Source organism: Medicago sativa, chromosome 6 (genome assembly GCF_051527215.1).
Source record: "Medicago sativa cultivar Bolivia chromosome 6, Bolivia_mono, whole genome shotgun sequence".
Classification (NCBI taxonomy): domain Eukaryota; kingdom Viridiplantae; phylum Streptophyta; class Magnoliopsida; order Fabales; family Fabaceae; genus Medicago; species Medicago sativa.
The window spans coordinates 4,779,466-4,899,689 of NC_140754.1; the positions used below are offsets into that span (position 1 = coordinate 4,779,466).

Consider the following 120,224-nt stretch of genomic DNA (forward strand, 5'->3'; position numbering starts at 1 on the left):
AAATCAAAATATTTATATTTTATTGAGCCCAGTGAGTCATAAGATTTTTTTAATCACTTCGCATGATACATTTTAATTACAAAAGTGTAAACTAAACTATATTAATTATTTTTTTAAAAATTAATATTTCGCATTTGAGGATTGCCCCTATTTATAAACACATTGTCAAGTTATATTTTATTCGATGGAAGACTCTTTAACGCACCGTATCATGCATATGACTAGACATCTGGACCGTGAATATAAACTGTGGGTGGTCCGATAGTGGAAACCTCATAGTCGGTGACCCAATGAATATTGGAGGAGGCTCCGATATCATGTTGAATGAGAGAGAAAAGAGAGACATATGATAAAAATTGTGTTTCTGAATAGCACTACATAAGGTTTATTAGATAATTTTTTTAAACAACAATACGTTTTTTTTATTAATATTCATATAACTACCAACCAAGATGTAAATATGTGTTTATGATAAGTGACGGAACCAGAAATATTTTTATGAGGGGGACCAATTTATTTATTTATATAAGTTTATTTTTTGTGCAAGAACTTTGACACTTATTTAGTTTTTTCATTTTATTTTGGTCTCTTAAATTTTAAAAATTAAAAATTCTACCCTCTTAAATTAGAAAGATTAACACGTCAGTCATTTTGTTATAAATGACAGAACGGAAATGATAAAGGAGTTTAGGTGATTATTAAAGTCATAGAAAAGATATAGTAGTTTTTTTATTTTGTTGTTGCATTATCAGGTTTTTTATGTTGGGATTCCGAATTTATAAATGAACATAGAAGTAGTCAAGTACCCCTCCCGTTCGGTTTCAGTAAAATAATAGTAGCTCTCATGAATCTAAACCATTCAAAATAAAAATAGTTTTTTTTAGCAAAAAAATAAAATAAAATAAAATAAATAAAATAAAAATAAAATAAAAATAGTTTATCAATGGTGGGATAGGGGTTTTCCCATCATAAACGGCAACTTGGGTTTCAAGTCCGTTTGTCAATGGAAGAAAAATGAAAGCTTTTAAAAAAAAAAAAAAAAAGGTTCTAATATAGTACTAATTAAAAGAAATTGGATTAAACAACAAAAGAGTAAGCATGGCATGGTGGTAAGTTGCCTTGATTTTCAGTTGAAGGTCGCCGGTTCAAGTCTCAGCTTTGCCAAATATTAAATCTTTTGGTACATTAATAAAAACACGCGACGTTTTGTGACGGAATACAAAAACGTCGCTAAGCATTAGTGGAATCTTCGACGGAATTTATGACGGACCAGCTAGAGAAGGAATCAAACCGTAGCAAAATTCCTCACAAATCCAGGAAAGCTCAGAACTCTGACGGAATTTGTGACGGATATGTAGCGACGATGGAAACCCTCACAAAACCCGTCGCTAATGACATCTTAACAATAACCCTCACAAAATCCGTCACAATTTGCGACGGAATACATAACCTCACAAAATTCCGTCGCAAAATCCGATTTTTCTAGTAGTGGTTGTTGAGAAAGGAACACATTCATCTTTGTTGTCTAAAGGGTCAAATGGAGCATATTACACTTTGGTAAGCCTACAAAGAAGATCAAACAATATAATTGAGGATTCTTCGCATGAAATTAAAAGTTTCCATGTTTGAAGGTAAGTTTCCATGTTTGAAGGTAGAAGCTATAAAGAAGAATTGATGATGCATTTGTTCCTTAGATTCCGAAAGAAAAAAAAAAAATCATGCATACCATCATCAAAATTGGTGATCTCTAAGTCTAACATGGCACAATTCCTATGTTGATCATTATATGCTTATATTGTAATATAACTACATCTTGTCTGACTATGTAACTTTTGTTGGTCTCTATCTCCATGTCCTACAATTAAAATCTCTTGAGCATAAATGGAGGGAGATGACACTTATTTGCAAGTATGTCCTGTTATAAAAAAAATTGACATTATTTTATTTGCAAGTATGTCCTGTTCATCAAATATATGATAAAAATAATTGTTCGATGTTATTTAGTCCAATGCTTATTCTTTAAGAAATTAAAACAGGTGTGAAAAATGAAGAACATGGTGTGCACATGTTTACCAGATGAATTCCAAATATACTCCTACACCTCTTTATAATTAGCCACTCCACCAATCAATGGAAATCACTTGAATCTAAGAGAAACACTTGATTGATCACGATATCAAATAAATTTTATTTGAATAATGTAGTCGAATATAAAAAAAAAAATTGGAAGACAAATATAAAAATGTTAAAGAAAGAAAGAATTAAATGATACATATTTTTAAAATAATATTTCCCCTTGTGCCTTAAATCTGTAAAAAAAAAAAAAAAAGTGTTTAGATTAGATGACACGAGTCTTTTCTATCTTAACCAAGATCTTGGGTTCGAATTCAGTCTTTGATATGCAGCAACGTTAAGACTATTAGGGAGAGTTTGTCGTCATTTGAGTCTCATAAAGTTTGAGAAATTAATCTTCACGGTTGCGCGTACGAAGGATATGTGATTTACACCTAAAAATATCTGTCAAAAAAAAGTGTATGCACGAAAATAAATTTTATTGGAATTATGACTACATAAATATTTTCTGTAAACCCAACTCATGTACCCTTTTTTTGTAAACCCTTTTTAATGTCAGCACCATGTCCCTTTACCTATATGAATCCCACTAAAACGTTACAACATTGAATAACAAAAAGACCATATTAAAAGTTGGTGTTGGAACTGAAGTAGCAATAAACGTCACAAGAAAGGGGGGGTTTGAATTGTGACCCTTTTAAAAATTATTCCTGGAAGTTAAATAAAAATATATGCTCAAGAAAATCTTGGTTAGTGTTAGTAATAATAAAATATTATAATATTAGGACCAGAGAACTCTGGATAATAAAATAAATAAAAGGACCAGAAAGTTCTGGAATAAAAGACTGAAATAAATAAAGCAGTAAAGGACCAGAAAACTCTGGATATATAACTGAAATAAATAAGCAGTAAAGGACCAGAAAACTCTGGATAATTAACTGAAATAAATAAAACGATAAAGGACCAGAAAACTCTGGATATATATAACTGAAATAAATAAAGCGATAAAGGACCAGAAAGTTCTGGATAATTATTAAGTGGTAGGTTAATTGTTTAATTTTAGTTTTAAGGACCAGAGCACTCTGGAAAAATAATATATTTAATTATAGTTATATGTGACGGCCAGAAATTAAGAGATGAGAGAAGAGAGAGAACACAAGAGATTTATCCTGGTTCGCCTAACCGGCTACGTCCAGTCCCCACACTACGTGTGAGATTATCCACTATAGTATCCTGCTATCAGAAACTTCTGAATAGCACTATAATTTGTTGATCACACCAGATCAGTCTGTTACACTCTGTATTATCAACCTCAGCAGGCTTCTACTATTCTTGATCACACAAGAAAAGTTCTATCTCAAACTATTAAGCCTAATAGACTTGAGATCTAGTTACAATTTGTATGGTGGTGGGTGTTGGTAAAAATGGAATCTCAAAAGAGAAAAAAAATATCTCACGTGGAGATTTCAAATTAATATCTCAAAGAGATATTTTAAATACAAACTCTCGGGGATATCTAAGCTTTAAGAAGAAAGATATGTGTAGCTTGTTTTGTTGTTATTGTTGAAGAGCTTGAGAATATTTCTTTTGAATATTCACGTGAATGAGAGAATGGAATTCTTGTGTGTAAGCTCTTAAGAATTGCCTTGCCATCTTGTTGTATTTATAGAGGCTGAAGTAGTGAAGCTCACTTGAAATTATACATGAACATACAGCTGTGAAGCGTGTATGAAAAACAGCCCATGTGCTCTTGCTTTTATTGCTTGATGCACAAGTGTTGCAAAAAATGTGTTTTTCCAAGTGAAGAATGTTCTGAAGAACATTCTCTGCTTTCTAGCCTTTGAAGACAGCCCACGTGAGGTTGTAATACAGCTGTGCATGAGTTGTAAATGGTTGTGTTTTAATGACAGCATCCTTATCCATATTTGTAGTTTCACCAGAATGTTCTCAAGAACATTCTTTCTTTGTAAAACAGCTTTGTTTCTTCTTTTTCTATGGCACGTGCTTTTCCATTTCTTTTCTAAGTGCAAAGCCTTTATGTAATCATATGATATTCTATTTATGTCATGTATACCAAGTATCTTCTTTTGGTGAGACACAGAGAATATTTTGCTTCTTGATTTTGTACCAAAAAGTCCAATTATGTCCTTTTGCTTGATTGCTTTGATAAGGACGTTTTAACTTGTCTTTGTGAGCAAAGAACCTTCTTCTTATGTTAAGAACATTCTCATGAAACATTTCTCACAAAATTCATTAGTAGATAACAAGTTAAAAAACAAGTATTAAATGTTTGTAATCTTTAAAACATCAAATAAGGATTTTGTCCTCAGCAATCTCCCCCTTTTTGATGATGACAAACATTTATAATTTGTTTTTGATTTTGATATTTAAATTTGAGATTTGATAATTTATTTGTGAAATAATTTTATCAATAACTCCCCCTCAATTTTAGCATCCAAGATCTTTTTTGAATAAATTGAGAATATATGCAATAATGCACCAAATTAAATAATGAACCGAAAATATCATTTCATATATAAAGATAATGATACATACTTCAATGTTCACATAAGGTTCATATATCAAAATAGCATAAAGTAGCAAAATGACATAGAAACAAAATATAAAAAGTGCATAATACAGAAGTACATGGAATGTTTTTAATACAAGGCAGCAATAATATTTAAAGCAGCAAGCTAGCAACCTAAAATATATCCTTGTATGCATCATGTGCGCAGCAACACCATTCCAAAAACAAAAGTTGTACTTCTAATTATCTCCCCCTTTGTCACATAAAAAAGGAGATAAAGCACCAAGTCTTCAAGCTTCACTTAGAAGGAGAAGATCCATCAGAAGAGGATGAATTAGATGGAACCGGCATAGGAATAGCAGGTGGTGGAGGAAAAGGATTAGTCATAGGTGGTTCAACACCCCATTTGGCACTTAGAGAATTGTACCATTGCCTTAAACATGTATTTTCCATAGAATCATACACAGTATGATTCATGATTCCATGAAATGCTTCACACAACTTCAAGACATCCTTCCTAATCTTTCTTATTTCCCTTTCAACTCTTGTCTTCTTAGGAGGAGGTTCATCCATGGAAGGAGGGAGAGATGCACCAGTTAGCACATTGAAAGAAGGAGAAGAGGATTGCATTTTATGATGAGGAGTAGGAGACTCATAAAAAGGTGGATCCATGAAAAACTTATCAATTGATTCAGATCTAAACAAGGCTGAATAATTGTGTTTTGGAGGAGACACATAGAGTGGTGCAGCCACTGACAGTTTGTTTGTGGGAGCAATTTCACCAAAGAAACTTTGCATCTCATATAAGTTTTGAAACTTTGGAAAGATGGGATTTTGAGCAAAATTTTCTAACAACCTAGCATGGTCTTTAGACACAGGAGAACTCTTTCTAAGAGGTTCTAATTCAGGTTGAAGGCATTGAAAAAGATGTTCCATAGAGATAGGATTTTTTCTTTTGGTACCTTGAGAGTGTGACACATTTTCAGCAGGTGGAATGTGAATCTCAGGTTCATCCTTCATTTGATGAACATTCTTAGGTCCAAATGTTGAGAACTTAAAGCTTGAGAGTTCATCATCAAGTGGAACATTGAGTTCTTTGAGAATTTTTGACAAGGCCATTCCATAAGGGAGAGTACCCTTTTTGCTTGGATTTTTGGTAGCAAGTATCATGTTTTGAATGATGATGTGAGGTAAATTTAGTGGCTCACCTTTGAACATGTGATAGATGAGCAATATGTCATTGTGAGAAATTTGATCATAGCTGCCATTTTTAGGGAGGAAGCTATAATGACACATGTTTGCTAGAATTTTTGTGGTTGGAAGCAAACTAGAGTATGTGTGGTCTGGTGCATTTGGTTTAAAGATGGTTTTGCATACAAAGTCATAATCTAGACCTAAAGCATCGTACCACTCATCACCAAAAACAATTGTTCCAGAGATAGGAATTTTTAGAATGGTTGAGATTTCATCTAAAGAGATGTGGACTCTAACCCCCTTAATGTTGGAAACAATTAAGTCTTTTTCAGGATAGCATTCAGCCATAAGATAGAAGGCTTGAATGGCCTCTGGGTAGTGTCTTTCCCTAATTTGAAGGAATGGAACCCAACCTAGTTTGTCAGGATATTGTTTGATGAAAATTTCATCTTTTTCTAACTTATCAAAGTCATAGTATCTACCTATACCAATGGGCCTAGTAGACCATTTTTCATAAAAGGTAGTGTTCAGGGAAGGATCAACCAGCAGAGGAAACTTAGACTTAGACACAGACAGGTTTCGAGATTTTACCCTTTTGTTTGGACCGGCTTCTTTGACAGAAGAACGTTCTTGAGAACGTTCTGATCTTTCAGAAACTTTCCTTTTTCCTTTCCTCCTTGCAAGAGATTCCTTCTCCTTTTCTTTGTCACACCGAGGTGGAGATGCATCCTTTTGAGTTTCGATTGGAGATGAGGGTTTCTCAGGAGCAATTGTTGATTGTTGTTCAATTTCAACAACATCAGAGGGATTAGGAAGAGATTCGCTTTCCTTTTCTATTGGAGGAGCGATTGTTTCCTCATTTGTAGTGAGAGGAGTAGTTTTCTTAGGAGTAGGAAGAGGAGCGACATCCTCAGAAGTAGAAGTAGGTTGTTGAGAAATTTCCTTTTGGACAACATCATCATCATCATCGCTTATTACATGCACTGTGTTGTCAAGTACATTAGTCTTCTTCTTTCCTATTAACCTTTGCGATTTCCTTGGAGCCAAATTTGGGGCTGAGGTTGCTTTCTTAGGTTTAGATTTAAGATGAGGAGGGGTTTGATTCAAGTTAGGAGCAGAGGCTTGAAAGAGTGGTGGAAGCATGAAGTTTAAAGGCATGGCCCTTACTGGAAGAGAGGGTTCGGTTGGAGTGGGTTCAGGAAGTGAAGAAGGTTCTTCAACAATGTTAGGGTTTGAAGATGGTTTAGGGTTAGGCTCGGTTTGAGGAGAAGAGTGAGGGGTTGCTTCATGTGGAGTTTGGTAGTCTGAGGATTCCGGTGAGGCTGGTGGAGGGTTCGTCGGAGAGGATGGCCGTGACGGTGGTGAGGGTGGTGATGGAGAGCGCGGTGGAGAAGGTGATGGTGAGGGAGTTCTGAAGTTAGCATGGTTTCCTTTTGTTCTTGCCATTGTTATGGAAGAAAAAAAGTTTTGATTTTTATGGAAGAAGGTTTGTGTTTTTATGGAAGATGAAAAGGTTAGAGTGTGGTGGTTTTGCAGAAAAAGAAGGAAGGAATACGGTTTTGAGAGAGAGAAGGGAAGAGAGTGATTTGATTGAAAATGGTTTTGGGAACAATAGAGAGTTCAAGTGGATCCCACTTAGTGATGTGATTAGCATCAAATTTGTGTTGGGCAGTGCTAAATTTTTTTTAGAAAAACTCTAATGATGGTTTTAGTTCACTTAACTAGAGAAATACAACTAAAATTTTTAACGTGAGCCCCACATATGCACACATAGAGAGCACACAAAAAGAATGTTCTAAAGACATTCTAAGAATTTACATCCTATTTTTTTATGAGGATTTTGAATGATATTTAATTTATCTTTGATAAAATTAAATCTATCCTCAACAAGAGGTTTAGTGAAAATATCAGCTAACTGATTTTCAGTGTCTACGAATATTAATTCGATTTCACTTTTATTCACATGATCTCTAATAAAATGGTGTTTTATTTCAATATGCTTTGATCTTGAATGTTGAATGGGATTTTTTGATAAATTTATAGCACTTGTATTATCACAAAAGACAGGAATATTTGTGTACCTTTTTGAGAAATCTTCGAGTTGATTTCTGATCCACAATACCTGAGAGCAACAATTTGCTGCTGACACATATTCTGCTTCAGTCGTTGACAGAGCGATTGTGTTTTGTTTTCTGCATGACCAACTGATAAGTGCATTCCCGAGGAACTGACATGCTCCACTTGTGCTTTTTCTTTCAATTTTGTCTCCAGCGTATTCAGCATCACAATAGGCTACAAGATCAAAAGAAGAACCTTTTCTATACCAAAGGCCAAGATCAGTAGTACCTACTAAATATCTGAAAATTCTTTTTACTGCCGTTAAATGAGATTCTTTTGGAGCAGTTTGAAAACGTGTACACAAACCAACTGCAAAGACAATATCTGGTCTACTAGCAGTTAAGTATAACAGGGAACCAATCATTCCCCTGTATTCTTTGTCAGAGATATTTTTCCCGTTTTCATCCTTATCTAAACTTGAGGAAGGATGCATGGGAGTAGCCATAATTTTGGCTTCATCCATTTTATATTTTTTAAGGAGATCTTTAATATATTTTTCTTGACAAATAAATATTCCATCATTTTCTTGTTTAATTTGTAACCCAAGAAAAAATCTTAATTCTCCCATCATACTCATTTCAAATTCACTTTGCATGAGATTGGAAAATTCTTCACACATTTTTTCATTTGTTGATCCAAAAATGATGTTATCAACATAGATTTGGACAATTAAAAAATTTGACTCATCGTCTTTTCTAAAAAGTGTGGTGTCAATTTTTCCTCTAGAAAAATTATTTTTGATTAAGAATGTACTTAACCTTTCATACCAAGCTCGTGGAGCTTGTTTAAGACCATATAATGCCTTTGTTAGTTTAAACACATGATTAGGTTTGTCAGTGTTTTCAAAACCAGGTGGTTGGTGCACATAAACTTCTTCGTTTAAGAATCCATTTAAAAAGGCACTTTTTACATCCATTTGAAATAATTTAATATTTTTATAAGATGCATATGCAAGAAGAATTCGTATTGCTTCTAACCTGGCTACTGGAGCGAATGTTTCATCGTAGTCAATACCTTCTTGTTGATTGTAGCCTTGTGCTACTAATCTGGCTTTGTTTCTGATGACTTTTCCTTCTTCATCCAGCTTATTTCTAAATACCCATCTTGTTCCAATTATGGAATGACCTTGAGGTTTAGAAACAAGATTCCATACTTCGTTTTTCTCAAATTGAGAAAGTTCTTCTTTCATGGCATTTACCCATGATTCTTCACATATAGCTTCATGAATATTTTTTGGTTCAATATGTGAGATCATTGCCATGTTGTTGTTGTTATCTTTGAAGGATAATCTTGTTCTAATCCCATCAGATGTATTTCCAATAATTTGTTCTGGAGGATGATCACCAACAAGCTTCCAACTTTTTGGAGGAGTTTGAGATGAAGATGCTTGATCTATATTGCTTATAGTTTCTTGATTTTTCAAAATTTCCTCATCATCTTCTTTGTTAGTGGCTAAATCATCAAACTCATCAAACACAACATGCATGCTTATTTCCATGGTTTGATTCTTTAGATTAAATACTCTGTAACCCTTAGAATTTGTTGCATATCCTAAAAAGATTCCTTTATCTGATTTGGAATCAAATTTTCCTAGGTTTTCTTTATCATTTAAAATATAACAAAAACAACCAAAAATATGAAAATAAGAAATGTTTGGTTTTCTGTTTCTCCAGAGTTCATAAGGGGTTTTGTTTAGAATTTTTCTAATAGAAACACGATTTAGAATATAGCAAGAAGTGTTAATGGCTTCAGCCCAAAAATATTTTTCAACATTTGATTCATTAATCATTGTTCTTGCCATTTCTTGTAGGGTTCTATTTTTTCTTTCAACAACTCCATTTTGTTGAGGAGTTCTTGCACAAGAAAAATTGTGTGAAATACCCTTTTTATCAAAGAATGTTTTAAATGATAAATTTTCAAATTCACCTCCATGATCACTTCTGACGGAGATGATATTTGATTCTTTTTCATTTTGAACAAGATTACAAAAATTTTCAAAAGCATTAAAAGCTTCGTCTTTGTGTTTTAAAAATAAAACCCATGTATATCTGGAGTAGTCATCGACTATAACAAAACCATATTGTTTTCCAGCAAGACTTGCAGTTCTAACGGGTCCAAATAAATCTATGTGAAGAAGCTCAAGAGGTTTTTTAGTGGAAATAATATTATTTGATTTAAAACTACTCTTGACTTGTTTTCCTCTAGTACATGCTTCACATATCTTATCTTTCTCAAAATTGATTTTTGGAAGACCCCTTACCAAGTCGAGTTGTGATATTTTTGAAATAGTTTTCATACTTACATGTCCAGCTCTTTTATGCCAAATCCATTTGTCTTTGTCAATGGACATAAAGCAAGATTCAGTTGGAAGGTCATCTAAGTATAAAACATAAAGATTTTTCATTCGAGAAGCAGTGAAGAAAATATTTCCCGTGGAAACCTTTTTGACTTCACATATGTTAGGTTTAAAAGTCACTTCAAAGCCACTGTCACATAATTGACTTATGCTTAGTAGATTGTGTTTTAAACCTTCAACATATTGAACATCTTCTATTTTAGCAGAGTTATTCTTACCAATAATATCTTTACCTTTGATTTGACCTTTGTCATTGTTACCAAAGGTTACTGCTCCTCCTTCTCTTTTTATGAAGGAGATAAAGCAGTGTTTGTCCCCTGTCATGTGTCTAGAACAGCCACTGTCCAAGTACCATGGCTTTTTCTTTGCATTTTGAGAGGATTCCTGCATTTTGAATTAGTGGTTTCTTAGGTACCCCAGAGTCTGTGGGTCCTTTTTTGTTAGTTTTCAATAACTCAAGATTTCTAATCTTGAGAAAACAATCAACATCTAAGTGACCACTTCTTTTACAAAAAGTACATTTTTTAAAGAAGGTTCTTTCTTGGTGTTGAAGAGAATGTTCTTTCATTCTTTTCTTTTGAAAGCACATAGATTCACTATGTCCATTTTTGTTACAGAATGAACATCTTAATTTGTCTTTTCCTGGTATAAAAATGTTTTCATAAATTTTTTGATGTTTAGAAGCATCAAAACCTATACCAGTATGACTGTTCATTCCTACTTGAGATCCTATAATTTTTTGAAAAGTTTCAGTTGATTTAATGAAAAGAGTTAGATCGTTTCTCAAACTGTTGATTTCATTTTTTAGAAAAATGTTTTCATTTTTAGTGTAAATAGGATTTTGATTTTTGCTAAGATCTTTCATTTTTTCATTTATTTGAAAATATGAGTCTTGCAAACTTTGAATGATTTTCTTTTGATCATCGTTCATAGTTTGAAGTTTTTCTTTTTCTTCTTTTATTTCATTCATTTCTTTTTGTAAAGAATAACATTTGTTTGTTAGAAAGTTTGAATCAAATAAAAGACTGTCAATTGTATTTTCTAATTCGTTGTTTAAAGGAGCTTTGTCGAATAAAATTACCTCTTCGTTGTCTGAGTTTGCCATCAAACATATGTTTGCTTCTTCTTCTTTTTCTTCTTCTTCTTGTGGTTCTTCAAGATCGTCCCATGTCATTAATGCCGTTTTCTTAAAAGGAGACTTTTGGTTCCTTTTGTTTTGTGGACATTCATTTTTATAGTGACCTAGCTTGTTGCATCCAAAGCAGGTTACTTGACTTTTATCAACTTCCTTCTTTGAGTTGTCTCGTCTGGTTGGGAAGTATCTTTTGATTTGGTTTCTTCTTTTCATCATTCTTTGAATTTTCTTTGATATTAGAGCTAGTTCATCTTCCGCTTCTTCTTGAACAATCTGTTCTTCTTCTACTTCTTTTTCCTCAATTTGTGAGGATATTTCATCTAGATTGTCTTGAGTAGCTTGAGATGCTTTAAGAGCAATCATTTTTCCCTTCCTCATCGGTTTGTCTTCTTGAAGTAGAACTTCATGAGCTCTTAGTGTCCCAATGAGATCTTCTAAAGCCAAAGTATTCAGATCTTTGGCTTGAGTGATTGCTGTAACCATAGGTCTCCACGTGCTTGGGAGACATCTTAGTATTTTTCTTATTCTGTCATGAGGGGAATATATTTTCCCTAATGACCTTAATTCATTTACTATTGAAGTAAATCTGGAATACATTTCATCAATGCTTTCCTCTTCATTCATTTCGAAAATTTCAAATTTTCTTACGCCAATATCTATTCTTGTTTCTTTTACATGGCTTGTTCCTTCATGGTGAATTTTTAAAGTGTCCCAAATATCTTTTGCAGTATTGCATTCATATATTCTTTCACTTTCTTCCATGGTTAAAGCACATTGTAAAAAGAGTTGAGCTTTAGAGTTTAAGAGAACTCTCTTTTTCTCGTCATCAGTCCATGATGCCTCAGATTTGATAGACACTACAGCCGTGACTGCATCAGTGGTTTGTGGTATGAAGTTACCGTCAGTGACAACTTTCCACATGTTTATATCTTGAGATTTTAGGAATAGTTCCATTTTCCCTTTCTAGAAGTAATAGTTCTTTCCAATAAATAATGGAGGTCTAGTACAAGAAAGTCCTTCTGGTATGTAAGACATTGCTTCTTTCTGGATCTTTTCCTCTAGCACGTGTTAAGTGCTTTATCTTTTTCAGAGACCGGGCTCTGATACCAATTGAAGTAGCAATAAACATCACAAGAAAGGGGGGGGGGGGGGGGGGTTTGAATTGTGACCCTTTTAAAAATTATTCCTGGAAGTTAAATAAAAATATATGCTCAAGAAAATCTTGGTTAGTGTTAGTAATAATAAAATATTATAATATTAGGACCAGAGAACTCTGGATAATAAAATAAATAAAAGGACCAGAAAGTTCTGGAATAAAAGACTGAAATAAATAAAGCAGTAAAGGACCAAAAAACTCTGGATATATAACTGAAATAAATAAGCAGTAAAGGACCAGAAAACTCTGGATAATTAACTGAAATAAATAAAACGATAAAGGACCAGAAAACTCTGGATATATATAACTGAAATAAATAAAGCGATAAAGGACCAGAAAGTTCTGGATAATTATTAAGTGGTAGGTTAATTGTTTAATTTTAGTTTTAAGGACCAGAGCACTCTGGAAAAATAATATATTTAATTATAGTTATATGTGACGGCCAGAAATTAAGAGATGAGAGAAGAGAGAGAACACAAGAGATTTATCCTGGTTCGCCTAACCGGCTACGTCCAGTCCCCAAACTACGTGTGAGATTATCCACTATAGTATCCTGCTATCAGAAACTTCTGAATAGCACTATAATTTGTTGATCACACCAGATCAGTCCGTTACACTCTGTATTATCAACCTCAGCAGGCTTCTACTATTCTTGATCACACAAGAAAAGTTCTATCTCAAACTATTAAGCCTAATAGACTTGAGATCTAGTTACAATTTGTATGGTGGTGGGTGTTGGTAAAAATGGAATCTCAAAAGAGAAAAAAATATCTCACGTGGAGATTTCAAATTAATATCTCAAAGAGATATTTTAAATACAAACTCTCAGGGATATCTAAGCTTTAAGAAGAAAGATATGTGTAGCTTGTTTTGTTGTTATTGTTGAAGAGCTTGAGAATATTTCTTTTGAATATTCACGTGAATGAGAGAATGGAATTCTTGTGTGTAAGCTCTTAAGAATTGCCTTGCCATCTTGTTGTATTTATAGAGGTTGAAGTAGTGAAGCTCACTTGAAATTATACATGAACTTACAGCTGTGAAGCGTGTATGAAAAACAGCCCAGGTGCTCTTGCTTTTATTGCTTGATGCACAAGTGTTGCAAAAAATGTGTTTTTCCAAGTGAAGAATGTTCTGAAGAACATTCTCTGCTTTCTAGCCTTTGAAGACAGCCCACGTGAGGTTGTAATACAACTGTGCATGAGTTGTAAATGGCTGTGTTTTAATGACAGCATCCTTATCCATATTTGTAGTTTCACCAGAATGTTCTCAAGAACATTCTTTCTTTGTAAAACAGCTTTGTTTCTTCTTTTTCTATGGCACGTGCTTTTCCATTTCTTTTCTAAGTGCAAAGCCTTTATGTAATCATATGATATTCTATTTATGTCATGTATACCAAGTATCTTCTTTTGGTGAGACACAGAGAATATTTTGCTTCTTGATTTTGTACCAAAAAGTCCAATTATGTCCTTTTGCTTGATTGCTTTGATAAGGACGTTTTAACTTGTCTTTGTGAGCAAAGAACCTTCTTCTTATGTTAAGAACATTCTCATGAAACATTTCTCACAAAATTCATTAGTAGATAACAAGTTAAAAAACAAGTATTAAATGTTTGTAATCTTTAAAACATCAAATAAGGATTTTGTCCTCAACAGGAACAAATCACAAATATAAAGTAGTGATTATTAGAAAGAAAAAAAAATTGGGAAAATTATTAGAAAAATTTAGTGTGTTAGGCTGTTTTTCCTTTTAACGTCAGAAAAAACAAGGGTACTTGTTTATGGGGGTGGTGGTGGCAAGCAATTATGGGTAGTGGTGGGGCATGATGTTTAAAATATTTTACTTTACTAATGTATTGTTTCAAATTTATTTTTCGGTGGATAATAAAGCCAATCGATTTCTCTCAAAAAAAATTAAGCCAATCGATTTATTTGACCAAATTAAAAAACAATCGACTTAACATTGGATAAAATTGTATTAATTTGAATGTTGAAAATAATAAAATATGAAACCTTTTTATCCATAAAGAAAAATTATATTTTAATAGTTCAAAGTGATTGATCATCTCGACGGCTTTACCCTTACACCGGCTTGATACAAAGTCTTTCTCGAAGTAAATTTCTTGAAATCCATGTAAAAGTTTAAGGATTTATATGTGATCAAGTAAGACTTTCTACATGTAAAATTAAACATTGAGGTCCATGGGACCAGACTCGTATTAACTTAAAAAAAACAATTTCAATAATTAATTAACGTGTACAACTTTCGATCAAAATCATTGATTTATTATTTCTTGTCAAAAAAAAAAATCATTGATTTATTATTTGAAAAATATGCGAAATTAGATTTTTGTTGTTGGACTTTTTTTGCTTTCACACCGTTGGTAAAGCCTAGGCTGTCCGATTTCGATTGGATGATAAAAAAAAATGCAGATTTTAATTGTTATTTTATAATTTTAAATATGAACTGGATGACATAAAAAATGCATGAATGCATGGAAGCCTGATACAAAATATGTTACTCCATATATATAGAAAATAGAAAGATTCATAACTTAGCCAAAGATACACAGCACTTAATAATATACCAACTCACTTTCCACTCAAAAATATACTGTTTTTTATGTCTCCACCACCACTCCTCACTCTTTCTTTTCCTATATAATCCCACGAAAATATAGCAAACAAATATATATTTAGTTGTCACTTAGAAAACCTTAATCTCTTTGTTTGCTTTTTTTATTTATAATTTCAAAAGAAAAAGGTACTTGAAATGGGTGGTGGTGAGCAGAAAAATGTTTCTATTAAGAAGAAAAGGAAAAATGGTTCTTTTAAGTCCACTTTCATGCATGCTGATGTTCTAGACTGGTTTTTAATGGCTTTTGGTTCATTTGGGGCTATTGGTGATGGCATAATGGTCCCTATGGTGTTGCTAATCACTAGCAAAATAATGAACTCTATTGGTGGTTTTTCTGGCCAAACAAGTAGCAATTTTGTACATAACATCAATAAGGTTATCTCTTTTTCTCTAGCTATTTTGTTTTTTGTTACAATACAATACAACTTCTTTTTCTCTAGCTTTAATGTAAGTGTAAAAAGTCGAGTATTTTTAAAATTGGTATTATATATCTATTATTTTGTTTTCTGTTTTTTCATTAAAAAAAAAAAAAGAGGAAACATGAGTTTCCTAATTTCTTTTTTTCCTTAAAAAAATAAGAAAAAATAAAGGAGAATCAAGATCATGGAACATTAGTCGTGATGCGTGTGACCCACTTGATGATGTTAGAATTGAATTAGCAAAATTTTCTTTAGATGAACCAGAGTTGGAAGTTACTTTGTATCTTGATATGATGGGAATAGAGGAGAGGAGACCGAGACAATTAGTGTTGACTCAAATAGCACTTAACTCTTAAGTAATGAATATTAGATGCACATGTGTCTTTTTACCAAATATCTTTAAGGAAGACAACTCAAATCTCAAACAAATTATCTTTATCATCTCTATAAAACTGTCTTTAGAATTTCCAATTTTTTACTCTTCAAACTCAGCAACCATAAATTTGAGTATGAAATTTGTCGGTTAATTTAATGGTGAATACAATGGTATCCATGTAATTTGGTTGTGTATGTTGGAAATTTAGGTCTTAATAAAAACAGATTTCATAAAACATGTTCAACAATTAACAATCAACAGCGGAAGCAAACAAAACGTTGAACATAAATATGAACGAATCTAAGACATGTTTGATTTATCAAGCATATCAAGAATTAGCGTATTAGGAATACCTGGATAAAGCTTTCATGGCAGCCCTTTCAACGGCAATTGTAAACAGCGAGAGGTGATCTGAAACAAAACAAGAACGTTAGCGGCGGCTGATTTGGTTCTTCCTCAACCGGTACCTTTATGCCTCAAGTTCTCTTCAGATGGGGAGAAGAGAGAGTTTGTCGTGTACGGTGTATTGGGGACCATAGCCTCTTTTATATTGGATGGCCATTAGGGTTTCCCATTATTCCGTTAATGGGCCATCCGGACATCCACTCATTGAGTCCATATCAACTAATTAAATATTTAATTAATTATCCAATTAGAAACCTAATAGCCTTATTACTTAATTTGATCACTAATCAATTAAGGCTCACAATTGATAAATAGCTAATATAATTATTATTACGATATTTGCAACTGATCCAACTGAAAACTTTAGTGAGATCAAACCGAAGTTTGCAAATTCAATATTTGCACAAAATGATACAGAATGGTTATAACAAAATAACCTCATGAACTTTATTTCTGCAGAAAATCATAACATAAAGTCTGTATCAATACCAAAACAAAAGTATATAGAACATAAAGTAAAAGAGACTTTCACTAATCCAAGACATCCTTAATAACAACAACCATATGAAATACCTTATGTGTCATGTCTTTGATTAGCGGATCAGCTAGCATAAAGTTTGTCTCTACTTGTTCTATCATTCAACAACAATAATCTATAAGGCAATGAACTTTATAAACGTTGTTGAACAACTATATGACTAAATTATGTCACTATATATCTTAAGTGGTCTTTCAATACCTTTTACTATATGCAACCAAGTGACATAAATACTTACAGTCATTTCCTGAGTTAGGATGTGTATTATCTACTTACTGTTGGAAATTTAGGTCTTAATAAAACAAATTTCATAAAGCATGTTCAATAACCATGAATCAATAGCGGAAGCAAACAAAACATTGAACATGATTATGATCGGATCTACGACATGTTTGATTTATCAAGGATATTAAGAATTAGGTATAAGGAATACCTGGATGAAGCTTTGATGGCATCCCTCTCAACAGCAACGAGGAGAAACCGTGATCTGAAATACACATCAACAGCAACGAGGAGAAACCGTGATCTGAAATACACAACTTTTGTTAGCGGCGGCTAATTTGGTTCTTCCTCAACCGGTACCTTTATGCCTCAAGTTCTCTTCAGATGGGGAGAAGAGAGAGTTTGCCGTGTACGGTGTATTGGGGATCATAGCCTCTTTTATATTGGATGGCCATTAGGGTTTCCCATTATTCTGTTAATGGGCCATCCAGACATCCACTCATTGAGTCCATATCAACTAATTAAATAATTAATTATCCAAAATAGAAATCTAATTAGCCTTATTACTTAATTTGATCACTAATCAATTAAGGCTCTAAATTGATAAATAACTAATATAATTATTATTACGATATTTGCCCACATAATGATATTGGAATATTATTAAATAATAAAATATTCCAACAATCTCCCACTTGGGCTACATATCTTAATAATTATACCAGAATTCTTTAGGCGCGTGTCCGAATGTTATTTATCTTTAGATTTCAACCGTACAATCTGGTCCACCTCATACATTAATAATGGGACCACCGCGGCTGTCGTCACTGACATATAACGTGACAGAACCCCGACGACCACCATATCAATGCACTTGATGACATATATTGATATGGATGAGTGGCATGAAAATTTCATGTAATGTGATCTCTAAATCATGTCTATTTCCAACTGATCCAACTGAAAACTTTAGTGAGATCAAACTGAAGTTTGCAAATTTAGTATTTGCACAAAATGATACATAAATGGTTATAATAAATATAACCTCATGAACTTTATTTCTGCAGAAAATCATAACATAAAGTCTGTATCAATACCAAAACAAAAGTATAGAACATAAAGTAAAAGAGACTCCCACTAATCCAAGAGATCCTTAATGACAACAACCATATGAAAGACCTTATGTGTCATGTCTTTGAATAACGGATCAGCTAGCATAAAGTTTGTCTCTACTTGTTCTATCATTCAACAACAATAATCTATAAGGTAATGAACCTTATAAACTTTGTTATCAAATAACTATATGACTGAATTATGTCACTATATAAATTGAGTGGTCTTTGAATGCCTTTAACGATATGCAACCAAGTGACATAAATACTTACAGTCATTTCTTGAGTTAGGATGTATGTCATATACTCGCATCCAAAAGTCAGAGTCTGACACAAAAAATGATCTCCAAATTGTCAGATCTCTGATGTGAGCATAAGCTCTCTTGTTCTCTTTGATAATCCTTAAGGTTGCTTTTCAACAATTCAAACTTTGAATTGTTCAAGTATCTGCAAACAATCTGATTATATATGCTATTTCCAAATGCATATAAATAAGATCATACATAAAAATCATATAGACAAAGCGTAGGAAAATACTTAATTTTCTGAATTTATAAATTTTCTAATTGGCAATATTTGAGACTGAAAGTCTCTCTCAGTGATTGTCACCTATAATTTATTATGTCAATTTATTTTCAACTTTATTGATATAAACCTTTTGTGACATCTGAAGGATACTTTGAGAGTAATCTCTAAGTATCTAAAACTTAATACAAAAGAAGTGTCCCCAAGATCTTTCATCGCTAAACTTTCATTAGAGATATTCTTGGTTTCACATAACTAATATATCAATGTTGACTAAACAAAATATAATTGACACATTAAACTTGAACTATAAATTTACTCCCACTGAGCTTAATAAAACCACAATTCTCCATAATGTTATCTCAAAACCAAATGAGACAATTACTTTATGAGAATTTGTGGGAACACTAAAGAGACAAATTTCTTAACTTATAAGTGGATTTCATGACTTTGCAAACCATCTATTTTCTATCAATTGACACAAGTTTGATTCAGTTGCACCATATTGCATCATTTAATGTCACCATTAAGAAACACTATATTGAAATCCATCTTGTGCAACTCCAAAATTATAGTAAGCAAACTAGTATCATGACTGTCCTAATAGAGTCATTCAATTAAACTAAATAGAATTTCTCTTTTCAGTCAATTCTTAATGACACTAGAATCCCTAGTTCTTGAGGGTGTTGAGTTTGATCTATATGAAATAATTTCTTAACTTGATTGAGAGGAAGAACAATAATGTCCTCATGAGAATCCAAATATACTATAATAATAGTAACTATATGAATTAGTTTAGAACTAATTCTTCCTCATTCAGTTTTGTTCTAAAACAATATCTCTCCCCCAAACTCAATATCCTCAAGAAAGCTTAACAATTTATGTCTCAAAAAATTTCTTAATTTGTGGGACTAAAAACTTATAATATTCAAAACCTTAAACAATATAGAATGTCACAAGTCATAACTGAATTGACTCTAATAATTGAACTTAAAAGACACATTGAATCATCATTTGAAAATAGAACTCAAAATATCATGACTTATTCAAAGAGAAAAAGAAGAAAGAAAGAAAAAAAAAATAAGCAAATGATGATTCACCAAATTGTCTTTTAAATACAAAAAAGCTAGTAATGACAATCTAAAATTGGTTCAAAAAATGAATAAAGCAATCTTTATCGACTTTGTCCATTCTAAATTGATATATCTTTCAACATCATTGGACATAAGTCAGTCAAGACTACCTTTCTTTATTTGCCCTTATCTTTTGAGGTATTTTCCGAATGAGCACTATTTTATTTTCTCTTGCTTCAACTTTTCCTTATTTGCACACTTTATGAATTGATCGTTTAAATGATCATTTCTAACTGGAACAGTTAAAAAACTTAATTGTGCAAAGAGAATACTGAATTCTCGAACGAGTCATATGATAGTCAAAATTACTGAATTTTCAAACAAGTCATATGATAGTATAAATTATAGTGTCTTAGCAAGATTAAATATTTACATAATGTGCTCCTAACATTTTCTTTGCCTAATAATCTTAATGAAATACTCACTCTCAAATGAGAGCTTGTCTTTCTCTATATTGCTTAAAAAGCACTTTAGTTTAAGCAAAGAAAATATGACAAAAATATGTCTTCTTAAATAACACCTCAAATATATATGATATCTTAGCTTTATGATCGATCACATGTGACCTATAGAATTTGGTGTATACTCACTTGTCAAACTTGATTCTCACATTGGGTACTGAATTTGTGAGAGAATGTGAGTTTTACCATCCTTATCTAAGGTCTAGATCCCAGAACAATATCAATGTTATTCTTTAAATCCTACATTAGAATTTAACTCAAATTAGCAGATACATAAACTATATTAGTTTAAAGAGAACAAGAGTAGTTAAAGTACTCACCAAAATACCTAGTGCACCATCAATATCAAGTCTTTAAACAATAATATCAATTGCTAATGGTAATTTACAGCAATGATCAAACAAGGACAATTTACTTTGACAAAGAATATATTCTTATAATTGTCATATGTTTATCATAATATATGTGAATGTAAACTCTTAAATATTTAAATATTAAAGAAATGTGCTTCTTTATTTGTAAATAAAAGACCTTAACAAGATACCAAATGCACCATTAAAACACAATCTTTGGATTGCTAAGAATTAACTGCAAGTGGTACTCTCAATGCAATGATCAAACATTGGTGATAAGTCCTGTCAAATAATAGTCACCTTTGGGCATCCTATTACCCACATGGATAATTACGTTATAATCACCACATATTTACCCTCGCAAGTGCACAATTATCCGGCCAAGTTGCGCCTTCCTTGGGGCCGAACAACAGCTCGCATGAATAATTTTACACTACATCTTTTGTAAGCTTAATTGAAATCAATTTACACAACAGAGGTTACTTGGGCAACATTATTGTTTCAACTGACTCAACTAATTTTACTAGACAATTTTAATATACATTAAATTGGGTGATAAATCCTGTCAAATAATAGTCACCTTCGGGTATCCTATTATTCACATGGAAAATTACTTTATAATCACCACACATTTACTATCATATGTATGGAACTATCCGGTCAAGTTGTGCCTTCCTTGGGGCCGACGTCAAATCACATGAATAATTTCATACTACGCCTTTTGTAAGTTCAGTTGAATCAAATCTACGCAACAGAGGTTACTTTGGCAACATGTTGTTTCAACCAAAACAACCGCAATTACTAGACATTTCACAGTAAATTAAATGGGAATGGTCTTAAATTTACAAGGCACTACTGACATAATGTAGGCCAAATTAGTTTTTTATGTTGCTAAGTAACCAAAAGGTCACTCGATAACCCTTAAGTGTGAAGTCAAATTCACGAGAATTTAATAGAAGATGCAAGTCAGAAAAAAAAAATCACACCAATGTGTGTATGACAATACATTTACAGATATCGCATAAAGTGACAACAAGAACCATAACATGAAATATATCCAAAATGCATGATAAAACAAAATATTATTGAAGAAAACTTAATAACAATAAACTATAACATCATAATCATGCTATAAGAAAAATATTCAATTTCAAACCAAAAGAAAATTGAATCTTATATACACCAAAATATTCATGCCACAATTGATTCACATATACCAAATGATTCTTTAAATAAAATAATGAATAACTTTAGACTCAATTCTTGTCAAAAAAAAAAACTTTAGACTCAATTGTTTCCTAAACAAGAAAACAACCTTTATATGTTTATAAATAAATAAATAAATAAATAAACACTTCTAGAGTTCAAATTTTCAAAAATTAAAGAATCAAATCTTCATTCTAAAATATGTTATGATGTACTATCCAATTGGTTCAAAAATATTTTGAGATGTGTTATTAAACACTAAAAAAAAAAAAAACAAGTTTCCACACATGATATATGATGACCAAATATATATCAAAAAACTTTATACATCTACTATCTCAAAATAAACTTTATGTACAACATCTATTTGAATCAAAACTAATTTCAAATAGAAATTAAGTTGCTAAACATGACAAAAAATATTTGAAAATTATATTAACCTAAAAAGCTTGATTAAAAAATCAAATAACCAATCTTCTTTTGTCAATTCCATATCCCTATTTGTTGGCGAGATACTGCCTACGCTATAACAGTGGTTTAAAAAAAAAAAAACATACATGATATTTTGAGTCTTTAGCAACAACCTTTATATCGGATTTGCTCAAAAAAAAAAAAAACCTTTATATCGGATCAAATCCAAAGTTACAAAAAAGAAATAAACTTCAAAATATTAGTTTAACTCAAATATGTGACTGGCAAAATTCACACCAATTACTGTAAATTAATTTTCAAACCGAATAGAAAATATTTGCCAGACCTGATTTATTTTACAAAATTAAATCGAACATAAAGATTTGTTTCAAATTAAACATAAAAAAAAAATCATACTTAAATAATTTTTTTTTTGAACAAACAAAAATGATATATATATTAACAAGTAGTGGATAACCCCGCACAAGGCGTGCAAACAGGGAAACCACTCAACAGTATTTACAAGGAGAAGGTGCTAGCCGAAATAGAGCAAAGCGAAGCACCCACCGAAAAACAACAACCTGACGAAACTACAGATGGACGCCCATACAAAGGAGCGGTTGTTTCCACCAGTCATGATAACAATACAGAAAGGTTGCCTGTTTTGACTTTAACCAAGAAAAGGAGGTAAATTTGACCTTCTCAATGAGGGTAGAAGGTGTCGAAGCCATGTTGTTAAACACACGGTCATTCCGTTCCTTCCAAATAACCCATACAGAGGTAAACCAAATGATCCGGAAGAACAAAAGTGTAGAACTATGCAAACCAGGCAAATTAACAAACTGAGTATAATGATGGAAAATGTCGGCATGTGAGACACAAGAGATGCCCAGCCAAAGCCACACCTGGGACCAAAGAGAGTCGGCTGCGGCACAACCCAAGAATAAGTGATTAGCTGTCTCTGGACTCCCACAACCAAACACACACGCTGCCTCCTCCTGAGAAAGAACCCTACGGCGAACCAAATTGTCCTTTGTTGGAAGACGATTGCGGAGAAGGCGCCACACGAACACGGAGATCTTAGATGGTATCTGCTGATGCCAAATGTCAACAACATGCGACCTATCACGCACATCAGTCGTAGTGGTAAGGAAGCGGTAGACCCCACGAACTGAGTATCCATGCATCGTATCTAACAGCCACTTCCAAGTGTCCTCTACATTTTCCTGAAACACAAAGTTATTGAGTAACATAAAACACTCCCTCTCACTCTCCTCCTCCCATGCCAACAATCGCCTACGCCAAAGACCCTCCCTCCCATCACCGACCTCTACCACCCTCCTCATCGTATCCACCGAACACTCCTTATCGACAGACAAGTCAAAAAGACGAGGAAATTTATATTTTAAAGGAATGTCCCCCACCCAAATATCATGCCAGAAAAAAGTCTCCCTCCCATTTCCAACCACCCTGCGTATATTATTATCAAACCACCTACCAACACCCTCACCAACCCCCTCTCGGATCCTACACAACGACCTCCACCAAGCCGAAGAGTGACGATCACCCTCTTTCAGCCTACCCCCCTCCTCACCATACCGAGCTTTTAAGACTTGATACCACAACCCATCTTTATCAATCAGCATTCTCCAACACCACTTACCCATTAACGATAAATTAAAAGCACCCAATCTCTTAACCCCCAACCCTCCATCCTCCTTAGGAGTACAAATTGACTCCCAATTTATCCAAGCAATTTTCCTAAAGTCCTCACCACCCCCCCAAAAAAAAATTTTAAAAACAGATTCAATAGAAGAAATTATACCTGCAGGGGCTTTGAAAAAGGAAAGAAAGTAAACTGGCAGTGAAGACAGGACAGATTTCAGAAGTACCAAACGACCACCAAAGGAAAGAAACTTATGGTTCCACGACGACAAGCGGGAGACAATGCGATCAACAACAGGCTTCCAAAAAGAGATTTTTCGAGAATCACCTCCAATAGGCAGCCCCAAATAAGTAAAAGGAATGGCACCTTTGCGACATCTCATCAAAGAAGCAGCCTCCGACAACCAAGAAGCAGTAATATTAACTCCAGTCAACATACTTTTATGAAAATTCACTTTTAAACCTGACAACTCCTCAAATAAAAGCAACACCGACCTCATAGTACGTACATTCAACCAACTTTTCTCACCAATAATTAATGTGTCATCCACAAACTGTAAATGTGTCAACCGCACCTCGGCATTGGCACCCAAACCGTACCCAGTAAAGAGGTGTGCCCCTTCGACAGCCTTCATTAGGACATTAAAACCCTCAGCAGCTAACAAGAATAAAAAGGGCGATAGTGGATCACCCTGACGCAATCCCCGCTCAAGAGGAAACTCATCCGTCGGGCTACCATTCACTAAAACAGACGCCTTTGCTGATCCGACACATTCAGAAATCCACTTCCGCCACAGTTTTGGGAAGTTCATGTTTGCCATTACAGAGTCCAGGTAATTTAAATCCACAGAATCGTAAGCTTTCTCAAAATCAACTTTAAACAAAAGAAGCTCTTTTTTCAACCGGGTCGCTTCATCAACTGCTTCATTTGCAACTAAAATACCATCCAGAATCTGTTTACCTTTAACAAACGCTGACTGAGACTCAGAAACCACACTACCTACCACCGACCGCAATCTATTTGCTAGAACCTTAGCAAGAATTTTATACAGACATCCGACCAAAGAAATAGGTCGAAAATCATTCAGCCTTTGCGGACTATTCACCTTCGGTATGAGAGCAATGAAAGTAGAATTGATACCCTTTGACAGCTTACCATTGCGGTGGAACTCAACCATAAACCTTAACAAATCATCTTTTAATAGGCTCCAAAATTCCTTTACAAAACCAAAGCTAACACCGTCAGGACCAGGGCTCTTATAACTGTCGCAGTCCCAGACTGCTTGTTTCACTTCCTCAATACAAAACGGCCTGGTTAACATCCCCGCTTCCGCGAAAGAAAGCTTCCGAAAATTAAGACCATCAACACCTGGCCGCACAACACCTCTGGACTTAAAGTGATTTGAGAAATAATTAAAAACAGTTGCACGAATGTCATGAACCCCCTCAACAATACCACCGTCGACAGTCACCGAATGAATAGCATTATGACACCTCCGATGGGACATGTAATTATGAAAATATTTGGAGTTTGCATCCCCTTCCGACAACCACTTCATCCTCGAATTCTGCCAGTTAATACTATTTTGCATACGAGCCAAAGAGTGTAACGAAACAGATAGATCATGAAGCTCGGTGACCTCCGTTTCTTGGAGACTTGCGGTTTCTGCTTTTGCATCTAACACAGACATTTTAGCTTTGACCTCCTTCATCCTACCATCCATATTCCGTACATGATTAGAATGCCACTCCTTTAAATTGGATTTAATCATTTTCAATTTCTGTTGAAGCACAAAACCAGCCCACCCGTGACAGTCAAACGTTGCCCATTTCTCACGAACATAGTCTGCATAACCTGGAAGATCCGACCAACATTTAAGCATTTTCAAAGGCCGAGGTCCCCAATTTGATTCATCAACACACAACATCAACGGGACGTGATCAGAAAGTCCCCGTTGATAAGCAACCTGAATACAGTTCGGCCACACGTCACACCACTTATTTGACAACAAAAATCTATCCAATCTACTCATGGAAACACCATCTCCTTTATACCAAGTAAACAGTCTTCCGCATAAAGGCAAATCAAATAGCAGGCTTTCATTAATGAATGTATTAAAGACCTCGGAATCCGGTTGTCTAGAAAAATCCGATCGCCCTTTTCTTTCATCAAGACTACGCACTGAATTAAAGTCCCCACAGACACAAATGCAAACATCACTGTTACTCTGAATGTGCGATAACAGATTACCCCACAAAATCTTCTTCGTCACCAAGTCACACGGTGCATAAACATTAAAAATAATAAAGTCTTTGCCAGAAAAAAGATCCTTACCCTTGATAGCCAAAACATGATTGAAAGAAATAAATTGAATAATCAACGCAATTCAGTCAAGCAAAGCATCACTGATTCACCTTTGCAGTTTTAGAAGAAAAGGAGGAAAAATAATTTGCAAATAGAATCGCAACCCCATGTTTCAATTACTAGGCTTAGCACCAACAATATATTTCTAATTGAATTATCATTATAAAAATAACTCAAACGACACAACAACATGGTAATTGGCAATCTCAAAAGTGAAAACTACTACAAGGTACATATCATTTATCAATCCGGTTGATTCCAAAACAGAAAAGATAATTAAAATCGAAAACTAAAAGATTCACACATGAAAGCCATACGTACAAAATTACATCGATTCATATCTAAAGTCAATAAGTTAGGGTTCATAAAATTTGGGTAAACAACGTAAGACCCAAATATGAATAACATACAAAGAAAATAGATGTATCTCAATAAATCAAATCATGAAGACCGCTCTGATACCACTTGTTGGAAATTTAGGTATTAATAAAACAAATTTCATAAAGCATGTTCAATAACCATGAATCAATAGCGGAAGCAAACAAAACATTGAACATGATTATGATCGGATCTACGACATGTTTGATTTATCAAGGATATTAAGAATTAGGTATAAGGAATACCTGGATGAAGCTTTGATGGCATCCCTCTCAACAGCAACGAGGAGAAACCGTGATCTGAAATACACATCAACAGCAACGAGGAGAAACCGTGATCTGAAATACACAACTTTTGTTAGCGGCGGCTAATTTGGTTCTTCCTCAACCGGTACCTTTATGCCTCAAGTTCTCTTCAGATGGGAGAAGAGAGAGTTTGCCGTGTACGGTGTATTGGGGACCATAGCCTCTTTTATATTGGATGGCCATTAGGGTTTCCCATTATTCCGTTAATGGGCCATCCAGACATCCACTCATTGAGTCCATATCAACTAATTAAATAATTAATTATCCAAAATAGAAATCTAATTAGCCTTATTACTTAATTTGATCACTAATCAATTAAGGCTCTAAATTGATAAATAACTAATATAATTATTATTACGATATTTGCCCACATAATGATATTGGAATATTATTAAATAATAAAATATTCCAACACTTACATCCAAAAGCCAAAGTCTGACACACAAATGATCTCCAAATTGTCAGATATCTTATGTGAGCATAAGCTCTCTTGTTCTCTTTAAATAGTCCTTATGGTTGCCTTTTCAACAATTCAAACTTTGAATTGCTCAAGTATCTGTCAAACAATCTTATTATATATGCTATTTCCAAATGCATATAAATAAGATCATACATAAAAAATATTTTATAGGTTATTATATATGCTATTTCCAAATGCATATGAATAAGATCATACATAAAAAATATTTTATAGGCAAAGCTTCGGAAAATACTTAAATTTCTGAATTCATAAACTTCCTAATGGGCAATATTTGAGACTGAAAAGTCTCTCTCGATGATTAAGGTCACTCATAACTTATATGTCAATTTATTTTCAACTTATTGATATAAATCTTTTGTGACATCTGAAGGATACCTTGAGAGTAATCTCTAAGTATCTAAAACTTGATACAAAAGAAGTGTCCCCAAGATCTTTCATTGTTAAACTTTCGTTAGAGATTTTCTTGGTTTCACATAAATAATATATATCTTTGTTGACTAAATAAAATAAAATTGACATATTAAACTCAAAATATAATTTTACTCCCACTGAGCTTACTAAATCCACAATTCTCCATAATATTATCTCAAAACCAAATGAGACAATTACTTTATGAGAATTTGTGGTAACACTAAATAGACAAATTTCTTAACTTAAAAGTGGATTGCATGACTTTGAAAATCATCTACTTTGTATCAATTGACACAAAAGCTTTATTCAACTGCACCATATTGTATCATTAATGTCACCATTAAGAAACACTAAATTGAAATTCATCTTATGCAGCTCCAAAATTATAATAAGCAAACTAGTATCATGACTGTCCTAATAGTTTCAATTAAACTCAATAGAATTTCTCTTTTCAGTCAATTCTTAATGACACTAGAATCCCTAGTTCTTGAGGGTGTTGAGTTTGATCTATACGAAATAATTTCTTAACTTAAGTGAGAGGAAGCACAATAATGTCCTCGTGAGGATACAAATGTACTATAATAATAGTAACTAAATGAATTAGTTTAGAACTAATTTTTCCTCATTCAATTTTGTTCTAAAAGCATATCTCTCCCCCAAACTCAATATCCTCAAGAAAACTTAAAAATTTATGTCTCAAATTTTCTTAATTGTGGGACGAAAACTTATAGTGTTCAAACCCTTAAACAATATAGAATGTCACAAGTCATAACTGAATTGACTTCAATAATTAAACTTAAAAGACACATTGAATCATCATAAAATAAAAAATATAAAATATCTTGATTCATTCAACTTAAAACAAAAAACAATCTAAGTAATGATTCACCAAATTGTCTTTTAAATAAAAAAATAATCCATTAATGACGATCTAAAAAATAGTTCAAAAATGAATAAATAAATCTTTATCGACTTTGTCCATTCCAAATTGATATATCTTTCAACATCATTGGACATAAGTCAGTCAAGACTACTTTTCTTTATTTGCCCTTATCTTTTGAGGTATTTTCCGAATGAACACTATTTTATTTTCTCTTGCTTCAACTTTTCCTTATTTGCACACTTTATGAATTGATCATTTAAATGATCTTTTCTAACTGAAACAGTTATAAACTTAATTGTGCAAAGAGAATACTAAATACTGAATTCTCAAACAAGTCATATGATAGTCAAAATTACTGAATTTTCTAACAAGTCATATGATAGTCGAAATCATAGTGTCTTAGCAAGAATAAATATATACATAACGTGCTCCTAAAATTTTCTTTGCTTAATAACCTTAATAAAATAGCCACTCTCCAATGAGAGCATGTCTTTCTCTATATTGCTTTAAAAGCACTTTAGTTTAGGCAAAGAAAATATGACAAAAATTTTGTCATCTTAAATAACACCTCTAATACATATGATATTTTAGCTTTATGATATCATATGACCTATGAGATTTGGTGTATACTCACTTGCCAAACTTGATTCTCACATTAGATGCTGAATTTGTGAGAGAATGTGAGTTTCACCATCCTTATTTAAGGTCTAGATCCAAGAACAATATTAATGTTCTTCTTTAAATCCTAAATTAGAATTTTAAGAGTTAAAGAATTTAACTCAAATTAGCAGATACATAAACTATATTAGTTTATAGAGAACAAGAGTAGCAAAAGCACTCACTAAAATACCTAGTGCATCATCAATATCAAGTCTTTAAACAATAATATCAATTGCTAGTGGTATTTTATAGCAATGATCAAACAATGACAAATTACTTTGACAAGAATAAATTCTTATAATTGTCATGTGTTTACCATCACAAGTGTAGATGTAAACTCTTAAATACTTAAATGAGTTTACATTCACGACATGTCAAAATTAATTAATTGTAAGACATGCACAATTGATCTTTATTTGTAAATTAAAAGACAAAAAACAAGATACCAAACGCACCATTAAAACACAATCTTTTGATTGCTAAGAATTAATTGCGAGCGGTACTCTCAGTGCAATGATCAAATATTGGTAATAAGTCCTGTCAGATAATGGGTGCCTTTTGACATCCTCATTACCCACATGGAAAAACTTAATAAGTCTTGTCAGATAATGGGTGCCTTTAGACATCCTCATTACCCACATGAAAAATTTAAGAATTATCACATATTTATCATCACAAGTTGTAAATTAAAAGACCAAAAACAAGATACCAAAGCACCATTAAAACACAATCTTTTGACTGCAAATGATAATCTCAACGCAATGATCAAATATGGTAATAAGTCCTGTCAGATAATGGGTGCCTTTTGACATCCTCATTATCCACATGGATAAAACTTAAGAAGTCCGGTCAGATAATGAGTGTCTTTTGACATCCTCATTATCCACATGGAAAAACTTAATAATTACCGCATATTTACCATCGCATGTATGTAATTATTCGGCCAAACTGTGCCTTCCTTTTGGCCGACTAAAACAGCTCGCATGAACAATTACATACTACATCTTTTATAATTCCAACTGAATCAAATCTACGCAACAGAGGTTACTTTACTTGTTGTTTCAACCAACTCAATCAAAATTACTAGACAATTCAATAAATGAATTTAAATGGGGATGGTCTGAATTTTACAAGGCAAATGGGAAATGTCTTAAATTCACAAGGCACTATCGACATAATGTAAACCGAATTAGTTCTTTATGTCGTTGTGTAACTATTAGGCCACTCAACAACCCTTAAGTGTGAAGACAAATTCACAAGAATTGAAAAGAAAAAAAAAAGATGCAATGAAAAGAAGATGCAAGTCACAAATCACACCAATGTGTGTATGAAAATACATTTACATATATCGCATAAAGCAACAACAAACATAGCATGAAATATATTCAAAATGCATGATAAGACAAAATATTATTGTAGAAAACTTAATAATAATAAACTTTAACATCATAATCATGCTATAAGAAAAATATTCAATTTCAAATCAAAAGAAAATTGAATCTTATATACAACAAAATATTCATGCCACAATTGACTCATATATACCAATTGATTCTTTAAATAAAATAATGAATAACTCTAGACTCAATTATTTCCTAAATAAGGAAATATGCTTTATGTTTATAAATAAACAAACAAAACTAGAATTATTATTTCTCAAACTTTAAAGAACCAAATTCTTACCTTATGTACAAAAAAAATGTTCATAATATTTTGAAATTCATTATTAAAAGGCAACAAATATATCACAAATATATTTTAATCTTAATGTGCCTACTTTTCAAAATAAATTTTATGTACGAAATCTTGGTGAATCAAAACTAATTTCAAACAGAAATTAAACAACAAAATATGATAATGATGTTTGAAAAGTATATTAACCAAAAGATTTGATTTAAATCAAATTAACAAAATCAAAATCAAAATCAAATTATTATTAAATCTTGTAACCAAAAAAAAAAAAATTATTATTAAATCTCAATAGTGCACAAATACATATAAATGCAACAAACTCGATCCAAATAAGAAAAAAGAATGTCATGGCAATCCTTCTAAAACAAACCAAAGTGTGCTAATGTGCTACAAAACATGATTCAAATACTTCATTAGCTATAAATATGCATCCTTATCTATAAAAAAATTCTGAAGCTTTATAGACGGACCCAAAGATTTAATCAGCCGTAATTTTATAACAAACAAAAATAATTTTTGCTCACTGAAACTGAAAACTTTTAATATGATTTATCCAAATTCATATGAAATCAATTAACATGAAAACAGGACACATTATGATCCACAAAAGTTGTGGAAGGAAACCAAAAAATCCACACAAATAAAAAAATTGGATCCATAAAATTTAGCAGGTAACGACAATACTGTTAAACAAAAAACGAAAACAAATATGGCTGATGTCTAAGGATCATTAGCGTATGAAGGAATCAGTTGAAATAATTTGATCAACCAATTCTTTGCAAGTAATAAAGGTCACACAGACCCAATCGGAACACATAAAATGAAAAGAAACTTAATCATTGAAAAAATTTGCGACAGTCCCGAATTCCGAAAGAGGACTCAAAAATCTTATAATAAAATTTTTCCTTATGCAACAAAAAAAAAATTGCACTTGCTGAAACAAAAATTTTATATTCCATATTCAATCAATCATATGTATGATTAAAAGAAAATCACGTCACGGGTTCAAAAAAAAAAAACACACGTCAAAGGTAAAAAATAAATACCTTCTTTCAATTCATAATTTTAACTGAAACCATAAACCAAAGAAGAAACAAAGCAATTCATATATTTATTTGAGAAATCAAATTTGGAACAATATCACATGACTTGGACCGTGGAGTGTTGAGTGGCTACAAAATATCCAAAAAGGTGATGTGGGACTCATCTCGACTAAAAATAAGCGTATCAAGAAGGTAACGAAGGTGTCAGGTAGTACAGGAAATGCAATCAAAAAAAAGGCGGGGGGTGTGCTTCGACATCCGGTACTCACTTTAAAAAAGGTTGCCAGGCTACCTAGTAAAGATAGAGAAGAGGTTATGAAGGTGTTACATGACTCTAAAATTATGAAGGTGCTGAAACAGAAAATTCGGAACCGTCGACGTCAAAGAGAGAGAGTTACAAGATCGCTAGAGGAGGTTACACAAGGTACTAATATTGAATCTTCTTCTATGGCTTCAGTGAATAAGGATTGGCAAAATTGGGTGGTTCTTCGGGGTAATGAGGAGACAAATGCAGAGGATATAAAGGATATCGGAGCTGTTATTGGTGTTTCATTAAAAGGAAACAATCATAATAAATTTAGTGTGTTATCTCGTCCTAAAGTTGTTGATAATGGGCCAGTGTTGAGGCCGGTGGTGGAGGGAGTGGATATGGTGGATGAGGAAGAGTAGGTGGTTGGGTGTGGTGGTGGGGGTCGGCGGGGTGCGTGTGTGTAATGAAGTTAATTTCTTGGAATGTGCGGGGGTTAGGGGGAGCTGAAAAGAGGAAGGAAGTGAGAAAGTTGGTGGCAGAAAAAAATCCTTTCATTTTATGTTTACAAGAGACTAAACAAGTGGTAGTTGATGATATTTTGAGTAAGTCTTTGTGGGGTGATTCGAATCATGCTTATTCTTATCGGCCGTCAACAGGGGCATCGGGGGGGTTGTTGACATTGTGGGATACTATGGAAGTAGAGGTGTGGTCCTCCGTTAGTTTCGAACATGTGTTACAAATTCATGGAAGATTTATTCGGACAAATGAGGTGTTTTATTTGTTCAATATTTATGCACCGTGTGAATCCCGGGCGAATCAGGCGTTATGGGTTTCAGTGTCATCAAAACTTCTTTTGTTAAGGGGTGAGAAGGTTTGTGTGTGTGGGGACTTTAATGCGGTTCGTAATATGGAGGAACGTCGATCTATTCGAGGGGGGAATGGTGTTTAAGTAACTCCTCATTTCAGCATGTTTATTGAAGACAACGGTTTGATTGATTTGCCGTTATGTGGTCGTCGATATACGTGGTTTAAAGGGGATGGCACAACAATGAGCAGGTTGGATCGATTTTTGCTCTCAGAAGAGTGGGGTTTGCAGTGGCCAAATTGCTTTCAGGTGGCTCTTCTCCGGGGCCTCTCTGATCATTGTCCTCTTCAGTTGTCTGTTGATGAGGAAAATTGGGGACCCCGACCGTCTAGAATGTTGAAATGTTGGCAAGAGGTACCCGGTTACAAACAGTTTGTGAAAGATAAATGGCATTCATTCCAAATTGAGGGATGGGGCGGGTTTGTTATCAGAGAAAAATTGAAGTTGATTAAGCATGCTTTGAGGGAGTGGCACTCAGGTCACATTAAGAATATTCCGGGACAAATTGATGTCTTAAAAAATCGACTAGAGCAATTGGATGAGAAAGGGGAGGAAGATGGGTTGTCAGTGGAAGAAATTGAGGAATTGAAGGGTGTAACGCATGACATTCATTTTTTGTCACGTGTTAGTACTAGTATTAGTTGGCAACAGTCAAGAATCCTTTGGTTAAAAGATGGTGACGCTAATTCAAAATATTTTCATTCTGTTTTATCTAGTCGGCGAAGAAGAAATGCCATTGTTTCTCTGATGGTGAATGGTAATCTCGTGGAGGGTGTGCAGCCTATTCGGGATGCAATATTCTATCATTTTAGGGACCATTATGAGGCGCAACATGTTCAGAGGCCAGGGGTCGGAAGTTTGAATTTTAATACTCTCTCTTATGCGGAAGGTAGCGGTCTTGTGAAACCTTTCTCAGAGGGGGAAGTCAAAGAAGCAGTCTGGGACTGTGACAGCTATAAAAGTCCTGGGCCAGATGGTGTGAACTTTGGTTTTATCAAGGAGTTTTGGGAAGAGCTTAAAGGAGATGTTATGCGTTTTTTATCAGACTTTCATCGGAATGGTAAATTGACAAGAGGAATTAACTCTACGTTCATAGTTCTTATTCCGAAAGTTGACAGCCCTCAGAAAGTAAATGATTTCCGGCCTATATCACTGGTTAGTTGTCTGTATAAAATTTTGGCTAAAGTGTTGGCCAATTGTTTGAGAACTGTTATCGGTAAGGTTGTGTCAGAGTCGCAGACAGCTTTTGTGAAAAACAGACAGATTCTTGATGGTATTTTAATTGCTAATGAGGTGGTTGATGAAGCACGCAAGATGAAAAAGGAGTTGATGCTTTTTAAAGTAGACTTTGAAAAAGCATATGACTCGGTGGATTGGGGGTACTTAGAGGAGGTAATGCGAAAGATGGCTTTCCCGGTGTTATGGAGGAAATGGATCAAAGAATGCGTCACTACTGCAACTGCTTCAATTCTTGTTTATGGAAGCCCCACAGACGAATTTCCGTTGAAAAGGGGTTTGCGTCAAGGAGACCCTCTTTCTCCTTTCCTCTTCCTGTTAGCAGCAGAGGGCCTGAATGTTATGATGAAGGCGGTTGTGGATAATAACTTGTATGCGGGGTTTGGGGTAGGCAATTCAGACGCGGTAAAGGTTTCCCATTTGCAATTTGCCGATGATACGTTGTTAGTAGGGATGAAGAGTTATGAAGGGCGGTGTTGACTTTGTTTGCGGAGATGTCAGGTCTGAAAGTAAATTTCCATAAAAGCCTACTGGTGGGTATTAATATTGGTGACTCGTGGTTGTCAGAGGCGGCGTCCATCCTCAACTGTAAAGTCGGTAAAATTCCGTTCTTGTATCTTGGTTTATCGATTGGAGGGGATCCGCGGAGACTAGCGTTTTGGGAACCTGTGGTGTCAGCTATTAAATCCAGATTGTCGGGGTGGCAAAGTCGATTCCTATCTATCGGGGGGGCGGTTGGTACTTCTCAAGTCTGTTCTGACCTCAATTCCTGTATATGCTCTTTCTTTCTTTAAAGCTCCGTCAGTATAATCTCTTCCATTGAATCTATTTTAAATAAATTTTTTTGGGGAGGGTGTGAGGATAGCAGGAAAATTTCCTGGATTGCTTGGAGCTCTGTTTGTTTACAAAAGGAGTACGGAGGTTTGGGGGTGAGGCGGTTGAAGGAGTTTAACTTAGCTTTATTAGGGAGATGGGGTTGGAGGTTGTTAGTGGATAGAGGAGGGTTATGGTATAGGGTGTTGGTGGCGAGATATGGTGAGGAGGCAGGGAGGTTGGCGGTTGGGGGACGGAGTGCTTCTTCTTGGTGGAGGGAGATAGCGAAGATTAGGGATGGGGTAGGAGATAGTGAGAGGGGCTGGTTTGCAGTCAGGGTGTCGAAGGTGATCGGGGATGGGACAAACACCCTGTTTTGGTTGGATAGGTGGTTAGGAGGTACACCGTTGTGTAGGAGGTTTGCCCGGTTGTTTGATTTAGCGTCTGATAAGCTTTGTACTGTGTCAGACATGTATCATAGAGGTTGGGATGAGGGAGGTGATGCGTGGGGTTGGAGGAGAAGGTTGTGGGCGTGGGAGGAGACCTTGCTAGGAGAGTGTAGGGATTTATTGGCTAATGTTTTTGTGCAGCCTAACGTTTCTGACAGGTGGCAGTGGGATCCCGATATCCGTGAAGGTTATACAGTTAATGGTGCATATCATATTCTGACAACTCCTGTTACTACCATGGCCGCTGATGCTACAAGTGATCTTGTTTGGCACAAACAGGTTCCTTTGAAGGTTTCATTAGTGGCTTGGAGATTGCTGAAAGACAGGTTACCTACAAAAATCAACTTGCAAAGGCGCGGTTTGCTTCAGGCTGATGATATTACGTGTGTGTCTGGTTGCGGTATCGAGGAGTCAACATCCCATTTATTTTTTCACTGCAAGGAATTTGGTTCTTTATGGCAGTATATCAGATCGTGGATTGGGGTGGCTGGTGTTGATCCTCTCTCTATTAGAGAGCATTTCACTCAATTTATTAATTATTCAGGTTACTCCAATAAACGTAAGTCTTTTCTTCAAATGATTTGTCTGCTTGGTGTTTGGCTAATATGGAATGAACGCAACAACAGGATTTTCAATAACATAGAAATACCTATTAGCCAGCTGTTAGAAAAAGTAAAGTTCCATTCCTATTGGTGGCTAAAAGCTAGTAACGTTTCTTTTGTGTACGGTTCTCAAAGATGGTGGTCGGACCCTTTGATGTGTTTGGGTATCGACTAACCTTTGGTTGACTTTATTTTGTATTGACATTCTATTTCTTGGGGTGCATTCCATGGTACACCTTGTACTAAGGAATGCTTACCGCCGTTGTTAATATATATATATATATATATCCCATTTTAGTGTCTTCAAAAAAAATATCACATGACTTGGATATAGTCATCGCAAAATTTTCAATGCATAATATAAAGGAATCGATGAATAAAAATAAGGCATCGATGAATAAAGGAATGGATGAATAAAATAAACAACACATCAGCCATCGTAAAATCCCAATAAATCAAACATGAATACCGCTCTGATACCACTTGTTGGAAATTTAGGTCTTAATAAAAACAGGTTTCATAAAACATGTTCAACAATTAACAATCAACAGCGGAAGCAAACAAAACGTTGAACATAAATATGAACGGATCTAAGACATGTTTGATTTATCAAGCATATCAAGAATTAGGGTATTAGGAATACCTGGATAAAGCTTTCATGGCAGCCCTTTCAACGGCAATTGTAAACAGAGAGAGGTGATCTGAAACAAAACAAGAACGTTAGCGGCGGCTGATTTGGTTCTTCCTCAACCGGTACCTTTATGCCTCAAGTTCTCTTCAGATGGGGAGAAGAGAGAGTTTGCCGTGTACGGTGTATTGGGGACCATAGCCTCTTTTATATTGGATGGCCATTAGGGTTTCCCATTATTCCTTAATGGGTCATCCGGACATCCACTCATTGAGTCCATATCAACTAATTAAATATTTAATTAATTATCCAATTAGAAACCTAATAGCCTTATTACTTAATTTGATCACTAATCAATTAAGGCTCACAATTGATAAATAGCTAATATAATTATTATTACGATATTTGCCCACATAATGATATTGGAATATAATAAAACAATAAAATATTTCAACAGTGTATATATTCATCATTCAATCAACCAATATCATGTCATTAATTTATTTTAAAATAAATTCAACTTTTACCTAGAGGTATTGGTACCCAACCAAACTTCAAAGTATCTAAAATTTTCCTGAATATTTAATATCGAAATTTTTTTACATTTACTCTTTAACGCCGGAACTCATTCAACCATTGAGTTCCCTTGTATTAGAGTACAAAATCTCTAGGTTAATCCCTAAAAAACCATTTTCCCAATTCATTTTCTCTAGTCAAATCTCAGCATTTAAATTAATTTAGTTATTGATTGAGAGTATCTATCAGTCATTGGATTAATTTAATTTCTTAGGCTTTACTTAAGAGGAGTGGGAAAATGTAGATGATACTCCCTCCGTTCCTTTTTAAGTGTCTCTTTTGGAGAAAATTTTTGTTCCTATTTAACTGTCACTTTCAAAGTTCAATGCATCATTAAATGTTGTTTTACCAATATTATCCTTTGTTATTTATTACGGAGAGAGAAATATATGAAATGAGATGTTAAATTAATAAGGTCATTATAGTAAAAGTATAAGTTATTGCATCAAAAGTAGAAACAATTATTCATTGTCTTGGTTTGTGTAAAATATCAAAATGTGACAATTAAAAAGGAACGGAGGTAGTATGTAACACCCCGTTTTCCCAACATAAAAATTTCATAATAAATCAGAGTATTTAAATCATAAACGGAATGTCACATACTTCTTGAAAGTCTTAAAATAGATAATAATAATTATCCTTCAAAATCCAACATCATAGAATCTGAAACTTCGCAGCGGAAAATAGTTCAGCATAATAAAAGTCTCATAAATCTTAGTTCAATAATAATTCTTAAACTTCAAAAGCAATATGTAAAGGAATCAGAAAATAGTATCAAAATCCCCATCCCGTTACGTATCAGAGCACCTAAGGACACAGTGAGAGATATACACCCACGACCGCAGCTAATCTTGATTACCTGCAAGTTACTCATACGAAGAGCAACATTTTCAAGCAGAAGGGGTGAGATTTCTCAAACAATAATATTAAGCTCATAAATCATAAATTACATTTAACAACATAAACATATTATAATTTAACAACTATAATTAAATACATAAACATCATCATTTATCTTAGCAAAATATCATCATATAGTAGTCACAGTCATCGTCACATATCATCATACTAAAAGACATCACAAAGTAATTTGTTAAAACATCACAACTTAACAACTTGACTTGACAATGCATCTAAACTCGACTATGCAACTCTTAACGTCTTAAACCATCTTGAATCATCATGAAATGCAAATGCATGTGGTACCATGTTAGGGCATAAGCCCTCATCGTCGTTGAGCATAGATATACTCTTAGGGCATAAGCCCTCATCGTCGTGGTTGAGCAAAAGCTCCATCGTCGTGGTTGAGCAAAAGCTCCATCGTCGTGGTTGAGCAAAAGCTCCATCGTCGTGGTTGAGCAAAAGCTCCAGGGCATGAGCCCTCATCTATAAATGAGTATGCATGGACTCAACATCTTACGTCTTAGAAACTTCATGAACATCTATGACATCTTAACATCTTGACAACATAACATCTTAACAACTTGATGACTTCATAACGACTCGACGACTTAACAAACTCTTTGACTTAGACCGACACTTACATCTTAAATAAGACTTAGCAGTATATGCAGCATATAAATAATTCATCTCATATCAGCATCATAGTACAACAACATCAAATGATAATCAACAACATCTTAACATCGCATCATCATAAGCATCATAATTATCACATATAGTGCATAAATAACAAGATCACATCTTTAAATAATTTCATCATCAAACACAACATCGTTAAGTAGCACATAAATTACACATCGTTAAATAACACATCAATTTCACATCATCAAATTATTCACAAATTACACTTAGTCAAATAATTCATCTATTATACTTCATTAAATAACACATCAATTTCTCATTATCAAATAATTCGTCAATTAAACTTCATTAAATAACTCATCATTGTTATTAAGTTAAAATTCAGTTATATGACTTAAAAAAAGATATGTGCATGATACTAGTACTAGTAATAATAGCTACCTTTTTTTAGTGTTTATATCTAAATCAAATATTAATGTACTATGCTGAAAAATATTTGACCATGTACTGTTATAGTGACAATCGTGTCTCAATTGAAAACAAAAACAAATCATGACTGGCGTTTAAATTATGTGCAAAATTAATACTAATAATGCAAATTTCATGGCAATTAAAATTGAGAAAACAAAACAAGCCATACGTATATCTTAATTGGAATTCGAATTGAACTGTGTAGCAGCAAATTGGCATGAACGGCAATAGTAATACAACATCAGCAAGCAAACGAAAATAATATGTATTGGAATTGAAAAGAAATTGGAATACGGAAATAGAAAACAATGAGGCAATTAAAAATAATAACAATTGGAATTGACTCTAATAATAAAATAGAAGTTCTCAAGGTTATAACGATAAACAAAATTATATTTTAATCATGAAAACATCACGAGTTTATGAAAAATCAAACGTATAATTTCAGCAACAAAGAGAACACAAATTTAATCATAGATTCATCAAAAGAATGAGAAAACAACAAAAATTAACAACCCTTCACTACCCACATGAATACACAACCCTTATGATGAATAGAAACTCCCCCCATACAAACTCATCCTAAAGCATGTTAGATGCAATCTAATGATTCACAGACTTAATACTAGTGAAAGATAGTCTCACCCTTACCTTAGATTGTTTTTCTGAAATCAAAAGCAGCGTTCTTCGTTCCTAGGGTTCTCTCTCTCTGAGTTCTCCTCTTTCTCCAAAAAGCGGTTTAACGTAAAAACTCTTTCTAACCTAAGCTTCCTTATTTATAATACTAATCACTCTTCCTAAATCTATTTAGGCCCAATAACTTATTCTTCTTTCTATTCTAACCCCCAATTCTACTCACACTAATTATTCTCATATTCTAATAAATAATAGAATAAAGCCACTTAATAAATACTAGCACCTCACATATTTAAAATAAATCACATAAATAGATTCTAACTTAATAAAAATAATTAAATAAAAGGAGGGCGTTACATAGTACATCTAATTAACAAAGTTGCTCTTATCAGAGTAGTGTTTGTTGGTAATATTCGAACCTTTTAACTATTTTTAAATGCTAATATTTGAATATGTTCCTGCAAAGTGCCTTCAACTCTCCGACTTGATTCGTTTCCAGCTCGCTTAGCGAACATGCATGTCATGTTTTCCTTTGAACTATTTGACTTGACTCGCCTTGGCTCGCTCTCAGCTCACTTAGAGAACTGACTAGAATTCTTGATGATCCATCATCCATCATCCATCATCCTTTCATCATTCAACCTATAAATACAATGAAAATCGGCAATAGTATCTATAATAGTACTCAAGACCTAATTAGCTAATATTTACAATGAACTGAGGTATTTTCATTTGATTTCTTGCAAAACAAGTAAATAAATGCCTTAAATATATTCAAGACTTAATTATATAAATTTTATAAAGATTATTCAAGACTTCCCCTTCACATATGAAGAGATAACATAAAATAACAATAGTCTATTTGGGTTTGACTTTATTAACTTTATGATGCAGAATGCTGTTATTGTGTTATATTTGGCTTGTGCCTCTTTTTTCCTTTGCTTCCTAGGTGAGTTCTCAATTTTGTTACTACTTTGGTTTTCACTTCTCTTCAATATGTATATGATATGATACACAAGTATTAACATTGTACCTTTTTCAGAGGGTTATTGTTGGACAAGAACAGGCGAAAGACAAGCTGCAAGAATGAGAGCTAGGTATCTAAAAGCAGTTCTAAGACAAGAAGTTGCATACTTTGATTTGCATGGTACAAGCACATCAGAAGTCATCACCAATGTCTCTAGCGACAGCTTAATAATTCAAGATGTTCTTAGTGAAAAGGTCTCAAAAACTATCATTCTACTTTAAGCTATTGTAGCACCGACACTTCAGATCAAAGACATGTGTGAGTGTTTGACATAGTCGGTCATACACCAACACGATACTGACAATTTTGGTTACATTCAATCACTTCTTTTTTTAAAATTACTACATGTGTCAGTGTCAGTATTGTGTCGGCGATTCATTATATGTGTGACATTATTTGTTTGTTAATTTATTCTAACTTGAAAACCATACAGGTTCCAAATTTTTTGAAGCATGTAGCTAAGTTCATTGGGAACTACATAGTGGCATTTGTAATGTTATGGAGATTGGCCATTGTTGGGTTCCCTTTTGTGGTTCTAATTGTGACTCCTGGTTTCATATATAAGAGGATTATGATTAGGTTGGCTAGAAATATCAGAGAAGAGTACAATCAAGCTGGTACAATAGCAGAACAAGTGATCTCTTCAATTAGAACTGTTTATTCCTTTACAGGAGAAAGCAAAACCATAGCTGCTTTCTCTAATGCTTTGGAAGGATCAGTGAAGTTGGGATTGAAACAAGGCTTGGTTAAAGGTTTAGCTATAGGAAGCAATGCTATTGTGTATGTTCAATGGTCTTTTATGTCATACTATGGTAGCAGAATGGTCATGTATCATGGTGCTAAAGGTGGCAGTGTATTTGTAGTTGTAGCATTGATGGCTTTTGGTGGAAGGTAATTATTAAATTATACCTTTTTTTACCTCTTATTTCATTCCATCTCTGGTTTCTGTTGGTAATTCAACTTTTCGTATAAATATATTTTTTTTCCTGTTGTGATAGGGCTTTAGGAGCTGGTCTATCAAATGTGAAGTACTTCTCAGAAGCAAGTGTTGCAGGAGAAAGAATAATGGAAATGATTAAGAGAGTTCCAAAAATAGATTCTGAAAACATGGAAGGTGAAATTCTAGAGAAAGTCTTGGGGGAAGTTGAGTTCAAAAATGTTGAATTTGTGTATCCATCAAGACCAGAAAATGTGATCTTAAATGATTTTTGCTTAAAGGTTCCATCAGGGAAAACAGTTGCATTAGTAGGAGGAAGTGGTTCAGGAAAATCAACAGTTGTATCACTTTTGCAAAGATTTTATGATCCAATTGGTGGAGAGATTCTTCTTGATGGAGTTGCTATTCATAAGTTGAAATTAAAGTGGCTTAGGTCTCAAATGGGTTTAGTGAGTCAAGAACCTGCTTTATTTGCAACAAGCATTAAGGAGAATATACTTTTTGGAAGAGAGGATGCTACATTTGAAGAAATTGTGGATGCTGCTAAAGCTTCTAATGCTCATAATTTCATTTCAATGTTGCCACAAGGATATGATACTCAGGTTAGTGCTAGCTTCTTTTGATATTATGCTAAGTTAGATAATTGTTTTGAAGATTATATTAAGATGTTAATTGTTATTTACTACAATAGGTTGGGGAGAGGGGAGTACAAATGTCAGGGGGACAAAAGCAAAGGATTTCCATTGCAAGAGCCATAATAAAAAAGCCAAGAATTCTATTGCTAGACGAAGCAACAAGTGCACTAGATTTTGAATCGGAACGAGTTGTCCAAGAAGCTTTAGAGAAAGCCATAGTTGAACGCACCACCATCATCATCGCTCACCGCTTATCCACCATCCAAAATGCAAATATCATTGCAATAGTTCAAAATGGTAAGATCATGGAAACAGGATCTCACGAAAGCCTTATGCAAAATGACAACTCTCTTTACACCTCCCTCGTTCGTCTTCAACAAACTAGAAATGACCAAAGTGACCACACTCCCTCTATCATGAATAGAGATCACATCCAAAGCACGAGTAGTCATAGACTCGTGAGTCGTTCTAGCTCTTTCAACTTAATGACACATGGTGGTGGTGATGTCGTTAATTGTAACAATGTTGTTGTACTTGATGATGACGATGATGATAGTAGTAGTAATAATAAAAATATAAAGAATAAAAAGAAGGTAAAGGTTCCTTCATTTCGAAGATTGTTAGCAATGAATGTTCCAGAGTGGAAGCAAGTGTGTTTGGGATGTTTAAATGCGGTTTTATCTGGTGCGGTTGAACCCATGTTTGCATTTGCAATGGGGTCAATTATTTCTGTTTATTTTCTTAGCAACCATGATGAAATCAAGAAGCAGATTAGGATTTATGTGCTTTGTTTTCTAGGGTTGGCTTTGTCCTCAATGGTTTTTAATGTGCTTCAGCATTATAGCTTTGCTTACATGGGAGAGTACTTGACTAAGAGGGTTAGAGAAAGAGTGTTTTCCAAGATACTCACTTTTGAAGTTGGTTGGTTTGATGAAGATCAAAATTCTACAGGTGCTATTTGTTCTAGACTTGACAAAGAAGCCAATGTGGTATGTTCTCTTAAATTTTTGTTTTAATATGCATGTTATTTTATAGATAAATTAATAATGAATTATATATAAGTATCCTTCTGTATTTCATAATCTTGTCATCCTATACAGGCAAGGACTTTGGTGGGTGATAGATTGGGAACAGTGGTACAAACCATATCAGCAGTGGTAACAACATTCATAATGGGACTAATCATTACATGGAGACTATCAATTGTTATGATAGCAGTTCAACCAATTAACATGGTTTGTTTCTACACAAGGTGTGCCCTTCTTAAGAGTATGTCAAGCAAAGCAATTAAAGCCCAAGATGAAAGTAGCAAAATAGCAGTTGAAGCTGTTTCAAATATTAGAACCATAACTGCTTTTTCATCTCAAGATAGAATTCTAAAAATTCTTGAAAAAGCCCAAGAAGGTCCAAGTCAAGAAAACATTAGACAATCTTGGTTTGCTGGTTTAGGGCTTGCATGTGCACACAGTCTCCATTCTTGTATTAGAGCATTCCACTTTTGGTACGGTGGAAAACTTGTGTCTCATGGATATATAACAACTAAGGCATTATTTGAGACTATTATGATTTGGTTAAGTATTGGAAGAGTTATTATTGATGTTGTAAACAACATGACTAATGACCTTGCTAAAGGCTTTGATGTTGTTGGGTCAGTGTTCGCAATTCTTGATAGGTATACAAAAATTGAGCCGGATAATTTGGAAGGTTACAAAGCAGAAAAGTTGATAGGAAAAATTGAATTTCATGATGTACATTTTGCATATCCGTCTAGGCCTAATGCAATGATCTTTCAAGGGTTCTCGATTAAAATTAATGTCGGTAAATCAACAGCTTTGGTCGGGGAAAGTGGTTCTGGAAAATCGACAATCATAGGACTAATTGAGAGATTTTATGATCCAATAAAAGGGATAGTGACGATTGATGGTAGTGATATAAAGTCTTATAATCTAAGGTCATTAAGGAAGCATATTTCACTTGTGAGTCAAGAGCCAACATTGTTTAGTGGTACCATAACGGAGAATATTGCATATGGAGCATATGATAAGGTTGATGAGAGTGAGATTATAGATGCAGCTAGGGCTGCAAATGCTCATGATTTTATATCAAGCTTAAAATATGGTTATGAGACATTATGTGGTGATAGAGGAGTTCAACTTTCTGGTGGTCAAAAGCAAAGGATTGCAATAGCTAGAGCTATATTGAAGAATCCAAAGGTATTGCTTTTGGATGAAGCAACAAGTGCACTTGATAGTCAATCAGAGAAGTTAGTGCAAGATGCTTTAGAAAGGGTTATGGTTGGAAGGACAAGTGTGGTTGTGGCTCATAGGTTGAGTACTATACAAAATTGTGATTTGATTGTTGTTTTAGATAAGGGTAGTGTTATTGAGAAAGGAACACATTCATCTTTGTTGTCTAAAGGACCAAGTGGAGCTTATTACTCTTTGGTAAGTCTACAAAGAAGACCAACCAATACAATTGTTGACACTACACATGAAATCAATTAAATAAATAAGATCAAGTTCCTTGATTAAAAGGAGAGGGTACAAATAAGAATTGATGATGGAGTTGTTGTTTAATAGGGAAATTGGTTGTCTCTTGGCTTCCAACTTCTTTCTTATGTAAATCATCAAAATTGTTTGTTTTTTAAGCATACTACAATTCCTATGTTAAATATTATGTACTTTTTATTGTAATATAGTTACTCTCTTTTTTGGAATATGTTGTACAGTCTTTGGTCTCTATATCCTATGATTAAAATATTGGCTCCCACCTTAATAATAAAGGGAGTTTCGGAAATCACACTTAGTTGAAGATAAGTCTTGTTCTACCTCAATCCACTTAGATTGGTATGGTGGAATTGGCTTAGGACTTTGGAGTGTGCTCCTCCTTAAAGTTGCAGGTTCGATTGTTTCGAATGTTAATTTGAGTGGGCTAACTTCGTTCTCTTTTAAAGTTTCGGCCTACCTCTTAGTACCTGTATTAATATTATTGAAGCTATATATAGTAATGAAATAGCTATAGGATATTAAGATCAACCACTAAGGTGGGAAATGAGAAGCATAATGTTGGAGACAACTTTCAAGAGATTTTAGTCAGAAAAAGCTTCAAGGTGATTAAGATCCATCTTTCAAAACTAAGAAACTGGGACTCTACAATATTTTATAAAGAAATAAGATTTGTACAAATATTTTATGACAACTTTTAAACTATTGTCTTATCTCTCTCAAACTATCATTGTGTAACTGTGTTCTTATTCTCTCTTTCTTTTTCTCTTTCTATTGTTATTGAACAATAAGAAGAGAAAAAAAAAGCATTGTCCCAAAAATGTCACAAAATAATTTTACAAATATCACTGCTCTATCTACTAAACTAGATAGGAAAATCAATGTCCGTGGAAATTACAATTTTGCCCTTAATAAGGGCATTTTCGTAAATTAGTAAATGGACTCCCCTTGCCTATATATATGTGAAAAGGAAAAAACAAAAAAAAAACAAAAGAAGGGGGACGAGAGATTGGAAAGGGAGAGGAAGAAGGGGGATGAGAGAAAGAGGAAACGGGAACAGAGAAAGAAGGGTCGGCGTCTTCTTCTTCTTCATCAAAGAGGTGATTTTCTTATTCCTTCTTGAATCTAAGGCCATGCATGTCTCAGATTGAATGAGTTTTGTGCTTTTAATTCAAAAATTTAGGTTTTTGGTTTGTTTCTTTGCAATTTTGGGTTTAATTCATCTATGTGAAATTAAATTTCTCAATTTGTATAGTTTTGAACTATTGCCATCAGATTGTTTAGAAAGTAGCAATTAAGTTGTTGTGGGGTATGTTTGAATTGATGTTTTAGTGTTTGGGTTAAAATTGAAGTCTTTATAAGTAATAAGCTGTCAATTAAGTTGTTTTGCAGAAGCTTAAGTTGGAATACAAGTTGTTGCAGGTATGGTTATGTGTTCTTTATATTATCAATGCTATATTTAAGTTACCATATGAGTAGTTGGTGGACTGATAAACTGTTTTGGGAGTTGACAGAATTGCTTAAATCATAATTGAGCTGTTTTAGAAGCTGACAGAAAGTGATTATGGAGGATTAGGGCAAGGGCAGAAGTGGATAAATTGTAATTAGGCCGTTGATTTGGATACAAGCTAGGAATAAGCTGGTTTTGGAAGAAGTTTGGTTTTCCGTCGTTGATCTGGTCGGCGTTCTCAGAGATTGGAAGAAATCGGTATGCATGTTCCTTTTTTTTTTTGTTTTTGTTTTTTCTTTTTCGTTTCTTTGTTTTAAATTTTCCTTTGTGTGATCGGGTTGTTTTATTGAATGTTAGAGGGTTAATTTTGTGTTTCACTGTTGAATTGTTGAATTTGAATTCATATAAAGTTAAATGGGTTGCTGAGTTAAATGGGAGTAAACTGTTTCATCGTAGGATTATAACTGTTGAACATGTTGCAGGTTGTTTCTATGATTTTGTGTTCATTGGTTTTTTTTTGTGATTTTCTGGGTTCGATTATTTTGTTTTTTTTATTGATTTTCTGATTCTGGATTATGCTAATTAATGTTGTTGGATTATTTTTATTTTGGGTTTGATTATTTTGTGATTCTGATTCTGTGTTTGATTATTTTGTTTTTTTAGATGGACAATGAATTTGAGGATGGAGAAGAAACTTCTGATATGATGGCAAGCCGTCAACAGAGGTTAATTTAATAGGTTGATTATTCTGGGTTTGATTATTCTTTGTATGATTGTCTGAATGAATGTGTAGGACTTATAATATTTGTTGTGTTTTTCCTCTTATTTACAGGTTGTGAAATTATCCTTATGGTTGTCAAGTTTGAAGCTTCTCTACTTTTTCAGGTTATAGTGCTAAGATTTGCATTGAAGATATTCACTTTCTAGCAGATGTTTAGGTTGTGTTCTATTGGCAATGAATTTAAACTTCATATTTGAAGCGTATTAACAAATATATACATCTTTTTAAGCCTATTAACACAACAAAGCCCTTGATTATTTGTTTGAGTTATTGCTTTGAGATTATAACTATTAGGTTGCGTAGTCGTGAGTGTCATATTTGTTATTCATACTCTGGTTTCACTTTCCTAATGATTATGATGTTGCAGTTTGAAGGTTGCATTAGGATATTGCAAGTCAATGGACCTAAATATGCAGCAAAGGTGATATTTATGAGTTTAGATGTGGTGTTAAAATGTCTGGCTTTGGCTATCTCATCCTTCATTTTCCTGATTTCTTTACATCATTTTTTCAGGTTGCAGGATTATATGAGTGGGTTGTGTTATGAGGGTTACTTACATATCCAGGTCAGCTTCTATTATTTTTTGGTTTATTTTGTTGCATTTGGTTTCTTTGTATTGTTTTTTCGATTATGTCAAATACAATACTACCAATTGTGATTGAATTTGATAACAAATTAAGTGTGAAAGAGATGAAAAAATATATGAAGTTGAAGCTTCTAAAAGTTACTAAAGAATTTGTTGTTCTTGCTCTTCTTTTGTTCAATGTTTGAAATTTGGTGTCTCTTTTTCCATGGTTTCAATGTTTTCAGAACCTGTTGCAGCTGCTTGCAATCTCTCTATGGCGTGATAGTCTTTTATTCCCTCACCATCAGCTGAATCAACCTCTTTGTTACTTCTAAATTATGGGTTACTGATAATCATCCTGTGCTCATTGTTCCTGCTCTGCAGAAATCTCTAAGGTAATTAAAAAAAAACTTCAATAATTAGCTATATTTGTAGTTTTGTTCATGAATTATGAATATTGATTTGAATGTATACGTGTTTGTTTTTGTAGGACTCTTCAACTAGAATACTTAGACTTTATTTTGATCCATTGGCCAATTACTAAACCAGGTGAAGTTAAATACCCTATTGAAGTATCAGAGATTGTGGAATTTGATATGAAGGGTGTGTGGACATCACTGGAAGAATGTCAAAAACTTATGCAACTGAAACACTCAAACAACCAATAGAGGAAGAGAACAAAATTAGGTTATCTATGGATTACCTGAAGGAAGAAGTTAAGGGAAGTTAGGGCTCCGAAAGAATATTTGGGGACAAGAGTGGTTCAAGTGAAAAGAATAATGGGTTAACCTGCAAGATTGGGATTTTGTGGAATTTTGGAAATATTCAGGCAAGTAATCATTAGGAATTATATCTGTTGGTTATCTTCAATTGCTACATCAGTTTGTCTTAATATTTTTGTATCCTTTAGTAGCTACTTAATGAAATTTTCATTATTTCATTGCAGTTATGTTGTGGTATAATTCAAGTTTCAGGCACAGTTCAAATGCTTTAAAGAGGTAATAATTCAAGTTTCATATTAGTTATAAAATCTGGTGTTTTAGAACTGCACAATCCAAATGCTTTTATGTTTGAAATGAAAATTGTGTGGCTAAAAATAGAAAGGGCTGATTGTGTAAAATATCAAATACTAATTGAATTCTAATGTTAGCAGGTACCAAAGGGGTGGGACAATTGCAAAGTCAAGCAAAGTACCAGTGCATAATGGAAGTTGTTAGTGGTTTGATGATTGCAGTGTATATGGTTTTCAAGAGATAATTTGTCCAAAGAGACTGATGATTGTGTTCTCAAGCTCATTTGTTGCAATGGTACTTCTATCAATATTGCTGCTGCTTTTATTATTATGCATTGCAGTCCTTTTGCTGTTTACTTCATCAGTTTGAAATAACTTCACTTAGATTATTATATGGTGAATTGTATCCCTAAGTTCTCCTTTAAACCCTTGAGTATGATTTAATATGAAAAGTAGCACACTGTGTTACTCTACTCATGTCTATACTTAGGTGCAGTTTGAATAAACAACTTAATTATAGCTCAAGTATGATTTCATATAAACTATAAACAATCTTTATAAGCTATCACCGAGAACTTCTGGAAATAGGCTGAAAATAGTTTATGAACATGCAATAAGTTGTTTTCATAAGCTTTCTCAAACAGTCTCATAAGTGTTTATGTAAATAAATTCAAACATGCCCTTAGTTTAAACTATCAAGCCATTACGTATTGGAATTGGAGTTAAAGGCAGAATGATGATCTTGGCAGTGAACTTAATTCTGATCATAGTATTTTGGTGGGTTTAGCCAAAAGATGAAACTTGAATTTTATTAATGTTGTAATTCTTCAATTCCAAAGGTTTTATTTCACTTTTGTTAAATTGAAATTCGAAAAGTGTTGCACATGATGGTGGTTTCTTCTGGTAATTATGTGGACATGCATCTATTAAGGTTTGTTAATAAAAAAAAGTATAGCAATTTGAAATAGTACTACTTGAATAAATTATAAAACCAATATTTTCACAATATAATAACAAAGTATTTATCTGCATAGGAAGGTGGGTCATGTCCATACATTGTGACAGATATGCTACTAAGGAAATAGTTTCTATTTAACTTTTGGAGTTTAGGTGACTACTTTTTTAAAGGAGAGAAAATGTCACCTTTGAGTATTTGACCAGGTATAAGTATGGTTGTTTCAAAGAACATAAATTGAATTCAATGCTCAGTGATTGTTATAAAAATAATATAAAATAACAGTACATAGAATATTCAGTCACATCTTTGGAACTTTAAGGAGCTGATGAATGTGTTGTTATTTGATAACTTTGTGTTTGTCCCTATTTACTTATATTTTCCAACTTTTCCGGTTACAAATGAGTCAGCTACTAAGGTGAGAAAGTAATTTATGTGGTATGTGGTAAATCGATGTTTGAAAGTCGATTAAAATTTTTACAATGGCCGAAACCCCCAAGTTTAGCAGAAAGTTTAGCAGATAAAAGTTTAGCAGGGGTGAATAAGAAGTTTAGCAGAAAGTTGTTTTTGTGATTTTAGGGGTTTGATTTTTCGGTTTAGGTTTGTTGATTCCGGTTTGGTGTTGCATGTTTCGAAAGTTTAAGTCTTTGGCTTTGTTGTTTGCTGATTTTAGTGTCCATCTCTGTCTATTTCTCTGTTGCTTGGCTTTTTTGTTTGTATCATTATTTTAAAGGTTTTTTTTTTATAAAGTTCTTCTTTACCTTTTCCCTGGATGCTAAGATTTAGTTCAATAATGATGCTATCGAGTATTGAGCATAGTTGAGTTTTAATTTGTTTTTTCGATGTCATTCATTTTTTGGTACATAATCAGGAATTCAAATTTCCAGAATACACAGAAGTGAAAAAATGCTATCCTCATGGATTCCATGGAGTTGATAAATGTGGCAGACCTGTGTATATTGAGAGAATTGAGATGATAGATGTTAACAAACTGGCAAATAACCACACAAGAAAGGCTTATCAAGCATCATGTGTCAGAACAAGAGAAAACACTAAGAGTAAGATACCCTGCATGTTCATTATTTATTCTCTAATTATAAAACTTAATGTGCACCAAAAATACAATCTTACCCCTTCTTAATTTTTTGAGTCGTCATCAAAATTATATCCATTTGTGTCTTTTGCTTCAATACATGTATTTTTGCAACAATTTTACCCCTTCTCATATGCATTTTTGCAGCAGATATTGAGGTTTTAATAGACTTTAAAAATGGGTTTTGGAAGAGAGACTTCGACTTTAGCATTGTACATATGTTCATTTGCAATCGAGTTATTTCTACTGGTTCTACTGGTTTTTATGGTGACAGCCACAGTTGTAATGTGTATTTTGGTGAGTTGGGTTTGCAGGTTTCAGTTCGTGGGAGTGTTGAATATTTTGGTATTTGAAACATTATTATTTGGACCACTGGTAGTTGTGAGAACGTGTGAAATTTAGAATTTGGGTTGATGCAAACTTATTTTTTTGATTAAGGTTATATCACATCTAGCTAATATGGAATATGTGATTTTTTTTAAGGTTATATCACATCTACATAATTTCTGAATATATATTTATTCGATTTGATAGGAAAGGAGCTTGAAGAAGCTGGAGTTCTCAGTGAATCGGATTTTTGGGGATCACATATGCTGCTGGTTTGTCCAGATGGTGTCGTTGTTGCCTATGCTTGGAAACGACAACTCGCCGGTCAAGCTGGAGCTTCTGTCTCTAAGGATAGTTTATTCGCAGTTTTGCATTCCGTATCTACGACACTGACTGGATTTTTATATGGTTTTAGGTATCCCGCTTGCACCTCTGATAACATGGATATCTGCCTTAGAAATTTCTGAGGAAGAATTAAGGGCATGCTTGAGGGATGGATCCGTATCATGTACCATTTTGGACAAACTGGTTCCTGGTTTGCTGGAGGTAGTAGGAATATCTTTTATTGTGTTATGTGCTCAAGCTAATATACTATGCTTTTTCTTTTCCCCTAGCAGTTATGTATACATTATCATCCATTGTTTATTAATTGAGCTGAAATCAAATTAGAGTTGTTTTCATTATATTGTTTATGTCCTCTTTCTTCTAAAGAATGCATTTTTAACTTCAGGGAAGTGGTTCTTCGAATGAGCTGATGAGTGTCGAAAGGTTTCTGGTGGCCTTGGATGAACTGGGATTATTGGTATTTGAATTGTCAGACCTGGAGCAGGTATAAGAAGTTCCTTATGCACTATGCAATTTGAAAAAAAAAATGCTGAGTTATGACTTTTGCTATATTTGGTAATTGAATACCAAAATTAGCTTTGAACAATCAGTTGAGATCGAAAACTGCGTGCAGTTTCTGTACCAAATCCACGGATCCTTTTTGTGTCATCCTTTTCTTTACCTTACTGGCCTTTCTTTCAAAATTCATTAGAATATTGCAGTATACTTACTTTTTGATTCCTAATGTACACTAAAATTCAATCATAAGCCATCTTTTAATATCGAAGAAAATATGCGTTTTTCCTTTTCATAATTTCTAAAGATTAACCATGCTTTACTGTCTCTAATTCGTATTTAAGTTTAATGTGGTTTTAGGTTTGTTTATGACGAAAATCAAAACATTTATTATGTGTCTCAGGATCCTTCTTCCACTAAAGGGACCACATCCAATGCAGATACATCTAAAAAGAGAGCTGTAGGAGTGCTTGAACAAGATAATGTGGTAAGTTTAGTATCATTTGAATTTATAACATGCTTATCAAGAAGGCAGAGGTCCATGGTTATGTATCAGCAATTATCAATTTGTCATCATTTTCATATTGAGAAAAGTATACAAACACATTTTCAACAAAGAAACCTCCATTGAGTCTAATATTAGTCGAGACATGAGAAAATGTTGTTGATGTAAGTTATTAAGCACTTAATTGGTTTGAGAGAATCTTTCTTGATTTTACTAACAGGTTATTGGAGCTGTAAAATTTATGAACCATCAGCTAGAAATTCTGGAAGATATTGATCCACAGTGGGCGGGCTTCTATAATCGAGAGTTTTTTTTAGCTTACAGTTTGTTGATTTCTCCCATCTTTATGTTTTCATCAGAAATTATTGTATGAAGTTTGTATTACGCCACTGATTTTGAATGCTCATATTGTCATTGACAACGAGGGTTGAGTGGGGATAAAAAATTGCATGTATTTTGGTTAAGTTTTAGTTGTTACGTGTGTAATAGTTCGGCAGATAGAAATAATCTGCAGAGGGTTTATTGATACGTGTCTGTATTGGCTTCCATGAATATAATTTGCCTGCAGCAATTGTTACGTTAGTTGTGCCATGGATCATTTCAGGATTTAGAATTTGGAGTTGTTTAGGATGAAGTTAAGAAATTTGAAGGCGATTGAACCCGACACTCTATTTTGAAGATTGAGAAAGTGTGATGAAGAGACTACCATTGGTTTAAGAGATCCTATTGAAAGCATTTGAACTGTGTCACCATTTGCTATTTGAGAATCAAAATCCGTAATTGGTTACCTTTAAAATCTTTATTGTAATTGTTTCATGAATAAGCAACTCATGTATTTGATTTGGAGTATTTATTGTGCAGTCTTGCTCTTCATTGAGGTTGTTTTGTTGTGGCTGATAAAGGAAGACTAACAAAGGATCTGCGGTATATTTAGCCTTGAGACTGTATGATTGATGTTAAAGGAGTTTAATTTCCCCATTATTTCACCCATGTTTAATTTGAAAATTTATTAAAGCATATGCATTTTCCATTCCATATTGGTAAGAAAATTATACTAGCTAAACAGTGTCATGGTTCTCTATAGGCAAAAGTTTTGCAATTGAGAGATTTGTTATTATAATTTAAAATGGTTTAAATTTAAAATATGAGGTATTTTTTCTATTCAACTTTGTTACTGTCCAGTTTGTGGTATATGTGTAACAGTGTAATTATATACGAACAAATTATGCTACTTAAGGCGTTCTTCAACTGGGGGTAATCATAAACATAGGTGATGACTTTATTCAGGTGGTTAACTTGAAGTTTCTTAATACAATGATGTTAATTAAGTTCAGGTTTTCCAAGGTTTCGTGTGGCAATGACTTTTATTATCAATTGGCTTATGTCAAGTGGGCTTGCTACCTACGTTCCCTCTTGAGTAGCCATTGTTTACTACTAATGGTTTATTATTACAAGCAAATGGCAAGCAGGCTTCTCTTATTCACTCTCTTAGTTAGCATCATGATTAGCATACCTACTCCTAGCCATGTACTAGCATCTACTAATGGTTAATTGGACAAAACAGTTTAGTAATAGTCTTCAAGGAATTAATCTGGAACCCCACCCGCATTAGTAGATGTAATGATCCTTTTTAGTTTATAAATGTGCAACTTTGACTGTTTATCATTTTAGAGTTATTAATCTGCAACATTTACATATATGTTCTTAGATAAATTGTATCAACATTATTAAAAAGAGTAGAAACCTAAGCGCAAATACGAATCGGTTTTAGTAATAAACAGATTTTCTAAATTTTAACTTATTCAAACATATAACTAAGAATTTCAAAACCATAGTATTCTAAATGCTCACGGGTACCCGTGGGTAAAATCCGTCACGGGCATGAAGCAGGTAGCTAAACGGGTATCCACGGATATAATAAACGGGTATTTGACTACCCATTATTATATGGACACAGACACGGATTTGATTGTATCCATAACCACGGGTACCCATACCCGATAATAAATTAAGTAAATTACTAAAATATCTTTATATATCATATCTTATTACTTAAAATTGTTACCTTATTGAAGAAAATTTTACCACCCACCTAAAAATCCTCAATAATAACCTATTTTTATTTTAAATTTTTTTAATTCATCTTATTAGGTTAACCGTTTCCACTTCATTCACATCATAAAACATATAGATTATCTAAGAATCATGAATTTCCTATGGATTATGTATGATTTATGAAATTTTGAACGGATTATGTATGGATGTTTAAAAGTTGAGGTTTTTTTGGTAATTAAAAAAAGTTTTTATTTGTACCAAAAAAATAAATAAATTCAAAACTCCATGGGTACCCATGGATACCTGAATACCCACGAGTACCCCGTATAGTGGATACCCACGAGGTTAGATTGACTCTGCATAGTGCAGGGGTTGTGGATCAGATCAAGTACACAGTTCACAATTATTCTACTAAATTAACTTTATAGTTATTGAGTTGTTGAAAGCCACTACTTTTCCAATGCACGTTTAGTCTTCTAAATTGTTGTCTTCGCTGCAACTTGCTTTGTATCTCTCTCTACAATAAAAGTCCTTGACGTTTTCATTTGTTACTCGTGATAAGTCGTTTTGAACATTTCATTTTCTAACCCGTGATGCAGGAGTACTCTAAATATTGTGTTATGGTTTATAATTATCTGTCATTTCGCAATCTATCCGTCCGATATAATATTTTGTCAAAAAAGTAGCTAACCCCCGTGCGAAGCACGGGTTTGTAACTAGTTTTATATGACAACTAAAGAATAATACACCATGTTGATTTTATATGGAAAGGTGTTTGGCCACTAATGCCTTTGATGTGGATCTGCTTTTTAACTTCATTAGCAAAGTTGAAATTTGTGCAAGTTCTTATGGCTAGAATGGATAATTGATAGGATGTAGATTCTATTTGGTAAAAAGAAGTGAATATAGTGGGTAAGATGATAGACTATGAAATTATAGCGGATAAACTTTTTCTTTTTTCTTTTTTTTTAAGTAAGCGGATAAACTAGCATGCAAGGAATAACATAATAAATTGGTATTGTTTAGTAAAATTATTAGTTGAAATAGTCGATAAATATGAATCACATAAAAGATATTTTTAATTAGTTTTTTTTCCTCTTTCAAAAAACAATAGTTTTTTTCTTCAATTATATGATAATAAAGGTAAAATTAACAAGGGAAAAAAAATATAAGATACAAGCTCAAATGTTAATTGATAAAATTATTAGTTGAAATAGTCGATAAATATGAATCACATAAAAGATATTTTTAATTAGTTTTTTTCCCTCTTTCAAAAAACAATAGTTTTTTTTTCTTCAATTATATGATAGTAAAGGTAAAATTAACAAGGGAAAAAAATATAAGATACAAGCTCAAATGTTAATTGAATTCGTTTATAAAAAAAAACTTACTCCCTTTGTCCTAAATTATAACTTGTTTTGGTTATTTTATACATATTAAGAAATATATGAAAAAAAATATAAATTAAATAATTGAAAAAAAATAATGTGATAAATAGTTAAGTGTGTAATAGAAAAAATAACATTAATGTTTCATTGATATTTTAAAACGACTTATAATTTATGACAATTTTTTTTCTCAAATTGACTTATAAGTTGAGACGGAAGGAGTGGTAACAAAACATTATAAGTCTGTGAAATCATACATATCTATTATGATTATATGATCTTATATATTATATGTCACAAACTCGAAAATTGGTCTTGACAAACACACCATAATATTTTATTTTTTTTTGGAAGAGCTTATTTAGTGCTTCATTCATGGTATGTTTTCATAACAGGGGGTACTTCCCCCACTAACTTATTGTGTATGGGGTAAAATTCTATAACAATGGACAAGGGACACAAAGGAAACAGAGTCAGCCAACATTTTTTTCTTTTACAAGGAGTCAACCACCATTTTATCTAATATCTAGATAATAAAGTGACATATCCTAGCCTATGTTGCTAATGGATTTTTCTTTTTTTATAACATAAGCGTTTAAACTTATAGCTTATCAATTTTCTTTCTCAATTTACAATTGTAATCATAATTAAAATAAATAAATACAAATTGAAAACATATTATTATGTCATTTCATATTTATTGGCTAATATAATTGTTAATTTATCAAACCGCTGTAAATTGAATTCACTAATTTATCTGCAATCTGCTAACTAACTGTCCTCGTGAGCTTAACTCAGTTGAGTTGAACAATGCATAATATATGCAAGGTCCAGGGTTCAAACTCTGGCCACCATAAAAAAAATCTGCTAACTAACTCATTATTTGATTAATGTTTATCCGCTATCGACTCATCAAACATATCATTAAAAAAAAAATTTGAAGAAGTTAAATTAACCCACCTATAAATTAACCCACCTAAATTGACACCGGTGAGAATCGAACTTGAGACCTCGAGGAGGAGCACACTCTCAGGTCCCAAGTCAATACCACTAGGCCAACCCAAGTGGGTTTTCATTACAAATTTATTTTATTTTTCACTCTCTCCATTCCTCAACCTTATTCATAAACTACTATCTTAAATTTAACGATTGAACTCATGTGATTAATAAAATTCATCTAAAAACAAATCACTCGAAAGAACTCAAATTTTTTACCAACCTTGTTTTATTCATATCTCGAACGAACTCCAGAATACTGCGACATTTCCCCGACAACCAAAGAGTTAACACTCAAGAAGAGAGTTAACATTCAAAAAGGTACCAAAGTTCTATTTGATAAAAATAACAAATAAATGATAAGTTAACGGATAAATTATAGTTTCTAACTAATGCTTCCTCTCGTCAATATTATAAACAAATATCCATTTTTCAAATTTCTTGAGTAACCGATGTATCTCGTCTATATTATGTATTTAAACTATATTATAGATCAGGTACATCAGTTATTCGATGAATCTGAAATAAAGAAATTAAGAATATTTGTTTATAATAGCGATCCATATAGATCATATACATCAATAGGTGTAACGGTTCGGTTTAGATTGGTTTTTGGTCAAAAAAAATGTCCAAATCAATGAAATATTCATTGGTTCGGTTTTGTTCGATTTTTACTGTTTTTGAAAAAAGAAACTAATCCAAACTAACCGGTTGGTTCGGTTTGGATCGTTTCGGTTGATCGGTTTGTTTGAAAATACAATAAAAAAATTATATTTTCACAAATTTGTATTTCATGCATACAAAATACTCAAATATTTCATGGAACTTTGTTTTCCATGTTCTATGTTTTTCAAACAACTATGTATAATTAACATGAAAAACAAACTGAGATGGACGATCACAGCGGTGGTGAGGAACGATGGGTTAGGTGTGGTTGGCGGCTAGTGTTATTTTTTAGTAGAAATGAAATAAAGCGTATGTGATGATGGATTAAGGAGTATTTTATGTTGGACTTTAATTTTGAGCTTAATCATAAGTGTGTGTGGTGGTGGATAATGTTAGGGGAGTGAGTTAGCATCGATTTGGTTCATTGGATCTCAAAATCAAAACGAAGAACCAAACCAAACTGGTTTATGTTGGTTCGGTTCGATTTTGAATCACACCAAATAAGATCAAATACTTTTTTCGGTTTGGTTCGGTTTAGATTTTACGGTTTCATCCGTTTTGTCCGAACCGCTTACACGTTATTCATGAATCTGAAAAAAGAATATTGGTTTATAATAACGACCCGGGTAATTAATAACTAGATTTATGTAATGAGCATATACCAGGTATCTCATCTAGTTGCTGTCACTACCAACCGTGCATCTTAAACCTTAATATAACATGAACGACACAAAAAGCACACACGATTTAAAATATCACATGAACCTACAAAAAGCACACACGATTTAAAATATCACATGAACCTTTGTTTTGGGAACACTAAACCTTAATATAACCAAAAAGAACCTCGTTGAATCTCAAACACTACAATTCAATCAAACATTGTTGTCAAGTTTGAGTTTTTAGTTCAAAGATCTGTACTTTATTCATGGATAGTTCAGAAAAAGTTGTTGCTGTGATTATGGTGGGTGGACCCACCAAAGGTATATGGTTTCTTTGGTTTTTTTCTGATTAAATTTATAATCTTTTTTGTATTTGGAATTTTGGGTTATTTTTGTTGAGTTTGATTTGCAGGAACTAGATTTCGACCACTTTCATTCAATACTCCAAAACCCCTTTTTCCTTTGGCTGGTCAACCAATGGTTCATCATCCTATTTCTGCTTGTAAAAGGGTTTGTTTCTTTGTTTTTCTCCTCAATTGTCATTCATAATGTTCTTGATTATGTCCCTGTTTGGATGAACAGATTATCATGATAAGTGCTTATGTAAAAGCTATTTCTACAGCAAAAGATATAATAGAGTTTACTCCCTCCGTCCCAATTTATCTGAGCCCTTGGCTCATTTCACACAGATTAAGAAAAATGTATAAATAAAGGGGAAAGTGGAATATATTGTATTGGGAATGATAAAAGTAGTATTATTTAGTGTTATATTGTATTGGGAATGATGAAAGTTGTATTGAAAATTGAAATGACTCAGTTATTTTGGGACACTTTTGTTTAGAAAATGGGTCAGATATTCCGGGACTGAGGGAGTAACTGTTTTCGTATAAGTTATGTTGGAGAACTAGTGAAAATAAGCTGAAAACATGTTATGAACAATGTCATAAGTTTTCAGAAGTTCTCCCAAACGGTCTCACAAAACTTATGTTAGTAGATAAGTTCAAATAAACCAATCAAAAATGGCCATGTTTGGATGAACAACTTATTTGCAGCTTATAGCACAAGTGCTTATCGTGATAAGCGCTTTATGTATAAGCTATTTCTATAGCGAAAGATAAAATAAAGCTAAGCTGTTTTCATAAGCTGTCTTGGAGAAGTTGTGAAAATAAGCTGAAAACAACTTATAAACAATGTAATAAGTTGTTTTCTTAAGTTCTCTCTCAAATAGTTTCACAAAACTTATGTCAGTAGATAAACTCAAATAAACCAATAAAAAATGGTCCTACATTGAGAAAACTAAAAGGGATCTTTAATTTCTATGTTGACTTGCATACTTGACAGTTTACATTATAATTAATAATGTAATTAAAATAAAAAAATTGGCCTAGATGTGTTTTTCTAGAGCAGGTGAATATGTTAGTTAAACCCTGTTTGGATAAACACCTTTATTGAGGCCCATAAAAAACACTTTTATCAAGCGTTTATGCTACAAGTGCTTATCACATAAGAGTTTATATTATATAAAGTTAAACTGGTTTTATATTAGATATAAGTTGTTTCCATAAACTATCTTGGAGAACTTATGGATATAAGTTGAAAATAGCTTATGGATATGTCATAAGTTGTTTCCATAAGCTCTTTCAAACAGTCTCACACATGCTTATGTCTGAAGAAAAGCTCAAATCAGCCAATTCAAACAGGCTCTTGGTTTTTATAAAATCACGATAAACTGATCTCATATAAGCTATAAGTTATTTTCATAAGCTATCTTGAAGAGCTTAGGGAAATAAGTTGAAAATAGTTTATGGGCATGTCATAAGTTGTTTCCATAAGCTCTCTTAAACAATCTCACAAGTGCTTATGCCAGTTGTTAAGCTCAAATAAGTCAATCCAAACATGCTTTTAATCTTTTTAAAATCACAAACGTCCAACTTTAGTTTGCAAAATACAAAAACTTGGTGTTTTTGGTCCTGATGATGATGGCTAAAAGCACACATTTTTTGTTCAATTTAAAGGTTAAAAATGAATAAAAAGTTTTTAGCGATTAAACTTGAACGGTTGTGATTTTATTGTCATTAGTATATGTTATGTGGTCTCCGTTAGTCTAAAATTAAATCTCTCAGCTTCGGTACTGATGCAGAGAAGAGAAGTATTTATATTTGCTTGTTTTGTCTTATACAGATACCCAATTTAGCTCAAATATATCTTATTGGATTCCATGAGGAACGAGATTTCGCTCTATACGTCTCTTCAATTTCAAATGAGCTGAAATTACCTGTAAGGTGATTACTATAATACTATGAAGCTTTCATGATGATGATAGTAAAAATGTATGTTTACATGCTTTGTTAAATTCTGGACCTAACCATAATGTGTTACTAATATCAATGTAGATATTTGAAGGAGGATAAACCACATGGATCAGCAGGTGGCCTTTACTACTTCCGAGATATTATCATGGAAGACAGTCCAGTTAGGAACATTGCTTTTCTGATTGGTTTTCACTATGTTGTCGATTAACTTTTGAATGCCACGTGTCTATGTTCTAACTGATAGGTTAAATTTTGATTTTGCAGTCACATATCTTTCTCCTAAATTGTGATGTATGCTGCAGTTTTCCACTATCATCCATGCTTGGTAAGTATGTTGCTATTAAGTTACAGACTGTAGCTCTTCTAATTCACAGCACTACTGAACTATTTCCTTTTTCTTTTTGCAGATGCTCATATAAAATATGGTGGGATGGGGACAATGTTAGTGATCAAGGTTGGTGCATAAATAAAATTTGGTATATTTGTGCAATTGTGTGCAATGATAAGCTAATATTAAGTGCTTATGTATAAACTATTTCAATAACAAAGATAAAATAAAGTCAAGCTGCTTTCATATGTATAAGTTATAAGCTATTTCCATAAGCTATTTTAGATAGCCTGTGGAAATGAGTTGAAAACAGCTTATGGACATATTATAAGCTGCTTCCACAAGTGCTCCAAACAGTCTTACAAGTGCTTATGTCGGTAGATAATCTCAAATAAGCCAATCCAAACAGGCCATATATACTGACAGTATAAATTGAGATGCATCTTTGTATAATATGTGCATTTAAATATATAGATAGATAGATAGATAGATAGATAGATAGATAGATAGATATTAGAGTTGTTAAATAGCGGCTATAGCAGTATAGCGTAGTGGAATTTGAAAAAACCGCTATTGTTTTGTGATATGCTATTTAGTACAAAATGTTGTCAAACAGCGACTATAACAGCTCTATAGCATTATTGTGTAGTGGAATTTGAACAAACTGCTATTTTCTGCGATCTGCGATTGACAACACCGACAGATACTATATGTCACTTTATAGATGCATCCTAGTTTATTGATGGAAAACCATGTTTTCATGCTCCTTATGGGGTTGTGGATGTTCTGTATAGGTTTCAGCTGAATCTGCTAACCAGTTCGGTGAGTTGGTTGCTGATCCAGAAACTCATGAATTGCTGCATTATACTGAGAAACCTGAGACATTTGTGAGTATCTGTTTGGTTTATTTCTGTTTACAAATTTTATATTATTTTCTTCACAATTAAAAGAAAAATATTCATTGCTGGAGCTTGATTCGTTTGATATTTTATATATTTTGCCGTCGACAATACCTAGAGAAGAAGAATAACAATTTACAGTATGCAGGTTAGTGATTTGATAAATTGCGGTGTATACATTTTCACACCTGATATTTTTGCCGCCATCGAGGATGTATCTATAAACCGAGAAGGAAGAGGTTTGTCTCTTTCCATCAAAATTAAAAAATGTTGATTATAAAAGAGTTGTGTTTGATGTATACAACATGACATATTTTTTTTCACGTATCTATGACTTTCATACGTATGAACTACAAAATTTACATACTTTTGCTTATTTTGTTTTTTATTCACAATAAACTTGCACCATTTAAAACTGATTTGATTATATTGACTGCACCACAGGTAATCTACGACGACTTTCCAGCTTTGAAGCTCTCCAGTCTGCGACAAGGTTGATTAAATGTCACATTTTTTTAAAAATTTCTTTAGCAAATTCATGACAGCTTTCTCAAAGGCATATCTGAATGCATGTGCCTGACATATTGGTTCTAATGTGCATGGACACGACTGTCAAACTCTCGAGTTAACTCCTTAAAATGTACGAGTTTATGACTCTAGTTGTCGAAATCGAGTTAACTTTGCTTCAGTAGTGTTAAATAGCGGCTATACCGGCGTTATAGTGCTACAGCATAGTCGAAATTGAACAAATTACTATTGTCCCGCGATACGCTGTTCAGCACAAAATATTGTCAAATAGCGGCTATTGCCCTGCTATAGCACTGTTGCATGGCAGAATTTGAACAAACCGCTAGTTTCCGCAATCTGCAATTGACAACACTACTTTGCTTACAAAATCTATTCTGTGTAAACTTGGGTAGACTCAGCATACACTCATACACACACATCAATGTTGTATTGAGTCTCAACCCCATGTCTTAGTTTAGAAGTAGTCACAAACCAGAAATCATGAACAACCCAATGATACAATTTTGCAATGATTCCAACATGCCAACGAGGTAAACGAACCCAAGTAAAATGAGTTGAAATCTCTGGTCCGATCTGGTTTGATCCGAGTCCATTCTGATTGTAGTTTATATTTTTGCTGTAGTGGTTTTCTTTATGTCTAAGTTGATTGTTGAATATTTACCATGAACAGAGTATTATATTGTGTTTAGATACTATGATAGAAGTTTTAAACATTATTTTTGTATACGTATACTCGTACAACTTCACAAGTCAAGTCTATGGATAATCCATGAGTTCGCGTAGACTCTAGAGTTTGAAACATGAGTCTCTACATTCTACTTTGGGCTTGTTTGGATTAACTAATTTGAGTTTATCTACTAGCAAAAGCACTTGCAAAACTGTTTAAAAGAGCTTATGAAAACATCCTATGCCATGTTCATAAGCTGTTTTCAGCTTATTTCTGATTTCGACTTTTTCCCTCCCTTTGAAAACTGCATTATCTTCAAAAGACTAATGTAGATATTTTTTCCTTCAGGACTCTTCCTAAAGATTTTGTAAGACTGGATCAAGATATACTATCACCTCTAGCCGGAAAGAAGAAATTGTATACATATGAAACAAATGATTTCTGGGAGCAAATTAAAACTCCAGGGTAAGATTACATAGTATCTTAACACTACTTTAAGCTTTAATGTTGGACCGTTATCGAATTTTTACTTACCATATACGCTTTGCGTGAATAGCCTGTCTTTGAAATGCTCGGAGTTGTATCTTGCTCAATTTCGGTTTACTTCCCCGCATCTTTTGGCCAGTGGAGATGGTAAAAAGAATGCTAAAATTGTTGGTGATGTATATATTCATCCATCTGCCAAAGTTCATCCATCTGCAAAGGTAGTTCCATTCGTCCATCTTCGAAAGTTCATATATATCCTATAAAGACTGAATGTTATAGGATAGAAAACCAAATTTTCTGGTTATATGAATCTAAATATTTTGGCATGAAAACAGATTGGTCCAAATGTTTCCATCTCAGCCAATGTTCGTGTTGGTGCTGGCGTCAGGTTAATCGGTTGTATCGTCTTGGACGATGTTGAAATTAAGGTATGGAAATGGATTCCTGAGATATGTGATGTAATCTCTTCTTAAATATATGAACAAAATATGTTTTTCTTCTTGACAGGAAAATGCAGTAATCATAAATTCCATTGTTGGATGGAAGTCGTCCCTCGGAAGATGGTCACGTGTACAGGCAAGTTTAGTACATTTTATGAACTAGTGATATAAAAAGTTTGCAAAATCAGTATGAGGTTTGCAATTTTAATTGTTGGTCAAAAATTTTGTCAATCGTGTGATTGGTTTTAACCGTTCAATCTTACTGTTGCTAACCAATTTTAATTAATTGTTTCAGGCTGATGGTGATTACAGTGCAAAGCTTGGCATAACCATTCTAGGTACACCCTCTTCTATGCTTATCTGCCTTTTGTGCCTGTTTGGATTAACTTATTTGAGCTTATAAACTAGCATAAGTACTTGTGAGACTGTTTGAGAGAGCTCATGGAAACAACTTATGACATGTCTATAAGTTGTTTTCAACTTATTTCCGTAAGCTCTCCATAGTAGCTTACAAAACAAGTTTGACTTGATTTTATCGTTCAACATAGAAATAGCTTATCCATAAGAACTCATGCTATAAGCGCTTAATTAAGCTGTTTTTCCAAACGCGGTTTGTTTTGTTATTCCACATTATTACTAGTTCTCAAAGTTCATGTCTAGTTGCATTGATATCAGTATTGACCTTAGTTCCTCTTTTCTTATCTATAAATTTAGGTGAAGCTGTGACGGTTGAAGACGAGGTAGTGGTGATCAACAGCATTGTTCTTCCTCACAAGATTCTTAATGTCAGTGTGCAAGATGAAATCATCTTATAATCATGAGAAAAATAAGAATTTTACTGGTTTCTCATCAAAAGAAGACGCTTGTAGCATATTGGTTTTCTCATTTCTATGTAGAATTTAATTTCTTCTAGGAGTGATAAATTAAAGTTCAAGTCCAAGGAAAAGGATATACTCACTTCTAATGTATTCTTTCCATATCCTTCTAATTTTGTTTAATGTTCACAACTGAACCAATAAAACCAATTATTTAAGTGTAAATCAAACTTTTGAGTCAATACAATGCTTATATTGGATCAAATAGTCATGAATCCTAAGGTTTGTTTGGATTGACTTATTTGAGTATATTTACTGGCATAGTTGTTATGAGATTGTACTGTAGAACTTGGAAACAACTTATGACGTGTCTATAAGCTATTTTCAATTTATTTTATCAAACTCTCTAGCATGGCTTGTGATAGTCCATATTGTTTCTCAACCAATTAAGTTTGTGAAAATAGCTTATTTCTTAACCAATTATTTTCATTTTTTTTTCATTTTGTTGCATATAATTGTTTTAAATTCATTTAAGTGGTTGCACTTGAACAATAGAATAAACTTTTGGACATTTCATGGCTTATAATGGTTTCTTAACCAATCAATTATTCATTCAACTCTAAAGACATTGAATTGATTGATAAAATAAACTTTTGGACAAAATACACATTACTGTTTCTTGCTCAACTTAGGCAGTTAAACAATCATGACTATTTTTGAACACCAATAGACATTACAAGATCATTTTTTAATTGTTTAGAATTAATTAATTTTTTTTTTTTGAAGAAATTAATTAATTAATTTCTATAAAGTTTATCCAAACTTGAATCATAGTCTCTAATTTTTTTTCCAAAAGCACAAGTTCCATAATAGTATGCTCAACACTTATAGATCCTTTTTTAACTTATAATATATGAACTTGTAAAATTTTAGTTCAATCCTGTTATTATATTATAAAGCTTACAAGTTACAAGAGACTTTGCTTTCGGTTGAAAAACTTTAGATTCCTTACAAAACTGCTTATATGCAAAATATTTTTAATATCGAACCCAGATACTGAATTGGTGAAAACACTATTCATAGTTAAATAATTTTTGACTTGATATAAAACCATTGTGTTTAATAAGATAAAAAAAGTCAAATAAAAAAGTCTCTTTTCTAAACTTTATTTTTCTATAAACAATATAGTGAATATTTTGTTGAAAGAGATAAGCTCCTTAAATGAATCTTAGTTTCCTCAAGGGGATTAGTCTTTTCTCTACCGTTGTGCACGGGAGATACCTTAAGTTTACCAAACCATAAAAAACTATAGTAAATATACAATATCTTTTTGGTTAAAAAAGTAAAGAATTACAAATTAAACCGATTCTAACAAGTCGTTTTGACCGGTTTTCATCGCTTTGGTTATATAAAAAGTTAAAGTATCTACTCGGACACTACAATGGAAGTGTGTTGAATCAAGGGTAGACAGTAAGCGTCTTTATTATGGCCAATTCTAATATAAGACAGTTTTTTAAGTAAACCGGACATATAACTGATTCCCAGATCAGACTGAGCTGGCCGGTCCAATTTTCAAAACTACTCATATGAATAGCATGAAAAATAAATGAACCCTTCTCTTCAGACTATTTTGCCACAAGAAACCAGTTTGGTAACTCCACATACAATACCAATATCCTAATCACTAGCCAGCAGAGTTTATAAGCCAGACACATGAATGGCTGCTTCGGTAAGCAGGCGATAACACGACAATGTGTAGCAGAATGACCGTTATTTGAAATGAAATTCTGACTGAATCAAAAAGTTCAAGCTACACAAACCCAAGATTCATCTTTCCCTAATTGCCCTTTGATCCTTTTCAATGTTACAGGACACATGAATATTTAAAAACTAAAACCTGTACTATCTAGTTGTCTTGCAAATGTATTTTTCATAACTGTGAATGCAAATTGTTGAGGCCGCAACCAAAGAAGAATACACTCCTTTAATTTGCACAAAATAGAGGTATTAAATATGTACATGAATGTATCACTAGTCTCTAAGAAAACTTGTTATACAAGATAAGTTTCCAATAAAGCAACACTCTTTTTCAACTCTAATTCAGAAAGACAAAAATTATCAAAATGCTACAAAAGCAGACTAAACAAACAAGGAGCCGCACCGTAAACCTATAGAGTCTCATCCGTGTCTTTATAACAGCGATCTTACAAAATATCATGCAACTAATCCTCGACGAAGGTAACCTCTTGCATGGATGTTTCATTACATTCTTTTACCTGCACCAACTTAAACTCAAGGGTTCAAATGAGAAATTAGTCCAAGAATAATTCATCCCTGCCATCAAAATCTATTATTGCGGCCGCAACTCCAATCGGTAGGCTTGTATTTCCATTGGAGATATGGAAACATGCCCCTCTTGTGCAACATCAGCAAACTGTTCTGTGAACCCTATGATTTCAGGATCTTCATGGAGAAGATTCAATGAAGTTGCTTTAACTTTCGAGACTGTAAGATCCTTGAACATGCTGAACAGATTCACGGGGTTGTTAGCTAGTCTAGTGCATTGTGATGATCTTCCCTTCCGACAGTACGAAGAATCATAATGTCGTCGGTGCAAAATCAGAACAAATCTAGAACTTTCATGTGGTTGCTGCAAAAACTTTAACGGCTTTGGAACCTTAAAGTTGACTATATGAAGATCACATGGCAAGGGAGTGGCGAGAGGAGAAAACGTTCGAGGCGGTGGCTTCACAGACAATTCCTGTGACTTCTTGGAAATGAATGCATGCAATGGGTAGTTCAAATGAGAGCCAACACGGTGAGATAAAAGGGAAGGGTTGAGAGGGTAAGAGCTCGAAACCGGATTTGATGTGGTGGAAATATTGGATTCGACGGTTAAGTGGAAGACAACATTCATTACGCGGTTATCCATCACTCCTTGGCCTAAACCACGGCCGTCATCTCTTACCAATCGACGGTCAAGCATTATCTCTAGCCATCCATTTTGAAGGCTTGCCACACCCAACGATTGCCGAGAATGGACAGAAAACCGTCGACCATTGGATGCTTGTATGAATGCAAGAGAGGGCATAGGGTAGTAATTGCCTTGCAAAGGAATCTTATCATAAGTTTCTCTTCGACTCATCTGAAATCCATTTAAATCAGAATAAAAAACCTTTTTGCTATCGACATCAGTTTTATATCTAACTATCAACTCCCTATCATTGAAATGACGATCAATGAGCTCAACATGATATTCCTTTTCAACAACCAAACCTTGAACTGCATCCTCGCTGTTGTATATTCGAGTACTATGAGAAATCGGCGATTTATCCCAAGCTGTCTTTGGATAAGAGAATACTTCCTGCAACAAAGGGCCCTCTGAGATCAGTAAAAGTCCATCTCCTTCAATAATTGGCTGAGCTTCACCACTCGGCTTAAACAAGTATGCCCCACCCGAACTAGCATACATACCTACTTCTTCATTGACAATATTCGGCGAACTATTCTTTAAGGTTATCTTCTGCAACAAACCATATCTTACATTGAAAGTTAGTTTTTGATGCTGATTCTCAATTTCAGCTACATCACCTTCAATTTTTCCACAAGAATATGGCGAAGGACAGGTAACCGAACTAGCCTTGGAGAAAAGTTTCAACTTTGCAGGCTCAGCCTTTTCACAACCAACAAAACCATTGGAGATATAATATGTTTCCAACCCCATTGCAGGAACCAAAACTTTCCAGTAAACACGATGCTTTCCAGTAAAGATCTTGCTGTTGTGATACCGTAACTCCGGAGAAATTTGGCTTTGAACACAGCTCATGTTAGAGTCAACAACAGTAATGTCAGGACGGTCGACGACAACCATCACAACTTCTTCTCTGGTTTGCTCCAAAGGATTATAAAACACAACCGATTGGTAAGTACCGTCACGAATACTAATCACTTTATGGACTGGCTGAGCATCATATTTAGATCTCACTATTGCAGGTTCATACTGAGAAGGACTTTGATCCAATTTATCATAACGGATTCCAAGAAGTGCCTCGATTCCCTTCGACATAAAAATTTGCAAGTCTTGTAATGAGGTATGCATTCGAGTTCCATAGTCCATAACCACATGATCTTTTGCAGTACCAGTTACACCATCGTGATGCTGAAAAAGAGCCAAGTTCCTTCTGGCAGCAGTCAACTTATACGAAAACGCCATTGCAAATTTCTCGCAATGTGCTCTCCGACAGCAACCAACTGTTAGAGCTACCATCATTTCTGTCGCTCGAAGTGTCTGCTCCAGTACCCTGTCAACAGCCTTAAAGAATGGCCGTGAAACATAATAACCACTCCAGTAATCTTGTTGCCGATCAGCATAAGTAAAAAAATCACCAGACAAGGAAGGAAAACCTTCAACTAGACCAGATCCGACTACACCAGGAGATGAGTAATTTATTCTTTCAGCTTCATCCCGAACCGCTGTAAAGTAGTCTTCCAAAGTACCGAACTTCGCCTCTGTATTCAAACTGGGGTTTGAATTGATATAATCGAACAACATTTGGTAATTTCTGAACTGCGCTTCGGCTTCTTCAACATTAATATAGCGAAAATCATCTCCAAGCGGAACAAGAAGAGTATTTGTTCTGTACAAAGTAGATTTTTTCTTGTATTGATCAAGTAACTTAAGTGCCCTTTCATGAACATTTTCCTGAGTAGTCTCCACAGGATATTGTCCCCACGGACATTGTTCATAAACAAAACCCTGCATGCGTGCGAAGTCAAACTGACAACAAATAGCTGGCTCGGGACCACACGTATGTGGTATATCATACGAATAAAAGGGCATCATATGGACAAATATATCTGTGGTTTCTTCAGCATCCCAGCTTTGACGCCATACATATTCTAAATTCTTATGCCATGCAAGTTCCTTCTTTAGCTCATAATGGGTTCTCTGGATAAGCATGTTGTCAAAACCCATACGACGAAGAAGATATGCCATGGTAGATGAGTAACCGAATGGATCAATGGCCCAATTATTTCTTGGAACAAACCCAATGGTGTCGTTCAACCACATGTTGCCCTCTGCAATCTGATACACAATTGAGCAATGATTAAGACCGTCACATAATAAAATACAAGTTTCAAGTGCAAAAATGATAATATCTGATATGAACATTAAATCATATGACATGACACTGATGAGAGGTTAAAACATGGAAAGCCAACTGTCCCTTCTAATGATTTATTACTGAGTGCACTACCACATACACAAACTTAGGATCTCTTACTTTCTAAAAAGACTTTCAGCTTTTATTTTCTAAAATTGTGTTTATTTTTAAAGGGAAATGTTAACCAGTGCCCCCGGGGCACTGGTTAAGGCCTTTAAATAGTAACTTATCATGAAAATATGTGTAATCAATGCATCGGGAATTGAAACATTTGACTTTATTATAAAATAATTTCTTCTTTTAGAATCCTTAAAGAGTGCCCCGGGGGCACTCGTTAACAAGACCCATTTTTAAATTGCTAACAAGGAGATGAACGTCTAATGTAGTAAACAATTGTGATAGATAGAAGATGGAAGACAAGCTACGGAGAATGCGTTTTCGGAAACAATAAAAACTTGTGTTTTTACATTTTTCAAATTTTCTGAAAATGCTATATTTGTTTTTGAAACTTGTAAAAGAAAATGGTGAAGGAAGTATTGAATTTATATTCTCTTCTATATGTTAGTTTAAGTGAAATTGAAAACATCAGAAGTAAACAGGCCCTTAAAGAGAGATTGTGCTCCTCAGTAGTTTTATTAAATGGCAAAGAAATCATGGACATGAATGCATTCATAATTCATCAATATGCCACCTAATATCAGGCATATTGATACAAGCTATTAAGAAAACCTAAACATGATTAGACTTTCTCTGTAAGTGAAATAATGATCGGCGTAATATATTGTCGCATAACAGCCAAAAATAAACAAAAATGAAAAACGGTATATACAATTGGAAGGATAGACAAAGGATTCAGCATACCTGTTCAATTATAGCAAAATAATGGGAATTGGCCTGCATCAAGGAGAAAACAAGATTCAAATTTCCATACATAAATTGGGGACTTTAGCACTAATCAGCTTTATTAACAGTAAAGCTTTGATGAGGTTCGTGTTTAGAATATACTAATAAATTATTCATGAGGCACAGACATGTATCTTGAGCATGCACTTCATTAACAGGAGAAGAAACTAGAAGCTGCTTAAAGTTCAAAACGAATGTAACATAATGAGGATAAAATGCATCCAAGAACCAAACTTCTCCAAATAATTGTTAAGATAATTCCATCACTTTAACAAGAATGAAGCTACATCTGGAGTTATAGAACACACACACACACACACACACACACACACACACACACACACACACACACACACACACACACACACACACACACAGCTATTGCCATAAAATGAGATAAGAGTCGTAATATCAACATCACATTACCTCATCATTCATCACCCAGCCACCTCCAACAATTTCAAGCTGCCCATTCTTCACTAAATTGATGAATGTTTCCTTCATGACATCTGTGGTATCCCTCCACCATCTCTCTAAGTATGACATCTCTTCCCATATGAACTTCCGGCGAGGATCCTAATTATCACAGTCAGATAATCAAAAACCATAATTCAAGTTACCCGGCAAACTTGTGACTGGACAAAATCAATATTTTCTGTATTTTAGTGGAGCTTTTAAATATTTTTATAATTTAACATATAAACATGATAACATTAATGAGAACACAGACAATATTTACTTTTAATGTGTAGTTATGTACTACTTTTGTTATCACAGGCAATACCCCTATCTATCTTGTGGCTTGAAACAACGAGTTAACTTTTGTAACATATAACTGCAACCATTTTCCACTTATACATCTCACAAGCCAGCAAGGCAGCAACATAAATTTACTAATACACTCCAACTTATTAACAAAAAATAAAGTAATGCTAAATACACACACACACTCTTCACTTCATTGGTTCCCTTACCTTCAAATTAATCAAACTTATTTAACCAATAACTTGCCTATAGTTAACACAGTTTTGTGAAAATTATGTGTATTAAGTATGAATAGCTAACTAGTTAATTATAGGTAGATCACTGATTACTGGAAGAAGAAAAAAAAAAGGTAGATCATTGATTAATTATGATGTTTGGTCAACTTAAATTATGTGATGTGCGTAAGTAAACTCAACGACAAGCCATGTACTCGTGTATCACCAACACTTCAAATTGAAAATGTGTCTCATGTCCGACACTGACGCTGCAACAACTCATGTAGTTCAACTAAATTACTTTCATTTTCTTAAATTATTATCAACCTCTATGAATCACTGTCGTGTCATAAAACAAACAAGCCATGTACTCGTGTAACACTCAGACACTTCAGATTGAAGACATATCTGGTTTCCGACACCAAACGTGTGGTTACATTCAATTGCATCCATTTTCATAAATTATTACCAATGTCTATATGCCAAGGTTAGTGTCATGTTTGTATCAGTGCTTCATAGAACAAACCACAACAGCAACAGCAACAGCAACAGCAAGTCATGTACTCATGTAACACCAACACTTCAGATTGAAAACACATCCAGTGTCAGACACTGACACATTTTCTTAAATTATTACTGATGTCTACGTGTCAGTGCCGGTGTGTGTCAGTACTTCATAAAACAAACAACAACAGACAAAAATCTCCAAAACCCATGTGGTTAAACTCAATTACTTCCAGTGTCATAAATTATTACCAATGTCTCAACATGTCATGTCAGTGCTTCATAAAACAAACAAACAACAACAACAAACATAAAAAGCTCGAAAACTCATGTGGTTACACTCAATTACTTTTGGTATCTTAAATTATTACCATTATCTACGTGACTGCGTCAGTTTTTCATAGAACAAACATAAAAAGCTCCAAAACCCATATAAAAGGAAAGAAACAAAATCAAATTTTCACCTTGTTAAGAGTTTCAACAATAGTATCAAGTATATGTCTAGACTGTCTATCATAATTTTCCTCAACGGTAAGTTTCCAGCCAGCATCATTATGAGAATGCGGAACAACAAAAACATTCAACTTCTCACTATCTTATCCATTCCCTCAATAAGTAACACAGGGTTTGTGACAATCATTTGTATTACGTATAAACAGCTAACTAGTTAATCATAGGTAGCTCAGTGATTAATCAAGTATGACGCTTGGTTGACTCAAGTTATGTGATATGTGTATGTAAACTTATCCACAAAACCGTGTCATAATTTCCTAAAGTCATAAAAAACCAAACCAGCCACGAATTGTGTGTCCACAAAACACGACACCAACACATGTGGTTACATTCAATTACTTCCATTTTCTTAAATGTGTGTGTGTGTGTGTGTGTGTGTGTGAATGTGTCACTGCTTCATAGAACAAACAACAACAACCAACATAAAAAGCTCCAAAACCCACTAAATCAAATAAGCCATGCACTCATGTGGCACCAACACTTTAGGTTGATGTCATGTTCGTGTCCAACATGACATATGTGATTACATTCAATTACTTCCATTTTCTTAAAATATTACCAATGTATACGTGTCAGTGTCTGTGTCAATGCTTCATAAAACAAACAACAACAAAATTAAAAAGCTCCAAAACCCAGAAAAGAAAATACACAAAACCAATCAAAATCCCACCTTGCTAAGAGTTTCAACAATGGTATCAAGTATATGTCTAGATTGCCTATCATAATATTCCTCAACATTATGCTTTTAATCATGCTATCATGTACTCGTCATGTATCACCAACACTTCAGATTGAAAACATGTCTAGTGTCTGACATTGACACAAACAACAACTCATATGGTTACACTCAATTACTTCCATTTTCTTAAATTATTACCAATGTCTACATGTCAGTTTCGTGTATCGTATAACAAACAACAACATAAAAAGCTCCACGCGGTTACACTCAAATTATTACCAATGTCTACGTGTCAGTGCTTCAAGAACAAACAACAATAACAACAAACATAAACATGAAAATCTCCAAAACCCAAAAAAAGGAAAGAAACAAAAATTTCACCTTACTAAGGGTTTCAACAATAGTATCAAGAATATGTCTAGATTGTCTATCATAATACTCCTCAACAGTAAGTTTCCAACCAGGATCATTATGAGAATGAGGAACAACAAAAACCTTCAACTTCTCATTATCCCATTCATCACCTCTATAACTAACACTCCACCCTTGTTTCCAAGCACCACCATCAACATCCAAAAACTCAATCTTATCATACAAACCCTTTGTAGTCAAATCAACACTAGCAAAACCACCAAAAATTGTACTACTACCATTAAGTGATAATTTCTTTGGTTTTCTGAAACGTGATGAACGAGTTCTGAAATGACTTGTGATTGGTTTTGGCACACCAAATCTGAGAAGAACAATCAGAAAAAATAATAGAGAGATTATTAGTCCAATTATGAAGAAATTTGAAAAGATGAAATCTTTCAGTAGTGTTCTTCGTTTTGATTTTCTGGGTTGCTTTGATTTTGGATTTGATGATGGTAGAATCGATTGTGCCCAGTTTCCTCCACGTCTTGATGAAAAAGCCATGATTTTTAGGGTTCTATGGTGATGAAAATAAGTGCTTTTTTTCTGTGTTACTACAAAATTTAGATGAAAAAAGTGATTTTTATGGATCTATGGTGAAGGAAGAGAATTGAAGAAACCCCATTTAGGGATTTTGCTTAAAAATCAAGTTTTGATGATATTTTGTTTGGCGTTGGAAATGTCAATGTAGTGTGATAGTCAGTGAGAGGGTTATGTGTAGTGAAGAGAAAACTTTGTTCATTTTTTCCACAAGACATTAGAAAAGTATGCACTATGGACAAAAGTGATTTTTCTTACATATTGCATAAATTAGGGTTTTATTTTTAGTGACATTTTTAAGGGTTTGCATTTTGAGTGAAAATTGTCAATTTAGTGTGGAAAAGTTCGCATTCACGTAGTCAGCAAATTTCAGAGTTGTTGGATTGAGATCGGGTGGTTCGAATTTTAATATTTTAAAAAGGAGAATGTTTTTTTTTTTTAGGGAAAAAAAAAAGGAGAATGTTAAGTAGTGTTCCAAGGGTATTGGTTAAACATTCAAAACAAGTAAGTCTTTATGAAAAAGTTGTATAATCATTAATTGAACAAAAATAATATCTTATATTTCTAAGACAAAATTTATATTTGTTGATTCCTTAATCATTGCCCTGAGGGCACTGGTTAGCAATATAGTCTCTATGTTAATGCATCTTTTACGAACCGTGTGAATGAGTGGATCTCAATATATGAGTTTGAGCTCACATTACCAAGTTCGAACCGGGATTTTCCCTTTGTATATATAATTTGATCTTCTCTTTGCGTATGTGAGTTTTTAGATAGTGTACGCCACTATGTCTACTAACCCAAAAACAAAAGCATGTAGTTTATGATTTGATTAAGTGTGTCTTAGATTGAATTGGTTAATTTAATTTTTTTTTTAAATAATAAGTATCAGTTATTTTTCTTTAATATATATATATATATATATATATATATATATATATATATATATATCAATTATGGTAGGGCAAATTACAGCCACCTACATTGAGATCTATTGAAATGACATTGACACCCCCTCTATTTTTAAAACTTACAACAACCTCCCTCACCTACCTTGAGATCTATTGAAATGACATTAACACCCCCCTCTATTTTTAAAACTTACAACAACCTCCCTTAAGTTTTCATAAAATAGATTAGCACTTCCCTTCTCTTTTAACACCGTTAATGCACCTTTAATATTGTTTTTTCACGTCAGTTTCATGGTCACACCATTAAAGAAAACACAAGGGATCAAAATGGTTTCACGCTGAAATTTGGACAATAGGGCAGTCTTCTATTATAATCATTGTTCTCAGCAGGAACTTCTTCAACTGGTCCTTTAGAGGCATACCACTTCCTGGTTTTGTATGAGCATCAATATTATATTGTTCCTCCAATTCAAATCACTTGTTGCTCTTCAGAAGTAATTTGTATACGTAATGGAATATATACAGTTAAAGTATTTGTAATCATGCCATGAGAAATTGAATTGAAAATAATGAAGAAAATTGAAATTTGGAGGAATTATTAATACGGAGATAAAGTTAAAGAAAATGGGAAGGATTTTGCTATAAATGGAATTGAATTTACTTTTTTTTTTGTGAATGATGAAATTTAAATTAACGAAGAAAAAATTGCAATTTGGGGAAATAGTTGGATGATGATATGGAGATGTATCACATAAAACTTGATGATGAGCTAATGGTTGTGGTTTGACATTGAGTCATATGGAACTGGTGGAAATATCTTGTATTGTCGTTGAATTGGGAAATAGACAAAGATTTTACTGATAGCTATTTACGTTAATTCACTTTGCTTGAAATGGTGACGTCAATGAAAGAACTATGTCTCTAAGTTGTGAATTTGTTAACTACTCCAAAGATTGTTATGTTAGCGAGTTGATAAATTGTGAGCAAATGCATTCCTGAATTGATGGAGATGTGTCTAAGACGATACTCACAAAGAGTATTTATATACATAAATGTTAAACGTAATTCTACCAACCATTATTTTAACTACCTTCAATTATGTTTACCACTATTAACTTAGAATATTTTTGGGTTTAAACAATTGGCTACACAAGTCACTTTAATTGGTTCATGTAATTAGGAGATAATGTGACCCAAGATAATTAATGACGGTGCTTGTGTGTGATCATTGCAAAACTAGCTGTTAGGATGCAATTGTTTGGCAACCAATTAGTTTATTCCAATGGTGATTCCTTATATCCCTTATCAAAATGGATCTACCCCTAGGTAATATTTAACTCTTTTCACCTTATTCATAACATAAGTCCCTATAAATAGTCATAGTCGACGATGATGATAATTTTTTTATATCATGTGAAACGTTGTTTCTATTTTTACTTAAATAATCAATTAGGTTTAATGAACTAATCGATTAGTATGTTAAGATTGGGAAAGGTATAAAGGTTGATCAATTAAGCATTTTTCTTAGGGACAAAAGGAAAGGTAGAGAAATAGAGAAATTCTCTAATTTTTACTCAAAAAACTTGTTATTGCTTGAATGCTTAACACTTTGTTTGGTATGCGAGAAATAAGGACGAGAGAGTGATCGAAGAGAGAAAGTGGGAAGAGAAGTCCAACTTCTCCCGTTTGGAAGATCGATGAAATAGAGAAGAGATGCCAATTTCACGTGGGTCCCATGCTTTTCGTTTTCTTCGCAGAACTGAGGAGAAAGATGAGAGAAAGCTTTACTCTTTTGTTTTTTCCTTTTATACCCTTCTTTGCTTCGTAACCAGCCACCATGTTACACTATGAAAAGAAGGCAACAATGGCTAAAAAACAAATTCATTGGTTGAGGACTGTTTTGTGCCATGTATCACAGTATCAGTGAGTGAATTGAGGGAGGGTCGATGATATTGGGTGGGTTGATTTTGTTGTGTTAACTGATATGGAGGCTCTCTTAAAAAAAACACTAATATGAAGGTTGAGTAAAAAAAAAACTGATATGGATATGGAGGTGGGGAGGTGATATCAGAATGGATAAAGAGGTAGTGTTTTGTGAATTTATCTAATTAATTATTTTAATACTACAAATTAAATTAAATAATTTCATTATAATATTAATTTTTTATAAGCATTCATTATAATATTAATTGTTGTTAGTTTTAATTTATAATTGTTAAAATTAATCTAATCATCCTGACAAAAAAAATAAAAATCTAATCATTAAACTACTAGAAATATGAATTAATTTTTTTTTGGTCCAAAAAATAATAAATTAATTCTTATTGAAGGATTTTTTACTTAAGGGTATTTTGGTACTTTTCAAAATAGTCAACACTCACTCTTCTCTATTTCTTTTATCTCTCTCTTATACCAAACAACCTATCAAATCTACTCTATTTCTCATATATTTCTCTCTTCTTAAACTCTCTCTTACCTATTTCTCTCTTCACAACTTCTCTTCCCAACCAAACACACCCTAAATGTCAAAACACTTGGTAACGACCTTCTTTACACTACAAAATAAAAATACCTAAAAGTCATGTAATGTTAGTACAAGAATTATATAGAGATAGTAAGGATACCCTAGTACATCTAGCTAGAACATTCTAGATGTATCAATGTTGTTATCAATATTATGTAGTAGTATTCTTAAGACTTCAATGATATTATTCACTTCTGAAAAGTTCCAAAATATTCTCAATCATCTTTTATCATTATCCCCGAGTTGGAAGAAATTTGTCTTTTGAGTGAAGTTTTTCTTCTTTGTCTTCGAGACAACATCATTACTCATTAGCCTTCTAATTAGATCGAATTAAGAAACCTTTCTATTGTTGAGTCTTAGGTTTGCCAATGACAAAATTCATACTAACGTCTTGCCACTATGGCTTAGAATTGAACAAGACATTGGGCATATATGACCCAGTTGTCATATCTTTCCAATGTGTCTTAGAAACAAGACGGGACATATATAAGTCAGTGGTCACCTTGAACAGTTCCTTTGCGACTAAAGATGTTATTGACTTGGATTCCTTTTTTCCCTCATTGAATTCATTGGATTGTATTTTAATAAGGGTGGTTCAATAAACTTTTCGGTGACTACTGTATATTATTAAGTAAGTAGAATATCAAAAATATTTATTATTTTTATTATTATATTTTACAAAGGTGTCGATTTAGCAGTATGAACTTGATCTTGTTACCTCAAAAAATATGATTCAAAGCACTTCTAAAAAAGTTGTAAAAATGGTCATTATATTACCAATGATATTAATAAAAACATATTATATATTGTTGTTGTTGTTGTTCCCGTCTTTCTGGTCTTTTTGACCTGAATTATTTCCCATTTCGCTCTTAAAAAATTGAATTAAACCAACTTAATTAGAATCCCCCTTTCAAAAAAAAAACCAACCAAACATACTCTAAATTCTGAGTCAACTTTTTTTTTTTAAAAGTATAGATTATCAAGAATACCAAAATATTTTTTTAGTTTTCAATATAAAAAATATTATATCTTGTACTATTTTGTTTAGTACTTATTTTGTTTTTTTTGTTTTGTTTTGAGGAAATTACATTTTTTTAAGGGAGGAAAGTACAAAGTGTTTTGTGAATCAAACACATCCTATACATTTAATATATAATATTAAATCATCATTAAATGTAATAGCACAATAAATACAAATAGGTACATATAATAGTATTTTGTTGTATGCATTTGATACTATAATATTATTATATCATAATTTTACATAAAATCACACATGTATGTAAGTTTACATTACATTACATCAAATATCACATATCTACTAAAAAAATAAAAATAACGATGAAAATTTAGACATAAAAAAATTGTGTGTATTTTTCATTAAGTATTAGAGACGTAAAATTTGATGATCAATTATATTTTTCTTTTCTTCAATTTTCACTAAATAAAAAGTTGATTTTTTTAGTGAAAATTAAAGAAAGTAAGAATATAATTGGTCATCAAATTTTACATCTCTAATACTTAATGAAAAATACTCCACAATTTTTTATCTCTAAATTTTCATCGTTATTTTTATTTTTTAATAGATATATGATATTTTATTTAATGTAACGTAAAATTAAATGTGATTTTATGTAAAACTATGATATAATAATATAATAATATCATGTATTAAATGCATAGAACAAAATACTATTATATATAGTTATATACCCCTTTTCAAAAAAATACTATTATATGCACCTATTTGTATCTATTATACTATAACATTTAATGATGATATAATATTATATATTAAATGTATAGGATGTGTTTGATTCCCTTTCTTCCCTTAAAAAAATGTAATTTTCTGAAAACAAAACAAAAAAACAAAATAAGTAATAAACAACATAGTACAAGATATAATATTTTTTATATTGAAAACTAAAATAAATAAAAAATCGGTATTCTTGATATTCTATACTCTAAACAAAAAGTTAACTCATAATTTAGAGTATGTTTGGTTGGGAGTTTTTGAAAGGGATGTTCTAATTAAGTTGGTTTAATTCAATTTTTTAAGAGGGAAAAGGGAAATAAAGCAATTTTTTAAGAGGAGAAAATTACAATCCTTAGTGAAATATCCCTCCTCCGTTGAATCAAAGTGACCCTTAGTGAAGGACAAAAATTGTTGTTTTATCAATCTCTTACTACTTGTTTTTAGCAAATCAAACACACTCAATAAAATATTTTTGTTATGACAAGAGACATACATACACAGAGACACACAATCACACACACACACACACACACACACACACACACACACACACACACACACATATATATATATATATATATATATATATATATATATATATATATATATATATTAATGATATCATTGTGTTAGTTTTCATTTTGACATTTAATATAGTATATACTTACTTTTGTTTTTGAAAAGATAGTATACATTTATTTGGGTAAAACAATTATATAATATAATAGTATAAAAATATTATATATTATAAGCAACTGTATTTAGTCTAACTTTTATATCAAATACATTTGACTGTTTGCTTAACTTTAAACAGGAACCTATGTCCTCGTGAGTTTAGCTCAGTTGGTAGAGACACCACATAATATATGCAAGGTCCGGGGTTTGAACCCCGGCTACCACAAAAAAAAACCTATATATATATGTATGTATGTATGTATGTATGTATGTATGTATGTATGTATGTAGAATAATACATTAATTTGTACTATATATATATATATATATATATATATATATATATATATATATGTATGTATGTATGTATGTAGAATAATACATTAATTTGTACTATATATAAAGAAAATGTATGAGTTTAGTTTGACTTTTTTATTGCCTATTTTATTCTTCATTTAAACTCTTTTATTTACTAATTTATCTTTTAATAATATTATTATAAATTTTAAATACAAAAATTAAATCCCACTAAAATAGTAAATATCTCACTACAATAGGAGTCATATTATCAATATTAATGAAAATATATGATCAGAGATATAATAAAATATTACATTATTTTCTAAAAGCAAAATATTTTAAGTACTATTATAATATTGGTAGACTAATATCTAGTTGTTCTCGTGAGCTTAGCTCAGTTGGTATGGACAAAACATAATATATGCAAGGTCTGGGGTTCAAACTCCGGCCATCACCAAAAAAAGACTAGTATCTAGTTGTTATTTATTGGTTTATAGCCTCAAAACTTATGAAAATCCAATAAAATATATAAAAATATTTAAATTAACTTATTTTGTTATTAAAATATTATTTTAAAGAGTTTTAGGAGGACTTAAAAAATAATAATTTTTTCACTTTTCATTGTCACTTTCCTTATCATTGGACTAACACGTCTTAGATGTCACCCCTTATTTTATTTTATTTTATAAAATTTGGAAAGAGGGTCACTAATGACATATTTTCATTGTTTCTGAGGGAATTTGAACTCAAACCTTGAAACTACAAGGTTGAGTTTGACACCCTACAAAAAAAAATGCTACCAATGAGCTAACACTTCAAGTATATTAAATAATTAGGATAATAATATGTACATTGGCGCAATTAATGTAAATATTAATTTATTAATGTGTGATGTTTCTCTTTTTTTTTTCATTTAAATTAAGATTTGACTAAATATTTTCAAAATTATTTTAATGATATTGTAGCATATTTAAAAATAATTTTATTTATCTTTTTTCAACACATTGTCTATATAAACCGATCTCCACACTCGGTTGAAGATGAGAACTTTCATAGATCCAAGGTTAGAGAAATATTTTCATTTAGATTATTATAAGGTACTTCCCAATATGTATTTGGGTGTTCCTTCAAAAAAAAAATCCTTATTAGGGTGTTACAATTACGTTTTAATGTGCCTAACAACTTCCAAGTTACACAAATCTATATGCATTTCATTTCTCAATCACTTACCATCGTTTTAAGTGGTGGTTTCTTGTTGATCACCTTACTTTGAAAGATTTTTTTTAATCATTTTGCTATCATGTCATGAAATATTGAAACAAATTTCTACTTCAATTCCTTTTTCGAAATATTCATAAACTTATACTATATTTGATTTTACGGTGGCATCTATTTATCATGTGATAAGTCATTGTGCTACGAAGTGTGGCTTCAACCAGACACCTGACACCGATGCAAAAAGAAGACATTTCAAATACACATATGATATCAATCTTCACAGTTCATCAAATTTTATGATAAAAAATCATCGTTAACTTTCTTGTCCCTAAATTTAACGAGACAATCGATAGATTTCATATTTTTCTTAAAAAAATTATTTATATTCTAGTAGGTGTTGATTAATAAAGTTTTTGCTCTCACCCCCTTGATCTTTCATACAGAATACTTATTTTGTATTTCTCTTTGCAGAAGTTGCAATCAACAATGGATGGAGGAACCACGGGATATAAGCGGCAAAAAAAGCCAGAGGAGAAAAAAATGTGGATCAAAAATCGTGAATTATATGACACTCCATATCCAATGAATGCATTGCTAGTAGATGGTGTGACTGCAACCAGACGCTTAGAGCATCATATGCTTGAATCAATAGGCATCCGAACAGAGCCTGCACATAGTGCTCAAGAAGCGATGCAAATTTTGTTGACTGGTGTCAAATTTGACTTCATATTTGTTGATTTTGATTTGCCCATAATCAATGGACCCGAGGTATCAAAAATTTATTTATTTATCATTTTGCTTATTTTTTTATTTCATTTGCCACATTTTAAACTAACTAGTTTATAGCTTATATAAACATCAAATAAAAAAGTTAATCTCATATTTAGACGGTGGGTCTTTGGGTTTACCAGAACAAAGAAATACGTGAGACTCAGATCCCGGACAAAATTACTTATATATTAACCACTGGCGGTATCCTCATACTGACGATGGGTTTCATACTCACATCTTCTCTAGATCTGAGATGAATTCTTATCAACTGGACTATTTTTTGTTGGTAATATTCGTCTATAGCCATATATGATCAAAATAGATCCTTTGTCATCAACTTTATGGTACATTTGACTCCAGATAGTTCAGCTATGAGATATATATGTTTATATCTTTTAATCAAACAACCTCACTTGATGGAGTCAACTTGACAACATCATAAAGTTGACTCCGTCAAATCCAAGTCCATAAATGAGTTGTCAATTTAAAAAAAAAAATTGAGAGTTAATATCGATTGTTAATTCATCTCATGCAATGTTCCTAATTACTTTTGTAGTTGGTGAGGCAGATGCGTGCAATGGGGATACAGACCAAGGTGGTTGGAATGTTAACAAACTTCAATGATCAAAATGTGCAAATGTTTGGAGAAGCAAGAGCTAATGCCAGCACCCCAAAACCTTTGACCCGAGAGAGTTTTGTGTTCATCACTGGGATCTTGCGCCGCATGTGAAACTAATGCAGATTTATTACTATGATTACCTATGCTTATGTTTGGGATGAAAAATAAATGTAGTTTAACTACAATATGTAATAGAAATTTATGAGATTAAAAATAAATATAGTTTATCTACAATATGCGATGAAAACATATGTTTTTTAAATATTATTTTTAGCGTCTTTTTTCAATGATTTTAATAAATAAATTTTATCGTATATTTTCTAAAATGTTTTGTCGGTGATGATATGATGTAATATCTTTTCTTTTACAAAAAAAAATATTGATATAGGACACGAACCTCCATCAATGATTTAAACTTGCTAGTTTAATTATGTAATAAATCGAGCAAGACAATACTTATACACAATCAAACTTAAATAACGATCACAACCCTTATTGGCTAAGGCATTCACACAAAAGTTGGATTCATGATATGAATGAAACACGCTAACTTTACAATCCATATCCAACTACTATGGGTTAGTTCAATTAGAAAAGATATCTATTGCCCATAGAAAAAGAGTCTAGTCAGTGCAAGTGTCAGTATACAACTGAAATGCCTTAGAGATATTGATACCGCTTTTCATGTAAGACTGACCTACTATCCACATCCCCCAAGAACTCAACCCAGTCTTCTACTCTAATTCCATCACGGCACAAGCTCATGACTATACTATGAACATACAAAATGTAGGACAAAGTCAATGATCATTGTCCAACAATACTCAACTCGTACTACAACTATAGTACATTTATAACATCACATCCATCAACAACATAATGAAATCATATACTTATCCTGTATTATGATTCGTATGTTCCTACTTTATAAAAATTATATTGACATATTTATAAGGTATTAACTTTCATCTTGTAATATGTGCAATCTCAAGTTTTCGGGGTTGGGTAGCTCAACTGATTTGAGGTAAAGGATAATGAGTTGAAGGTCTTGGATTTTAAACCAAGATGAAAAAGTAAATATTAATCTAACAACTAATTACTAACATTTTTCATTCAAAAAAACAAAAACAAAAAAATAACCTTATCTATATAGTAGCTACTATATAATTAATCACTTCAGTTTTTTTTTTTTTTTGACAAAGCAAAATGGAATATTTTAACAATAATAAGCATTCCTTCTAACACAATATGTACTAGAGAGAAATAACAAAGTCTTACAAATGGTAAGCAAGTGAGCCAAAGAGATATATAAAAAAAAAAAAAGTTGTTAGCCAATGGTCAAACAAAATAAGGAGTTAAGCCACCAACCATGATAACCAAAAACTAAATTAAAGTATTTTGCCCTCAATCGTAAATAGGATAGAAGCTTGACTTTATCCAATAAAAGATTAATAAAGTCTTTCTTTTGGCTAAAGATTCTATTATTTCGTTCTTTTCATATTAGTCAAACACAAGAAAACCAACATAATAGATCGTTGAGCGTTTGAACAGTCTGTTAAATAGCCAAACTGAATAAAATTGTCCAAAATACTTAAAGGATCAACCGAAGAGAAACCAATCCAATGACGAACATGTTACTAAATGCCGCTGAAGAATTTACAATCCAAAAACAAATGACCAGCCGATTTTTTTAGCAAAAACAAGGAATAGCTAGGGCACACAACTATTATTTATAAATATAATTTAGTCGATTACTTTAATAGATAATCAAAAACTAAGTATGAGTGAAAAATTGGTAAAGGGGTTATTTTGTATTTATTCATAGGTTTAATACAAACAAGGCAGTGCCCTAGCTATTTGGATTTTTTTTATTTCTTCTTTGCAAAGTTGAACCGATTTGCAACGATGATGACTTATTTCGTTGTGCTAGGGTTTCCCATGGCAAACACACATATGTGTGCTTGGACCTACTTAGAATCGTCTCAAACTTTTTCTAAAGCCTCCATAGTATAAAGCGCAATGGCGAATGTTTGCCCAAGCCCATAATTAACAATGTTCTTGACGTCCCTCTTTCACAACTACCTCATCACTGGTTAAAGCGATCCACTGTGCCGATCAAAATATCAGAGGAGGAATACAAAGTCGACATTCATGGATGAAAAAACCATCTTCACGGACACCTCATCCTCTCCAAAGTTGATAAACTCCTACATTTTCAACTTTGTGCGTGATAACATTGCGAAGTTATGGAATCCCATTGGGTCGTGACAAATGAACCCACGAGGCCCGTTTGAATTGGCTTATTTTAAAACTTATGCAAATAAATAAGTTTTCATATATTATTTATACGTTATTTTTCATAAGCTCAAAATAAGTTCAATCCAAATAGGAGGTGAAAAGTATTTCGAATTTGTCTTTACCTCTCAAGGATATCTTATGAGCATTTGATCAAGCGGAACTTACTTAGAACCTCAATCATAGTGTTCTAATCAAGATTGTCACAATGGTCTATGGACTTCAACCCAATTAGTAGACAAAAGCAAACTCATGTTCAATGTTGGATACACACTCATGATCTTCCACGTGAATACTCCAAAGCCAGATTGATAAGCCAAATGGTAGTAATGTTCCAAAGCCGATTCAATAGGATCAACAAAAGACCGAATGAACCATTAATTTCCAAAGATTGAGCAGAAAAAGGTTGAGCAGAGTGCTATTATATAATTCGAAAGATGAATCAAAATGTCAAAATGAAAATATCGAAATGAAATTGTTTTCGTTATTTCCAAAGATGAATCAAATCTTGTTGTAATAAAAGTAAAAATTAAAAAAGAAAAGCACTTCACTGTAGGTTAAGTTAATAAATGTGTCAAATACTTTAACAATTTAATCTATACTATACGACTGCTTCTCATTACTTGAATCAATTCCCTCAAAAAAATTACTTGAATCAAATATATTACTTTATATAAATAGTTACTAGTTCAAACAACTTATCGATGTGAGATTTTGAACTTTTGAAATACTAGAAGATAAACACTAAAAACACAAAACACTGGCTGATTTTTGAGATATTAGCTTCTTTCTTCATGGTTCACATTCACCACGTGTTTGAGCTCCCTATTTTCAATACAATTTTAAATCTTATTTTTGATATTAGGGTTAATTATGTTTCTAGTCCCTATAAAATAGCGACCTTGTAAGTTTAGTCCCTACTTAATTTTAATAGCATTTTTAGTCCCTAATTTTGTTTTTCTGCACTGAGTATTAGTCCCTACTCAATTCAAATTTGTTTAATTTATGCTTAAACTCTTAAATTTTTGAACAATTTTTTGCAGACATGTTTAGAACATTACTAAAAGTTCGTCCGCAAAAAATTATCGCAAAATTTGATTTCTACATCCAGATTTTATTACTTTTTATCTTTAACTTTTGTCGTTTTAAAAAATTCATATTTAATTCATTTCATGTCAGAAAATTCTAAATTTTAGTAAACGAACCTTTCATAGTGTTCTAATCTTGTCTCAAAAAAATCGTTCAAAAATTTAAGAGTTTAAGGATAATTAATCAAATTTTGTTTTAGCAGGGACTAAAATTATAAGTAAATTTTTTTTTATAGGGACTAAAAATGCTATTAAAATTAAGTAGGAACTAAACTTACAAGGTCGCTATTTTATAGAGACTAGAAACATAATTAACCCTTAGTATTATGACTCTACTTGTATTGTAGGTTGACCAGAGTGCTATTATTGGATTTATAGGTTGAGAAGAGAATTTATAGGGCATTTTCTCACCACGTACTCAAAAGATGAATATACACAAATCCAAAAGACTTTGGATAATTAAGATGCTTTATTGGATTTCCGGGATACTTGGTAACAACGACCCTAGACTTTACCTTCACAAAATTTGTTCTTTGGACAGCTTTCTATGTTAATCTTCGTTCGGCAACACAGCAAAAGATAATTAAAAAGAAAAATCGAATGATATATATGAGCAGGGCCGTATCTGAGGTAAGATGAGGAGGGCGACCATTCTAGGCTCCAAAAAATAAATTTAAAATTTAGGCCCCAAAACAAACCCTTTTCTGCCGTCAACACCTCCTATTTACCAATCTCAGATCCAGTCATGTAGATGCTGGTATCGGTGGTTCGATCAGCGGCGCCGGCCCTCCGCACCACCATCTTTCTGTTCTCCGGCGAAGGTTTTTTTTCTGTGTCTCTGTTCGTTTTTTTTTTCGTTTCAATCTGATGGTGTCCAAAGCTTTGTCAAATCCGGTTGTGTTCTATGGCAGTGGTGGCTCCTCATTCGCTCTTGATTGTTCTCTGTTTGTCCGCGGTTTTCGGTCTGAGTTCGTTCGATTTGATAAGAATTAGTGTGGAAGAGGTGATGGTGGTGTTGTAGGTATGGTTTTGGTGGTGAGGCGGTGATGGTGGTGACGTAGGTCACGGGTTAGGTGGTGGGAGGAGGTGATGGTTGTGTTGTTGTGATGGTGGGAGGAGGTGGTGGTGGTGATGTTGCGGTGATGGGAGGTGGTGATGGTTGTGTTGTTGTGGTGGTGGGAGGAGGTGATGGTGGTGATGTTGTGGTGACGGGAGGAGGTGATGGTGGTGATGTTGTGATAGTGGAGGTTGTGATGCTGTTTTGGTGGATCGGTGGTGAGAAGATACGGGTTTCGGGTTGTGTGTGTGGTGACGGTTTTGTGGTGTGTGGTGGTGGTGATGGAGTAGGAAGACGGAGCATCGGAATCGTTTCTTATGGTTGTTTTCGGTGATGTTTAAACGGTGGCAAAATGGGTGGTGGCCAACGGGAGGGTTGTTATACCCTAATTTTGGACCTAAAAATACTTGTTCAATTCTTCTTTTCTTGCATTATAAGTCATTTGATATGTCTCTGATCAATTACATCTTTCCTTGCATTTTATTTCAATGTTATTTGCAAAATTCATGAAAAAGGGTATTTCAGTCATTTCCTGCATTCAACTCATTTTAATCTTTGAAAATTGTTTGGGTCTTTTAAATTGGTTTGTATAAGTCCTTGTTTCAACCTCATGTCAAAATTCATTTCAGAAAACATCAGTTGAGTCATTTTTTTAGTCAGTTCAGCCCCTAGGGGCATTTTAGTCATTTCATGTGTCAAATTTCTCTCAGTTTTTCAGAATTTTGTTTGAATCCTTTCAAGGAGTTTGAATAAGTCTTTGTTTCATTCTATGTCAAAACCCTTGGCAAAAATTGCATTTGAAGTCATTTTGAGTCAGTTTTGCCCCTAAGGGCATTTTGGTATTTTCATGTGTCAAAGCACTGTTTAAATCCCAAAAATCGTCTCTGAGTCTTTTAATTTTGTTTGTATAAGTTCTTGCTTTAATTTCCTGTTAAAAATCCATTTTAAAATTTCATCTGAGTCATTTTAGTCGTTTCAAGCCCCTAGGGGCATTTTGGTCATTTCACATAAAAGTGCTGATTCATTTTAATCTGCTTTGGTGTTTTAATCGTCTCGCTTTGCGTTAATTTTCAATTTACTTTTTTCAATTTTAGTTTAATTTTCATTTTAGTCCTCGTACTTTTGTTATTTACATTTTAATCCCTTTTAAGTTTGTTAGAGTCCAAGTGCCATGTGTCCAAATGCTATTGGTCCTTAAGAGTTTGTTACTACTTAGTCCATGTGGCATTTCCTCATTGGTCCAAGCATCCCTTTCATCACCTATATAAGTCAAACTTGTGGTCAATTTTCAACACAATTAATCATTCAATCATTTTTTACAAATTCCACAAAAAAAGTCATAAAAATTTTCTCTCTTTTCCCTCTTTCTTTTCCCTCACGTGTTCCTTTTCTTCTCCTCCATAACCAACTTTCTCATCCTCCATAACCACCACTTTTCCAACCTCTAACTAACCTTCCTCCACCATAACTAACCTAAACCACCACCTTCCTCCACCACAACAAACTTTAACCACCTCAAACCACCATAAACAACCACATTCATCATCATTCAACCTCCCAAATTCATCACAAACCTCAACCAATTCATACCCCAATCTCCACCGTGAGAAACGCACGATCTACACACGAATTCACCGAACAATACCACCGAAACGGAATCCGGTGAAGGAATCCAGAATCGAATTCAAGGAAGAAGGTCGGAACCGCTCCTTTCGTGTCACAGTATCAATTAGCGCCATTTCAACATCAGTTTGGGAGCTTCAAGAAGGAAGGAGGAGCGACCGAGTACGAACAAGAACAGCAACGCCAACAGAAACAAGAGACAAGGGAGAAGAAATCTGAAATCGAAATCGTGAACAGAGGGAAAGAAAAGCGAAATCGAACCGGATTTTTAACATCGAATGATCACAGAATCAATTCAAGCAAGAGGTAATCGCTGCATCTTTTCCTTTCCTTTCGATTTGTTTGCGAGTCTGTTTGTGTTAGAGTTAAGTTGTTCTTGGTTTAATCTTGAAAAGCATGCTCGAATTCGAATAGGGGAGTGAAAATCGATTACAAAACTGTCAAATTCGGTTAGATCGGAGTATTTTGAGACTCGCCGGAATCTGCACTTCTCGCCGGAGAAGATGAAGTTTCCGGCGAGTTGATGAATTTTCCGGCAAGGTTCATGTGTTTTCCGATGAAGTAGGTGAGGAGGATGAAGGTCATAATAGGTTCTTGATGTTTTTTAGAAAATTAGAGAGAGAGAAGAGAGGATTCACGTGTTTGAGAGAGAGAAAGATTTTTTGATTGTGGTTGTTTATCATTCACGTGCCCTTTTCAAATGCTACTTGCTTTGTTTTTAATCCCATGCATGCTAGATCACCATGATACCATGCTCCCTAGGCCTTCATGATCGTTGGATCTTGGATCCGATCCAGTTGGATTGATCCAATGATCTCTGTGCCTCCTGGTAACCCATTTCTGCATCTTGACTTGGGCTTGGGCCTTTGTGTGCTGCTGGTTTCGTTTTTTGAGGATTTCTGTGCTATTCGTATGCTGCAAATTTGTTTTCTACACCCCTGTTCATGCGCACAACCTTTGAAAAATTCCAAATAAATTTCCATGGGTTCTTGATAATATTCTTGATGTTTTTATGACATTTTTACATATTAAAATTTGATAAAAAAATATGTGTAGCATTTTTTACTATTCTTGTTAAAATTGGTGATTTTCTTGCACATATTGAGTCTAAAAGTCCTTTAAAAATCCCTTAAAAATTCTAAAAAAATTCATGTATGTTTCTTGTTATTTTTGTGACTTTCCTATGCATTTTGTTTACTGGAAATTTTGTTGAAAAGTATCATCACATTTTCTTGCATTATCTTTTGATTTCATGTGAAAAGTCTTGTAAAAATTGTCCAAATCCACCTCAAGCTTTTGGTAATTGTTTGTGGTGTATGTTGTTTGAAGTTTGTGAGTTCATTGCTACTGCTTGTGTTTAAAAGTGTTGCATGAGTGTGAATCTTGGTTAATCACTTAGTTTACAAGTTACTTGTGTAAATAAACAATGCAAATATGCTTAAATTTGCTTTAAAATGCCAAGTTAATCGTGTTGCCTTAATTCCCATTCTAAAGCCTGATTCTAAACCTTTAAAAATGTGTTAGAATGTGAGAATTATAGGTCATATGGCTCTTGCATTTTATGAGTAAATTTTAGCCATGTTTTGCACTCATTTTGCCTTTATTTTGGGTTATTTTCTATGCTTTGTGTTATAGTGTCTTTCTTGCTTTATTTCCTTTGATATTACCATGTGTTACTAACCATTTTATTTCATGTCTCATATTCTCCATAAGCATTCCCATTTCATTCCATATCTCATCTCTTTCCCCACTTTAATTTCTTGCACCTTAAGTTTCACCAAAAATTAGAATGTAAATACTTAGGAGTTTTTGTATTTTACTTTTATGCAATTTCAATTTCTTGGCAAAGAGGCCATAGAATGTATCTAGGGTATGATGTAAAGGACAATGGACTCTAATGATGTACACCGACACAAGCACCGACACATGCACACACTTCACTTTAGATATGTAGTTAGAATATGCATGTTTAGATGTATGTTTAGGATTGTATGTTTAGATGAATGTTTAGGCTTTATACTTAGAAAAAATCAATTTTCCAAAAAATGTGAACAACTTCACTCAATACTTTTCTTAATAAACCTTGGGATCAAAATCCCATTGAATTTTCCTTTTCTTTTTCTTAATCAAAATCTTAATGAACTTTAATCATACTTAGACCACATTTTGCAAACAACTAATTCCACCTCACTCTTTTCATAATCTCATGCCCTTGAGGCCTCTCTCTTATTCTTCAAAACTCCATTTTCAAACTTAAAATCAACCAACAAAAACAAAAACATTTTTTGAAAGAGAACTACGGTGGATTTGATCCCTTAAACGGGTACGTAGGCAAGGAACAAAATTCCTTCAATTCAAATAAAATAAAAATCCAAAAACATTCTTCTCCCTCCAATTCTTCACTTAGAACACTCTTAGGTTTAATAAACATTTTCAAAATAGCATTTAAAAATAAGGCGCGCGCGTAGAAATTAAAGACGGTTCCTATAGGATATTATAGTCGTTATGGGTGCCTAACACCTTCCCGTAGCGAAAACAACTCCCGGACCTCGATTCTCAAGGGTTTTGCTTACTTTTTCCCTTCCCAAGAAAAAATAAGATATCACCGGTTTGAACGGTTCAAACGTAATCAATGTTTGACACCCGAAAACCAAGATAAAACAAGGGTTAGCGAGATTATTGGTGTTTGCGTGGTGTGATGGAGATAGCTGCTTGCGTGATGGTTGGGGGTTTTTGAAGTTGTGGTTTTTGCGTGGTGGTATGGATGAGGTAGGCTTGGATAATCTAGTTTTCGGATTTTGTGGCGGCTTGTGAGGACGTTTAAGTGATTTGGCACAACTTTTGTTTATGTTGTTGTGCGGAGGGTTGTCTTCGAATTTGGTGTTCCTTTTACTCTTTTCGAAGATAGTCCTTTGTTAGGTGATATTTCCTGTGGGTTTTTCAGATTGTCTTAGATGCACGGGTCTATGGGTTTACAATTGGGTGCTCCCCATCTATCATTTGTATGTTGCTATTTTACGACTCCTGGCCTAGCACCTCTTGTGCTGGTCAGGACTCATTGTAATTTTAATAAATTTCATTTTAGCTTCTTCAAAAAAAAAAATTTAGGCCCCAAAATATAAAATTAAGAGCCCATAAATATTAGGAAATGTTAAAACCATATATATTTTAATTGAAAAATGACATATTAGGGAATTGAATATCACATTTTCTAACATAATAAAAACTATCATCTTCAAGAAAATTATTTTCACACTTTGGGAAATTATCATATTAGGTTCGCCCATAGGCCACCAGTGTATTGGATTGAGATTTTAAAAGACTGTTTTGATAGAAAAAATCTTGAAGATTTTAAAAGACTTTGTTGGATTGTATTGATTTTGTGGGATTTTAAAAGACATTTTTTGAAAGACTTTTTACAATCAAGATTCTCAATGCAAGATTTTAAAGGACTTTGATGGATTTTTAAGATTTTAAAAGGGTCAATGAATTTAAAGATACAGTACGATATAATACTTTTTTCTTAATGCAGTACGGTATAATACTATTAGATGTATAGATCAGTTGCCAAAAAAATCTCAAAAACAAAAGAACAGTAAATCAACTGAAAAATTTTTTTTGAATCAATGAGTGTATAGACTATTAGATGATATACTACTAGCAGTTTGACTGATCTTAAAAATTATGGGCATATGATATCAAAATTAGCAGTAAAGTTGTTATAATATCAATGAATAGTAAAGTTGTGATTGTTTATAATAATTTGATATATAGGTAGATCGTAAAATAATGTTAAGAAAAGTGCAAGTTAGAGGCATGGTGATTTCGACAATCAAGTTTGCCAAACAAAATATATAACCTACGGTTGTCACAATAGATCAGAAAAGAATTTGGAAGAAACGTAAAAAAAAAAAAAAAAAAAAAAATTGGAAGAATATCACAAAATCACAAGAGTTTGTGTGAGATTGTTGGATGAGTGTATTTTAACTAAAAAGTCTCACACAATCCATTCCACAAATGAATCCATTAAAATCGGTCTAATTTTCAATACCAAGAGACATTTTATAAGTTCTTAGAAATCTTAATTGAATACCAACGGATTTTGATGCCTTGAAAAAAAAAGTCTTAATTGTCTTGATTGAATACCACAAGATTTATTTAGATTATATAAAAGTCTTGATTCAATACCATAAGATTTTCTTATCATGAAAAAGTCTATTAAAATCCTTTGAAATCTCATTTCAATACACCCCCTTAGAAACGGCCCTGTATATGAGTTGTCTTAAAAACAGACAAAAAATATTTAATAGACTATCGTTTGAATAATTTTTTTAAAGAGACTAAAAATAAAATATAATATATTTATTGTGATTAAAAACTTATTTAATTCTTTCTATATAGATTTTTTCATAAAAAAAACTCTATAATTACCACTTCAACGTAATTCTTTTTTAACAACTAATAATATATGAACTCACTTATAAAAAAAAGACTTATATAAACCATTAATTTTCAAAGATTTTTTGAAGGTATCAGCATCACCTATACGACGATGCCAACAATCCACAAAACAAGACTCAAATTTATGAAAAAAGTGAAAGATATTTGGAGAATGTAATTTGTTTTTAATACACCAATAAAAATAAATGAGATTGTCTACTATTTATCTATTCTATTGATACAGGAATACATAATGTTTTTGATGAAGTCGGTTTATAATATACCTAAACTACCCTCAAACAATTTTATTTTTTATTTTAATCTTAATTTATTAATTATGATTCTGTTGCTATATGTATGTCTTTATATATAATTTCCAAATTTATACCTAAGCAGTTATGCATATTCTAAAAAAAAGTAAAAAAAATATATCTTATCTCTATACTATATATAAAGTAAACTATCCCTTTCAGCATTTTTTTTGTTGTTTTTTCTTTATCATTTAAAAAGTGTAACAAACTAGATGAGTATATTTATACTTACTTTTTCATCATTCCAATTATACCCTTAAACAACTTTTTCTATAATAAAATTGTTGTTGGTGTTATTAAAAAAAAGAATTTAGATTATATTTTTTTGTTATATTATTGGTGTCATTAAAATAAGATAATCATGATTAGTTTGGTTTGTTATAACTTTAAAGTAACAAACATTTATATTTAGTTTGGTTTGTTAAAATTTGAAAACAACAAACATTTATATTTTTAGTCTAAATCAAAATTTCAAAAAAAGAAAACATATCGTTCATAATTTTCAAACTTTAACATAATAAAAAGAGCGGAAAGACGGGCACGTAAGTACCCGTCTTTTCGCTAGTTCAAAAAAGAGGAACAATTTTTATACTATAAAGGAAGGTATATGCTAAATCTTTATAACGAGATGGAATAATATTGATATATCATTAAACACAACACAACAACAAATGGGCATGTTCGTCTTTCCACTAGTTGTAAAGGTGCTAGCAATCAAGATATTCTTCCAAATACGCCACAACCACAGCATATGTTATCAAAATCATGCAAAAAATATTTATATATTTGTTGCTTTTGAATTAGAAAGGCTCACATAGCCACAAAAATCATAAACACTAACCTATTTCATTCATAAACATTAATCTTTCATACAACAAAATCCAAAGCATGTTCCATACATAAAGAGTTCAAAACGAACTTAAAAAATTACAATATGCACTATGCCATAATAAATAATGTACAATAGGGCACGAATAACACTAATTCCTAACATTGCTCGTTTTGTGTTTGAAACTAATCTATCTGCATTGTGGATTACTTCCTTGTTTTGTTTTACAATCACTTCAATTATGCTCAACCAACCGATCAAGACGAAGACTGCAGCGTTCCACGAAACAAAAGCCACTTCTATCACCGATGTTGCACTTGCTAGTAGCAGAATATATAAGATTGAATATATGCTTTTGTTAACCGGGTGGTCTATTACAACCGCAAGTATGGCAAATAGAAACATAATAGCATAAACAATGAGTAAGACCATGATGATTGTGTTGTGTATCGCCATAGCTTGAGCAGCAGCAATTGATGATATCTTTAGTGCCATAAAGAGAAAATGTAGTAAGCATAAACATATTGAATACTTGGCTACTTCCTTTAACCTTTGTTTGTCCATATCTGTGTACCTGTATCTAGGGTTAACATCATCAGAGGATTCTGGTTCTTCCATCGCAATCTCAATGACGTGATCTGCCATGTTTTTTTTTACTATCAAAATAACAATGAAATACGTTATTATATAATATATATACACTTTATGAATTGAAAAAAATTAATTTATTAAAGAGATGAAGTACTTTGGAGATTTTTTTAGGTACATACCTTGGATTAATTTGATGAGAGGATTGGGGTTCTTCTTCACTCACAATCACTAGAGAGCTTCTTTCGTTTTTGAGGGAAAAAAGAATATAGGTTGTTTCTGACGCATCGATGAATATATATAGGTTAAGGTCTTAAATAACTGTGTGCCCTAGCTGTTACTTGTTTTCCGGATTTTATTTTGAAATTTTAATGATATCGCAGCCACTAAAATTCTTAATATGTGTGCATTACATCCAACGGTTCTTAAACTTCCATGTCACCAATCCTAGTGAAACCAATTCCAACTCAACAACCAAGTACTTACCTCTTGTAAAAAAAAAAACAGTACTTACCTTCTTCATCAAGAAACAACCAAGTACGTACTACCAATAGTTTTCTTTCCTTCCTATTAATGTCGCGAGCAATTGAGCATCCAGCCATCAACTAAGGACCATGACAACACCCTCAAATTCACCCGATCTCCTACGTTTTTTGGTCGGTTTCAATTACCGTTGGACTCAGTTCACCCGACGGAACTCGACAGATGACACTCATTAAAACAAAAAAAAAGACGTACTCCTAAAATGCGAACACTCGAAAAAAAATCCATTTGTGTGCCTATGGTACCTTTAGGTCAGGCGGTTTCGATCGATCCATGAAGTTTGTGCATCATCTCAATCTAGAATTTGATGAGACAACAAATATGATAACTACTCCTAAAAAAATGATAACTTAATTTGAAACTTATCTTATCTTGTATATTAAAAATTCTTAACTTGCAAATGAGTTGAAGTAGATATCAACATGATAACAAAGTAATTTATTTATTTACCCTGTAAAATATAATTTAAATTAACAAAATGAACTCTAATAAAATAAAAAATTAACAATTACTCTAGTTTTTAATGATATGTACGATTTTGTCACAAGGGTGGTTGTGTAACTTAACTAATAAAAAAATTAGAAACCGATTAGATTAAAATATTTAAAAGTAGTCCTCGTGAATTTATCTCAATTGGTATGGACATTGCATATTCACCTAAAAAAGTGAACTCGTAACCAATGGTTACGTGACAAAAAGAAGTTTTTAAAAGTAAAATAATGGTCGAATAATTGTTTTTGGCTGGATAAATATTTTAATTTTTTTTTAGCAAAAATATTTTAATTTATAACATAAGTATTTGAAATATATTTTAATTTATCATATGCTCCTCAATTAACATGATACGTGTTACCTAAGCCACACCTTCACCTTTGAAATATACGTAATATCCATTTTTCTAGGTCTGGGTCTATTTTTTGTGTTTCATTTTGGGGCATGGTCCTACCTTAGATGCGTACTTCTTGTTTCCTTTTAATGTCATTTTCGTTTTCTGTACTTCCTCGACTGATAAGTGATTGTCATCCTTTAAAATTTGAGATCTTATTGGTCATGCTAGCTATAACCTCATGCTCTTATAGGCTATAAATTAGAATCTTGTCTTTGTGTTATCTTTAGTTTTATGTGTGACTCATTAGACATACCCTTCTAAAAATACTATATTTTTAAAATTAAAAAAATTAATAGTATTATAAAAAAATAGTTTTTTTAATCATTAACTTTTTTTTTTACCAGAGCAAACTTAACTGATATCATTAATTAAAAAATATTCAATACAAGGAGGACAAATCTCAAAAATATGGCAACTAGGCCAAGAACATGCCGCCCTAGCAATCATATGCTTTATTTATAATTTTAACCTAACTTACTCAATTAAGTATCTAATCTAAATTTTATAATATCCGTCTTTATATAAATGGGATGGATACCCACAAAAAATACGGACGATAGTGTAAAAGCTCGCACTATAAATACGTATACGAGTGATTATCTACAAAACTAAGCGGGTTTGAATACAACCGACGAAAATGAGAAGTCCCTACCCGTTTAGACTATTTTAAATTAATTTTGGATTCACTTCAAGTGGAATATTTTATTTTTGTATTTCTCTAGCCCCTGCCGACCTTAGAACTGATGTCATCTTGAAAGATTTTAAGTTTTTTTTTTTCTTTCTTGTTTTTTGTTGGGCTTAACCCCTTTATTTCAAAATAAAATAAAATAAAAGTTATATTGTTTCTTAAACTGAAATCTTAGATGTTTATCTATATCTATAGATGAGGGAATATTAAGTTTTGGTGTGTCTTTTTTCATTCAATTTTACACTTCATTTAAATTCTTTTATTTACAATTTTATTATTCTTTTACTTAATCAAATAATTGAGTTTAATTCTAGTTTAGAAGTTACAAACAAAGAGACACTTGATAACATCTTTGCAACTTTGATACATTAACACTGGTAGAGTAGAAATAGTGAAGAGAGAGTGAAGGAAGAGAGAAATTGAAGAGAGATACTGAAGTTAGCATGTTTGACGGTGAAGAGAAATAGGGGAGAGGGACTAAATACATACGGTGACAAATCTTTTCAAAGTTCAATTTTAATGTTTTCTTAACAAATTTTGTTTTAGGGATACCCAACAAAGTTTGTAAGACCTAAGTTACTGACAATAACAATATTATTGGATTGTATATATTCATCCAAATTCAAACAAGATCCGTCGATATCCATATTACTAGATTATACACTTTCATTTAAAATTCGAACGAGATCTCGTAGTTGTGCATTAGTTTCATGTGTTTTACATTAGCTGATGACATTAATATTATTATTAGATTAAACATATTCATCGAAATTCAAAAACGACACTTAACAATTGTATATGTGAGTTTCCCTATAAAAAAAAAAGGAAAATGTTAACTTGTGCCCTCAAGGCACAAGTTAAGAAACCAAAGATAGAAATATTTGGTTGGAAATTGTGCATTCAATATCCTAAATATTTAAAATTTTATCTTTTCAAGACATAATTTATGATTTAATTTCAATTTTAGATTCTTAACTTGTGCCATAAGGGCACAAGTTAACACTACCCAAAAAAAAATTGTATATGTGAATTTCAAATGGTTCGTCTAGAACTAAGATGTTTACCAAATAAGAGATTATAATGATAATTATTCCCAAAGTTTTTAATATTTACCCAACAAAGTTTTTTTTTTCCTTCTTCCGGAGGGATACCCATCAAAGTTGGTAAGACCTAACTTATTGACAATATCAGTATCATTAGATTGGACACATTCATCCGAATTCGAACAAGATCTGACGATATCCATATTATTAGATTATACATATTCATCTAAAATTTGAACGAGATCTCGCAATTGTGCATGAGTTTCAGGTGTTTATGTTAGTTGACGACACTAATATTATTAGATTAGACACATTCATCTGAATTCAAACACAACACTTGACATCTGTATATGCACATTTTAGATGGTTCGTTTAGGACCAAGATGTTTACCCAACCAAACAAAAACACTAAGATTATAATAACAATTCTTCACAAAGTTCTATTTTATCATATACCCAACAATTTTTTTGAGCGATACACAACAAAGTTTGTAAGACGTAACTTGCCGACAATATTAGTATTATTAGATTGAACATATTCATCCGAATTCGATTACGATTTGACGATATTCATATTATTTGATTATACACTTTCATCTAAAATTTGAAGGAGATCCCACAATTGTGCATGAGTTTCATGTGCATACCTTATCTAACGAGACTAATATGATTAAATTAGACACATTCATCTGAATTCAAACACGACACATGACAGTTGTATATGTTAATTTCATATGGTTCGTCTAGGATCAAGATGTTTACCTAATAAGAGATTATAACGACAATTATTCTTAAAGTTCGATTTTAATGTTTACCCAACAAAGATTTTTTTAGGGATACCCGACAAAGTTTGCAAAACCTAGTGTACCAACAATATCAGTATTATTATATTGGACACATTCATCTGAATTCAAACACGATCCGATGATATCCATATTACTAGATTATACACATTCATCTAAACTTCGAACGAGATCTTGCAGTTCAACGTAAGTTTAAGGTGTTTAAATTAGCTGACGACACTATTATTAAATTAAACACATTCATCCGAGTTCAAACACAACTCCTGACAGTTCTATATGTGAATTTCATACGGTTCATCTAGGACAAAGATGTTTACCCAACCAAACAAAAACACTAAGATTATAATGTCAATTCTTTCCAAATTTCGATTTTAATGTTTACCTAACAAACTTTTTTTTTTAGGGATACCCAACAAAGTTTGTAAGACCTATCGTATTGACAATATTAATATTATTAGATTGGACACATTCATCTGAATTCAAACATGATCCGACGATATCCATATTACTAGATTATACACATTCATCTAAACTTCGAACGAGATCTTGCAGTTCAGCATAAGTTTAAGGTGTTTACATTAGCTGACGACACTATTATTAAATTAAACACATTCATCCGAGTTCAAACATGACCTCTGATAGTTCTATATGTGAATTTCATATGGTTCGTCTAGGACAAAGATGTTTACCCAACCAAACAAAAACACTCAGAGATTATAATGTCAATTCTTTCCAAAGTCCGATTTTAATGTTTACCCAACAAAGTTTTTTTTTTTTTTTTTATATGGATGCCCAACAAAGTTTGTAAGATCTAACATACCGACAATATATATTATTAGAATGGACACATTCATCCATATTCAAACAAGATCCAACGATATCCATATTACTAGATTATACACATTCATCTAAAATTCGATCAATATTACTTGATTATCACCGTGTTCAAACATGAGACGCGACCATTGTATATGTAAATTACAAATGTTTTGTCTATGATAAAGATGTCCACCCAATAAGAGATTATAATGACAATTCTTCCCAAAGCTTAATTTTAATGTTTACCCTACATGTTTTTTTAGGGATACTTAACAAAGTTTGTAAGACCCAACTTTCCGACAATATAAATATTATTAAATTGTATACATTCATCTGAATTCAAACAAGATCCAACAATATCAATATACACTTTCAACTAAAATTTGAACGAGATCTCGCGATAGTACATAAGTTTCACATGTTTACCTTAGCTGACGATACTAATATTATTAGATTAAACATATTCATCTGAGTTCTAACACAAACACGACACATATTATTAGATTAGATATATTCATCTGAGTTGTACATGTGAATTTCAGACAACAATAATTTGTCTAGACAAAAATGTTTACCCAACAAAACAAAAACATAAGCTAAGGTAAAGGCTAAGGTTCTTGTTCCTCTTTATAACACAACAACGATTTCATCGTTACTCTGTTGTTGTTGTTCTTCTTCTTCTTCCTTCCATGGCAGCATCAACAATTTCATCTCAACCCTTCATCCTCTCACGCATCACCAACAACCCATCTCACCCATCTCTCCACCACCCTCTCCCCTCTCTCTTCTTCCTCCGCCGTCATCACCATCGCCACCGTCGACCCTTTCTCTTCACCACATCCTGCCACCACGTTGACGGAGACGACGTTGTTTCGACGCGTAAATCAACCTTCAACCGTGGCTTCACAGTGATATCTAAAATGCTTCGACGTATCAAACCTCTCGATAACTCCGTTATCTCTAAAGGTGTTTCAGAAGCTTCTAAAGATTCTATGAAACAAACTATTTCTACTATGCTTGGTTTGTTACCTTCTGATCATTTTGATGTTACTGTTAGTTTTGAGATTCAACCTCTTCATCGGTTACTTGTTTCTTCTATCATCACTGGGTAATTTTCTCACCTACCTCAATTATCTATAATTTTATTTATTTTATAATATACAGTTTTATTTTGATATTTTACACTGTCAGAACAATCATGTGTGTTTGGTTCTACGATTATAAAAATTGAATTTTGAGCTCTGTAGCACCGACCCTTCTGATAGAAATGTGTCCGGTGTCCAACACTGACACTAAATTCTAATGATTACATTCAATTATGTCATTTTGTCAAATTATTATCGGTGTAAGTGTAAGTGTCTGTGCTTTGTAGATTTTGAGTGAATTATACTGTCAGCACATCACTATCAATTATGTGTGTGTTTGGTTCTATGATTATAAAAATTGAATTTTGATCTCTGTAGCACTGACCCTTCTGATCGAAGTGTGTCCGGTGTTCAACATTGACACTAATGATTACATTCAATTATGTCATTTTGTTAAATTATTATCGGTGTAAGTGTAAGTGACTGTGCTTTATAGATTTTGAGTGAATCATACCGTCAGCACATTACTGTCAATTATGTGTGTGTTTGGTTCTTAAGTACCGAAAGGACACTTCTGATAGAAGGCGTGTTGTTATCTGAGACTGACACGACACAGACACTAATGATTACATTCAATTATTTTATTTTTGTTTGTTAAAGTATTATCAGTGTGGACGTGTTAGTAGTGTTGTGTCCGGTGTTTGTGTTAGAGATTCGTAGATTGAGTGGATGGATTGTGTAAAATTGAGTATGGCTAGAAGTGTGTTGAATGTAAAGTGATTTATGTTTGAATATATTTATGTAAAAGTGTGTTTGAATAATAAATTTGAGAGTGACAATAATTGGATGATGGATACTTAGCCAACAAAACTTCAGGTACCGTAGTGATGTGTTGACCAAAATAATTTATATTGTCAACAAATCGCAATCATTCATATTTGTAACTTTTGAATTATATATGTTTTTTTTTTTTTATTTTATTTTATGAATTTAGCATTATATTGGTGTGATTCAAGTGGTAAGCAACTTACCCTATGTGATTAGAGTTCGAACATTGGGCAGAGGATGTTTTTAATTGTGCTTTGGATACTTGTAGTGATTAGTTTTGTAGTGGAGTGTGGAGGATACTTGGAGAAATCAAAACTCTCAATTTAGAACCAAATTGTGTAGTTCAGGTGGTAACTAGAGTCGTATGTGATTAGGAGGTCGAACATTTGGAAGATGTTGTTTTTAATTGTGCTCTGGATACTTGAAAAGATTACGTTTGGCATTTGAGTTTGGAAGATATCTGCAGAAATCAAAACTCTCAATTTAGCACTCAAAACATTAGGGTCTCGTCTATTTTTTTTCATTGTGTTAGTCTCTTTCAAAGATATTATCGCCAAATTAAGGTGCTCTTTAAGGTATCCAAAATATGAAGTTGGTTATCGGTGCACAAATGGTTGATTAAGGAAGCTAGGCTACCCCAGTGGGGACTGGTAGGAAAATGGGCTTATTTGATAAATCTCAAAGTTGGACACCCCGAGTGTGATGTTGGCCGAGGCTTGGCCGGTTGGAATGAATTTTACAAAATCAGGGGAAGTAAGTTCTGAAATTGGAGAGGGATGCAGGAGCGCAATAGTGCGGCAATGGTGTGGGATGGAAAGAGATAGAGGGGTTGTGCAAAACATCCTACGGTGACGATAGTGCAACAGTGCTGGAATGGCACTGTGACGAGGTCAATCAACCTGTTGACGGTAGTGCACCAGTACAGCATTTTTTGGTGGTGTATAATATTAAGTGCCGTCCCTATTTATATTAAGTTGTCACCAAATGCATGCGCTTGGTGTCATTACTTGTGAATTTAGTGTCAATTTTTGCGCTTTTGAAAGATTGAGGAAAAATTAATTTTGCAATATTTTGAAGTTTTAGAGGATTAATGTAAGGGTGGATTCTGCTCTATTTTTGTTACTAATTGGTTTCTGGTTTTTTGTGCAAAGGTGATGTTTTTGGGTGTGAAATTGATAAATTTTGAATTGGTTGTTGCTGTTTTCGTTAGGTACACGCTATGGAATGCAGAGTACAGGATGTCCTTGACGAGGAATCTGGAAATATCACATGCGGATCAAGGGGCGGATTGTGAAACGCCTTTAAAGAGTTTGGAGGTGAAGGGTGGTGAAGAAGAACATGGGGAAACTGAGAAGGTTGTTTCTGATTTGGGGTTAGCGAATTCGGAAACTTACAGCAGCAGTAATGGCGCAGGAGTCTTTGGAGATTTGCCGCCTCAGGCTCTGAAATACATTCAGCAGTTGCAGTCTGAGTTGACAAACATGAAGGAGGTAACTCTTCTTTTATTTTTATTGTTAAGTTCGCGTTTTTGTTGCTATGGTTGTGAAATAGTTAGAATTTTACGAGTATCTGCAATTTTTTATTATTCCAAGGAGGTGCCTTGATTGAATTTTAAGTTTATGTATCGGGTGAATTGCTCCTATGGTTGTGAAACTTTTTATCGGCTCATCACCACTGATAGTAATTTGAGTTTAATTTCAACTGCTACAGAACTATGTTTCGATCGGTGTTTTCGATTGTGGATGACAGACCATGTCATAAAGTAAAAAGTCATCCGTTTTAAGACGCCATAAAGCGCCATGGCGCCCACCATCCTTCACAAGTAGGCCACAGCGATTGTCAATAATTCTTCCACTGCCATCTGTTATGGCCGATATTGACTACGCTGGTTTGGGTTGAAGGAGTTAGGTGGAAAAGGAAATAGAGATAATTTTTCATTTTCAAAGTGAGAAAAATATGAAAATTTATGAGAAAAATGAACAACCGATAACTTGAAGGTTATTATTGTGAGAAAAAAAGGATAGATAACAACTCTGTCTCCATCTCTTTCCATCTCTATGCTCTTCGCAGTGCAATTTTTCTTCTTAGTCGATAGTCATATTCCATTCTTTCAAACAAATTATTCTTTGTTGTTTGTATTGGTGATGATTTTAATGTTGCGTATTTTCCGTTTATTTTGTAAATTTGTGAAAAGCGAGGCTGTGATGAACAACAACATTTCTCGAATCTGAAAATGACAAAAGCAATTATATTGCTTTTTGATGACCGTGTTTGTGCGTGTCTGAGCCTCTTACTAGTTATATGTCAATTGCTTCAGCTTAATCTGAATAATATCCTAAACACGCTTAGGGTAGTTGTGCATGTGTGGAGTACACCTATAAAAGCCTAAGGAGGGGCGTTTGGAAGCGTTTATTTAGACTTAACTTTTGACATAAACATGTGCACAAGTTTTTGGAAGAGATTGTGACAATAGCTTATGAAATGTCTGTAATCTGTTTTCAGCTTATTTTCATAAGCTTCTCCATATAGCTTGTTGTCATAAGCTGTTTTCTACTTATGCAGACTTTCGTCTCATTCTCTTTTCCGGCCAGAATTGATCCTATTTTCACCATTCTATGAATGCATCAAAAGAAATTGTTTTATTACTCATAGACTGTTTAAAAGGCAAGCTCAAAGAGCTAAAACATAATGTGACAATGTTTATTTTCTTTCAGGAGTTGAATGCCCAGAAGCAGGAAATGATGCAATTAGAACACGACAGAGGAATTCGGAACAATTTGCTGGAATATCTTCGCTCTTTCGATCCTGATATGGTAATGCCTCACAAATCACAACTTCTGTTGATTTATATCAACCAAGTATTGTCAAATAGCGGCGTTGCAGCACTATGGCTTAGTGGAATTTGAAGAAATCGCTAATGTTCCACTATACGTTTTTTAGTACAAAGTGTTGTCAAATAGCGATGTTATAGCTCTATACCATAGTAGAATTTGAAGATAGTGCTATTTTTCTCGATACGCGGTTGACAACACTTTAATCAAGTTGCAATTGAGAGTGGTGCTTTTTAAGTTAGCTTATTTCTATTTGCAAAGGTGCAGATTCTAATTCAACTTTGTTAATCACACTGGATGTCTTGATAGGTGACTGAAATGTCTCGGCCGTCATCAGAGGAAGTGGAGGATATAATTCACCAACTTGTTCAAAACATTTTGAGAAGATTCCTTGTCGAGGAAGCTAGCTCTAACTTTATGGAACAATCAGTCGAAGGAAACATAGACTATCACCCGGACGATGATGGTGATGAGTTTAGTGATAAAATAGCCACTTCTCGCGATTACCTAGCAAAGTTGCTTTTCTGGTTAGTAAATCTCATCATCATTGCCCTTACAACAGATTTTGCTTTTTCTGCACGACTCATGTCTGCATAATTAATACAATAAGTGAATCACAAACTTAGTCTCTGAAATTGTAAGAGTCGGTCGATGAAATTAAAAAAATTCTAAAATGATCCATGAAATTGAAAAATGGTCTAACCGGAATGATATAGAGACTAAATGAACCGGTTCAAAAAGATTAATGTCCTTGCGAATTTTCAATTTCAGATATTATCTTAGAATTTTGTTAATTTCAAGGATCAAATTGCGATGCCTATAATTTCATGGACCAAATTGACGATTTACCGAGCTCTTTTTTATAGCATGTAAAGCCGTTTATTGTGTTTAATCATGTTCTTTCCATTGGCAGGTGTATGTTATTAGGTCATCACTTAAGAGGATTGGAAAACAGATTGCATTTGAGCTGTGTTGTCGGACTTTTATAGAGAATAATAATGGTGGAAGCCTTGTATATTCTTCCTCTTTTTCTCTCAACACCTCAAATCCCCATTTTTCCCCCTTGTATAACACCAGTTATAAGCCTTGTATGGTAAAAAAAACACCAGTTCAATGTAAAACTGGAAGTGTGGGAATAATCAAAGTGCAATCCTTGCTTTTAGAACTTCTTCTCTTGATTAATTGATTCATCATACCAAGCATTAAAGCATGTCACATTTTAAGAATATGGTGGTGTATCATCTGTCATGTATTTTCTTGGAAAAGATAATTTGGTTACGGAAAAAGAATCTTACATTTGAACAATGTTGTTAAATAGTGGTTATAGTGCCGATACAGTGCTATATCGTATTGGAATTTGAACAAATCGCTATTGTTTGAACAAATCGCTATTATCATATCACAAATCGCTATTGTTTTGTGATATGATAGAGTGCAAAATGTTGTCAAATACCGGCGTCATAACACTATTGCATATTTTTTTTCTTAACATACCACTATTTTCTGCAATTTGTGATTGACAACGCTGCATTTGAATCGAGACTTGATGTAAATAGTGTATCATTCTCATTCTACTTAAGATGTTTGCATTGTTTGAAGAATTTTATGTGTATAAGGACTTCATTGTGCGAGGGCAAGAAATAAGTCGCATCTATTCGAATGTACAATTCATGCATCTTTAGAATCATTGTGGATTTGATGATATCACTGTGACACTGATTTTGTTGAAATTTTAACGTGTAGTTTTTCAGATTCATGACAGCTCACAATGATTGAGCAAAATTCAGCCTCATTCATATTATGTTTAAGACAAAATCAATCTTAACCATCCATTTTTCAAAATTAGCCTATCAAAGTTAGTTCTCATGGGTCAAAGTTGGAGCATTGTGATTGAAATCCAACTCAAACTGCAAACACTCATCAACAAAATGAACATTTTCATAACATATGATGGCACAATTTAAGAAGGAATATTTCAATATGATAAAATGAAGAAATATAATTGATTGCCTATCAAAACATGAGAAAATAACTATGAAAAATGTATCAACAAAATCTTTTGTTTCTTCTATACACTCAAATAAAAGAATTTGATCACTTACAAATGAATCAAAAATTAACAAATATAAATCAAATGAATTTTTCCTAAATCAATGAATGTCCATATCCCACATGAGGCATATAAAGATCATAAGGTTTCCACAAAAAATCAACAGAACAAGGCCTCATTGCATCAAGTCTTCTCCATGGTTTCCCTTTACCACTCCAATGTAACAAACTAACTGGACCAGGATGCAAACTTCTACAACTATCAACAACATTATCACCACCAAGACCATGTTGATTCCATCTATGTTCAATAGCTTCAATATCACCACCAAAAACCATCAAAAAAGGAGGTAATGATCCAAGCTTATAAACCCTTCTCACCTTTTGAATTTCCATCCATTTCTCAATCTTCTTTGTGTATTCACCTTCTCTCCATTTCACCAAATCCATTACCATCACACCAGTGTTGAAATAACATGGCTTATTCTTTCTTCCTTTAAACACCTCAGAAAATTCATAACTTGACCAAAACTCATAGCTAAAATACCTTGTGAAATTTGCATGACAATATTCCGGTGCACCGATTACCTTCGATCCGGTCAACGAAACCTTCCATAAATCTTGAATATCATCAACAACTATAATATCAGAATCTAAATAGATAACTCTCTCAACACATTCTTCAAGTAAATCAGCTAAATAACTTCTTGCATAATTCAAAGGATTCTCAAGTGCTTGTCTTATTGAAGGAGATATAAGATTCTCAACTAAACTTTCATTGAAAACATAAACTTTGAATTTCAATGAAGGAAATGAACCATGAACAATCCTAGTAAACTCATCTTTATTCTCTAATCTTGAATCTGATGCAATGAAATGAAAAAACAAATTCTTAGGACATGAAGTGTGTTTGAGAACAGAATGAATTGCAGCCATAGAGCCTCTCAAATAATCCCAATCAATAGTCATTGAAATATGAACAAGTGAAGGATCACATACATATTGATCAATATCAAATTTTCTATCAACTACTTTGCATTTTTGCATATTTCTATATTCTGGTGCCTCTTTGAATTGCATAAATGAATCAACTTTGACCTCAAATTCTTTGACATTGTTTGAAAGAGATCTAGTAGCATTTGCTTGAAAGAGAAGAAAAGAATATAAGAAAAAGATGAACAAAAAAAGAGTTGATTTTGAATGAAATAACATCACTATACCTTAGACTAAAGAAGATTGAAAGAACAAAAAAATTGTGAGAGGAAATTAAGGTTTGAGGAAAATGGAAGATGAAAGACAAGGGTTAAGGAAAGTGTATTTAAATGGAACAAAGATTAATGATACGCGTTTTGGAATGATGTCATTGTCACATGTGACTAAGTTAGAACATTCAAGTGCTGTTGTTGGAAACTTGCCATTAGGAACCTTCTCATGTGTTTCTTTCTACCTATTTTTTTGGCCCAACCAAAATATGGAAATAGATTACGCTGTTTTGGATCTCGACCGTCTGATTTAAATCAATAATAGATATCATTTAAAATTAATCTTGTTATTTTATAATTTAGAGTCTTACCTGATCTCAAATTAACGACCGTCTTATTTTATAATCTTGTTTTTGTGGTGGTCGGGGTTTGAACTCAGACCTTATATATTATGCATTGTCCTTACCAACTGAGCTAAGCTCAATAAGGAAAAAAAATCAAACACCTAAGTACTCTCTAATCATTTTTAGATGTCATTTTAAGATTATTTAAGCATTAAAAAGCTGATTTTGTTTTGTCATTTTTTATTAAATTATTTATTTTTCCTTATAATACCCTTGATGAATTTTTTTGAAGGAATACCCTTAATGCATTATTATTTGATTCCACTAATTTCTCCTTACTATAAATACTTAAGAGAATTATTTTCTCAAAAATAATAATAATCAATATTTCTATAAAAGTGACAACAAATTGAGGTAGTATAAGATTTAGAGATTGATTATTTACTAACCGTATCATTAACATTAATTTTTTGACTCAAATAGTAACATTTTTTGTACGTGTGAATAATTATAAAACCGTGTCAGTTACCTTTCTACTATGCATGCACCTTTGAATTATTCTTTGGTGGAGGAAATAAAAATATTGATTTAACCAACCTTTGGATGCTTCAATGATTCTACTTTAGGTAACAGTGTGACCACGTGCTTTGAATATATTTTTTCACACGTATATATTATTGAATTCATATTTAATGGTCATTGGCTGGCTACACGCTACGAATAATTATTTATGTGGAAGTTATTCTAAGATTTTATTTAGCACCTACCCTTATTCTCTCTCCCAGAGACAAATATACCCTTAAGTAAAATATAGAGACAAATTTACCCTTGAAGTGAATCTCATGGTACAAGGTCTATCGACTTTCTTTGAAACTCCATGGACACGATAAGGAGACAAAATATGACATATTTATCATATCATTTTTTTTTAAGAAATTTATTATATCATGTTTAAATCTCATGTTTGATCCATCAAATAGATAGTATAAAATAAACAATTTTTATATGTTTGTCTTTGTAACTTTTATTAAACTTGGTTAGAAACTATCTTAATATGATTAGAAATTCATTCTTTATTTGTTATCATATAATATTATATCGTTTTTAGAATGTTGCCATTTTTAAAATAATGATATATCTTATTTGTTATTATATTTAATTACATTCCGTTTTAAAAATATTTAATTAATTACGAGAGTAATTTTGTCATTTAATTTTGATAAAATAATATTATCGCATGTGTTATCATATGCGCATCAACCACATAATATGATTAATGTTTATCATATCTTATCTCTATCCAGTTTTATATCTTATCATGTCTCTATTCTATCATGATCATCAAACGAACTCTTATAACTATGATGCTCCATGATAGAAATGAGAACAAATACCAAATAGAGTGTTCGAAAGACCTAACTCAACTGACAGTGTTTTTTTTTTTTGAAACATCAACTGACAGTGTTGATATGTTAGGTTATACATTTAAATTTAGGTTTAAATTAAGAATTTTATATTTATACGTGAGTTTTATGTAGTGTTTATCACTTCTACTACTACTTATAAACAATAACGTCAATACTAAATAGAGTAGGGTTTGTTTCATATGATATGATAATATAATATATATTTATGGTGATTTCTCATCACCTAGAAAAAAATGGTTTTTTCTAACATGAACATCTTATGTGGTTAGAGGCAGATATTGACTATCCTTAAATGATACTTTTGGAGGGTATAAAATAATATAAAATTGCAAGTAAACTCCTTAATAATTAACATAAAGGAAAAATAATAATTGGAAGGGGCCAAAGCTTGCCTTCCACAATGAGCTGCCCATGTGGACATCATGCTTGATGCTTGTTAGTGACTTTTGTGTGCATTTTTTCCATAGACTTCTTTGATGCATACATTAAACATGCCTTCTGATGCAAGAAGTATATTACCATTTAATAATCACCAATAAACTTTGTATTCCTTTTGGGTGGTTCTCTTTTGCACACCTTGTGCGAGATGAATCACTCTTGTTGAGTTTTAATCCATTTTGGTTTCTTCAAAAAAAATATTTTGTTTCTTAACCTTTGGGTCATATAAAATAAGTACTATCTGAGAGGTGATTAAAGTTTAATCAATAATTGTAAAAAAAAAAAAATTATCATCAATAATTTTTTAGTTAGAGATCTAACACGAGTACTATCCAATCCAAATAACTCAACATGAAATTAACTCGTTACCTACCCTTAATTATCCTTCTAAGAGTATAGGAAATTTATTTATACTTTGACAATAAGGTAAATTAATTGATAAATGTTTAAAATTCTTTTAAAAATAAACGAATTTACTATGTGACTGTCAATTCATAGTTTTTTGTTATACTTATTATATTATCCTTCCCTTGTCTCTAGCTCTAGGTCAGTTTGCAATTTTATTTAGGTCAAATCCTTTAATTTAATACTCCTTCAGTTATGTCACCAGGATTGTTTATATAATTTAAGGAAAATAAATAAATAAAATAGTAAAAATAAATATTTTTTAACTCAAATAATTTATTTGTGGTAAAAAAACTCAAATAATTTATTAACTTATTAGATATTGACGATTTTATTATAAATGTATAATGAAGTGGAGTATAATAAATTTTAAATAATACACATAATATTAGTTTAGAATTAAAGCTAAAATAAAGTAGTATTGAAACAATAAAATAAAATTCATTTCAGTTCTAGAACAATTTCTTTAACAAACCGACATTTGTATTTTATGACACAAACAAAAAACTAAAAAGTGTATAAATAAAGTCAAAAATTTGCAGTCAACTATGTACAAAGTACAAACCTTCACCATATATCGAGTATCTTGTAGTATTTGTTCTAAAAAAATAAGTGATCTAATTGATTCTTTCATACATGCCATTTCACGTATTTGATCTTAAATATATTAACAGAAATTATAGAATTTGATATTTTAAAAATATTAATCAAAATAAATCCAACAAAATCGTTGTCTCTATATAATAGCAGAAAAATATAGTTTTTTCCGAAGAAGCTAAAATGGATTTAATTAACCAAACCTCTTAGTCTTTCTAGCCCAAGATGTGCCAAAAAAGAACTAAGAAAGAATAAAAGTTGTTACATCATGAAACCAAAGGGAAACAAAGGAAAAAGCCGCGTAACAAGCAGCAAAAAACGAACAAAAAAGCAAATGAAGCTAAAGGTGAGCTCCCATGCAAAAAAGGGGATTTAGTAACAACTATTTCGACAACCCTATGTATATGAGTATATTTTTGTAAAAGCAAAAGAAATAAAAGTTCTAGAATACTATGCCAATATATCATAGAAGTATATATTTTTAGGTTGATGAAAAAGTTGTCACAAAAGTAACGTCAATATATCATAACTAAAAGCACGATGAAATTTTTTAGGTAAAACCACCAAAATTGTTGAAGATTTACAACAAAATGTACGTTTCAATTATATGATAATTCTGGATTTGAACCTAAGTTATAGAGGATGTGTGCAGAAGACGAATCATGTGTCCACTACTCCACCACATTTGGCTAAGAATAAAGTCGACACCATAATATTCAATAAAAAATGTTAAGAACTTGGTGTACTAAATATCATGCTATTACACTAAAAAAAACGCGTTAATTCTGGCGGTTTTTTACCGGCGGTCCCTGTTAACCGCCACTATAATCAGTGTATTGCGGCAGTTTTTTTGACCGCCGCTTTTTACAGTATATTACGGCGGTTTCGACTGCTGGTATTTACAAAATATTATGGCACAATTTACCTAGTATATTGTGGCATTTTAGACTGCCGCTATTAACTTTTTTAATTTTTGCATCCACATCATTTGGCGCACTAACTTCCCTCTTTTTTTTTCCAATTTTTTAGAAAATCCCTCCATCTTTTTCTTTTTTCTTTTTCTTCTTAACATAAAATATTTTATAACAAAACTTTAATATTTTTCCAAACCTTCTCCAAGCGTGAATAACATAACAAAAGAACTTCTCCAAGCTTCCAAACCATATCACTACCAAAACCTAATCTTTTCACCATTCCTAATCAAACACCCAAACCATCTTCGATTCCTTCCTTCAATCTTCAATTCCTGAATCTGCAAACCATCTTTTTCAACTTCGATTCCTTACTTCAATCTTCGATTCCCTCAAACCTCTATACTGATAATCTTCAACCGATTTCAGAATCGATTTCAGCAAACTCCCGAATCGATTCCCTCAAAATCGATTTCAAAATCGATTCCCTCAAACCCTCAAACACCTAAACCCAACCCATCACATTCCATCTTTGTATTATTTCATCTGTGGTCCCATTCGAACTCTTCTCTCAACAAGGTGAGTATGAAGCTTGCTTAATCTGAAATACCCAAACCTCATCTTTGTATTATTCTTGATTTTAGTTGGTTAATATGATTGAAGATTTATTGCTGTTGTGAATTTGTTTTCTTTTTGATTTTTTGTTTTGTTTTTGTTTTGCTGGTAGAAAAACTGAGGTTTGTGAAAAGAAACAAGGGGATCTACTGTTATTTGAGGAGGTTTGCTGCCAAATCAGGAGGATCTAGAGCTGCGACCCATCACTGTTAATTGGTGAGGATACGAGTTATTTGAATTTCTTGTTTTGGTTGAGTTTTGTTTCTTAAAAACCAAATCAGGAATAATGAAATTTTGTTCAAAATATAGAAATGTACAATTATATATTCCTATGAAATAATAATATTATAAATAAAATAATTTCAATTTTCTGAGCATTGTGGCATTTTATATGTCAATTGTGGCAGTTAAATGATTAAATATTAGAAGTAAATTCTGGCAGTTGGACATGCCGCTATGTGCATAGGTCTCAGGAGTAATTTCTGGCGGTTAAAACCGCCAGTACTTTCTGCAAGTTGCGGCAGTCAAAAATGCCGGAAACACCTATTGGCTTTGTCACAATAATGTAAATAATGGCGTTTGAAACTGCCGTTATATACAATTAAATAACCGGCACTTTAAACCAAGTATAAAACGGCGGACAACATGGTGGCTACGTAAAAACTGCCGCTTTAAACATTGTGGCAGACAAAATTTCGGCAGTTTTTTAATTGCCACAATTGTACATAGTGGCGGCAGTTTTTGTTATACTTATTATATTATCCTTCCCTTGTCTCTAGCTCTAGGTCAGTTTGCAATTTTATTTAGGTCAAATCCTTTAATTTAATACTCCTTCAGTTATGTCACCAGGATTGTTTATATAATTTAAGGAAAATAAATAAATAAAATAGTAAAAATAAATATTTTTTAACTCAAATAATTTATTTGTGGTAAAAAAACTCAAATAATTTATTAACTTATTAGATATTGACGATTTTATTATAAATGTATAATGAAGTGGAGTATAATAAATTTTAAATAATACACATAATATTAGTTTAGAATTAAAGCTAAAATAAAGTAGTATTGAAACAATAAAATAAAATTCATTTCAGTTCTAGAACAATTTCTTTAACAAACCGACATTTGTATTTTATGACACAAACAAAAAACTAAAAAGTGTATAAATAAAGTCAAAAATTTGCAGTCAACTATGTACAAAGTACAAACCTTCACCATATATCGAGTATCTTGTAGTATTTGTTCTAAAAAAATAAGTGATCTAATTGATTCTTTCATACATGCCATTTCACGTATTTGATCTTAAATATATTAACAGAAATTATAGAATTTGATATTTTAAAAATATTAATCAAAATAAATCCAACAAAATCGTTGTCTCTATATAATAGCAGAAAAATATAGTTTTTTCCGAAGAAGCTAAAATGGATTTAATTAACCAAACCTCTTAGTCTTTCTAGCCCAAGATGTGCCAAAAAAGAACTAAGAAAGAATAAAAGTTGTTACATCATGAAACCAAAGGGAAACAAAGGAAAAAGCCGCGTAACAAGCAGCAAAAAACGAACAAAAAAGCAAATGAAGCTAAAGGTGAGCTCCCATGCAAAAAAGGGGATTTAGTAACAACTATTTCGACAACCCTATGTATATGAGTATATTTTTGTAAAAGCAAAAGAAATAAAAGTTCTAGAATACTATGCCAATATATCATAGAAGTATATATTTTTAGGTTGATGAAAAAGTTGTCACAAAAGTAACGTCAATATATCATAACTAAAAGCACGATGAAATTTTTTAGGTAAAACCACCAAAATTGTTGAAGATTTACAACAAAATGTACGTTTCAATTATATGATAATTCTGGATTTGAACCTAAGTTATAGAGGATGTGTGCAGAAGACGAATCATGTGTCCACTACTCCACCACATTTGGCTAAGAATAAAGTCGACACCATAATATTCAATAAAAAATGTTAAGAACTTGGTGTACTAAATATCATGCTATTACACTAAAAAAAACGCGTTAATTCTGGCGGTTTTTTACCGGCGGTCCCTGTTAACCGCCACTATAATCAGTGTATTGCGGCAGTTTTTTTGACCGCCGCTTTTTACAGTATATTACGGCGGTTTCGACTGCTGGTATTTACAAAATATTATGGCACAATTTACCTAGTATATTGTGGCATTTTAGACTGCCGCTATTAACTTTTTTAATTTTTGCATCCACATCATTTGGCGCACTAACTTCCCTCTTTTTTTTTCCAATTTTTTAGAAAATCCCTCCATCTTTTTCTTTTTTCTTTTTCTTCTTAACATAAAATATTTTATAACAAAACTTTAATATTTTTCCAAACCTTCTCCAAGCGTGAATAACATAACAAAAGAACTTCTCCAAGCTTCCAAACCATATCACTACCAAAACCTAATCTTTTCACCATTCCTAATCAAACACCCAAACCATCTTCGATTCCTTCCTTCAATCTTCAATTCCTGAATCTGCAAACCATCTTTTTCAACTTCGATTCCTTACTTCAATCTTCGATTCCCTCAAACCTCTATACTGATAATCTTCAACCGATTTCAGAATCGATTTCAGCAAACTCCCGAATCGATTCCCTCAAAATCGATTTCAAAATCGATTCCCTCAAACCCTCAAACACCTAAACCCAACCCATCACATTCCATCTTTGTATTATTTCATCTGTGGTCCCATTCGAACTCTTCTCTCAACAAGGTGAGTATGAAGCTTGCTTAATCTGAAATACCCAAACCTCATCTTTGTATTATTCTTGATTTTAGTTGGTTAATATGATTGAAGATTTATTGCTGTTGTGAATTTGTTTTCTTTTTGATTTTTTGTTTTGTTTTTGTTTTGCTGGTAGAAAAACTGAGGTTTGTGAAAAGAAACAAGGGGATCTACTGTTATTTGAGGAGGTTTGCTGCCAAATCAGGAGGATCTAGAGCTGCGACCCATCACTGTTAATTGGTGAGGATACGAGTTATTTGAATTTCTTGTTTTGGTTGAGTTTTGTTTCTTAAAAACCAAATCAGGAATAATGAAATTTTGTTCAAAATATAGAAATGTACAATTATATATTCCTATGAAATAATAATATTATAAATAAAATAATTTCAATTTTCTGAGCATTGTGGCATTTTATATGTCAATTGTGGCAGTTAAATGATTAAATATTAGAAGTAAATTCTGGCAGTTGGACATGCCGCTATGTGCATAGGTCTCAGGAGTAATTTCTGGCGGTTAAAACCGCCAGTACTTTCTGCAAGTTGCGGCAGTCAAAAATGCCGGAAACACCTATTGGCTTTGTCACAATAATGTAAATAATGGCGTTTGAAACTGCCGTTATATACAATTAAATAACCGGCACTTTAAACCAAGTATAAAACGGCGGACAACATGGTGGCTACGTAAAAACTGCCGCTTTAAACATTGTGGCAGACAAAATTTCGGCAGTTTTTTAATTGCCACAATTGTACATAGTGGCGGCTAAAACCGCCGGAACATACATTTTTTAGCCGCCGGAAAACACGCGTTTTTTTGTAGTGTTAACCCATAAAAAATCTGTTTTTTATTTGTCAGAATCAATCATTGCATCAACATCCAACTCCACCGTCCATAGCTATATACAAACAAAGAATTTTGGTCCCCATTTCTCTATTAACACTAGCCACAAAAAGTTGTTATATTTTGATGTTGTTATTTTAATATTGAAAACAAAATGTTCACGTAAAAAACTTTAAATAGCCATTAGGTTTTTGTTCGTTACGAGCATAGGATTGAGAGTCAATCAAAATGATATTGATTAGGTGAAAAAACGTATTAGACTTGGCCATGTTTGGATAAACAATATTTTACAACTCATAAACATTTATCATGATAAATGCTTGTTTATAAGTTATTTTTATAATAAAATATAAGTCGTTTCTATAAGCTATTTTAAAAAATTTATAAAAATAAGCTCAAAATAGTTTATTGACAATATCATATGTTTTTTCAAACATTATCGGTAAATAAACTTAAATAAATCAATTCAAACATAAGTTCACTTATACTTATAATGTGACACTTCCCAAATCCGCAGATCATTAGTTTCATTCTTAGGACACAAAATACATGTATATATGCGCTTTCCTATACACTATTTACATGAAACTGCCAAGATAAAATCCAGTACTAAGTATTATGGTATGTTAAACCAAGAAAATAATTAGGGTTTTGTGCACTTGAAGGGAGGGAGGTTTTTTCGGTTAATTCTTTTGGTGTTGTTGTGGTTCTAGTTTGTTATGGTTTGATGCAGTCATAATACCCGCAAGCACTCTATATTTTTTTTAGGGAAAGATTGGGTGTAGAGAGGTCTCCTACTGCAGCACCAAGAACATATATTAAAAGTACAAAGAGAGGGGACATAAACCTAAACCCTCCAAGAAAACAAAAGTGGAGCAAAAGAAAGACCTAAACATATAGACCTACCTAAAAAGTAAGTGTAACCACAACTCGTCAAATAACTAGTGAGACGAACAATTGGAAGTACATACCTCTTGAACCCTTTGCTAGTCTAAGCTTGATGCTGCTTTAATTTATTCTTCTTCTTTCTTGGAATCACCGATTGGAATTGCTTTCTTCCTTCCAAGCCATAATAGCCCAGGAATCGCTAAAATAATCCATCGTTTGCTAGGCTTCAGTATGAAAAGTCCTAAAACTTGCATGTCATCATGAATAACGTTTTCATTGAAGTTTTACAAGTCAGAGTCCAATACCACTATAGACTTACCAAAAGCGTCCTGAACTTCAGGATAACTCAAAGGGAGTGAGTGTACGTGCTACCACTTCCTCGTGCAGGCCTTCACGAAAGAAGTGTCAACTGAATCCGATTCACTTACTTCATTGCGATTCATTTCAATTTTTTCTTGATTTGGTGAAGAAAATTCTTGTAAAATAGTGTTGTCTCCTAACTCAATATTAGGATTGTGATCAACAACATGAGTTTCTTTGTTCTTTGTTTCCATTATCTCTTTCCACTGTATGCAACATTTTTCCCATGCTTCAACTTGATACCATAGATATATGATGACGTAAGCACTCCTGCTTGATTTATACTATATGACAAGGTAAATGAATAAATGTTTGAAATTTCTATAATTTTTTTTAAAAATAGTTTATATTATCCAACTGTCAATTTTTTACACTAATTAACCAATTATAATAAAGTACTACTAATATTACGTTGAAAAATAAAATCAAACTTTTATTTAAAAATTATTTAACAAACCGACCTTTGTATTTTATGACTGAGGAAGTACAGTGAAACGTGTACACATATTTAGAAAACGTTTATAAAGTCAAAGACTTAGAGTCAACAATGTACAAACCTTCACTGTTTAATACCTAGACTTGAGAAATCTGTCTTACGTAGATTTCTGTGTGCTGCATTGCGTGTGTGTAAAGTACAAATAATGTATAAATCAAGTAATATAATTATTAATACTTGCTAAAAAAAGGTAATATATTAACACAAAAAATGCAAAGTACATGGCGTGCCATAAAAATATAGACAATAGTTTAAAGCATATTAACTATCTAACATTTCGAAACTTAAAAATAGAAACTTCAAAATAGAAAAAAAAATACATGAAAACCAAATGCCATGAAACTTCAAAATATAGGGAGTGTGTTTCTCTCTAGGTTTTATATTTGAATTTCTCAAATACCAATAATACCTGTGTTGGATCGGTACACATAGAGCTTTGTTCTCGCTTCAATTGAGTTCATGTTAGTGGACGATGAAATTGATCTACAAGATTAGTCACTTCAATCCGCGTCAAAAATCTATGACTTGGTGGAAAGACGTATTATATATTTGTTATGGCCACACACTTAAAAGGAGAGTATATTATTTCAAAAACTAACCAAAAACACACTAAACTCACAAGTAGGCTTTTCTTTATTCATTTATTTTTGAAGTCAGATACCTCTTGTACTTTTTTCCTGTTGGTGAGTTAGGTACTCTCATGGTTGTCAAACTCACAAGTAGACTCGTAGATTTGTACAAATTTACTAGTCTAGGAGGCAAAAATGAGTGATATCGCGCATAAAATCAATTTTATGATAAACTCGATATACTAGTGGTAGACTCATACTGACTCGAATAGACTCGCGAGTCTAAGGCGAGTTTACGAGTCCATAAACCTTTTTGAAAAGAAAAATAAACAATATTATTTAAAAAAAAACAGCACAAACTAAAACAAAAATATCAGTTTTTTTAAAAAAATCAATGAATAATTTAGGAATAACTCTCACTCTAATATCATCGACAACGAACTCACTTTTACTTCATCAACGATATTATTTCCTTCATTGACAGTTTTTCTCTAGCATTCTCTTGATATGAGTCGCGTTCGTCTCTCTTTCTTCCTTAGGTTTTTGTTTTGTTTTCACTTCCCTTGTTTTATAAATAGACATTTTGATGATGAACAATATTTTACAGGAGCTTTGGATATTTGAAGTCATTAGCATATGTGTTTTGATTTTTTGCTTTACATAGGACCTTTTTTTCCTCCTTTTTTTTAATAACTTTAATTTTTTAGCGTGCTTGCAAATGATATGTGAGAGTTAAGGGGTGCCAGCATAATTGGAATGTCATAGCTTTCACAATACGCTTTAGCACTATATTTCTTTATAAAAAAAAAATAGCCAATGTTTAAGAAGGAACTAGGACCTTATCTACTTACTATATTTTTTCTTGTTTTATTCAGAATTTTTTTATAACAAGTTTGTTATGGAGTATGAAATTTGAATTTTTATAATAAC

The 120,224-nt window shown here is 32.7% G+C and overlaps 6 protein-coding genes, 1 long non-coding RNA gene, 1 other non-coding gene and 2 pseudogenes across 16 annotated transcripts; 7 read left to right on the forward strand and 3 right to left on the reverse strand.

The window, feature by feature from the left end:
* Window positions 1–8,668: 8,668 nt before the first annotated feature.
* LOC146912227 (uncharacterized) lies at window positions 8,669–12,441 on the reverse strand (annotated as a pseudogene).
* A 2,807-nt stretch (window positions 12,442–15,248) lies between these two features.
* Window positions 15,249–45,626, forward strand: LOC146912228 (ABC transporter B family member 15-like). Of its 2 annotated transcripts, none has more exons than XM_085719919.1 (7): window positions 15,249–15,571; window positions 41,206–41,260; window positions 41,354–41,596; window positions 41,772–42,229; window positions 42,337–42,877; window positions 42,967–43,899; window positions 44,011–45,626. In XM_085719919.1, exons 4-7 carry the CDS (start codon window positions 41,832–41,834, stop codon window positions 45,412–45,414), a joined length of 3,276 nt encoding a protein of 1,091 aa, XP_085576045.1. In that variant the 5' UTR covers window positions 15,249–15,571; window positions 41,206–41,260; window positions 41,354–41,596; window positions 41,772–41,831; the 3' UTR covers window positions 45,415–45,626. The 2 variants fall into 2 exon arrangements, with proteins under 2 accessions (XP_085576045.1, XP_085576044.1); XM_085719918.1 differs by having other exon boundaries at window positions 41,354–41,532.
* A 642-nt stretch (window positions 45,627–46,268) lies between these two features.
* On the forward strand, window positions 46,269–53,815 carry LOC146912229 (uncharacterized). 7 transcript variants are annotated; one of them, XM_085719924.1, is made up of 18 exons: window positions 46,269–46,514; window positions 46,796–46,836; window positions 46,929–47,122; window positions 47,528–47,602; window positions 47,697–47,749; window positions 48,013–48,066; window positions 48,159–48,210; window positions 48,456–48,605; window positions 48,701–49,039; window positions 49,157–49,208; window positions 49,364–49,517; window positions 51,049–51,235; window positions 51,418–51,567; window positions 51,805–51,921; window positions 52,013–52,143; window positions 52,328–52,426; window positions 52,841–52,924; window positions 53,163–53,815. In XM_085719924.1, the coding sequence occupies exons 11-18, from the start codon at window positions 49,485–49,487 to the stop codon at window positions 53,313–53,315; spliced, it is 954 nt and encodes a 317-aa protein (XP_085576050.1). In that variant the 5' UTR covers window positions 46,269–46,514; window positions 46,796–46,836; window positions 46,929–47,122; window positions 47,528–47,602; window positions 47,697–47,749; window positions 48,013–48,066; window positions 48,159–48,210; window positions 48,456–48,605; window positions 48,701–49,039; window positions 49,157–49,208; window positions 49,364–49,484; the 3' UTR covers window positions 53,316–53,815. The 7 variants fall into 7 exon arrangements, with proteins under 7 accessions (XP_085576050.1, XP_085576049.1, XP_085576054.1 ...); XM_085719923.1 differs by having other exon boundaries at window positions 46,807–46,836; XM_085719928.1 differs by having other exon boundaries at window positions 46,807–46,836; window positions 51,421–51,567.
* A 4,871-nt stretch (window positions 53,816–58,686) lies between these two features.
* Window positions 58,687–65,449, forward strand: LOC146912230 (uncharacterized). The gene is made up of 15 exons (XM_085719951.1): window positions 58,687–59,030; window positions 59,122–59,219; window positions 60,891–60,991; window positions 61,103–61,181; window positions 61,286–61,346; window positions 61,429–61,475; window positions 62,144–62,236; window positions 62,397–62,487; window positions 62,693–62,741; window positions 63,792–63,908; window positions 64,000–64,147; window positions 64,265–64,357; window positions 64,437–64,505; window positions 64,665–64,707; window positions 65,084–65,449. Exons 1-15 carry the CDS (start codon window positions 58,976–58,978, stop codon window positions 65,182–65,184), a joined length of 1,245 nt encoding a protein of 414 aa, XP_085576077.1. The 5' UTR covers window positions 58,687–58,975; the 3' UTR covers window positions 65,185–65,449.
* A 1,684-nt stretch (window positions 65,450–67,133) lies between these two features.
* GMII (golgi alpha-mannosidase II) lies at window positions 67,134–75,032 on the reverse strand. The gene is made up of 4 exons (XM_085719953.1): window positions 74,310–75,032; window positions 71,679–71,828; window positions 71,211–71,243; window positions 67,134–70,270 (listed from the first exon to the last, which is right to left on the reverse strand). The coding sequence occupies exons 1-4, from the start codon at window positions 74,841–74,843 to the stop codon at window positions 67,535–67,537; spliced, it is 3,453 nt and encodes a 1,150-aa protein (XP_085576079.1). The 5' UTR covers window positions 74,844–75,032; the 3' UTR covers window positions 67,134–67,534.
* A 7,706-nt stretch (window positions 75,033–82,738) lies between these two features.
* Window positions 82,739–84,861, forward strand: LOC146912232 (two-component response regulator 24-like). Its single transcript, XM_085719954.1, has 2 exons — window positions 82,739–83,031; window positions 83,591–84,861. Exons 1-2 carry the CDS (start codon window positions 82,750–82,752, stop codon window positions 83,762–83,764), a joined length of 456 nt encoding a protein of 151 aa, XP_085576080.1. The 5' UTR covers window positions 82,739–82,749; the 3' UTR covers window positions 83,765–84,861.
* Window positions 84,862–88,221: 3,360 nt separating this feature from the next.
* LOC146912233 (uncharacterized) lies at window positions 88,222–92,694 on the forward strand. The gene is made up of 2 exons (XR_015014377.1): window positions 88,222–88,467; window positions 92,382–92,694. It is a non-coding gene; the product is annotated as an uncharacterized LOC146912233 (long non-coding RNA).
* An 8,534-nt stretch (window positions 92,695–101,228) lies between these two features.
* LOC146912234 (seed maturation-like protein) lies at window positions 101,229–106,578 on the forward strand. The gene is made up of 5 exons (XM_085720054.1): window positions 101,229–101,777; window positions 103,793–104,072; window positions 105,297–105,395; window positions 105,723–105,940; window positions 106,327–106,578. Exons 1-5 carry the CDS (start codon window positions 101,359–101,361, stop codon window positions 106,400–106,402), a joined length of 1,092 nt encoding a protein of 363 aa, XP_085576180.1. The 5' UTR covers window positions 101,229–101,358; the 3' UTR covers window positions 106,403–106,578.
* LOC146912235 (small nucleolar RNA snoR126) lies at window positions 104,779–104,872 on the forward strand. Its single transcript, XR_015016943.1, has one exon. It is a non-coding gene; the product is annotated as a small nucleolar RNA snoR126 (small nucleolar RNA).
* Window positions 106,579–107,457: 879 nt separating the features above from the next.
* Window positions 107,458–108,761, reverse strand: LOC146912236 (putative galacturonosyltransferase-like 10 pseudogene; annotated as a pseudogene). Its single transcript, XR_015016187.1, has one exon. The product of XR_015016187.1 is annotated as a putative galacturonosyltransferase-like 10 pseudogene (transcript).
* Between the last annotated feature and the right edge of the window lie 11,463 nt (window positions 108,762–120,224).

Coding starts and splice junctions, on each gene's coding strand:
- LOC146912229 (XM_085719924.1), top strand. CDS start 49,485: ATGATTGTGTTCTCAAGCTCATTTGTTGCAATG. Junction 51,568..51,804: donor CAGTTGTAATGTGTATTTTG/GTGAGTTGGGTT, acceptor TCGATTTGATAG/GAAAGGAGCTTGAAGAAGCT. Junction 51,922..52,012: donor TTGGAAACGACAACTCGCCG/GTCAAGCTGGAG, acceptor ATATGGTTTTAG/GTATCCCGCTTGCACCTCTG.
- GMII (XM_085719953.1), bottom strand. CDS start 74,843: ATGGCTTTTTCATCAAGACGTGGAGGAAACTGGGCACAATCGATTCTA. Junction 71,244..71,678: donor GCTGGGTGATGAATGATGAG/GTAATGTGATGT, acceptor TCCTTGATGCAG/GCCAATTCCCATTATTTTGC. Junction 70,271..71,210: donor ATTTTGCTATAATTGAACAG/GTATGCTGAATC, acceptor ATTGTGTATCAG/ATTGCAGAGGGCAACATGTG.
- LOC146912228 (XM_085719918.1), top strand. CDS start 15,332: ATGGGTGGTGGTGAGCAGAAAAATGTTTCTATTAAGAAGAAAAGGAAA. Junction 41,261..41,353: donor TTTTTTCCTTTGCTTCCTAG/GTGAGTTCTCAA, acceptor TACCTTTTTCAG/AGGGTTATTGTTGGACAAGA. Junction 42,230..42,336: donor TTGATGGCTTTTGGTGGAAG/GTAATTATTAAA, acceptor CTGTTGTGATAG/GGCTTTAGGAGCTGGTCTAT.
- LOC146912230 (XM_085719951.1), top strand. CDS start 58,976: ATGGATAGTTCAGAAAAAGTTGTTGCTGTGATTATGGTGGGTGGACCC. Junction 59,220..60,890: donor CTATTTCTGCTTGTAAAAGG/GTTTGTTTCTTT, acceptor TGTCTTATACAG/ATACCCAATTTAGCTCAAAT. Junction 62,742..63,791: donor GCTCTCCAGTCTGCGACAAG/GTTGATTAAATG, acceptor TTTTTCCTTCAG/GACTCTTCCTAAAGATTTTG.
- LOC146912232 (XM_085719954.1), top strand. CDS start 82,750: ATGGATGGAGGAACCACGGGATATAAGCGGCAAAAAAAGCCAGAGGAG. Junction 83,032..83,590: donor CCATAATCAATGGACCCGAG/GTATCAAAAATT, acceptor TTACTTTTGTAG/TTGGTGAGGCAGATGCGTGC.
- LOC146912234 (XM_085720054.1), top strand. CDS start 101,359: ATGGCAGCATCAACAATTTCATCTCAACCCTTCATCCTCTCACGCATC. Junction 101,778..103,792: donor GTTTCTTCTATCATCACTGG/GTAATTTTCTCA, acceptor TGTTTTCGTTAG/GTACACGCTATGGAATGCAG. Junction 104,073..105,296: donor AGTTGACAAACATGAAGGAG/GTAACTCTTCTT, acceptor ATTTTCTTTCAG/GAGTTGAATGCCCAGAAGCA.